Source organism: Sus scrofa, chromosome 10 (genome assembly GCF_054392235.1).
Source record: "Sus scrofa isolate SSC_HxYL_T2T_F1_AM1 chromosome 10, Sscrofa_HxYL_maternal_Yorkshire_Landrace_v2.0, whole genome shotgun sequence".
NCBI classification, from domain to species: domain Eukaryota; kingdom Metazoa; phylum Chordata; class Mammalia; order Artiodactyla; family Suidae; genus Sus; species Sus scrofa.
Genome location: NC_139392.1, coordinates 29,470,586 through 29,584,451, shown reverse-complemented (window position 1 = coordinate 29,584,451; position 113,866 = coordinate 29,470,586). Strand labels below are relative to the sequence as shown.

Below are 113,866 nucleotides of genomic sequence, written 5' to 3'. Positions count from 1 at the left end.
AGAGAAAAATGCAGAGCATCCTAAGTACAGTTTATCCATGGTGAGTTCCAGAGGTGGAGCTTGGACTCCTAACCCTAACCCTTTGGGGGTGGGGGGTGGGTATATTTTCAGTTACACAAACAGTCTAAAGTCACCATGGAAGTTCTAAGAGGAATGCTGTTGAAGAATCAGGAGAGGGTTAGAGAAAAGATAATAGTGAACTAGCCTTGAAATATGTGTCGGGTTTGAATAAAGGTGAGGAAGACAAGGGGGCATTTTCCATGTGCAGAGAGCAGCCAAGGCCATGCTGTTTGGTGGGGTTGGCCCATGGGCAGCCTGCCTAGGTGAGGTCACATCCCTCTCCAGAGCCAGAGCGGTTGTGCAGAGCGCCTGCGTGGGGGTTGCGTGCGTGCCGTGGCGTGCGAGGGGGTTGCGTGCGTGCCGTGGCGTGCGTGGGGGTTGCGTGCGTGCCGGGGAAGGGAGCCCCCGGAGCGACTGCTGAGGGACACCGCGGCGAGCGAGCATGGGTGAAGGAGCTGAGGGCGTGAGCAGGGCTGCAGCGGGCAGGTCCAAGGTAGGTTTGTGTTTATCTTTTTGAGAAGGGAAGAGGGTGCCTAGGATGCTTGGGAAAAGGGGAGGGAAGGTCCCAGGAAGTGTTTGGGGGAAAGGTGCGTGGTTGGGGAGGGACCGGCTTCAGTGCAGGGCAGGTATGGGGGTTGAGTGCAGGAGGGTTAGCTGAGTGGAGGGGAAGGGAGCTCAGAGGGAATGGGGAGGGCCACCGCGAGCGTGGGGGAGGGAGGTGAGGATGGCAGCGGAGCCCCAGCTGAGAGGTTGAAGTTAGGGTTAGTTTTGAGAGGCAGGAAGAGGGTGGATGGGATCCCTTGGAAAAGTGGAGGCGAGGTCCTAGGAAGGGTTGGGCCTGTGCGAGTGCGGGGAGCGTGGAGGCGGGCAGGCACCCCTTGCCCCCCGAGCGTGCGTGGGGGTTGCGTGGGTGCAGGGGAAGGGAGGCCGGAGGGAATGGAGAGGGACACGGAGAGCCTGGGGCCCTGCGGGGAGGTTGTGAGGGGCATTCTAGGGGATAGGTTCAAGGTAGGTTTTGGTGGCTGCTGCGGTGGTGGTGGTTTTTGTTGTTGGTTTTTGGTTTTTGGTTGGTTGTTGTGAAGGGGGAAGAGGGTGGAGGATGAGGACCCCTTAGCACATGGGAGCGGAAGGATGTCAGGAAAGGAGCCCAGAGGGGTTCGTGTGGGAATGGGCCAGGGCAGCTGGGAGGGGCTTGTGGGTAGTGCCTGAACAGAGGGGAAGGGAGAGCTGAAGGGAGTGCTGAGGGCCAGGGGAGCAGGGGGGGACTGAGGTAAGGCTGTCAGTGGAGTTCCAGCAGACAGGTTCAAGTGAGGTGTTTTTTGTTTTGGTTTTTGGCTTGCTGTGTGTGTTTGTTCGTTTGATTGTTTGTTTGAGAAGGGGGTAGAGGGGTGGGTAGGTTGGATGCCTTTGAGCTGATGGGGAAAGTTTCCAGGAGGGGGGGGGTGTGGGTGGGGGCAGAGAGGGGCGAGGGGGGCGGGGACGCGGTTGTGCAGAGAGCCTGCGTGGGGGTTGCGTGCGTGCTGGGGAAGGGAGCCCCCGGAGCGACTGCTGAGGGACACCGCAGCGAGCGAGCATGGGTGAAGGAGCTGAGGGCGTGAGCAGGGCTGCAGCGGGCAGGTCCAAGGTAGGTTTGTGTTTATCTTTTTGAGAAGGGAAGAGGGTGCCTAGGATGCTTGGGAAAAGGGGAGGGAAGGTCCCAGGAAGTGTTTGGGGGAAAGGTGCGTGGTTGGGGAGGGACCGGCTTCAGTGCAGGGCAGGTATGGGGGTTGAGTGCAGGAGGGTTAGCTGAGTGGAGGGGAAGGGAGCTCAGAGGGAATGGGGAGGGCCACCGCGAGCGTGGGGGAGGGAGGTGAGGATGGCAGCGGAGCCCCAGCTGAGAGGTTGAAGTTAGGGTTAGTTTTGAGAGGCAGGAAGAGGGTGGATGGGATCCCTTGGAAAAGTGGAGGCGAGGTCCTAGGAAGGGTTGGGCCTGTGCGAGTGCGGGGAGCGTGGAGGCGGGCAGGCACCCCTTGCCCCCCGAGCGTGCGTGGGGGTTGCGTGGGTGCAGGGGAAGGGAGGCCGGAGGGAATGGAGAGGGACACGGAGAGCCTGGGGCCCTGCGGGGAGGTTGTGAGGGGCATTCTAGGGGATAGGTTCAAGGTAGGTTTTGGTGGCTGCTGCGGTGGTGGTGGTTTTTGTTGTTGGTTTTTGGTTTTTGGTTGGTTGTTGTGAAGGGGGAAGAGGGTGGAGGATGAGGACCCCTAAGCACATGGGAGCGGAAGGATGTCAGGAAAGGAGCCCAGAGGGGTTCGTGTGGGAATGGGCCAGGGCAGCTGGGAGGGGCTTGTGGGTAGTGCCTGAACAGAGGGGAAGGGAGAGCTGAAGGGAGTGCTGAGGGCCAGGGGAGCAGGGGGGGACTGAGGTAAGGCTGTCAGTGGAGTTCCAGCAGACAGGTTCAAGTGAGGTGTTTTTTGTTTTGGTTTTTGGCTTGCTGTGTGTGTTTGTTCGTTTGATTGTTTGTTTGAGAAGGGGGTAGAGGGGTGGGTAGGTTGGATGCCTTTGAGCCGATGGGGAAAGTTTCCAGGAAGGGGGGGGTGTGGGTGGGGGCAGAGAGGGGCGAGGGGGGCGGGGACGCGGTTGTGCAGAGCGCCTGCTTGGGGGTTGCGTGCGTGCCGTGGCGTGCGAGGGGGTTGCGTGCGTGCCGTGGCGTGCGTGGGGGTTGCGTGCGTGCCTGGGAAGGGAGCCCCCGGAGCGACTGCTGAGGGACACCGCGGCGAGCGAGCATGGGTGAAGGAGCTGAGGGCGTGAGCAGGGCTGCAGCGGGCAGGTCCAAGGTAGGTTTGTGTTTATCTTTTTGAGAAGGGAAGAGGGTGCCTAGGATGCTTGGGAAAAGGGGAGGGAAGGTCCCAGGAAGTGTTTGGGGGAAAGGTGCGTGGTTGGGGAGGGACCGGCTTCAGTGCAGGGCAGGTATGGGGGTTGAGTGCAGGAGGGTTACCTGCGTGGAGGGGAAGGGAGCTCAGAGGGAATGGGGAGGGCCACCGCGAGCATGGGGGAGGGAGGTGAGGATGGCAGCGGAGCCCCAGCTGAGAGGTTGAAGTTAGGGTTAGTTTTGAGAGGCAGGAAGAGGGTGGATGGGATCCCTTGGAAAAGTGGAGGCGAGGTCCTAGGAAGGGTTGGGCCTGTGCGAGTGCGGGGAGCGTGGAGGCGGGCAGGCACCCCTTGCCCCCCGAGCGTGCGTGGGGGTTGCGTGGGTGCAGGGGAAGGGAGGCCGGAGGGAATGGAGAGGGACACGGAGAGCCTGGGGCCCTGCGGGGAGGTTGTGAGGGGCATTCTAGGGGATAGGTTCAAGGTAGGTTTTGGTGGCTGCTGCGGTGGTGGTGGTTTTTGTTGTTGGTTTTTGGTTTTTGGTTGGTTGTTGTGAAGGGGGAAGAGGGTGGAGGATGAGGATCCCTTAGCACATGGGAGCGGAAGGATGTCAGGAAAGGAGCCCAGAGGGGTTCGTGTGGGAATGGGCCAGGGCAGCTGGGAGGGGCTTGTGGGTAGTGCCTGAACAGAGGGGAAGGGAGAGCTGAAGGGAGTGCTGAGGGCCAGGGCGAGCAGGGGGGGACTGAGGTAAGGCTGTCAGTGGAGTTCCAGCAGCAGACAGGTTCAAGTGAGGTGTTTTTTGTTTTGGTTTTTGGCTTGCTGTGTGTGTTTGTTCGTTTGATTGTTTGTTTGAGAAGGGGGTAGAGGGGTGGGTAGGTTGGATGCCTTTGAGCTGATGGGGAAAGTTTCCAGGAAGGGGGGGGGTGTGGGTGGGGGCAGAGAGGGGCGAGGGGGGCGGGGACGCGGTTGTGCAGAGCGCCTGCGTGGGGGTTGCGTGCGTGCCGTGGCGTGCGTGGGGGTTGCGTGCGTGCCTGGGAAGGGAGCCCCCGGAGCGACTGCTGAGGGACACCGCGGCGAGCGAGCATGGGTGAAGGAGCTGAGGGCGTGAGCAGGGCTGCAGCGGGCAGGTCCAAGGTAGGTTTGTGTTTATCTTTTTGAGAAGGGAAGAGGGTGCCTAGGATGCTTGGGAAAAGGGGAGGGAAGGTCCCAGGAAGTGTTTGGGGGAAAGGTGCGTGGTTGGGGAGGGACCGGCTTCAGTGCAGGGCAGGTATGGGGGTTGAGTGCAGGAGGGTTAGCTGCGTGGAGGGGAAGGGAGCTCAGAGGGAATGGGGAGGGCCACCGCGAGCGTGGGGGAGGGAGGTGAGGATGGCAGCGGAGCCCCAGCTGAGAGGTTGAAGTTAGGGTTAGTTTTGAGAGGCAGGAAGAGGGTGGATGGGATCCCTTGGAAAAGTGGAGGCGAGGTCCTAGGAAGGGTTGGGCCTGTGCGAGTGCGGGGAGCGTGGAGGCGGGCAGGCACCCCTTGCCCCCCGAGCGTGCGTGGGGGTTGCGTGGGTGCAGGGGAAGGGAGGCCGGAGGGAATGGAGAGGGACACGGAGAGCCTGGGGCCCTGCGGGGAGGTTGTGAGGGGCATTCTAGGGGATAGGTTCAAGGTAGGTTTTGGTGGCTGCTGCGGTGGTGGTGGTTTTTGTTGTTGGTTTTTGGTTTTTGGTTGGTTGTTGTGAAGGGGGAAGAGGGTGGAGGATGAGGATCCCTTAGCACATGGGAGCGGAAGGATGTCAGGAAAGGAGCCCAGAGGGGTTCGTGTGGGAATGGGCCAGGGCAGCTGGGAGGGGCTTGTGGGTAGTGCCTGAACAGAGGGGAAGGGAGAGCTGAAGGGAGTGCTGAGGGCCAGGGCGAGCAGGGGGGGACTGAGGTAAGGCTGTCAGTGGAGTTCCAGCAGCAGACAGGTTCAAGTGAGGTGTTTTTTGTTTTGGTTTTTGGCTTGCTGTGTGTGTTTGTTCGTTTGATTGTTTGTTTGAGAAGGGGGTAGAGGGGTGGGTAGGTTGGATGCCTTTGAGCTGATGGGGAAAGTTTCCAGGAAGGGGGGGGGTGTGGGTGGGGGCAGAGAGGGGCGAGGGGGGCGGGGACGCGGTTGTGCAGAGCGCCTGCGTGGGGGTTGCGTGCGTGCCGTGGCGTGCGAGGGGGTTGCGTGCGTGCCGTGGCGTGCGTGGGGGTTGCGTGCGTGCCTGGGAAGGGAGCCCCCGGAGCGACTGCTGAGGGACACCGCGGCGAGCGAGCATGGGTGAAGGAGCTGAGGGCATGAGCAGGGCTGCAGCGGGCAGGTCCAAGGTAGGTTTGTGTTTATCTTTTTGAGAAGGGAAGAGGGTGCCTAGGATGCTTGGGAAAAGGGGAGGGAAGGTCCCAGGAAGTGTTTGGGGGAAAGGTGCGTGGTTGGGGAGGGACCGGCTTCAGTGCAGGGCAGGTATGGGGGTTGAGTGCAGGAGGGTTAGCTGCGTGGAGGGGAAGGGAGCTCAGAGGGAATGGGGAGGGCCACCGCGAGCGTGGGGGAGGGAGGTGAGGATGGCAGCGGAGCCCCAGCTGAGAGGTTGAAGTTAGGGTTAGTTTTGAGAGGCAGGAAGAGGGTGGATGGGATCCCTTGGAAAAGTGGAGGCGAGGTCCTAGGAAGGGTTGGGCCTGTGCGAGTGCGGGGAGCGTGGAGGCGGGCAGGCACCCCTTGCCCCCCGAGCGTGCGTGGGGGTTGCGTGGGTGCAGGGGAAGGGAGGCCGGAGGGAATGGAGAGGGACACGGAGAGCCTGGGGCCCTGCGGGGAGGTTGTGAGGGGCATTCTAGGGGATAGGTTCAAGGTAGGTTTTGGTGGCTGCTGCGGTGGTGGTGGTTTTTGTTGTTGGTTTTTGGTTTTTGGTTGGTTGTTGTGAAGGGGGAAGAGGGTGGAGGATGAGGACCCCTTAGCACATGGGAGCGGAAGGATGTCAGGAAAGGAGCCCAGAGGGGTTCGTGTGGGAATGGGCCAGGGCAGCTGGGAGGGGCTTGTGGGTAGTGCCTGAACAGAGGGGAAGGGAGAGCTGAAGGGAGTGCTGAGGGCCAGGGGAGCAGGGGGGGACTGAGGTAAGGCTGTCAGTGGAGTTCCAGCAGCAGACAGGTTCAAGTGAGGTGTTTTTTGTTTTGGTTTTTGGCTTGCTGTGTGTGTTTGTTCGTTTGATTGTTTGTTTGAGAAGGGGGTAGAGGGGTGGGTAGGTTGGATGCCTTTGAGCTGATGGGGAAAGTTTCCAGGAAGGGGGGGGGGTGTGGGTGGGGCCAGAGAGGGGCGAGGGGGGCGGGGACGCGGTTGTGCAGAGCGCCTGCGTGGGGGTTGCGTGCGTGCCGTGGCGTGCGAGGGGGTTGCGTGCGTGCCGTGGCGTGCGTGGGGGTTGCGTGCGTGCCTGGGAAGGGAGCCCCCGGAGCGACTGCTGAGGGACACCGCGGCGAGCGAGCATGGGTGAAGGAGCTGAGGGCATGAGCAGGGCTGCAGCGGGCAGGTCCAAGGTAGGTTTGTGTTTATCTTTTTGAGAAGGGAAGAGGGTGCCTAGGATGCTTGGGAAAAGGGGAGGGAAGGTCCCAGGAAGTGTTTGGGGGAAAGGTGCGTGGTTGGGGAGGGACCGGCTTCAGTGCAGGGCAGGTATGGGGGTTGAGTGCAGGAGGGTTAGCTGCGTGGAGGGGAAGGGAGCTCAGAGGGAATGGGGAGGGCCACCGCGAGCGTGGGGGAGGGAGGTGAGGATGGCAGCGGAGCCCCAGCTGAGAGGTTGAAGTTAGGGTTAGTTTTGAGAGGCAGGAAGAGGGTGGATGGGATCCCTTGGAAAAGTGGAGGCGAGGTCCTAGGAAGGGTTGGGCCTGTGCGAGTGCGGGGAGCGTGGAGGCGGGCAGGCACCCCTTGCCCCCCGAGCGTGCGTGGGGGTTGCGTGGGTGCAGGGGAAGGGAGGCCGGAGGGAATGGAGAGGGACACGGAGAGCCTGGGGCCCTGCGGGGAGGTTGTGAGGGGCATTCTAGGGGATAGGTTCAAGGTAGGTTTTGGTGGCTGCTGCGGTGGTGGTGGTTTTTGTTGTTGGTTTTTGGTTTTTGGTTGGTTGTTGTGAAGGGGGAAGAGGGTGGAGGATGAGGACCCCTTAGCACATGGGAGCGGAAGGATGTCAGGAAAGGAGCCCAGAGGGGTTCGTGTGGGAATGGGCCAGGGCAGCTGGGAGGGGCTTGTGGGTAGTGCCTGAACAGAGGGGAAGGGAGAGCTGAAGGGAGTGCTGAGGGCCAGGGGAGCAGGGGGGGACTGAGGTAAGGCTGTCAGTGGAGTTCCAGCAGCAGACAGGTTCAAGTGAGGTGTTTTTTGTTTTGGTTTTTGGCTTGCTGTGTGTGTTTGTTCGTTTGATTGTTTGTTTGAGAAGGGGGTAGAGGGGTGGGTAGGTTGGATGCCTTTGAGCTGATGGGGAAAGTTTCCAGGAAGGGGGGGGGTGTGGGTGGGGGCAGAGAGGGGCGAGGGGGGCGGGGACGCGGTTGTGCAGAGCGCCTGCGTGGGGGTTGCGTGCGTGCCGTGGCGTGCGAGGGGGTTGCGTGCGTGCCGTGGCGTGCGTGGGGGTTGCGTGCGTGCCTGGGAAGGGAGCCCCCGGAGCGACTGCTGAGGGACACCGCGGCGAGCGAGCATGGGTGAAGGAGCTGAGGGCATGAGCAGGGCTGCAGCGGGCAGGTCCAAGGTAGGTTTGTGTTTATCTTTTTGAGAAGGGAAGAGGGTGCCTAGGATGCTTGGGAAAAGGGGAGGGAAGGTCCCAGGAAGTGTTTGGGGGAAAGGTGCGTGGTTGGGGAGGGACCGGCTTCAGTGCAGGGCAGGTATGGGGGTTGAGTGCAGGAGGGTTAGCTGCGTGGAGGGGAAGGGAGCTCAGAGGGAATGGGGAGGGCCACCGCGAGCGTGGGGGAGGGAGGTGAGGATGGCAGCGGAGCCCCAGCTGAGAGGTTGAAGTTAGGGTTAGTTTTGAGAGGCAGGAAGAGGGTGGATGGGATCCCTTGGAAAAGTGGAGGCGAGGTCCTAGGAAGGGTTGGGCCTGTGCGAGTGCGGGGAGCGTGGAGGCGGGCAGGCACCCCTTGCCCCCCGAGCGTGCGTGGGGGTTGCGTGGGTGCAGGGGAAGGGAGGCCGGAGGGAATGGAGAGGGACACGGAGAGCCTGGGGCCCTGCGGGGAGGTTGTGAGGGGCATTCTAGGGGATAGGTTCAAGGTAGGTTTTGGTGGCTGCTGCGGTGGTGGTGGTTTTTGTTGTTGGTTTTTGGTTTTTGGTTGGTTGTTGTGAAGGGGGAAGAGGGTGGAGGATGAGGATCCCTTAGCACATGGGAGCGGAAGGATGTCAGGAAAGGAGCCCAGAGGGGTTCGTGTGGGAATGGGCCAGGGCAGCTGGGAGGGGCTTGTGGGTAGTGCCTGAACAGAGGGGAAGGGAGAGCTGAAGGGAGTGCTGAGGGCCAGGGCGAGCAGGGGGGGACTGAGGTAAGGCTGTCAGTGGAGTTCCAGCAGCAGACAGGTTCAAGTGAGGTGTTTTTTGTTTTGGTTTTTGGCTTGCTGTGTGTGTTTGTTCGTTTGATTGTTTGTTTGAGAAGGGGGTAGAGGGGTGGGTAGGTTGGATGCCTTTGAGCTGATGGGGAAAGTTTCCAGGAAGGGGGGGGGTGTGGGTGGGGGCAGAGAGGGGCGAGGGGGGCGGGGACGCGGTTGTGCAGAGCGCCTGCGTGGGGGTTGCGTGCGTGCCGTGGCGTGCGAGGGGGTTGCGTGCGTGCCGTGGCGTGCGTGGGGGTTGCGTGCGTGCCTGGGAAGGGAGCCCCCGGAGCGACTGCTGAGGGACACCGCGGCGAGCGAGCATGGGTGAAGGAGCTGAGGGCATGAGCAGGGCTGCAGCGGGCAGGTCCAAGGTAGGTTTGTGTTTATCTTTTTGAGAAGGGAAGAGGGTGCCTAGGATGCTTGGGAAAAGGGGAGGGAAGGTCCCAGGAAGTGTTTGGGGGAAAGGTGCGTGGTTGGGGAGGGACCGGCTTCAGTGCAGGGCAGGTATGGGGGTTGAGTGCAGGAGGGTTAGCTGCGTGGAGGGGAAGGGAGCTCAGAGGGAATGGGGAGGGCCACCGCGAGCGTGGGGGAGGGAGGTGAGGATGGCAGCGGAGCCCCAGCTGAGAGGTTGAAGTTAGGGTTAGTTTTGAGAGGCAGGAAGAGGGTGGATGGGATCCCTTGGAAAAGTGGAGGCGAGGTCCTAGGAAGGGTTGGGCCTGTGCGAGTGCGGGGAGCGTGGAGGCGGGCAGGCACCCCTTGCCCCCCGAGCGTGCGTGGGGGTTGCGTGGGTGCAGGGGAAGGGAGGCCGGAGGGAATGGAGAGGGACACGGAGAGCCTGGGGCCCTGCGGGGAGGTTGTGAGGGGCATTCTAGGGGATAGGTTCAAGGTAGGTTTTGGTGGCTGCTGCGGTGGTGGTGGTTTTTGTTGTTGGTTTTTGGTTTTTGGTTGGTTGTTGTGAAGGGGGAAGAGGGTGGAGGATGAGGACCCCTTAGCACATGGGAGCGGAAGGATGTCAGGAAAGGAGCCCAGAGGGGTTCGTGTGGGAATGGGCCAGGGCAGCTGGGAGGGGCTTGTGGGTAGTGCCTGAACAGAGGGGAAGGGAGAGCTGAAGGGAGTGCTGAGGGCCAGGGGAGCAGGGGGGGACTGAGGTAAGGCTGTCAGTGGAGTTCCAGCAGCAGACAGGTTCAAGTGAGGTGTTTTTTGTTTTGGTTTTTGGCTTGCTGTGTGTGTTTGTTCGTTTGATTGTTTGTTTGAGAAGGGGGTAGAGGGGTGGGTAGGTTGGATGCCTTTGAGCTGATGGGGAAAGTTTCCAGGAAGGGGGGGGGGTGTGGGTGGGGCCAGAGAGGGGCGAGGGGGGCGGGGACGCGGTTGTGCAGAGCGCCTGCGTGGGGGTTGCGTGCGTGCCGTGGCGTGCGAGGGGGTTGCGTGCGTGCCGTGGCGTGCGTGGGGGTTGCGTGCGTGCCTGGGAAGGGAGCCCCCGGAGCGACTGCTGAGGGACACCGCGGCGAGCGAGCATGGGTGAAGGAGCTGAGGGCATGAGCAGGGCTGCAGCGGGCAGGTCCAAGGTAGGTTTGTGTTTATCTTTTTGAGAAGGGAAGAGGGTGCCTAGGATGCTTGGGAAAAGGGGAGGGAAGGTCCCAGGAAGTGTTTGGGGGAAAGGTGCGTGGTTGGGGAGGGACCGGCTTCAGTGCAGGGCAGGTATGGGGGTTGAGTGCAGGAGGGTTAGCTGCGTGGAGGGGAAGGTAGCTCAGAGGGAATGGGGAGGGCCACCGCGAGCGTGGGGGAGGGAGGTGAGGATGGCAGCGGAGCCCCAGCTGAGAGGTTGAAGTTAGGGTTAGTTTTGAGAGGCAGGAAGAGGGTGGATGGGATCCCTTGGAAAAGTGGAGGCGAGGTCCTAGGAAGGGTTGGGCCTGTGCGAGTGCGGGGAGCGTGGAGGCGGGCAGGCACCCCTTGCCCCCCGAGCGTGCGTGGGGGTTGCGTGGGTGCAGGGGAAGGGAGGCCGGAGGGAATGGAGAGGGACACGGAGAGCCTGGGGCCCTGCGGGGAGGTTGTGAGGGGCATTCTAGGGGATAGGTTCAAGGTAGGTTTTGGTGGCTGCTGCGGTGGTGGTGGTTTTTGTTGTTGGTTTTTGGTTTTTGGTTGGTTGTTGTGAAGGGGGAAGAGGGTGGAGGATGAGGATCCCTTAGCACATGGGAGCGGAAGGATGTCAGGAAAGGAGCCCAGAGGGGTTCGTGTGGGAATGGGCCAGGGCAGCTGGGAGGGGCTTGTGGGTAGTGCCTGAACAGAGGGGAAGGGAGAGCTGAAGGGAGTGCTGAGGGCCAGGGCGAGCAGGGGGGGACTGAGGTAAGGCTGTCAGTGGAGTTCCAGCAGCAGACAGGTTCAAGTGAGGTGTTTTTTGTTTTGGTTTTTGGCTTGCTGTGTGTGTTTGTTCGTTTGATTGTTTGTTTGAGAAGGGGGTAGAGGGGTGGGTAGGTTGGATGCCTTTGAGCTGATGGGGAAAGTTTCCAGGAAGGGGGGGGGTGTGGGTGGGGGCAGAGAGGGGCGAGGGGGGCGGGGACGCGGTTGTGCAGAGCGCCTGCGTGGGGGTTGCGTGCGTGCCGTGGCGTGCGAGGGGGTTGCGTGCGTGCCGTGGCGTGCGTGGGGGTTGCGTGCGTGCCTGGGAAGGGAGCCCCCGGAGCGACTGCTGAGGGACACCGCGGCGAGCGAGCATGGGTGAAGGAGCTGAGGGCATGAGCAGGGCTGCAGCGGGCAGGTCCAAGGTAGGTTTGTGTTTATCTTTTTGAGAAGGGAAGAGGGTGCCTAGGATGCTTGGGAAAAGGGGAGGGAAGGTCCCAGGAAGTGTTTGGGGGAAAGGTGCGTGGTTGGGGAGGGACCGGCTTCAGTGCAGGGCAGGTATGGGGGTTGAGTGCAGGAGGGTTAGCTGCGTGGAGGGGAAGGGAGCTCAGAGGGAATGGGGAGGGCCACCGCGAGCGTGGGGGAGGGAGGTGAGGATGGCAGCGGAGCCCCAGCTGAGAGGTTGAAGTTAGGGTTAGTTTTGAGAGGCAGGAAGAGGGTGGATGGGATCCCTTGGAAAAGTGGAGGCGAGGTCCTAGGAAGGGTTGGGCCTGTGCGAGTGCGGGGAGCGTGGAGGCGGGCAGGCACCCCTTGCCCCCCGAGCGTGCGTGGGGGTTGCGTGGGTGCAGGGGAAGGGAGGCCGGAGGGAATGGAGAGGGACACGGAGAGCCTGGGGCCCTGCGGGGAGGTTGTGAGGGGCATTCTAGGGGATAGGTTCAAGGTAGGTTTTGGTGGCTGCTGCGGTGGTGGTGGTTTTTGTTGTTGGTTTTTGGTTTTTGGTTGGTTGTTGTGAAGGGGGAAGAGGGTGGAGGATGAGGACCCCTTAGCACATGGGAGCGGAAGGATGTCAGGAAAGGAGCCCAGAGGGGTTCGTGTGGGAATGGGCCAGGGCAGCTGGGAGGGGCTTGTGGGTAGTGCCTGAACAGAGGGGAAGGGAGAGCTGAAGGGAGTGCTGAGGGCCAGGGGAGCAGGGGGGGACTGAGGTAAGGCTGTCAGTGGAGTTCCAGCAGCAGACAGGTTCAAGTGAGGTGTTTTTTGTTTTGGTTTTTGGCTTGCTGTGTGTGTTTGTTCGTTTGATTGTTTGTTTGAGAAGGGGGTAGAGGGGTGGGTAGGTTGGATGCCTTTGAGCTGATGGGGAAAGTTTCCAGGAAGGGGGGGGGGTGTGGGTGGGGCCAGAGAGGGGCGAGGGGGGCGGGGACGCGGTTGTGCAGAGCGCCTGCGTGGGGGTTGCGTGCGTGCCGTGGCGTGCGAGGGGGTTGCGTGCGTGCCGTGGCGTGCGTGGGGGTTGCGTGCGTGCCTGGGAAGGGAGCCCCCGGAGCGACTGCTGAGGGACACCGCGGCGAGCGAGCATGGGTGAAGGAGCTGAGGGCATGAGCAGGGCTGCAGCGGGCAGGTCCAAGGTAGGTTTGTGTTTATCTTTTTGAGAAGGGAAGAGGGTGCCTAGGATGCTTGGGAAAAGGGGAGGGAAGGTCCCAGGAAGTGTTTGGGGGAAAGGTGCGTGGTTGGGGAGGGACCGGCTTCAGTGCAGGGCAGGTATGGGGGTTGAGTGCAGGAGGGTTAGCTGCGTGGAGGGGAAGGGAGCTCAGAGGGAATGGGGAGGGCCACCGCGAGCGTGGGGGAGGGAGGTGAGGATGGCAGCGGAGCCCCAGCTGAGAGGTTGAAGTTAGGGTTAGTTTTGAGAGGCAGGAAGAGGGTGGATGGGATCCCTTGGAAAAGTGGAGGCGAGGTCCTAGGAAGGGTTGGGCCTGTGCGAGTGCGGGGAGCGTGGAGGCGGGCAGGCACCCCTTGCCCCCCGAGCGTGCGTGGGGGTTGCGTGGGTGCAGGGGAAGGGAGGCCGGAGGGAATGGAGAGGGACACGGAGAGCCTGGGGCCCTGCGGGGAGGTTGTGAGGGGCATTCTAGGGGATAGGTTCAAGGTAGGTTTTGGTGGCTGCTGCGGTGGTGGTGGTTTTTGTTGTTGGTTTTTGGTTTTTGGTTGGTTGTTGTGAAGGGGGAAGAGGGTGGAGGATGAGGATCCCTTAGCACATGGGAGCGGAAGGATGTCAGGAAAGGAGCCCAGAGGGGTTCGTGTGGGAATGGGCCAGGGCAGCTGGGAGGGGCTTGTGGGTAGTGCCTGAACAGAGGGGAAGGGAGAGCTGAAGGGAGTGCTGAGGGCCAGGGCGAGCAGGGGGGGACTGAGGTAAGGCTGTCAGTGGAGTTCCAGCAGCAGACAGGTTCAAGTGAGGTGTTTTTTGTTTTGGTTTTTGGCTTGCTGTGTGTGTTTGTTCGTTTGATTGTTTGTTTGAGAAGGGGGTAGAGGGGTGGGTAGGTTGGATGCCTTTGAGCTGATGGGGAAAGTTTCCAGGAAGGGGGGGGGTGTGGGTGGGGGCAGAGAGGGGCGAGGGGGGCGGGGACGCGGTTGTGCAGAGCGCCTGCGTGGGGGTTGCGTGCGTGCCGTGGCGTGCGAGGGGGTTGCGTGCGTGCCGTGGCGTGCGTGGGGGTTGCGTGCGTGCCTGGGAAGGGAGCCCCCGGAGCGACTGCTGAGGGACACCGCGGCGAGCGAGCATGGGTGAAGGAGCTGAGGGCATGAGCAGGGCTGCAGCGGGCAGGTCCAAGGTAGGTTTGTGTTTATCTTTTTGAGAAGGGAAGAGGGTGCCTAGGATGCTTGGGAAAAGGGGAGGGAAGGTCCCAGGAAGTGTTTGGGGGAAAGGTGCGTGGTTGGGGAGGGACCGGCTTCAGTGCAGGGCAGGTATGGGGGTTGAGTGCAGGAGGGTTAGCTGCGTGGAGGGGAAGGGAGCTCAGAGGGAATGGGGAGGGCCACCGCGAGCGTGGGGGAGGGAGGTGAGGATGGCAGCGGAGCCCCAGCTGAGAGGTTGAAGTTAGGGTTAGTTTTGAGAGGCAGGAAGAGGGTGGATGGGATCCCTTGGAAAAGTGGAGGCGAGGTCCTAGGAAGGGTTGGGCCTGTGCGAGTGCGGGGAGCGTGGAGGCGGGCAGGCACCCCTTGCCCCCCGAGCGTGCGTGGGGGTTGCGTGGGTGCAGGGGAAGGGAGGCCGGAGGGAATGGAGAGGGACACGGAGAGCCTGGGGCCCTGCGGGGAGGTTGTGAGGGGCATTCTAGGGGATAGGTTCAAGGTAGGTTTTGGTGGCTGCTGCGGTGGTGGTGGTTTTTGTTGTTGGTTTTTGGTTTTTGGTTGGTTGTTGTGAAGGGGGAAGAGGGTGGAGGATGAGGATCCCTTAGCACATGGGAGCGGAAGGATGTCAGGAAAGGAGCCCAGAGGGGTTCGTGTGGGAATGGGCCAGGGCAGCTGGGAGGGGCTTGTGGGTAGTGCCTGAACAGAGGGGAAGGGAGAGCTGAAGGGAGTGCTGAGGGCCAGGGGAGCAGGGGGGGACTGAGGTGAGGCTGTCAGTGGAGTTCCAGCAGCAGACAGGTTCAAGTGAGGTGTTTTTTGTTTTGGTTTTTGGCTTGCTGTGTGTGTTTGTTCGTTTGATTGTTTGTTTGAGAAGGGGGTAGAGGGGTGGGTAGGTTGGATGCCTTTGAGCTGATGGGGAAAGTTTCCAGGAAGGGGGGGGGTGTGGGTGGGGGCAGAGAGGGGCGAGGGGGGCGGGGACGCGGTTGTGCAGAGCGCCTGCGTGGGGGTTGCGTGCGTGCCGTGGCGTGCGAGGGGGTTGCGTGCGTGCCGTGGCGTGCGTGGGGGTTGCGTGCGTGCCTGGGAAGGGAGCCCCCGGAGCGACTGCTGAGGGACACCGCGGCGAGCGAGCATGGGTGAAGGAGCTGAGGGCATGAGCAGGGCTGCAGCGGGCAGGTCCAAGGTAGGTTTGTGTTTATCTTTTTGAGAAGGGAAGAGGGTGCCTAGGATGCTTGGGAAAAGGGGAGGGAAGGTCCCAGGAAGTGTTTGGGGGAAAGGTGCGTGGTTGGGGAGGGACCGGCTTCAGTGCAGGGCAGGTATGGGGGTTGAGTGCAGGAGGGTTAGCTGCGTGGAGGGGAAGGGAGCTCAGAGGGAATGGGGAGGGCCACCGCGAGCGTGGGGGAGGGAGGTGAGGATGGCAGCGGAGCCCCAGCTGAGAGGTTGAAGTTAGGGTTAGTTTTGAGAGGCAGGAAGAGGGTGGATGGGATCCCTTGGAAAAGTGGAGGCGAGGTCCTAGGAAGGGTTGGGCCTGTGCGAGTGCGGGGAGCGTGGAGGCGGGCAGGCACCCCTTGCCCCCCGAGCGTGCGTGGGGGTTGCGTGGGTGCAGGGGAAGGGAGGCCGGAGGGAATGGAGAGGGACACGGAGAGCCTGGGGCCCTGCGGGGAGGTTGTGAGGGGCATTCTAGGGGATAGGTTCAAGGTAGGTTTTGGTGGCTGCTGCGGTGGTGGTGGTTTTTGTTGATGGTTTTTGGTTTTTGGTTGGTTGTTGTGAAGGGGGAAGAGGGTGGAGGATGAGGATCCCTTAGCACATGGGAGCGGAAGGATGTCAGGAAAGGAGCCCAGAGGGGTTCGTGTGGGAATGGGCCAGGGCAGCTGGGAGGGGCTTGTGGGTAGTGCCTGAACAGAGGGGAAGGGAGAGCTGAAGGGAGTGCTGAGGGCCAGGGCGAGCAGGGGGGGACAGAGGTAAGGCTGTCAGTGGAGTTCCAGCAGCAGACAGGTTCAAGTGAGGTGTTTTTTGTTTTGGTTTTTGGCTTGCTGTGTGTGTTTGTTCGTTTGATTGTTTGTTTGAGAAGGGGGTAGAGGGGTGGGTAGGTTGGATGCCTTTGAGCTGATGGGGAAAGTTTCCAGGAAGGGGGGGGGTGTGGGTGGGGGCAGAGAGGGGCGAGGGGGGCGGGGACGCGGTTGTGCAGAGCGCCTGCGTGGGGGTTGCGTGCGTGCCGTGGCGTGCGAGGGGGTTGCGTGCGTGCCGTGGCGTGCGTGGGGGTTGCGTGCGTGCCTGGGAAGGGAGCCCCCGGAGCGACTGCTGAGGGACACCGCGGCGAGCGAGCATGGGTGAAGGAGCTGAGGGCATGAGCAGGGCTGCAGCGGGCAGGTCCAAGGTAGGTTTGTGTTTATCTTTTTGAGAAGGGAAGAGGGTGCCTAGGATGCTTGGGAAAAGGGGAGGGAAGGTCCCAGGAAGTGTTTGGGGGAAAGGTGCGTGGTTGGGGAGGGACCGGCTTCAGTGCAGGGCAGGTATGGGGGTTGAGTGCAGGAGGGTTAGCTGCGTGGAGGGGAAGGGAGCTCAGAGGGAATGGGGAGGGCCACCGCGAGCGTGGGGGAGGGAGGTGAGGATGGCAGCGGAGCCCCAGCTGAGAGGTTGAAGTTAGGGTTAGTTTTGAGAGGCAGGAAGAGGGTGGATGGGATCCCTTGGAAAAGTGGAGGCGAGGTCCTAGGAAGGGTTGGGCCTGTGCGAGTGCGGGGAGCGTGGAGGCGGGCAGGCACCCCTTGCCCCCCGAGCGTGCGTGGGGGTTGCGTGGGTGCAGGGGAAGGGAGGCCGGAGGGAATGGAGAGGGACACGGAGAGCCTGGGGCCCTGCGGGGAGGTTGTGAGGGGCATTCTAGGGGATAGGTTCAAGGTAGGTTTTGGTGGCTGCTGCGGTGGTGGTGGTTTTTGTTGCTGGTTTTTGGTTTTTGGTTGGTTGTTGTGAAGGGGGAAGAGGGTGGAGGATGAGGACCCCTTAGCACATGGGAGCGGAAGGATGTCAGGAAAGGAGCCCAGAGGGGTTCGTGTGGGAATGGGCCAGGGCAGCTGGGAGGGGCTTGTGCGTAGTGCCTGAACAGAGGGGAAGGGAGAGCTGAAGGGAGTGCTGAGGGCCAGGGCGAGCAGGGGGGGACTGAGGTAAGGCTGTCAGTGGAGTTCCAGCAGCAGACAGGTTCAAGTGAGGTGTTTTTTGTTTTGGTTTTTGGCTTGCTGTGTGTGTTTGTTCGTTTGATTGTTTGTTTGAGAAGGGGGTAGAGGGGTGGGTAGGTTGGATGCCTTTGAGCTGATGGGGAAAGTTTCCAGGAAGGGGGGGGGTGTGGGTGGGGGCAGAGAGGGGCGAGGGGGGCGGGGACGCGGTTGTGCAGAGCGCCTGCGTGGGGGTTGCGTGCGTGCCGTGGCGTGCGAGGGGGTTGCGTGCGTGCCGTGGCGTGCGTGGGGGTTGCGTGCGTGCCTGGGAAGGGAGCCCCCGGAGCGACTGCTGAGGGACACCGCGGCGAGCGAGCATGGGTGAAGGAGCTGAGGGCATGAGCAGGGCTGCAGCGGGCAGGTCCAAGGTAGGTTTGTGTTTATCTTTTTGAGAAGGGAAGAGGGTGCCTAGGATGCTTGGGAAAAGGGGAGGGAAGGTCCCAGGAAGTGTTTGGGGGAAAGGTGCGTGGTTGGGGAGGGACCGGCTTCAGTGCAGGGCAGGTATGGGGGTTGAGTGCAGGAGGGTTAGCTGCGTGGAGGGGAAGGGAGCTCAGAGGGAATGGGGAGGGCCACCGCGAGCGTGGGGGAGGGAGGTGAGGATGGCAGCGGAGCCCCAGCTGAGAGGTTGAAGTTAGGGTTAGTTTTGAGAGGCAGGAAGAGGGTGGATGGGATCCCTTGGAAAAGTGGAGGCGAGGTCCTAGGAAGGGTTGGGCCTGTGCGAGTGCGGGGAGCGTGGAGGCGGGCAGGCACCCCTTGCCCCCCGAGCGTGCGTGGGGGTTGCGTGGGTGCAGGGGAAGGGAGGCCGGAGGGAATGGAGAGGGACACGGAGAGCCTGGGGCCCTGCGGGGAGGTTGTGAGGGGCATTCTAGGGGATAGGTTCAAGGTAGGTTTTGGTGGCTGCTGCGGTGGTGGTGGTTTTTGTTGTTGGTTTTTGGTTTTTGGTTGGTTGTTGTGAAGGGGGAAGAGGGTGGAGGATGAGGACCCCTTAGCACATGGGAGCGGAAGGATGTCAGGAAAGGAGCCCAGAGGGGTTCCTGTGGGAATGGGCCAGGGCAGCTGGGAGGGGCTTGTGGGTAGTGCCTGAACAGAGGGGAAGGGAGAGCTGAAGGGAGTGCTGAGGGCCAGGGGAGCAGGGGGGGACTGAGGTAAGGCTGTCAGTGGAGTTCCAGCAGCAGACAGGTTCAAGTGAGGTGTTTTTTGTTTTGGTTTTTGGCTTGCTGTGTGTGTTTGTTCGTTTGATTGTTTGTTTGAGAAGGGGGTAGAGGGGTGGGTAGGTTGGATGCCTTTGAGCTGATGGGGAAAGTTTCCAGGAAGGGGGGGGGTGTGGGTGGGGGCAGAGAGGGGCGAGGGGGGCGGGGACGCGGTTGTGCAGAGCGCCTGCGTGGGGGTTGCGTGCGTGCCGTGGCGTGCGAGGGGGTTGCGTGCGTGCCGTGGCGTGCGTGGGGGTTGCGTGCGTGCCTGGGAAGGGAGCCCCCGGAGCGACTGCTGAGGGACACCGCGGCGAGCGAGCATGGGTGAAGGAGCTGAGGGCATGAGCAGGGCTGCAGCGGGCAGGTCCAAGGTAGGTTTGTGTTTATCTTTTTGAGAAGGGAAGAGGGTGCCTAGGATGCTTGGGAAAAGGGGAGGGAAGGTCCCAGGAAGTGTTTGGGGGAAAGGTGCGTGGTTGGGGAGGGACCGGCTTCAGTGCAGGGCAGGTATGGGGGTTGAGTGCAGGAGGGTTAGCTGCGTGGAGGGGAAGGGAGCTCAGAGGGAATGGGGAGGGCCACCGCGAGCGTGGGGGAGGGAGGTGAGGATGGCAGCGGAGCCCCAGCTGAGAGGTTGAAGTTAGGGTTAGTTTTGAGAGGCAGGAAGAGGGTGGATGGGATCCCTTGGAAAAGTGGAGGCGAGGTCCTAGGAAGGGTTGGGCCTGTGCGAGTGCGGGGAGCGTGGAGGCGGGCAGGCACCCCTTGCCCCCCGAGCGTGCGTGGGGGTTGCGTGGGTGCAGGGGAAGGGAGGCCGGAGGGAATGGAGAGGGACACGGAGAGCCTGGGGCCCTGCGGGGAGGTTGTGAGGGGCATTCTAGGGGATAGGTTCAAGGTAGGTTTTGGTGGCTGCTGCGGTGGTGGTGGTTTTTGTTGTTGGTTTTTGGTTTTTGGTTGGTTGTTGTGAAGGGGGAAGAGGGTGGAGGATGAGGACCCCTTAGCACATGGGAGCGGAAGGATGTCAGGAAAGGAGCCCAGAGGGGTTCGTGTGGGAATGGGCCAGGGCAGCTGGGAGGGGCTTGTGGGTAGTGCCTGAACAGAGGGGAAGGGAGAGCTGAAGGGAGTGCTGAGGGCCAGGGGAGCAGGGGGGGACTGAGGTAAGGCTGTCAGTGGAGTTCCAGCAGCAGACAGGTTCAAGTGAGGTGTTTTTTGTTTTGGTTTTTGGCTTGCTGTGTGTGTTTGTTCGTTTGATTGTTTGTTTGAGAAGGGGGTAGAGGGGTGGGTAGGTTGGATGCCTTTGAGCTGATGGGGAAAGTTTCCAGGAAGGGGGGGGGTGTGGGTGGGGGCAGAGAGGGGCGAGGGGGGCGGGGACGCGGTTGTGCAGAGCGCCTGCGTGGGGGTTGCGTGCGTGCCGTGGCGTGCGAGGGGGTTGCGTGCGTGCCGTGGCGTGCGTGGGGGTTGCGTGCGTGCCGGGGAAGGGAGCCCCCGGAGCGACTGCTGAGGGACACCGCGGCGAGCAAGCATGGGTGAAGGAGCTGAGGGCGTGAGCAGGGCTGCAGCGGGCAGGTCCAAGGTAGGTTTGTGTTTATCTTTTTGAGAAGGGAAGAGGGTGCCTAGGATGCTTGGGAAAAGGGGAGGGAAGGTCCCAGGAAGTGTTTGGGGGAAAGGTGCGTGGTTGGGGAGGGACCGGCTTCAGTGCAGGGCAGGTATGGGGGTTGAGTGCAGGAGGGTTAGCTGCGTGGAGGGGAAGGGAGCTCAGAGGGAATGGGGAGGGCCACCGCGAGCGTGGGGGAGGGAGGTGAGGATGGCAGCGGAGCCCCAGCTGAGAGGTTGAAGTTAGGGTTAGTTTTGAGAGGTAGGAAGAGGGTGGATGGGATCCCTTGGAAAAGTGGAGGCGAGGTCCTAGGAAGGGTTGGGCCTGTGCGAGTGCGGGGAGCGTGGAGGCGGGCAGGCACCCCTTGCCCCCCGAGCGTGCGTGGGGGTTGCGTGGGTGCAGGGGAAGGGAGGCCGGAGGGAATGGAGAGGGACACGGAGAGCCTGGGGCCCTGCGGGGAGGTTGTGAGGGGCATTCTAGGGGATAGGTTCAAGGTAGGTTTTGGTGGCTGCTGCGGTGGTGGTGGTTTTTGTTGTTGGTTTTTGGTTTTTGGTTGGTTGTTGTGAATGGGGAAGAGGGTGGAGGATGAGGACCCCTTAGCACATGGGAGCGGAAGGATGTCAGGAAAGGAGCCCAGAGGGGTTCGTGTGGGAATGGGCCAGGGCAGCTGGGAGGGGCTTGTGGGTAGTGCCTGAACAGAGGGGAAGGGAGAGCTGAAGGGAGTGCTGAGGGCCAGGGCGAGCAGGGGGGGACTGAGGTAAGGCTGTCAGTGGAGTTCCAGCAGACAGGTTCAAGTGAGGTGTTTTTTGTTTTGGTTTTTGGCTTGCTGTGTGTGTTTGTTCGTTTGATTGTTTGTTTGAGAAGGGGGTAGAGGGGTGGGTAGGTTGGATGCCTTTGAGCTGATGGGGAAAGTTTCCAGGAAGGGGGGGGGTGTGGGTGGGGGCAGAGAGGGGCGAGGGGGGCGGGGACGCGGTTGTGCAGAGCGCCTGCGTGGGGGTTGCGTGCGTGCCATGGCGTGCGAGGGGCTTGCGTGCGTGCCGGGGAAGGGAGTCCCCGGAGCGACTGCTGAGGGCCACCGCGGCGAGCGAGCGTGGGTGAAGGAGCTGAGGATGTGAGCAGGGCTGCAGCGGGCAGGTCCAAGATAGGTTTGTGTTTTATCTTTGTGAGAAGGGAAGAGGGTGCCTAGGATGCTTAGGAAAAGGGGGATGGAAGGTTCCAGGAAGTGTTTGGGGGAAAGGTGCGTGTTTTGGGCGGGACGAGGGTGGCGGGGAGCGGCTTGGGGGCGGCGCAGGCGTGGGGGTTGGGTGCGTGCAGGGGAAGGGAGCGCGCAGGGACTGTGGAGGGCCACCGCGAGCGTGGGGGCGGGAGGTGAGGATGGCAGCGGAGCCCCAGCTATGTATAGATTTCTAAGGTATCTCCAGACTCTTCTCCATAGTGGCTGTACCAGTTTACATTCCCACCAGCAGTGCAGGAGGGTTCCCTTTTCTCCACAGCCCTTCCAGCACTTGTTCTTTGTGGTTTTATTAATGGTCATTCTGACTGGTGTGAGGTGATATCTCATGGTTGTTTTGATTTGTATTTCTCTTATAATCAACGATGTTGAGCATTTTTTCATGTGTTTGTTGGCCGTCTGTGTATCTTCTTCGGAGAATTGTGTATTCAGGTCTTTTTCCCATTTTTCCATTGATTGATTGGTTTTTTTGCTGTTGGGTTGTATAAGTTGCTTATATATTCTAGAGATTAAGCCCTTGTCAGTTGCATCATTTGAAACTATCTTCTCCCATTCTGTAAGTTGTCTTTTTGTTTTGGGTTTCCTTTGCTGTTCAAAATCTTTTCAGTTTGATTAGGTCCCATGGGTTTATTTTTGCTCTAATTTCTATTGCTTTGGGAGACTGACCTGAGAAAACATTCATGATGTTGATGTCAGAGAGTGTTTTGCCTATGTTTTCTTCTAGGAGTTTGATGGTGTCCTGTCGTATATTTAAGTCTTTCAGCCATTTTGATTTTATTTTTGTGCATGGTATGAGGGTGTGTTCTAGTTTCATTGCTTTGAATGCAGCTGTCTAGGTTTCCCATCAATGCATGCTGAATAGACTTTCCTTTTCCCATTTTATGTTCTTGCCTCCCTTGTCAAAGATTAATTGACCATAGGTGTCAGGGTTTATTTCCGGATTCTCTATTCTGTTCCATTGGTCTGTCTGTCTGTCTGTTTTGATACCAGTACCACACTGTTTTGATGACTGTGGCTTTGTAGTATTTCTTGAAGTCTGGGAGAGTTATGCCTCCTGCTTGGTTTTTGTTTCTCAGGATTGCTTTGGCGATTCTGGGTCTTTTGTGGTTCCATATAAAATTTTGGATTGTTTGTTCTAGTTCTGTGAAAAATGTCATGGGTAATTTGATCGAGATTGCAATGAATCTGTAGATTGCTTCTGGTAGAATGGCCATTTTCACAATATTGATTTTCCCAATCCAGGAGCATGGAATATCTTTCCATTTCTTTACATCTTCTTTGATTTCTTTGATTAAGGTTTTATAGTTCTCGGCATATAGGTCCTTTACCTCCTTGGTCAGGTGTATTCCGAGGTATTTGATTTTGTGAGGTGCAATTTTAAAAGGTATCGTACTTTTGTATTCCTTTTCTAATATTTCATTGCTGGTATACAGAAATGCAACTGACTTCTGAATGTTAATCTTATATCCTGCCACTTTGCTGAATTTATTAATCAGTTCAAGGAGTTTTGGGGTTGAGTCCTTAGGGTTTTCTAGGTATAGAATCATGTCATCTGCATACAGTGACAGCTTTAACACTTCTCTTCCTATATGGATGCCTTTTATTTCTTTTGTTTGTCTAATTGCTGTGGCTAAGACTTCCAAAACGATGTTGAAGAGTAGTGGTGAGAGTGGGCATCCCTGTCTTGTTCCAGATTTGAGTGAGAAGGCTTTCAGTTTTTCCCCATTGAGTATTATGTTTGCTGTGGGTTTATCATAAATGGCTTTGATTATATTCAGGAATGTTCCCTCTATACCCACTTTGGCGAGGGTCTTGATCATGAATGGATGTTGAACTTTGTCAAATGCTTTTTCTGCATCTATTGAGATGATCATATGATTTTTGACTTTTTTTTTGTGAATGTGGTGTATGATGCTGATTGATTTGCGTATGTTGAACCATCCTTGTGAACCTGGGATGAACCCTACCTGGTCATGGTGTATAATTTTTTTGATATGTTGTTGGATTCGGTTGGCTAAGATTTGGTTGAGAATTTTTGCATCTATACTCATCAATGATATTGGCTGATAGTTTTCTTTTTTGGTGGTATCTCTGTCTGGTTTTGGAATGAGGGTGATGGTGGCATCATAGAATGTCTTTGGCAGTATTCGTTCTTCTTCAACCTTTTGAAAGCGTTTAAGGAGGATGGGCACCAATTCCTCTTTATATGTTTGATAAAATTCGCCTGTGAATCCATCTGGTCCTGGACTTTTATTTGTAGGGAGTGATTTTATGACCTCTTCCATTTCATTTCTAGTGATGGGTCTGTTCAGTTGGTCTGTTTCTTCTTGATTCAGTTTTGGCAGGCTGTAAGATTCTAGAAAATTGTCCATTTCTTCCAGATTGTCAAACTTGTTGCCATATAGTTGTTCATAGTATTCTCTTATGGTTTTTTGTATTTCTGCAGTATCCGTTGTGATTTCTCCTTTTTCATTTATAATTTTGGTGATTTGGGTTCTTTCTCTCCTCTTTTTAGTGAGTCTGGCCAGGGGTTTGTCAATTTTGTTCACCGTTTCAAAGAACCAGCTCTTGGTTTTATTAATTTTCTCTATTGTTTTTTGAATCTCTATTTTATTGATTTCTTCATTGATCTTTATAATTTCCTTCCTTCTGCTGACTTTAGGACTTTTTTGTTCTTCTTTTTCTAATTCGTTTAGGTGGAGGGTTAAGTTGTCCATTTGGGATCTTTCTTCTTTTTTGAGAAAGGCCTGTATTGCTATAAATTTCCCTCTGAGCACTGCTTTCGCAGCATCCCATAGATTTTGAGAGGTTGTGTCTTCATTATCATTTGTTTCAAGGTAGTTTTTAATTTCCTTCTTGATTTCTTCATTGACCCATTGGTTTTTAAGTAGCATGTTGTTTAGTGTCCATGGAGTAGGTTTTTTCTCTTTGCTTTTCCCATGGTTGATTTCTAAGTTCATGGCATTGTGGTCAGAGAAGATACTTGAGATAATTTCTATGCTCCTAAATTTATTGAGATTCGCTTTATGTCCCAATATGTGATCGATTCTTGAGACTGTTCCATGAGCATTTGAAAAGAATGTGTATTCTGATTTTTTTGGATGTAGTGTCCTGAAGATATCAATGAAGTCTAACTTTTCTATTGTTTCCTTTAGGATCTCTGTTGCTTTATTGGTTTTCTGTCTAGAGGATCTGTCCATTGATGTGAGGGGGGTGTTTAGGTCTCCTACTATGATTGTATTCTCATCAATATCTCCCTTTATGTCTGTTAATATTTGTTGTATGTATCTGGGTGCTCCTATGTTTGGGGCATATATGTTGATGATAGTAACATCCTCTCCTTGGATGGATCCCTTAATCATTAAGTAGTGTCCTTCTTTGTCTTTCTTTATGTCTTTTGTTTTAAAGTCTATTTTGTCTGATATGAGCGTTGCGACTCCTACTTTTCTGTCATGTCTATTGACGTGAAATACTTTTCCCCACCCTTTCACTTTCAATCTATATGTATCTTTTGTCCTAAGGTGAGTTTCTTGTAGGCAGCATATTGAAGGTTTTTGCCTTTTTATCCACTCAGCCACTCTGTGTCTTTTGATTGGGGCATTCAGTCCATTGACATTTAAGGTGATAAATTGATAGATGATTATTTATTGCCATTTGAACCTCGTGTTCCAGTTGATTCTATGGTTCTCCATTCTTCCTTTCTTTTTTTTTTTTTTTTTTTTTTTTTTTTTGTTGGATGGTCTCCTGTTGTTATCTGCTTGAGTGTATTTTTTTTTCATTTTTTGTAAATGCAATATTTGGTTTTGGCTTGTGGTTGCCCTGTTTTTTAAGTATGCTAACCCCTTCCCATAATTGTGTGTTTTAGCCTGATGGTCCTGTAAGTTCAAACACTTCATTACTATATTAAAAATTAAGAAGAGAGACATACATACAAACAAAAAGGGTTATTTACCTCCTAACATCCCTTGCCCACATTTTGTGGTTTTGATGACTCTTTTATTTTTTTCTTTTTAATTTTATTTTGTTTGAAGTATGTTCATGATTAAATCTGTATGCTGGCTTATTTGAGTGACTGCTCTCTGATTGCAATTTCCTCAGTCCTAGTTCTTCCTCTTCTTCTTCTTCTTTTTTTTTTCTTTTCTTTTTTCTTCCCTTTCCTTCCTTTTTGGTTTAGAGAAGCTCTTTCAAAATTTCCTTTAACCTGGGTTTTGTGTTGCTGTATTCTTTAAGTTTTTGTTTGTTGGGAAAAATTTTTATTTCCCCTTCTATTTTAAATGATATTCTTGCTGGATAAAGTATTCTAGGTTGCATATGTTTTCCTTGTAGCACTTTAAATATCTCTTGCCATTCCCTCCTGGCCTGTAGTGTTTCTGTAGAGAAATCAGCTGATATTCTTCTGGGGGTTCCCTTGTAGGTAACATTCTGTTTTTCTCTTGCTGCCTTTAGGATCCTCTCTTTATCACTAACTTTTGCCATTTTTATTATGATGTGTGTTGGTGTGGGTCTGTTTGGGTTCAGTTTGTTTGGGGCCCTCTGTGCTTCTTGTATCTTGAACCCAGTATCCTTTAGATTTGGGAAGTTTCCATCGATAATTTCTTCAAATGTATTTTCCATTCCCTTATCATTTTCTACTCCTTCTGGAATTCCTATTATGCGTAGATTGGCCAGCTTTCTATTATCCCATAGGTCTCTTATATTGCTTTCCAGTTTTTTGATTCGGTTTTCTGTCTGTTGACCGGATTGAGTGATTTCCATTATTCTATCTTCCATATCACTGATTTGTTCTTCTGCATTATTCATTCTGGTTTTTACTGCCGTTAGTTCAGTTTGCGTCTCTGCAAATGAATGTTCTAGTTTCTCTTGGCTCCTCCTTATATTTTCTAGTTCCTTTCTGAGGGTATCTGCATTACTGTTCATATCTTCTCTTAATTCCTTCAGTATTTTCCCTATTTCTCTTTTGAACTCCAGGTCTGTCAGACTGCAGAGATCTGTTTCATTGTTGACTGTTTGAGGTGAGTTCTCCTGTTGGTTTGACTGGGGGTGGTTTCTCAGCTTCTTCATCTTGCTTGTTGTTTTCTTTCTCCTTTTGGAGTTGTACTCTCCGTGATCGGGTAGTGTTTGCCTTGTCACTACCGTGGAATATTTCCTGAGGGCTGGCGTTGTTGGTCAATCTTTTTTAAGGCAGTGTGGCTTTTCTGGAGTGTTGATGGGGCTAACAGTGTTTCTTTGAAGCAATGGAGGACTTCCTGAGGGCAGACAGGACTGGGAGGTCCACCCCACGATGGTAGCAGATTTCACTTGGTCATGCAGAGCTTGCTCTGGTGTTTTTAGGCTGTGGGGTTCTTGCAGGGAGTTGGCGGTGTTGGGCAGCTGCTCTTCAGGGGTGCATCACCCCCTGGGGGCTGGAGAAGCTATCTGGGTCACTGAGAACCTGAGAGGCTCTTCCCTAGGGCAGCCCAACTCAGAAGGACAGCCTGAGGATGTAGGTGAATCTTTTCACAGTCTGGCTGAGCTTGTTGCAGCTTTTCTGGGCCGCAGGGGCCCTTCCAGGGGGCTGGTGGTGCTGAGCAGTTATTTCACGGGAGTGGGGCATCCCCTGGGAGCTTGGGCGGGTAGCAGGGCCCTTGGAGACCCAAGAGGCTCCTCCCCAGGGCAGCCCGACTCAGAAAAACCATCTGAGATCTTTTCCCAACTCGGCCAGGCTTGTTGCAGCTTTTCTGTGCTGCAGGGGGTGCTGCCTGGAGCTGGCAGTCCTATGCAGCTGGTCCACTAGGTCTCAGCACCCCCTGGGGGCTTGGGCGGGTAGCAGGGCCCTTGGAGACCCAAGAGGCTCCTCCCCAGGGCAGCCCGACTCAGAAAAACCGTCTGAGATCTTTTCCCAACTCGGCCAGGCTTGTTGCAGCTTTTCTGGGCTGCAGGGGGTCCTGCCTGGAGCTGGCAGTCCTATGCAGCGGGTCCACTAGCTCTCAGCACCCCCTGGGGGCCTGGGCGGGTAGCAAGGCCCTTGGAGACCCAAGAGGCTCCTCCCCGGGGCAGCCCGTCTCAGAAAAACCGTCAGAGAATTAGGCCGATCTATTCACAGTCTGGCTAGGCTTGTTCTAGCTTTTCTGGGCTGCAGGCCTTTTCTAGGGTGCTGGTGGTGTTTGGTGCTGCTCTGCAGAAGTGTAGCCCCTCCAAAGGGCAAGCAGGCCTGTGCAGGGACAGCCCCTGTGGTGGTAGGCTTCAGGCAATTGTTGAGACCAGCCCTCCTGGATGGCAGGTTGCCCCAGGTCCAGCGAGAGCATAGGGGGTGGTGGGGGTGGGGGGGATGCACTGGGAAGCGCAGCTTTCTGCTAGCTAGCGGACCTGTAAGCTTGCTGTAGTGTGGGGGGTATTCTATGGGGACCCACCCCTTCTTCTCTCCCCTCCCCAGCAGGGGTGCAGACCAGGCTCTTCTCCCAGGTTCCCTCTGAGGCGGCTTTCCACTTCCCCGCCCTTAGAGTATTGCTCCCTTCCCCTGTGACAGCTTTGTTTTCTAGTCTCCCAGGCAGTCTCTGCCCCTTCAAATGGTTTAGAGACCTCCCAAGCAGTTTCCGCTCTGCCCCGCCCCCTAGCCCGGGGACTAATCTCTGGAGCCAAGGTCTTGGTACCCAGCCCCCACCCAGGCGTCCCCCGGCCTCCTCTCGGGGACTAACCTTCAGAGGCAAGGTCTCGGTGCCCAGCCCCCAACCAGGCGTCTCAATTTTTGGTGACTTTGCCCGTAGTTCAGATGGTCCGTTGGGTTCTTGATGGGTTTTTCCGTACTCCAACTTACTGACTGCTACACTCTTCTCTGCATCTGGAGATTCCTCCGGTTCGTTTGATCTTTCCCCCGTGTAGGTGACTTTCCAGGGTGCGGGATCCCTTTCTCCTCCGCAGTTCCCTTTCGGGAGCGCCCATCCCACTCGGATTCACCTTCTCTCACTCTCCTCTTTTCTCCCGTTCTGCCCAATAATTTCACGAACTTCTTGCCGTTATTGGAGTTTAGGTTCCTCTGCCAGCGATTGGTTGCTGTTCTGTGTGAGTCATTTCTTCTGTAGATGTGCTTTTTTTGTTGTGTTTGTGTGAGAGGGCGAGCGTGTCCCCCTACTCCTCCGCCATCTTGTCCTCCCGTATCGGATTTTTCTTATTCTTTAGCTCACCTTTAGTCCTTTACCCTAAGGAATAATCATACTTTGCATCTCTGCAGAAAGTTTTGTAGCAACCTAAGACTGTAAAATAAGACTTTGGCTAAAAAATGGTCTGTATCAATAAAACGGAAATTTATGTAGTGATGTATAATGATATTTTAGAAAATAATGTCAGGTTCATGATGCATTGTTATGGAAAAACAAAGGTTACAATAAAACACTATGTAAAGCAAGACCTGTTATTTTAAACATACAAATCAGAAAATAGAGGCTAGCATACAGAGAAGACTAGAAAGAAATTTATCAAAATATTAATAGTGATTATCTATGGGTAGTGGATTTCCTAGTATTTTTTTTGTTTTGTTTTCCCTGTGCAACTAGATATTCCAAATGAACATTATGTTATCATTATAATTAATAAATTATTAAAAAATGCTGCCTTGAACATTGATAATATTTATTTGTGACAGTGTTATTTTACTGTTAGCTTATTTAATATTCTACTGTATCTTTTGGCTCCTAAAGTAACTCTTCCTTGAGAAAGTTAATTGAGCTGTTAGGTATGTAAACTTAGTATCTCAGGCTGTGTATAACTTCAGTTCAGGTCCTTTATATTGGTGGGTAAATTTAACCTTTGATAGACTTATCTATTGTCTTACTCAAAGTAGTTTCTTCAATAAAATTAGAATTTTCTATTTTACTTTAACCGATCATTTGGGAACTAGAGTAAAGTAATCCTTACTGAAGTTATCTTTAATTTTACTTTTCTAAAAGGAGTTGAATAAAGTCACTACTCAACTGGCTCAGGTCACTTCACATTTGCAGGATAAGCAAGAATATGGCAGTCAGGTGAAAAGTCATCTTAAAGAATATAAAGAGAAACATCTCTCTTTAGAACAGAAAACTGAAGAATTAGAAGGTCAAATTAGGGTTTGTATAAAAGAAACTGAATTTCGCCATATTTTCTGTTCCTGTAGCAATGTAATTGATGACTCAGATGGAATCTAAGATTTCAAACTTTCAAACAAAGGTTAAGCTGTGATGTAAAAGTTTTAAAAATTAAAAAAAAAGAAAGATTTCTCATCATGGTGCAGGGGTTAACAAATCCGACGAGGAACCAAGAGGTTGCGGGTTCGGTCCCTGCCCTTGCTCAGTGGGTTAAGGATCCGGCGTTGCCATGAGTTGTGGTGTAGGTCGCAGATGCAGCTCGGATTCCATGCTGCTGTGGCTCTGGCGTACGTAGGCCAGCAGCTACAGCTCCGATCAGACCCCTAGCGTGGGAACCTCCATATGCCACGGGAGCTGCCCAAGAAATAGCAAAGAGACAAAAATAAATTAAATAAATAAATAAATAAATAAATAAATATATAAATGGAGTTCCCATCGTGGCGCAGCAGAAATGAGTCCAACTAGGAACTATGAAGTTTCAGGTTCAATCCCTGGCCTTGCTCAGTGGGTTAAGGATCTGGCGTTGCCATGAGCTGTGGCGTAGGTTGCAGATTTGGCTTGGATTTGATGTTGCTGTAGGCTGTGACATTGCTAGGTGTAGGCTATAGCTCTGATTTGACCCCTAGCCTGGGAACCAAAAAAAATTACCTGTGCTTTTTCTTGTTTAATTTTTGAATTCCATCTTTACTTTTAACTTCTTTGTTAAAGGAGGGCTTTTGCAAATAGCAGTTAACATATATACTGGTTCCATGGTATGTGTAAATATTTCAAAGAGACAGCCAACCAGGGATCTACTCTGTAATTATGAGGAACTTATTTTTTGTTTTGCTATATCATTCCTGTCTCTTTCCCTCTTTATTCCAGTATAATATTCAGGGATGGCATATTTCTTCCTATTTTAAACTTTACATTTATACTCTTTGGGTTTTGTTTCTAATTTAATATCATTTAAATTTATTATAATTTACACTATGGTAAACTTCTTTCTTTAATACAACTCCAGATGAAAGTTTGGAGCTAAAGAGATTAAGTGGCTACACATATGAGAGAAGGATTTGACCTGAGTCCCTTGTCCTTTAAATTAAAACTGCTGTAAGTTAAAAATTTCTCAAGTTACTATATATATAAGTTATACCTCCACTGTCAGATAAAGCACTTCTGTACAACTGTAGAATCCTGGGCTTTGAATTTGTATACATCCACATCCACATCAGTATAACGTGGAAGAAGAAAATTACATTTTCAGATCTTCTCTGCATTCCTTTTTTTATTTTCTTTATGGTCAATAACATGGCATGACAAATTACTCGACATAATGGTTGAAAAAAACAAAAAACTAATTTTTTAGATGAAGGCGTCTCATGAGAAGTCTATTTAAGTATCTTTTAAAAATAGTTATTTAGAACCAATAATATTTATTGTAACCTATCACAACATTGGATATTAGATATTTTTTCTAATCATTGTTTTAGGACGTATTCCATCTGTTACGTAGAATTAACATAGTTACATTGAGTGTCAAATATAAGCATTGAGTAAGAACTACAGGTACCTAGATTGGCTTATAAAATATTTAGGGCACAAAATTTTTTACTGCTATACAAGAAAATGTCTTGCTCATAGATTTTTGAACTATGTACTTAACAGTTTGACTTTTTTTTGGCTTCACCTATGGAATGTGGAAGGGCCTCAGCCAGGGATCAAACTTGCACCACCGCAGCAACCTGAGCTGCAGCAGTGACAATGCCGGATCCTTAATCTGCTGAGCCATTAGGGAACTCCTGACTTTTGTGAATTTGTAAAAGTGCCCACAGTTATATCTACATGAATGACACAAAAATCACACTGTGAAGAACAATGATCTCTAGATGAAGAGATTGAAGAAGCAAAATCAGAAGTTTAATTGGTTTTATGTTTAGGGTCAATAGGTGTTAATGAGAAGGATGACATGACAACTGCATTTTAGTTGTGAATAGTTCTAATTATCTCAGTATTATTAACTGTGATTATAAAGGAGTACATATTTTAAGTGGGCCCATGTGTGAACCTGTTACTTAGTTTTTTCGGACTTTAGTTAATAAATTTTACGCAGGTAACAAATATAATTATTTTAAGTTTTTCTCTTAGAGTTAATTTTGAAAATTAAAAACTCAGTGACTGCTTCTCCTATAGGAAGCCTGCTGCTAGGTTTTCTTAAATATTCCATGATAAATGGCAGCTTTATTCAGTGAAAGCTTCAGAGTGTATTTTTTATTATAACAGATATTTTTGGCTATTTTTGTGTGTTATGTCAACACCAGTTTGAATGTAAACAAAAGTGGTATAATGTTATAGTAGATAATTGACATTAAAGTTGTTATTATATTTCTTCAATAGAAATTGGAAGCTGATTCACTTGAAGTTAAAGCAAGCAAGGAGCAAGCTTTGCAGGATCTACAACAGCAAAGACAACTGAACACAGATTTAGAGCTTAGAGCTACAGAATTGAGTAAACAAGTTGAAGTGGAGAAAGAAACATAAGCTTAATGACTTAAGGGGGAGCATTGTAAACTAAGAATTAACATATTTTTAAGATTTCAATTTTATCATCACATCTTTAAGGATTTACTTGATTCTATAAACTGCTTATATTAACATGAATAAAAATAAATCCATATAATATGGTTAAATAGGAGGGCTTGTTACCAGTCACATTTCAGCAGACTTTGTCTTTAAATGCCAAATATTCCATTCCGACTGTGTTGACGGACTTGATCTGTGGCAAGAGCATGAAGATTTTTGACTCTCAGTAGTAAAGATGGAAGTTGGGTGCGTGGGAAAGTTACCTTTCAGAGAAATGAAATAAAACCCATCAATAATTAAGTTGTTTTACACCTTCATGGTTGCATCCTTGTTTTGGGAGGGATGACAAAATTTTTTTGTTCTCATATCTAGTACATTGGGTCCTGATACTGTGAATTTGAGGATATACAGGTGCAAATGGCATTTCTTCTCACTGATAACATCATAGTTTCCAGTGCTGACGTTTGGAGAGTACACCTGATCCTTTGTATCACCCACTAACTTGGTTGTCACCTCTGGAAGCCAGTCATGTGTCTTTGAAGGTGACCTCTGAGTTGCTTCTTGTTCTCTTTCCCAAGGACACTTATGGGATCAGTGGTTCTTTCCACTTCTACTAAGGTTTTTTTTGTTTGTTTTTTTTTTTTTTTTCCCTTTATACGAACATTTCCTATGTTGGGTCCTGCCTTTCTAGAGTACTACCTAAGAAAGGCAAGCTAGGTAAACATATCTAGAGTTTGACTAAACCCTCAACCTTGGTTGAAAGGCTCAGCCCACATAACAGGGCACAGGGCCCCCCTTTCTCAAGGGCCACTGATGCTATTCAAGCCCACCAACTTCCATCTTATATTTTCATTCCTCTGCAGTTTAATATATTTTCAAATATCTTTTGTGATTTCTTCTTTGATCATGGTTAGTTAGAAGTATTTTGTTTACTTGTCAAATATTTGGGATTCTTGTAGATATCTTACTGTTACTGGTTTCTCATTTAATTCCACTGAGGTCAGAGAACATACTCAGACTTTTCAAACTGTTTTATTTAGGGCCCAGTATATGGCTTATCTTGGTTAATTTTCCTTGGGTACACATATGTGTTGTTGGGTAAAGTATTCCATAAATATCAATTAGGTTGAGGTAGTTGATAATATTGTTCTAATCTTCCATATCCTTGCCATTTTTTCCCTTCTGGTCATTTCTATCAGTTTCTGAGAACGGAGTGTTAAGGTTTCCCAGATCATGTGTGTTTTTTTTTTTTTTTTCATTTTGATTTGTTTTGTTTTTTTATTACTAAGTGACTTTAAAAAAACAGCTAAGTTTTGCAGTCACTATGAAGGCCTTTATTTCTATTGCTGTCTTTGATTCACATAGTCATATGATTTTATAATAATTATTTGTGGGAAAGTTAAATAGCATAGTGAATAAATATATCAAGTCCTAATTTCAAGGTTGCTTGACATGGATTTTAATTATATTAAAATGGTAAAGTAATAATTAGTACAATGACTTTTCTGTTTAGACCTTTAAAAATCAGTGCGGTACAGGATCCTATGAATGTAGTTCACTTTTCTAGCTACTTTTTAGAAAGTAAAAGTAAGTTTCTGGGACTAAAAGTTCGAAATTTTCAAGGTATATGTGCAGCTCTGGTATTGTATTAATACCTAACTTCAATTATGTGGCTGATATAGCTTTTAATAATCTCTCTTTAACATATTGTTCAATTTATAGTAAGTACATTGATGGTAAAATACACTAGAAAGAGGATACATTCTAGAAATACTACTTTGCATCTGGTTTTATTTTCTCTTTAGAAACTTGTTGATCTTTAATATGTGCTTTTCCTTTGATATGCATATAAACATAATTGTATTCATTTTATGAAAAGAGAAGTCTTTAACTCTTACAGCAATATGTGCATTTCCTTATTCTTATAAATTTTTACTGATTTAGCTACAGAAAGCATTTTTTAAGGGGCAAATAATAACAAATCTCTTACATAATCTGCTAGGTTCTAAGATTACAATAAATCTTTTGTCCTTCCTCTATCTGAAATGAGATATTCTTCTGTTTTTTTCCTACTTACCTTATGTGTTTTGAAGTTTAAGTCGTTTCAAAGATATAATGTGTTTTATGTTTTCAAGGAAGGAGGCAAATTTCTGTATGTTCAGGGGTTAATAGGTTCTTTAGAGTACAGGGAAAACTTTTCTGGCTGTCGTAGGCTAGGTTTGCTCTATGCACAGTTTTCTTTGGGGATTAAGTCAGGGGCGTTAGATGGTCTTGACTTTACCACTAATTTATTTACTTGAGGTAAATCTTCTTTATCTGTTAAATAGTCAGAACAGATGTTCTACGGCATTTTTTTGGTTGTGTGGTTTTATTATTTTTTGACTAAATTTTTTTTGCTTTTTTTAAAAAAAAAAAATTACAGTTAATTTATAATGTTGTACCAACTTCTGCTGTACAGAAAAGTGACCCAGTCATATACATGTATATATACATACACACACACACATATATACATATTACTTTTCTTATATTATCTTCCAAGATATAGTTCCCTGAGACTTGATATAGTTCCTGTGTTATACAATAGGACCTCATTGCTTATCCATTCTAAATGTAATAGTTTGCTTCTACTAACCTCAAACTCCCAGTCTGTCCCATTTCCCCTTGGCAACCACAAATCTGTAAGTCTGGGAGTCTGTTACTCTTTTGTAGATAGGTTCATTTTGTGCCATTTTTTTGAGGGGGGAGGGGCTGCCCATGGAGCTCCTGGGCCAGAGATCAGATTTAAGCTGCAGCTGAGACCTATGCCTCAGCTGCACCAATGCTGGATCCTTTAACCCACTGTGCTGGGCCAAGGATTGAACCTGCATCCTACCAATTCCATTGCGCCACAGTGGGAACTCCTGTGCCGTATTTCAGATTCTGCGTTTAAATGAAATAGGGTATTTGTCTTCCTCTTTTTTCTTAATTTCACTTGGTATGAGAATCTCTTGTTCCATATGTGTTGCTACAAATGGCATTACTTCATTCATTTTTATGGCTGAGTAGTATTCCATTGTATATATGTACCATATCTTCTTAATCCATTAATCTGTAGATGGACATTTAAGTTGTTTCCATGTCATGGCTATCGTGAATAGTGCTGCAGTGAACATGGGAGTGCATTTATCTTTTTGAATGAAAGTTTTGTCTCGATATATGGCCAGGAATAGGACTGCTGGGTCATATGGTAGTTCTGTATTTAGTTTTCTGAGGAATCTCCATATTATTGAACCTCCATGGTGGTTGTACCAATTTACATTCTCACCAACAGTGTAGGAAGGTGCCCTTTTCTCCACACCCTCTCCAGCCTTTGCTATTTGTAGACTTACTAATGATGGCCATTCTGACTGGTGTGAGGTGGTACTGGCTTGATACATTAAATTATTATTTTTACTTCTTAAGGATACAAAAAAGTTTAAAAAAGTAATAATTTATTTTGAATGGTAAATTAGAGGTGATAAATTATGCATTATTAAATTTTTTCTTAAATAGCATATCCAGTACAAAGTTGGATCTACAGAAGAAATCTGAAGCACTTGAAAATATTAAGCAAGTGCTTACCAAGCAAGAAGAAGGAAAAAAAAATCCTTAAACAAGAAAATAGAAAATTTAAGTCAAAATGCAAAAATGCAGCAGGAAGAATTGAATAACAAAATTCAAGCAGCAGTGACAGAACTACACAAAGTGAAGATGGAGAAAGAAACTCTAGTAACAGAGCTTTCTGGAGCAAAAGAGGAATTATCAAAAGTTTCTGATTCTTTGAAGAACTCCAGAAGTGAATTTGAAAAGGAAAGTCAGAAGGGAAAAGCTGCTATATTAGATATGGTTAGTTGTTTATATTTACTTTTTTTTTAAGCAGAAGTGATAATATTTAAAATGTACTGATTCTTCTGCCTAATTCATATTTGACATTTTCTTTTTTGCTTTATAGGGCCACACCCATGGCATGTGAAAATTCCCACAGGAGGGGTTGGATTGGAGCCACAGCTGCAGGCCTACAACACAGCCACAGCAATGTGGGATCTGAGCTGCATCTGTGACCTACACAACAGCTCATGGCAATGCCAGATCCTTAACCCACTGGGTGAGGCAAAGGCCAGGGATCAAACCCGTACCGTCATGGTTACTAGTTGGATTCATTTCTGCCAAGCCACAATGGAAACTCCTAAAAAAAAGATTTTCATGTTACTTTTATGTTCCTTTCTGTTTGGAGAAAACATCTATCTGTACACATTCCCTCTTAAAGTATATGTGATTATTTTTATTTATCATTTCAACACTTTCTTTTTAAGAATTTCCTTGCTTCCTTTTTTTTGAAGCATATTATTCTACGTTTAAAATAGCATAATTTGGAATTACCTGGTGGCTCAGGGAGTTAAGGATCCAGCATTGTCATTGCTGTGGCTTGGGTCATTGCCGTGGTGTGCATGGGTTTGATCCCTGGCCAGAGAACTTTTGCACACCACAGATGTGATCAAAAAAACCAAACCATATCCACAACCACATAAGTTATTTAATTTAATTAATTCTGTGACAAAAAATGTGGCTTCCAAACCAAAGTTTTCTAAAATCTTGCCCAAATACTATCTAAATTATTTATTGTGACTCTTGGTTGATGATTGAAACACTTAGCCTTTTCCTGTTCCTCCTTCCTTACTGCTATAATACTTGCCTGTTTTTATTAATGAAATGGGATTATTTTGTCCCATCTTCAATGATCAGCAATTCTGGTTTATTTCCTTCTAAGGACCTTATAAGCTTGTAAACCAAAAGTCTTATTTTACTACAGATATTTTCGGCATAATATAGTTTCCATTTTTTTAGGAGAAAACCTGCAAAGATTTAAAGCATCACCTTGAAGTACAGATAGAATGCGCACATAAGGAACAGAATGAACTGAAAAACTCACTTGAAAAAGAGGAGCTAAGATTTTCTTTTTCTGTAACAAAATATGTTATAGCATAATAAGGTATTTATATTTTCAAAATATTTTCAGTGATAATTAGGTCAAAAGAAGGTTTATTTCATTTGTGTTCTACCCACTACTAAAAAGATTTAACCTAGTTTTTGATAAGAGGCCTAAAATAAAAGTAGTTAATTAAAGATGGAAAATTGAGTAATCTAACTATAGAGTTATAATTAGATAATTTAGATTAAGGCAGACTACTATGGATAAAAAAAAGTCTTGATAGGCTTTCCGTAGAAATGAAATTTTAAGGGCAATTTCATGGACATTGATATTAATATATTTGATAATGGTTGTTTAACAATGAAGAGATTTGTTGGCGTTCCTGTCATGGCTCAATGGTTAACAAACCCGACTAGTGTCTATGAGGATGCAGGTTTGATCCCTGGCCTCGCTTCGTGGGTTAAGGATCCAGCGTTGCCATGAGCTGTGGTGTAGGTTGCAGATACAGCTTGGATCTGCTGTTGCTGTAGCTGTGGTGGAGACAGGCATTTACAGCTCCGATTTGACCCCTAGCCTGGGAATCTCCATGTGCCACAAGTGCGGCCCTAAAAAGACAAAAAAAAAAAAAAAAAAGATTTTCTGTGGTTAATACTTCTGTTGTTCTCCATCAAAAGAAGCAAGAGTATAATATACATTAAGCGAGTATAGTAATATGTTGCTATTTTTTCTGAAGGCATACCTCCAGCAGCCAGAGTCCAGGCATGTAGCTTTCTAGAGATCTGATTTGATAAAGTAGTGAAACCTGGTCCTGACACATCTGTAGTGTTGTGTTCTGGTTGTTGCTTGAAAGAAGACACCTGTGTTTTAGATGCCAACATGTAACTGGCAAAATTATGGTGGTTTAGTGTATAAGTTCTGAATCCAGATTGTCCAGATTTATATCCTGGTTGTGCCACTTAATAGCTGTGCTGTCTTGCCTTGTCTTAGGCTGACAACTTGATCTCTCTGTGTTCCAGTTTTCTCAGTAGAAGATAAGGCTAATAAGAGAATGTTCACTATAGAATTATTTTGAGAAATAAATTGGTTAATATATTTCAAAGTGCTTAGAAAACCAGCTTAACAAAATAAATGGTCAAATGTTAGCTATTACTTTGTCATTGGTTATCATAACCAGTGGTACTTGTTAATCATTATTGTTATACTACCTGATTCCTGCTTTGCACAAAATATTTCCCTTTGTGTTGGAGATAAGCTGAAGCACTGAATTTTTTTCAAAAGTTACTCAGAATACGGTCAAATTGCTCAAATTATGTTCATAGTGAAATATGCATAAAACATGAAACATGACCTTAGCTAGAAATGTCGGAGAATGTGTAGTTCTCCTTGGCCACAGAGGAACCTCTCTTAGCTTCTATATGATGTCTAATTTTGAACAGAACTATATCCTAGTAGATTGTAAAAAGAAGGTATTAACAAAATATTCCTCAGATCTCTAAATGACAAATTGTGTGCGGTATAGTTTAGTTTCATCAAATACTAAACATATTTGCCAAAATTATTTTGGTTTTATTGCAGTTAATATGAAGCTATCCTTTCTGATGGTGGCTAACAGGCTCAGGTAGCATTTGCATATCCTTGAAAGGCAGTAGACATTTCAGCAATCTAGAGATGAATGCTGTTTTTCCCTATGTTATGATGTAAAGGAATAGTCCATTTCCAAGCTCTATCCAAATATATAAGTTAAAAAGGAAAGGAGGATTAAACAAATATTGAAGATTAATTCAGCATGCCATCTAATAGTGTATAGTGTCAGTCATGAAAGCTCTGTGAGGACAGGGATTTTTCTTTTGTGGTTTACTAGTGGATTGTTTATGGCCATCAGACCCAGTAGTTTCTACTTAGAGTAGTGCTTAGCTTGAAGTAGGGTGAATGGATAAAAGAATGCTAAACAGATTTTTATTTTCTTTTAGACTTCTCATCAGTTTAAATTGGAGTGCAATTCAATGCAGGGACAACTAATGCAGGCCCAGAAGAGTTTAAAACAAAAGGAAAAAGAAGAACAACGACTTCAGGGTAACAGAAATGAGTTAAAGCAACTGACTGAACAGAAGAAAAAGCAAATTGAAGCACTCCAAGGAGAGATTAAAAGGTAGTGATATTTGTTTTCTTTTTATGGGAAGATAGTGATATTTGTTTTCTTTTTATGGGAAGATAGTGATATTTGTTTTCTTTTTATGGGAAGCAAAATTGTGCATTGAAAATAGTAACATGATAATTAACACAGATGAGGTGCAACAAAGAAAAATTTATACATGCTCAAATTTTTTGAAGTTAAAATACACAACTGTACTTCTATGATTGACTAAGTCTGGATTTCCATTCACTGTAATCATGTTGTTCGATAATTCTTATAACACTAATCATTTGTTTGACAGACAAAACTTTTTGTAAAATAAGATACAACAACATTGAGAAAAATGTATAAACATCTCTAGTGTATTAGAAAATTTTAAAGGAATTTAGCAATAAATTATCCTTATTAAGGGAAATAATCAAGATAAAAAATCACAATGTGAGATATATTTATATCTACTATAACGTATATAATGTAGGTTTCATATGGTTATAATTGTTTGATACTTTTAAGTTAAATCATAATGGTTTTTATTTCCAAACCTATGATAAGTTATTATTAAGCATCTGTTCTTCATTCTTAAATATGTTTTAATATTTGTCCAGACCAAGAGTTGATAAAAGTGGAATGAACTTAGTGTTTGAACAAAATGAGGTTTTCCTCATGGTTGTTCTATGTTAATTCATGCAGGGAGAAGGGAGATATAAAATCCTTAATATGTAGAACCAAATACTTCATAGCATTAAGAGCTGGCTTGTCATATTACTAGAGGAAAAAAAATAACCCCACAAATACATTCTTTTATGTGGACCTCTGTTTTACAACCATTATTATGGCTGCTTTACAAAAGAGTAATTTTCTAATGACCCTTTATTCTTTTTTTGTGTGTTATCATATGTAATCAGAAGTCAGGATATAATTATCACAATATGTATTTTGGTTTATGATTTGATATCTTGAGTTCATTTGTTTTTTCAAAATCCATTAGCCTCAAGAGTTCCCATTGTGGCTCAGGGGTTAAAGAATCTGACTAGGAACCATGAGGTTTCAAGTTCGATCCCTGGCCTTTCTCAGTGGGTTAAGGATCTGGCAGTTGTGGTGAGCTATGGTGTAGGTTGTAGACGAGGCTCAGATCTGGCATGGCTGTGGCTGTGGCATAGGCTGGCAGTTGCAGCTCCAATTAGACCCCTAGTCTGGGAACCTCAATATGCCTTGGGTGCAGTGCTAGAAAAAGACAAAAACAAACAAACCAAAGAAATCCATTAGTCTCATATTAAAGTATTCCTTAGATCATTTTTATAGCACCTGATTTAATAAGTAAAAAGTCTTAACAACTATTAGCACATTTTCTTTCTTTTAAATTACTAGCTACAACAAGATTTCTTCCAGATTTATGGTTAATGTATATTTCTTCTACTTTGCATGGCTTTACTAGATACCACCTTAAGAATTATGAGATTTAGAGGAAGTGTTGTTATCAGTAGTTGTCTTACATGGGTCTGTTAAAACAAATATACCATAGACTAGGTGGCTTAAAACAATAAGCATTGATTTCTCAGAGTTCTGGAGACTGGGAAACTTAGAATAAAGGTACTTGGCATAGCTAGTGTCTGATGAGGGTCCACTCTGGCTTGTAGACAGCTGTATCCTGATATGACTGAGAACAGTTATCTCATTCCTTCTTAGAAGGGCACTAATCCCATTCACAAGGATTCCACCCCCATCATCTAATGATCTCCCAAAGATCCACTTCTACATACCATTACATTGGGGATCTAGGCTTAAACGTGCATTTTGGAGACATTCATTCACAGTAAGTAGTTCACTTATGCTAGTGCATGGATGCCAGAAAAAGGGACACAATTTTTAACCCTGAGGGAGTGCTGGGTGGATATCCAGTCTCTAAATTAGTTTTGGAATTTGGAGTAACTAGAGAATCATTGAGAGGCAAGAGTAGTTTGGCTTTATTGAGGAGCAGCATAATATCCTGGAAAGAAGGTAAATTTTAGAGTCAGGCAGATCTGAATTTAAATTTCATGTTATACGTATTATTAGGTTTATGGTCACAGGGAAGTGATTCATCTTTCTGAATTAATATAATGGGGTCATAGAGTTGTTGTCTACTCTGCCAGTGTCATGTTGCAAACAAAATAGTTGTGGGATAGTATATGGAAGTAGGCAAGCTGTGATCCAAGACTGTCAGTGCGCACGGCAAACCACACAGTGATGGTCTGTGGAAACTTATTAGTGGGCCACAGGGAAATAGGAAAAACAGGGATAAAGTTTAGGGTATAGATGTGTATGTGTACATACACTATATATAAGACACACATGCATATACTTCCTTTTTTTTAATGTGATTGTTTGGGAACCACTGAACAAGGATCCAGCACGGCTGTAAGTTATCGGTTCCTACAGCAACTTTATTTGAAACCTAATGTGGGAATACAGATTGAATAGGATATGGCCCCTATTCTTAAGTAGCTTATAATTTAATGAGGAAGCTGGTATGTAAGGACAAAGAAAATTGTAATAAAAAAGAGAAAAAAATAGAGCTCAGTAGAAGTTTTGGCTGGCTTTTTAGAGGAGCTGGCATTTCAACTGGATCTTTAAAGATGATTATAATTTTGAAAAGTTAAAAAAAGGAAGAAGGAGTTCCCATTGTGGCTAAGTGGTAACGCACCTGACCAGTACCCATGAGAATTCGGGTTTGATCCCTGGCCCTGCTCAGTGGGTTAAGGATCCAGCATTGCCAGAAGCTGTGGCACAGATGCGGCTTGAATCTGGTGTTGCCATGCCTGTGGTGTAGGCTGGCAGCCTCAGCTCCGAATTGTCCCCTAGCCTGGGAACTTCTATATGCCATGGGTTCTGCCCTAAATAAATGAAGAAAGCAGATATTTCAAGGAGGAAGCAATACTAGCAAAGTTTTTGAAACTTAAAAAGATGTCATTATAGGAGGTTCGCTATTGGAATACATGGTAAGTGGAGAAGTGAGGGGAGATAAGGCTACAGAATTGGGTGAAGTAAGATCAGAGTAGATGGATAACTGTTTCTACATTAAATACTTGATATTGGAAGGTTAAAGGTTTTTAAGAAGGGGGAAATGTGATCATACCTGTTTTAGTACAAAAACTGATCACTGTGTGAAGGGTAAATTGCAAATGACGGACCCTCCTGTATTCTCCTTTGGAATGTTGGATTTAATTCCATTAAAATAATTATCAAACTGTTACATTGACCTGTTGTTTTTTTTAACCTACCCACTAATAAATTTGAATTTCCAAAATCAGAGAACTGTGTTTTCTAACAAATAAGCTATCAGTGATTTAAAAAGAATGAATGGATGAATCAATGAATGAGCCTGTCATTTGGAGTTGATAAAATGAAGGTCCAAATATAAGCCCCAGAGGGCAATGATGATCATTGTTAAGACTTTGTAGAGTACTTTGGTGAATAAAGAGAAAGAAATCTGGATTTGTGGGGGGGTGATGTTAAAGTAGTAGTCTACCAAAAAAAAAAATGCAGTATAGTCTTCAACATGAAAAATAATGTCATAATGAAGAATCATTGGAGGGGATATGGGGTATTATCTGATAATGTATGGGTGATCAATGCCCTTCCCCCCTTAGGCATCCCCTTCCCCACCATCTCCCAGCAATCTGCTTCCTAACTCAGTTGCACCTGTCTCTTTTTATTTATTTTTTTTGGCTGCACCCATGGCACTCAGAAGTTCCTGGGCCAGGCACTGAATCTGAGCTGCAGCTGCAGCCTATGCCACAGCTGTAGCCATGCGAGATTGCTTCACCCACAGCACCACAGTGGGACTCCTCTATCTCCTTTTCTTATTTCCCAACTTCCATAATCTTTGTCCAGGTTTTGTCTTATATGGACTATTATAAGATCCTCTTAGTGGAGTTTTGGGCTCTATTTGTCCACTTCCCATCTATTTGTCATTCATTCATTCAAGAAATATTACTAGGTATGTATTTTATGCCATGGGCACATTTATGGGTGTTGGAGATGTGGCTGTGAGCATACAAGTAACCTGTTCTCATGGATTTACACCTTCTTGAGGGGGGAAGAGGCTTCACAAAAGACAGTGATGGATTTAGCCCTGCTAAAAGGCTGGGTGATCAAAGAAGCTTCTCTGAAGAGGTTTGAGCTGGTACATGAAATACACGAGCCATACATACAGTGCTCAGGAGAACAAGTACAGAGATCTTTGGCTACAGCAAGCATGGTAGTTTCTAAAAACAAGTATAGTAGGAGAGAGGAAGAGTCATATGAGCTGAGCTCAGCGAAGCAGACAAAGCATAAACATGCAAACTTGTAGATTATAACAGAATGATATATTTTATTTGAAGGACAATTAGAATCAATTAGGAAATTTTGAGCAGAAAATGATGGGATATGACTGAAGGGAGATAAAGGAGCAAGCAAGGAGGGCACTGAAAAACTATTGCAGTAGTCCAGAAAGTCCATGATGATGGCATGAACTAACATGTTACAAGTGAATGATTTGGAAGTGTCTTTTGGAAGTTAAATCATCAGGGCTTGCTGATAGATTGGATGGTGAGAGATGCTGGAAAGAAGAGTCAGGAATAACTCTAGGTTTCTGGCTTGTGAAGGTGGATGGATGGCCATATTTATTGGGGGAAATAGTAGCTTTTTGAGGAGGAGGATTGTTGTCAGGAGTCAAGAATTCTGCTTGAGGTAGATATCTATCAGTCAGTCAAGGGAAGATGTCTGGGAAGTCCTTTGATATAATGAGCTCAAAGTTCAGGCAGAGGTTGGAGCTAGAGACTTAAATTCAGAAGTCAACTGTAAATAAAGTACTTAAAGCTATGAGTCTAGTTAGGATATTCTAAAGAGAGACTGTTTATAGAATAAAAGCAGCCTAGGGATGGAACCCTGGGGTCTTGTACTACAGAGCGATCAAAGGCAGTAGTAAGAGATTTTAGGAAGGAAGAATAACCAGTGAGGTAATAGGTTAACCTAAAACACAAGATGTTTTGGAAACCAGGTTCAAGAAATGTTTCTAGCAGGGACCATCATCAGCTATTTTAAGGACTGCTGGAATGTTCAGTAAGATGTGGACAAGAACATGAATATTGGATTGTGGAACAAAAAGGTTGCTGATAAATTCAACAGCAGGTTCATGGAAGTAGTAAGTTTATTTTAAAAGCCAAGTGCTTCTTCTCATACTATACATACATATCTTCTAATTACATCATAATTTGTGCACATCTCTTGAATCTTCTTAAAGACTGAAAACAAGTTTAGAGGAGTTGGACCTTTGCAGGATTTTCATTTCTTTTTCTGCCTTGATGTTAATGAGCATGCCCTTAGAAATTTCTTGGGTCATTCTTGAATTTTAGGGAGCAGAAACAATACACTTGAGCTCAGTAATGGCTTTGAAATTCTTTCATGCAGAAAATTCCTCTAGTTCAACCTTAACTTTCAGCATCTTCTAAAGCATGCATAGCACTCTATCTTCCATCAGAAAGTAGTTGTTACTCTCAGTCTCCTGAGACCTTGGTACTTGACACTTACCAGTGAAAATATTTTTTTCTTTACTTAATTCTTTTTTTAATTGGGACTTGTCAGATTTTGTAATTCTTTAATTTTGTATTTGTAAGTAAGATACTCTTTATTACAGTAGAATTTTAAGACATAACTTTAGTTTGTTCTCAGGAATCTTAGTTATTGGATTTCATTCTGTATTTGTAACTGGATTTTTGTATGCATACTGTTTTAAATAACTTGTATGTTTCAGATAGAACTTGAGAATAAACTACAGCAGCAGTCAACACAAGCAGCACAGGAACTTGCAGCAGAGAAAGAGAAAATATCAGTGTTACAAAATGCCTATGAAAAAAATCAGGAAACTCTAAAGCAGCTTCAGTCTGATTTCTATGGGAAGGAATCTGAACTTCTTGCCACAAGCAAGATCTCAAGGTATCATAAAAACTCACTATGTTATTGATAAATATTAAATGATTGATCTGAACCCAGATGGGCAGGGAATGTTAGTATTTGTGGAATATCATACTTGTTTTCTTTTGAATTATTTTTGGAGAAATATGCTTTTTAAAAAATAAGTTGTGGGAATTCGTGTCGTGGCTCAGTGGTAACAAACCCAACTAGTATCCATGAAGGTGAGGTTTTGATCCCTGGCCTTTCTTAGTGGGTTAAGGTTCCAGTGTTGCCATGAGCTGTGGTGTAGGTCGCAGATGCAGCTTGGGTCCCGTGTTGCTGTGGTGTAGGCTGGCAACTGTAGCCCTGATTTGTCCCTTAGCCTGTGAACTTCCATATCCATGGGTGCAGCCCTAAAAAGGCAAGGAAGAAAAGGAAGGAAGAAAGGAAAAGAGAAAAGAAAAAGAATTCTACTGCAGTGCCTTGGGGAGGCATGGGTTTGATCCCTGGCCTGGAGCAGGGGGTTCAAGGACAGCTGCCACTCAGATTCAATCCCTGGCTTGGGACCTTCCATATGCCATGGGTGTGGCCATTTAAAAACAACCACAAAACCCCATACAAATGTATCTTTTAATAGTGAAACAATTTGGAAATATGTTAACTGTCGTATTAGCTTATCAAAGGACTTTGCTGCCTATGTAAAAACAATAACTTATAAAGGACTGCTGTTAGAAAATCCAAGGAGTTTTCAATGTAAACCACTTGTGAAAATGGAAGCAATTTTATTGTTGCTTCTCAAGAAAGACTGACTTTAATTTTATGGATTTGTTAACTTCCCAAGACTATTGGAATGCATAATGGTTAAAATCGGGAGATTATAACTCAAAGTAAATTTAACCTTAATTATCTAAACATATCTGGATACCTTGTCCTTGGCAATACTATTTGATTAGATAAAGTATCATTAAAATGAATGATATACAAAAAAGGTAAATAATTTTTATGTAGCATTAAGTTATCAGTTCTCTACAGGAGATGGAACATTTCTATTCTCTCAAAGAAGACTTAGCCAGTCCTCTTTTTTGTCGTGGTGAAATATTATGCTTTTTGATCCTTTAATGTGTATGGTTTTTTGTTTGTTTGTTTCTTTGTATAAAGTGCCTTATTGACAAATTTTGTCAAATCACAGAATATTTATAATATACATAAATATACTATGTTTTATTCATAAGCTGTTTTAGGGAAGGCTTTATGAAGGAGGTAGGACTTGACCAGGTCCTGAAGGATCTAAGAATTTGAATACCCAGAGTCCTGAGAGAGATCCGTTCACTCAGGGGCACATTTGAGAAAAGGTGCTGCAGCAGGAACCAGCAAAGCTGGGAGTCAACATAATTGTCTTGCCAGAGTGATGGTTGGTGTCTGGAAGTTTAAAAGGTTGGGTTCAAATTGTGAAGTATCTTAGATGCCTAGCAGGGATGACTGGAGTTTATATTTGGGGGAGAGGAGAAGAGTCATCTAAGCAGAGGAATAAAATGAAAAAAAAAAATTGTAGGCAACTTAACCTGGAAGTTGTTTAAAGACAGCTTAGTTTGGACCTGAGGTAAATTAGTGCCATGGAGATTAAAGAGGCTGTCTCCCTTCCTCCTCCATAAACTCCAGCAGTCTAGGTGTGAATTGATTATGACTGGGGTTAAAAAGGTTGGAACAGAAGAGATTAATGGGAGAGAGACAATGAAACAAAAAGGATGAATAACATATAGGTAGAGAGGAGGTGAAGGAATTGTTGGTGACTAATGATCTGACAAAGAAACAGGAGATTGGGTAAAAGAATTTTCATAGGGCCAACAATAGATATTTTATATATATCAAGTTCAAAATCAACAAGTTGTTTTAAGGAAAAAAATACCACCTCGACATTTAGAAAGCATCTTACTTGCTGTATTCTCTAAGTAGCTTTAAATTACTATTTTTTTTTCCCTTTAGAACACTATTGAAAGTTGGGGAGGGTTGGTGGAAGAGTTTGGACTTTATCCTAAAAGAAGGAGGATTTGCAAGGATTTGTATTTTATTTAGGCCAATAACTGGCAGCAGGATAAGGATGGATTGTAGGGGAACCTGGGTGAATGTGGGGATGAGACAGAGGAGACTGTGCCATAGTCCAAGTGAAGATGATGGTGGCTTGAGCTGGTAGGAGGAAGGATGGGAAATGCAGATGAACTGGAAGGACTATTTGGTGACAGAGAAGATGATATCTAAAGACTGACTGTAAAAGATCTACAGAAATCACACTTTTTCTTCATATGTATGTTATTTACGCATGAGAATAACAACAAGTCTTAGATCTTTTAAATCAGTATTTTTTCATTAAGCCAACTATTTTTGTCTAAAATGTTATGTCTTGTTCTAATTTTATACCTGAAAGAATGCAAATGTAAATATGGGAAGAAGAGAAAGACAGAGGGCTAAGGCTGCCATGGAGTTTTACAACTGCTGAGAGGCCATGAATAGATCTTTCTTCCAAAGCTTCCTTCTGCCTGTGAGACTGAAGCCCTGCTTGGCTGGTGACAGGCCTAATGTTTGCACAATAACAGAACTGTGACTGGATCTCAGCTCTTCTGATTCATGATTCTTTTACCATCATTTCACTAAATTTTTTTTTAATAGAAGTATTGACATTTAATTCCTTCCAAAGTGAGAAGTTATCTGAACTACTTAATAAAAGGAATTCCTAGGAACATTCAAATCAAATTTATAGGTCAGAATAAAGGATGGTTATTGGCCATTCTTTTGCTTCCGTGATTTTTTCAATTTTATGATTCTTATTTTTTCCATTATAGTTGGTTTAGTGTTCTGTCAATTTCTCCCACACAGCATCGTATTTGTTAAATAATCTTGTGTACAAGAGAGAAAAGGAAGAAGTTCAGAACCATGTAACATGACACCCAAGTCAGGGGTGCCATCTGTGGGCATGTGGTGTATCTAGACACCAGTGAAATGCAAGTCCGGCTGGCTTGATCTATGCCTTTAGCCCCATCTGCTGGATTATTAATGAAATACTAAAGTTTGTGACTGGGTATTCCAAATTGGCCATGCTGTAGGTTATTCTTTCTTGTCAAGAAAGTTCATAGAAATGGAATTTAACTATAGATTTTGTACCGTGAATGAAGTGAGAATTCTAGGATAGTAAGTTTAAAATTAAATATAAACCTTGTTAGCCTAATACTATTCCTTATATCATTTCATCAGATATCAAGAATAAGTAACAACTAAAATTTCTAAAATTTTATTTTGAAAAAAGAAAAATTTTTGGACCAAAAAAAGCTACCACAGAATAATGCAGAAATTCCTTTGTGGCTACACTACTATGTGTTTAGGGTATTCCAGGATCAGGTTTGGTATTTGTTCTACTCAGGAATTTGCTTATTCTGGTGGGAGTCAGTGGGTTAAAGTAGCCCCAGTAAAACCACTAAATGAGAGAAGGAGTTCTCCAACGTAAAAAGATCCTGAGCAGATGAAAATATCCTGGCCTGCAGCCAGGAAAAGGAATATATAGCAGTGTATTGCTGAATGACACAAATGAATATTTAGAGGCAAAGTCGAAGAGTATGTCTTGGCATCTTCAGAAAATAGTAGCACAGATTTTGAGCTTGATTTTAAAAGATTTAGTCATTAGGTTTTTGTGAGAGTTTACAATGTTATAGGCAGCTATTTAAACCACAGGCATTTTGGAGTTTGTATATTATCTTGCTCAAGGGCATAACATACTATCTTTTTAGAGTGTACTGCTTTCTACTGTGCATATGTTAACTGTTATGTTTCTATAGAAATTTACTAAACAATGACATATAATAATCTGGGGAAATTTTTTTATAAGTCTGTGAAAGAGACGCTTTCTCTAGCATAGGAGGGCTTGATTTCAAACAGGAATCAAATTGGAAACCAAAATAAACTGATTCGAGAACTGAAGACTGCCAGGACTTCTTTGGAGCAAGATTCAGCCAAGAAAGAAGAGCAGTTGAAGGAGCAGTAGAAACCACTACAAGATGTTCAGAAAGAAAAGGTATTTTATTTTCTAACTAAATCTAGAATCTTCAGAGTTACAATGGCCATAGAGATCATCTAGTCAAACCTCTTAACCAGTAAAGGCATCACCTTATATTCAACAGCTAAGATGGGCATCAAGGTTATAAATAAGAGACTCTTGGTGACTGTAATTCTAATCCTAGGAGGTTATTCTTTACAGCTTCCTTGCCATTTCTTATTGCTCTTTTTAGTTATACAAAGGAGTCTGTTTTTTTATATCATAGACCCTTGGTTATTCAAAAAAAGATACTATAGCTCCTCAATTATTTCTCATATAACATGTTATCCTCTGGATATAGAAATCAGGTATGAAAGGTCTAGGAATAATTGAGTGTGTTAAGAATTCTTAATATTAATAACCAGCTTTTTTCTAAGAGGAAGTGTGGGTTTATTTTATATAAATGATGCTAAGTTATAAAGTTGAAAGTACTGGTTATATGACCAGTACACATAATGATCAGTTATATTTCTATATAAAAGATAAATGCAGATTCTAAGAAACATTTGATTTTTGGTTTCATAACTGAGATCATGTATTTCCATCAGTGGATAGAATATTCTTAAGTGTACAATTTATGAAGGTATTTGTGTGTGTGTGTGTGTGTGTGTGTGTGTGTGTGCGCACTTGTATGTATATCTGTTAATTGTGCAGTTCCTGGAAATTATCTTCAACTAAAAACTAGGGGGATGTTTTTGTGGGGATGGGACCGGTGAAGCTGGAATGAAATTTATGACTTATGCCACAAGTTTAGAAAATTCTGACAGAACTATAGTTTACAGGCCTTTAATTACAAGGGCATGAGATCATGCAGCTCTTGTTTTAGTTTTGGTTCTACTTCTAATAGATTATTGAACTTTTCTAAGCCTTTGTCCCTTTACCTATAAAATGAGGATTAAAAGGAGCTATGTGGTATAGAGATTAGATTAGACATATAGTTCTCCTCTTTAGGTGCCTTATGTAAAGATAGTGAGAGTAATAATATTAATAAGCATAAGAAGGTGTTTTAGCTCAAGTTTGGCCAGACACTATTTACTTTATAGTATTAACTATTTAGTCCTTATAACATTATTATTGTTCATATTGTATAAACAAGGACACAGGAACAAGAGAAGGTAGGTAATTTGCTCAAGTTAACTTAGGTTAAAGGGGCAGAGACAGTCATAAACAGTAGCAGTCATTTTTGTTAATTTTCAGTTAAGTAGTTAAAATTATTTTTTTAATAAGTTATTTTTCTATAGTCACTGAAAAAGAACTAGTAAATGAAAAATCTAAATTGGCAGAGATTGAGGAAATTAAATGTGGACAAGAAAAATAAATTGCTAAATTGAGTGAAGAACCTAAGTCTCACAAGCAAGAAAGCATAAAGATATGTGAAGATAATCATTGTTTTTCCTCTGTATTTTTTAGTGCTTGTTAAAAAAAGTATATATATATACACACACGCACATTTATTTATTAAGAACATACTTTGTGGGAGTCCCCACCATAGCCCAGTGGGTTAGGAATCAAACTGCAATGGCTCGGGTTGCTGCAGAGGTGTCAGGTTTGATTCCAAGAGCAGTGGGAATTGCCTTGGCTTAGGTCACAACTGCAGCTCAGATTCAATCCCTGGCCTGGGAACTTCCATATGATGTGGGTGCAGCCATAAAAAGAAAAAAAAAAAACATACTTTATGCCAGGAACCATTGTTTTGTTATTTTTGACAAATATTCTTGCTCTCAGTGCTTTTGTGTTGCAGAATATCTATACATATATTGAAACTGTTACTTCTGTTTTCAGATGACTAAATAATGAGAAGTAACCCTAAAAATTTAGATTTTATTGAGATGCTAATCAAGAAAGCTATCAATTAAAAGAATTATGTGCGTTCCCATCATTGCTCAGTGGTTAACAAATCCAACTAGGAACCACGAGTTTGTGGGTTCAATCCCTGGCCTCGATCCGTCATTGCCGTGAGCTGTGGTGTAGGTCACAGATGTGGCTCAGATCCTGTGTTGCTGTGGCTGTGGTGCAGGTGGGTGGCTACAGCTCTGATTAGACCCCTGGCCTGGGAACCTCCATATGCTGCAGGAGTGGCCTTAGAAAAGGCAAAAAGACAAAAAATAAAAGAGTTATAGATAGCAAACTTCAAAATATCTAAGTTTAGAATTAAGATTTTAAGAGATTCTGTTTTTATAATTGTTTTTCTTCCTAAAATACTTAAATCTCTTTTTTTTTTTTGTTTGGGGCAAGGAGTAGCAAATTTGTTAGGACTGAGAAGATTGTGTAGTAGTGCCCCAAAGAACCATTTCACTGAAGGTGGAATTTAGGTGGTATATATACACAATGGAATACTACTCAGCCATAAAAACGAACGACATAATGCCATTGGCAGCAACATGGATGGAACTAGAGAATCTCATCCTGAGTGAAGTGAGCCAGAAAGACAAAGACAAATACCATATGACATCACTTATAACTGGAATCTAATATCCAGCACAAATGAACATCTCCTCAGAAAAGAAAATCATGGACTTGGAGAAGGGACTTGTGGCTGCCTGATGGGAGGGGGACGGAGTGGAAGGGATCGGGAGCTTGGGCTTATCAGACACAACTTAGAACAGATTTACAAGGAGATCCTGCTGAATAGCATTGAGAACTTTGTCTAGATACTCATGTTGCCACAGAAGAAAGGGTGGGGAAAAATGTAATTGTAATGTATACATGTAAGGATAACTTGATCCCCTTGCTGTACAGTGGGAAAAAAAGCAGATGAAAAAGGAAGAAGTTGAACTGAGGAAAGAATTTATGGAGAAGGGAGCTAAACTGGTCAGTAAGTTAATGGTGGGAGGTGTGTTTTTTTATTTTTTTTTTAAGGTACAGTTCATTCATAATCATGTGCCAATTGCTGCTGTACAGCAAAGTGACCCAGTCATCCATATATACACATTCCTCTTCCTGTAGTATCATCCATCATGTTCTATCCCAAGATTAGATATAGTTCCCTTTGCTGTACAGTACAATGGGAGGTTTTGTAATTGATTTTGTAAATTAATTCAGTGAGAGAGGATTTTTCTACTTAAAAGTTATAATTCAAGTGCTCAACTGACACTTTACTGTTCAATTTAAGACTGATCTGATTGACTTAAATAGCTGACATGTGATAGGAAATATAATTTTTGGCTTATGTAAGTGAAAGTTCAGTAGAACATAATTAAAAAAAAAACAAAACCTTTTAGTGCCAGTAAAACAAACTAACCTCTAACTATGTAGTCTGCGGTAGATGGCATGAACGTTAGTTATATTGAACTCATTTTTTTGGTCACAGTGAATGCTGATAAGGGGAAGTGGAGATTTCAGTTGGGAATTGTGATGACCAATTGTGTGACCAAAAGTCTACTTTCCCCTCCCTAACTTGCGTGTGCCAAATGGGAAGCATCTGGCTTTCCTCTAGTGAATGAGGTCCAAATAGCCCCAGATAACTTGACTGTGGAATGTTTTCATTGAATTGCAATTTCAGGTTCACACAGTGATTTGAAGTATTGTGTTTTTGGCATGTTGATGGAGACCAAGGGATGCATGTGTAATTTAAGACATAAGAAAAGTCGAGCTTTATCTCCAGGGCACCTTGCTATCCCTGATTATGGTTATTCTTCTGCTGTAGTGGAAAAAAGGAAAATCTTAAATTGATTTACTTCAGCTTGATTTTATAAGAAACCTGCTGAACATCATTTCAGCATTGTGGCCTTTAAGCCAGTTCAAAATACACAGATATTTGTGGAATCCATTCTACTAGTGTCTTCTTTCCCAAAGAAGTAGTAGTAGTTATGCAGCTGGTATTTTAAATTCGACAAATTTATTTTTTTTACTTTATTTTTGTAATAGATTTTTTTTACTCACCGTTTTTCCTATTCTCAGCATTCTGAAAGAAAAGAAAAAGAAGTAGCAGTGCAGAAGCATGAGGAAAACTAGGCTAAACATACCATGCAGATAGCTGCATTAAATGAAAACCTGGGCACTGTAAAGAAGGAGTGGCAGTCCAGTCAGCAGTGAGTCAGTGAGCTCAAGAAGCAGATGGGGGAGTTCCCGTCGTGGCTCAGTGGTTAACGAATCTGACTAGGAACCATGAGGTTGTGGGTTCGATCCCTGGCCTTGCTCAGTGGGTTAAGCATCCGGCGTTGCCATGAGCTGTGGTGTAGGCCGCAAATGCAGCTGGGATCCCCCGTTGCTGTGGCTTTGGCCCTCCATATGCTGCGAGGTGTGGCTCTAGAAAAGCAAAAAAAAAAAAAAAAAAGCAGATGGATGACTTAGAGGGAAAAATCATGGTATTGGAAGCAACAGTTCAGAATAATCATGATGAAAGAAGGGCACTACCAGAAAGGTGACTGATGTCTAATAAAAATAATTTATTTCCATTCTAAGTGATAAAGACTTACATATTGCACATTGAAAAAAACTGAAGTCTTGAGAATAGTGCTCCAACAGGTATTTAAGTAGCCATTTAGAAACTACTCATTACAACAGATGGTTGAAATTCATGTATTATGCTTCAGACTGCTAAAGTAGTTCATTATCTGTGTTGGGGGGTCTTTAATTATTTTTTTAATGTTTTTGTGATTTGTTCTAGGTGTCTTAAAGGAGAAGGTAAAATAGAAAAGCTTCAAACCAAAGTACTAGAGTTGCAAAGAAAGCTGGATAATAAAACTGCAGCAGTGCAGGAGCTGGGCAAAGAGAATCAGTCCCTTCAGGTAAGTCGCCTGGTGATGTGCAGCAGTTTTTTAGTCTAGAATTTACCTCTTAGTAAAAAGCATATTTTGAACATTAAAAAATCTCATATATACATACTTTTAAATGGCTGCTGTCTGTGTAATAATATTGTAGGTGTTATGGGTAATTAAATACAAGATTTAAAGACTTCAGGGATTCCAAGGATTATAGAGACATGTCATTCATGAATTGTCAGTATTAGGAGAAGTCAAGAACACAAAGGCATGAATGAGTTGCTGTGTGTTAAAGAAGTGATCTGAATATATATGCTTGGAGTCTCAAGGAAGGATTGCTCCCTAGGGTTAGAATAAATGGGAAATTACCAAAGGTTAGAAATTTCCAGTGCTTTTGAGAGATAAAATTTGCTTTGCTTTATTGTCATTCAGACTTAAGATTGTAGCACTTTTTGATAATGGAAGATGACCAAATTATTTCTGATTTTCAAAATGTTATCCATTTGAAAACTTGGGCACCAATCATTCTTAAAAGTGTGGAATATTATAATGTGCTGAAACTTTTTAAAATAGATCAGACCTACACAAACACTGAATAGAAAGTGGGCTAACGACAATGAAGTACAGAGCTGAAGCACCTGTGGGAAAGGCTTTTCAGTCACAGTGAGATGGGATTTTATTCCACAGTTGACTGTTTTAACCATCAGAATTGTCCTGCATTTGATAGACTTTAAAAGTTTTGCCATTTATTAACTTTAACTTATAACTACGTAGAACAATTAAATTTATGCAGTCTAGTTTCTGATTAGCATATATTTTAACTTTAAATTCATTTGTTGCCTTCCTACTGATTCACTTTCTAGAATAATCATTTTCTGAACCACAGCATCATTATTAAACTCATACATTTTATCATCATTGAGTTATTTTAAAGGAAGAAAAAGCAGAGATTAAAAAAATCATTTTAAATAATACCATCATGTGATGTTTCAAATTTATATTCTGATTGTAGAAATGATGCCTGAAATATTTGGCAAGTAGAAATAGTTTTTCACCTGATAGGACTGTTTTATTAACACTTTAAAAATGCCTCGCATGGTTTTTTGAAAATTCTAAGATCAATCTCATATTGAAATTTTTAGTAAGCATTCAAATTAATCAAAGGATTAAATCAGCATTGAGATTTGTTATTAAATAAACCTTGAAATAGTATACTTTCAAAGTGCAGTTGGCCTATTCTTGTAGTCTCATAATTTTGATATAGTTGTTATGCTTGAAAATGTTTATTTTTTTGTTGTTGTTTACAGCATCACTGCAGACAATGTGGAAATATCTTCTGTGCTGAGTGTTCAGCCAAAAATGCCTTAACTCCTTCTTCTAAGAAGCCTGTTTGTATCTTTGATGCATGTTTCAGTGACTTCCAAGGATAATGGGTTGTCACAACTTCAGAGTAATAATACACTAACATTCAATTTTTAATAAATGCACTTCATAGAGGTCTTGGACTACTACTATTTGATTTGGACAGTGGTTGCAATACTAAACCAAATTAGAATTTATATCTTTTGGAATGTTATCAAGTAAAACTCTTCTATTTTTGTGAGACTTGGGCTCATCTTTCATTACGTTTTTCTGTTTCACCCTGGAACAGCTTACACGCCAAGTTTAGAATTAGCCAATGAAATATAAATAAACTTTGGATGGAAAATAGGAATGTATTTTTTAATTATAATTTCATTGTTCACAAATGACACAACTACATTTCCATAGCTTACTTCTCCCAAATTTACAGAAAGGTACGTGAGTACTGTTACCATATAATATGTGCCGCACAATGACACATATTTTCTTTGTGAAGTTTGGCATAGAACTATAAAGCTTTCTTTTTTCTTATATAATCTGTATGCTGCCTTATTTGAGTGACGGCTCTCTGATTGCGTTTTCCTCAGTCCTAGTTCTTTCTCTTCTTCTTTTTTTTTTCTCTTCTTTTTTCTTCCCTTTCCTTCCTTTCTTTTTGGTTTAGAGAAGCTCTTTCAAAATTTCCTTTAACCTGGGTTTTGTGTTGCTGTATTCTTTAAGTTTTCGTTTGTTGGGAAAAATTTTTATTTCCCCTTCTATTTTAAATGATATTCTTGCTGGATAGAGTATTCTAGATTGCATATTTTTTCCTTTTAGCACTTTAAATATCTCTTGCCATTCCCTCCTGGCCTGTAGTGTTTCTGTAGAGATATCAGCTGATATTCTTATGGGGGTTCCCTTGTGGGTAACATTCTGTTTTTCTCTTGCTGCCTTTAGGATCCTCTCTTTATCACTAACTTTTGCCATCTTTATTATGATGTGTGTTGGTGTGGGTCTGTTTGGGTTCAGTTTGTTTGGGGCCCTCTGTGCTTCTTGTATCTTGGACCCAGTATCCTTTAGATTTGGGAAGTTTCCATCGATAATTTCTTCAAATATATTTTCCATCCCCTTATCTTTTTCTACTCCTTCTGGAATTCCTATTATGCGTAGATTGGCCAGCTTTCTATTATCCCATAGGTCTCTTATATTGCTTTCCAGTTTTTTGATTCGGTTTTCTGTCTGTTGACCGGATTGAGTGATTTCCATTATTCTATCTTCCATATCACTGATTTGTTCTTCTGCATTATTCATTCTGGTTTTTACTGCCGTTAGTTCAGTTTGCGTCTCTGCAAATGAATGTTCTAGTTTCTCTTGGCTCCTCCTTATATTTTCTAGTTCCTTTCTGAGGGTATCTGCGTTACTGTTCATATCTTCTCTTAATTCCTTCAGTATTTTCCCTATTTCTCTTTTGAACTCCAGGTCTGTCAGTCTGCAGAGATCTGTTTCATTGTTGACTGTTTGAGGTGAGTTCTCCTGTTGGTTTGACTGGGGGTGGTTTCTCAGCTTCTTCATCTTGCTTGTTGTTTTCTTTTTCCTGGTGGAGTTGTACCCTCAGTGGCCGGGCAGTGTTTGCCTTGTCACTGCCGTGGAATATTTTCTGAGGGCTGGTGATGGTATGCAGCTGATCCTCTAGAGCTTGGCACCCCCTGGGGCCTTGGGCGGGTAGCAGGGCCGCTGGAAATCCAAGAGGCTCCTCCCCAGGGCAGCCCGACTCCGAAAAACCATCTGAGAATTAGGCAGACTTATTCACAGCCTGGCTAGGCTTGTTCTAGCTTTTCTGGGCTGCAGGCCTTTTCTCGGGGGCTGGTGGTGATTGGTGCTGCTCTGCGGAAGTGTAGCCCCTCCAAAGGGCAAGCAGGCCTGTGCAGGGACAGCCCCTGTGGTGGTAGGCTTCAGGCAATTGTTGAGGCCAGCCCTCCTGGATGGCAGGTAGCCCCAGGTCCAGCGAGAGCATAGGGGGTGGTGGGGGTGGGGGGGAAGCACTGGGAAGCGCAGCTTTCTGCTAGCTAGTGGGCCTGTAAGCTTGCTGTGGTGTGGGGGGTATTCTATGGGGACCCACCCCTTCTTTTCTCCCCTCCCCAGCACAGGCGCAGACCAGGCTCTTCTCCCAGGTTCCCTCTGATGCAGCTTTCCACTTCCCCGCCCCTAGAGTATTGCTCCCTCCCTCTGCCACAGTTTTGTTTTCTAGTCTCCCAGGCAGTCTCTGCCCGGTCAAAAAGTTTCTAGACTTCCAAGCAGTTTCCGCTCCGCCCTGCCCCCCCAGCCCTGGGACTAACCTCTGGAGCCGAGGTCTTGGTGCCCAGCCCCCACCCAGGCATCTCAATTTTTGGTGACTGTGCCCATAGTTCAGATGGTCCGTTGGGTTCTTGATCGGCTTTTCCGTACTCTGACTTACTGCTATTCTCTTCTCTGCATCTGGAGATTTCTCTGGTTCGTTTGATCTTCCCCCCGTGGAGGTGACTTTCCAGCGTGCGGGATCCCTTTCTCCTCCTCAGTTCCCTTTCGGGAGCGCCCATCCCGCTCGGATTCACCTTCTCTCACTCTCCTCTTTTCTCCCGATCTGCCCAGTAATGTCACGAACTTCTTGCCGTTACTGGAGTTTAGGTTCCTCTGCCAGCGATTGGTTGCTGTTCTGTGCAAGTCATTTATTCTGTAGATGTGCTTTTTTTGTTGTGTTTGTGGGAAAGGGTGAGCGTGTCCCCCTACTCCTCTGCCATCTTGTCCTCTCTCCCCCATAATTTCTACTAATCTGTCCTCCACCTCGTTTATTCATTCTTCTGCCTCCTGTATCCTGCTGTTAGCTGCTCCTCGTGAATTTTTTATTTCAGTTGTTGTATTTTGCATCTCTTCTTGTTTGAGTTTTATATCTTGTATCTCTTTGCTCAGTGTTTCCTGTTAACTACCCATCTTTGCCTCCAGTTTATTTCCAATGTCTTGCATCATCTTCAGCATCAACCGTCTAAAGTTTTTTCCTAGAGGCTGAGACTCTCCTCATCACTTAGCTGATATTCTGGGGGTTTTCCTTTCTCCCTCATCAGAGTTATAGTTCTCTGTCTTTTCATTTTTATAGGTTTTTGGTGCAGTGACCTTTTGACAGGGAATAGAATTGTAGCCTCTGTTCCTTCTGGTGTCTGCCCCCCTTGTGGCTGAGGTTGGTATGGAGCCTTGCTGTAGGCTTCCTGATGGGAAGGGCTGATGCCTGCCCACCGGTTCGTGGGGCTGATTCTGATTCTCCTCCCTCTAGTGGGTGGGGCTTTGTCTCTGGATGGGATTAGAGGTGTCTGTGTGCCTGAGGGTTCTTTAGGCAGCTTGTTTACTGAGGGATGGGGCTGTGATCCTACCTGGATTGCTGTTTGCCCTGGGGCTTCTCAGCACTGACTGGTGGGGCCAGATTTTGCCAAAATGGCCACCCTCCAGAGAAAGGCATGCTGCTGAATATTCCTGAGAGCTTTGTTCCCAATGTCCCTCCCTCGCAACAAGCCACATTCACCCCTGTTTTCCCAGGATGTTCTCCAAGAACTGCATTCAGTTTTGACCAGATTCCTATGGAGACTTTGCTTTGCCCTGGGACTCGGTGCACGTGAAAGTCTGTGTGCGCCTTTTAAGAGTGGGGTCTCCTTTTCCCCCAGTCCCGTGGAGTTCCTGCACACATGCCCCACTGGCCTTCAATGCCAGATGCTCTGGGGCTCTTTCTCCCAGTGCCAGATCCCTGCATGTGAGGATTTGATGTGGGGCTCAGAACTCTCACTCCTGTAGGTCTCTGTGAACCAGTTAGTTTCCAGTCTGGGGGGCTTCCCACCTGGGAGGTATGGGGTTGTTTGTATCACAAAATCATCCCTCCTACCTCTTGATGTGGCCTCCTCTTTCTCTTCCGGAGTAGGATGTCTTTTTGAAGGTTTCTGGTCCATTTGGGTGAAGATTGCTCAGCCTTTAGTCGTGACTTTTGTTGTTTTTAGGAGAGAAGTTGAGCTCCAGTCCTCTTCCGCCATCTTAATCCCATCTCCTACATCCAACTTTCAAAAACCTGAAATGTGCCCATGACATCACTACCATGGACACTTACTGCACCACAGACAATGCATGTCTGTATTACTAATTTGCCTGCAAAAACTCCAGACTGGATTCTTGGCTGCATTGTTGAAAGAAAGAAAATAGCCGTTAACAGTGATTTCCCAAACAGAATGGTTTTACTCTTTGGGAAGATAAAACCCTTTGACTCAGTTCCTGCGGTGATTTACTAACATGCCTTTGGTGTGCCTGTTGGTCCTAGGTGGAGTGGGGAACACACACCTCGTTCCTGTCTTCAAGCAACCTAGGATCTATTCTGCAGACAAAACATGGATCCATCCAAAAGGTAAGTCACAAGTAATGATGGTGTGTTGTGAATTTCTGCAAGGAGTGGAAGAGCCCACAGAGTTCTCGGCTTAAGACTCAGTTGTCTTCCCAGCTCTCTGAAGTCTTTCCTCACAGCAGCCCAGACACCCTGTGATGATCTCTGCCCTGACCATTCTCATTCACGTTCATTGGACTGTCCCCAGGTTTAACAGATAAGAACAAGATAGGCCCAGTTACATTGGCATTTCAGATAAACAACAGATATATTTTAAGTATACGGATGCCTCATGCAATATTTGAGACCTACTCAAAAGTATTCCATGTTTCCCTGAAATGCAGATGGATATATACCACATCTTTCTTGGCTCATCCTTCTGTAGATGCTTGGGTTGTTTTCTTGTCCTGGTGATTGTAACTCTGTTGTGATGAAATAGAGGTGCGTATGATCGTCAAGCGAGTGTTTTCGATAAATTGCCAGAAGTGGAATTGCTGGGTCACACTGTAGTTCTGATTTTAATTTTTTGAGCAATCTCATGCTGTTTTCCACTGTGGCTGCACCAGTAATGTTCCTTTTTCTCCACATGCTCTCCAACATTTATTGCTTGTGTGTGTGTGTGTTTATAATAACCATTCTCTAAGGGATGAGGTTGAAACATTATTGTGGTTTTGGTTTGTAGTTCCATTAGTGTGGTTTAACCTCTTGTCATAAGCCTGTTGGCCATTTTCTGTTTTCTTTGGAAAATGTCTATTCAGATCCTCTGCCCCAGTTTTTTGTTTGTTTGTTTTTTGTTTGTTTTGTGCCACACCCAAGGCACACAGAAGTTCCCAGGTAAGGGACGGAACCAGCAGCGCCCCATGGCACCGTAGTAACAATAGCAGATTTTTTGTATTTTTGCCACGTTCTTGGGCCGCTCTTGGGGCATATGGAAGTTCCCAGGCTAGGGGTTGAATCGGAGCTCTAGCCGCTGGCCCACACCACAGCCACAGCAATGCCAGATCTGAGCCGTGTCTGCGACCTACACCACAGCTCACAGCAACGCCAGATCCTTAACCCACTGAGCAAGGCCAGGGATCAAACCCACGACCTCATGGTTCCTAGTCAGATCCGTTAACCACTGCGCCACAATGGGAACTCCATTCCGCTGGTTTAATTTTCCCTTTCTATCACTTGCCTTTGAGGTCAGAGCCAAGTGTAAGCAGACAGATGTCCATGTGCTTACCACCTATGTTTTCTCCTAGACATTGTATGGTTTCATTTCTTCCATTTGAGTCTTTAGTCCATTTTAATTTGGGGATGTGTTGTAAGGTAGGGGTCTCGTTCCATTCCTTGCATGTGCCTGTGCAGTTCTTCCAGCACCATTGATTGAAGAAACTGTCCCTTGTCCATTGTATGCTCTGTGGTCCTTTGTTGGAAATGACTTGTCTGTGTCTGTGTTGGTTTTCCTTCTGGGCTGTCAGTGTTGTTTCACTGGTCTGTCTGTTTTGTTTTTGTGCCAGTCCTGATCTGTTTTGCTATCTATAGCTTTGTAGTGTAGTTTGAAATCACGAAATGTAATCCTTCCAGCTTTGCTGCTCTTTCTCAAGATGGTTGTAGCTGATGGGGATCTATTGTGGTTCCATACAAATTTTAGAAGGGTTTCTCCTAGGTCTGTGCAATGTGCAGTTGGGATTTTGGTGGAGAGTGCATTGAGTCTCTGTTGCTTTTGGTAATCTGGACATTTGAATGATGTGAATTCACTCATAAACATGAAATATCTTTCCATTAATTTGTGCCTTTAATTTCTTTCCTCAACAGCATATAGTTTAGAGTGTACAAGTCTTTACCTTGCCTGGTTAAATTTATCTCTAGGTACTTTAGTTTTTTCTTTTACTTTCGTTTTATTTATTTTTATCTATTTATTTATTTATTTTATTTTATTATTATTATTTTTTTTTTGCTATCTCTTTGGGCGGCTCCCACGGCATATGGAGGTTCCCAGGCTAGGGGTCGAATCGGAACTGTAGCCACCGGCCTATGCCAGAGCCACAGCAATGCGGGATTTGAGCCGCGGCTGCAATCTACACCACAGCTCATGGCAACGCCAGATCGTTAACCCACTGAGCAAGGGCAGGGACCAAACCTGCAACCTCATGGTTCCTAGTCAGATTCCTTAACCACTGGGCCTTGACGGGAACTCCTAGGTACTTTATTTTTGATGCAATCATAAATACGATTTTTTGGTTTGTTTCTGTTTTAAATCTTCTATGTCTTTGTTTAGTCTTTCTTGTAATGTGTTGATCTTTGCCTCCAGTTTTTGTCTGAGCTCTTGGATCCTCTTCACAATCATTATTCTAAAGTCATTTTGCATGGAGGTGGGTGTGGGGGTTGTCTTGTTCCTTCATCTGGTTCATATTTCTCTGCCTTCTCATTTTGTATGCTTTTTGCATGATCTCCTTTTTGTAGGTTAGAGGTGTGTAGCCTGTCTTGCTTCTAGTGTCTGCCTTCTTGTAGGTAAAATAGAGGCGTTTATGGCCAGCTTCCTGATGGGAGGGACAGGTGCCTGCCCACTGGTAGGTGGAGCTGAGCCTTGTCCCTCTAGGGGGTGGACCTTTGTCTGTGGGTGTGATGTGGAGCACTTTAGGTACCTGTTTGTTGATCAGTGGGTCTGTGTTCCCAGCCTGTTTGTTGTTTGGCCTGGGGCTTCTCAGCCCTAACTTGTGGGACCAGATTGTTCCAAAAGGGCCACCTCCAGGGGAGCTCATGCCAACAACTATTCCTGGGACCTCTGCCTAGACTGTCCTGCCCTACAGTGTTTCCCAGTCACCCCCTCCTTTCCCAGGAGACCCTCCATGATTGGCCAGGTCATTCTGACCCAGATTCTTCTTGAGTGCCTGCTTAGCCCTGGGACCCAGTGCACATGAAAGCCTGTGTGCACCCTCCAGGAGTGGAGTTTCTGTCTCCCCCAGTCCTGTGGAGCTCTTGCACACAAGCCTCACTGGCCTTCAATGTCATATGTCCCAGGGGCTCCTCCTTCCCGTGCCAGACTCCCTGGCTTAGGCACCTGCTGTGGGGTTCAGAAGTCTCCTGTGGGAAAGCCTCTGAAATAGAGTTCTTTTCCAGTTTGTGGGCTGCCCATGCAGGGGGTATGGGATTACTTCTACCATGAATGAGCACCTCCTGCTGTCTCAGTGTGGCTCCTTATTGCCTTTGGGTGTAGGATATCTTGTTCTTGGTAGTTTCCAGTCTATTTTGTTGATGGTCATTCAGCACATAGTTGTAATTTTGGTGTTTTCATGAGAGGAGGGGAGCTTGAGTCCTCCTACTCTGCCATCTTGTCTATTTCTTTCTTTCTTTTTTTTTTTTTGTCTTTTTATCTGTTCTGTGGAGGTTCCCAGGCTAGGGGTCTAATCAGAGCTGTAGCTGTGGGCCTACACCAGAGCCACAGCAATTCAGGATCCTCAACCCACTGAGCGAGGCTAGGGATCGAACCCACAACAGCATGGTCCCTAGTCAGATGCGTTAACCACTGAGCCACAACAGGAACTCCGTGTCTGTTTCTCTTCTTGGGGTTTTGTTTTGTTTTGTTTGTTTTTAGGGCTGCACTTGCAGCATGTACAAGTTTCCAGGTTAGGGGTTGAATCAGAGCTGTAGCTACCAGCCTACACCACAGCCACATGGGGTCTGAGCTGCATCTGCAACTACACCACAGCTCAAGGCAACACAGGATCCTTCACCCACTGAGCAAGGCCAGGGATTGAACCTGTGTCCTCATGGGTACTGTTGTGTTTTTTAACCATTGAACCATGACAGAAACGCCTGTTTCTCTTTTTGATGTTTTGTTATTATTGTATAGAAATGCCACTGATATGTACGTTGATTATGTAAACTGAAACATAACTGAATGTATTCATTCAAACAGTTTTTTGCTAGAGTATGTAGGATTTTCTATTATAGTATCATGTAATTGGCAAAAAGGACACTTTTACTTTTTTCATTTATGATTCAGATTCCTTTTATTTCTTTTTCTTGTCTAATTGTTAGTAGGACTTCAAATCCTATGTGGAATAAAAGGGGCAAGAGTGGGCATCCTTCTCTTGTTCATCATCTTAGAGGAGAAAAAGCGTTCAGCTTGTCACAGTTGAGTGGAATGTTAGCTGTAGGTTTGCAGTTGATGGCCTTTATTGAGGTCCATTCCCTTTATACTTGCTTTGTTGAGACTTTAACATAAGTGGATGTAGAAGTTTATCTCATGGGTTTCTTTGCATCTATGGAAATAATCATATGGTTTTTACCCTTTTTGTTTTTCGGTTTTAGTTTTAGGAATGCACCCACATCATACAGAGGTTCCCAGGTTAGGGGTCTAATCAGAGCTAGAGCTGCAGGCCTACACCACAGCCAAGCAAGTTCTGTTTCCCTTCCCAGATGATGGAAGATTTTAGGCATTATTTCTTCCATTAATTTTTCTGTTCTGTTCTCTTTCTCTTCTTCTGGAACCACCCCTGTAATGCAAATGTTATTCTGCTTGATGGTATCCCATAGGTCCTTTAAAGTAGCCTAATTTTTTAAAAATTCTTTTTTCATTTTGCCTCTCTATCTGATTGAGTTCCATTGTTTTGTCAGGCAGGTCTCTGATTAATTCTCCTTCATCCAGTCTGCTGTCAAAGCCCTCGAGTGTGTTTTTCAGTTCATTAATAACTTCTCTTTGGTTCTTTCCTCTGCTTCCTGTCTCTTCATTGAAGATCTCTTTGTGTTCATTCCTTCTTCTGAGTTCAGTAAGCATCTTTATGTCCATGACTTCTGACTCTTTCTCAGGTCGATGGCTTATTTCCACTTCATTTTGTTCTTATTCTGTGATTTTGCCTTGTGTTTGTTTTGTTTTTTTTTTAGAAAGATATCCCTGTGTTTCATTTTGCCTAATTTTCTGTGTGTGTTTCCATGCATTAGGTCCATTTGCCATCTCTCCCAGTCTTGAAGGAGAGGATATACTTGGGAGCTGTCCTGTAGGGCCCAGAGGCGCCATCCCACTTGGCCACAAGAGCCAGGCACTCAAGGAGTGTCTCCTCTGTGGTCTGTGTGAACCCTCCTGTTGTGGTGGGGGCCCAGCTGTGATTCTCTTTGCTGGGAAGTGGGGAAGCACCGGTCTGGGACACAAGGTGCCTAGCTGCGGTGGGTGCGAAGCCCTGATTTTTTCATGTTCTCTCTGCTTGAAAGCCCTTGTGTCCTGATGTTTAATTTCGAACATAGTTCCTCCATTGTTCCAGAGCTGGCTTTTCTCCCATGTGGACTAAGGGGGCCGATCTAGGGCCCTGGTCCTCAGGAAGGCTTTGCAGCCTCTCTGGGTTGCTTTCTTCCCTTTCCCTTGCTTCAGACAGTGTTGCTACAGCCACAGCTGAGCAGCATGTCCACAACTGCCATACTTATACACACACCAGCCCTTGCCAAGCAGAAGTGTGGGAATGGGGTTCCTCTCAGTCAGCAGGAAGGGGAGGCTGTTTCTCAGAGCCCATTTCCCTCCTAGCCATGGAGATGCACCCGCGAATGAGCTCCAGTGCTGAGCAGGTCAGCTTCCTTTTCTCAGAGAGTCAGGGGGCTGTGTGTTCATGTTTTCCTCTGTGGGACTGAATATGAAGGTGAAAAATAGGATTTCTTTTTTTGTCTTTATGCTATTTCTTTGGGCCACTCCCACAGCATATGGAGGTTCACAGGCTAGGGGTCTCATCAGAGCTGTAGCCCCTGGCCTACGCCAGAGCCACAGCAGCACGGGATCCGAGGCACATCTGCAACCTACACCACAGCTCATGACAACGCCAGATCATTAACCCACTGAGCAAGGCCAGGGACCATACCCACAACCTCATGGTTCCTAGTCGGATTTGTTAACCACTGAGCCATGACGGGAACTCCTGAAGTTTGCTTTTTAAATAAATTTAAGTTAAATATGTGTCCCTTTGAAGAATTCATTCCTACTTACAGCAAAGTATGCCTAAGGGTCATGTTTAAAAACATGTTCCCTGAGAATTTTTCTACCTGTATAGAATCCAGTAGTAAAGAAAAGAAAAGGAATACCGCCATGAACTACCACATGAGGTAAAATGAGGTAGGATGTATTGTTTGATGAGAACCTCAGTAGTGTATCTTAATTGTGGAATTTCATCCAAAAAAAACGGAACCAAAACTCTCATAAGATTCAGCAAATCCATTGCTAGGGCTTCTGATGAAAACGAACATCCTAATTTGAAAAGATAGGAGCAGCTCTGTCCACTGAAGTGTCCCTTAGACTTTTTCTCTCACATAACTTCTTTTCACAACAGCGAGTGATAATGTGTAGACCAGCCAGGTCATGGCAGCAGCCTGTGTCCACTGAGGGATGAGTCAAGAAGATGTGGTGTCCATATGCAGTGCAGTGGTATTCGGCCAGAAAAGAGAGTGGCCTCTTGCCATTTGCTGCACCTTGGGTGAGCCTAGAAAGTATTATGCTGAAGGCCACAGTCAGACAAATCAGGATACTATGTGATGTCCCTGATTTGTGCAGTCTAATACCCAAAACCAATGATCAAACACACCAAAGAGTAACAGACTCATAGATACAGGGAGGAAAAGAGGACTCCCATCTCCCTTGTTGTCCTATCAGAAGAGCGATGCATTTGGTCTCTCAATTTTAGATACTTGGGGAGAATCAGCCATGGCAGAGTTGTCTCTCACAGCCTCCCATACCTTACACCCTCCCTGCTTGGCTTGAAATATTGCAGTGCTCTCAGTTTTCTCCAGGAATTGTCTCATGTTCCATGTGGGCTGGTGCTCAGTTTGCTCTCGAGCCAGATTTCATGACACTGTCCCAGGCACTGGTGTGATGAGGGGTTGAATTTTGAGAAGAATACATTTCATCCTAGAACTTTGAGTTAGCTAAAGTTTGTTGCTTAGAAAATTATGAGATATGTGTTTTAAGGCAACCCACTGTTGAAAGTAGGGTGAGTCCTTGTTTCCTAACTGTTCAAGGCATAGTAAGTTTTGTACGTATACAATGACAGGGACACTGTTAATGAAGAACCAGTGGAAAGATAATGAAGTGTACAGATTGTTGCATCCAGAGAAAAATTCTACACACGGTCATTGAGTGAAGACTTTTGCAACTTGATGAGCATATGCTTAGTGTGTGGCATTTTACAATTTAATTTCTATAACTACTCCTTTTCTTCTGGACAAATGTTACCTATGGAGTGTAAAAATGTCTGGTGCCTCAACTACCAGAAATGAGTGGAAATGGTATTTCCATCAAAAAATGGGAGCCCTTTTAAATCTCACCATGGTAGGATTTTGCAATTCCCCTAAACGTTGAAGACCCATTATATTTGGGGAGGTCTTTTTCTCTCCAGTAATGTCTTTTCAAAACAGAGAGTAATACTGTTTGATTGTAGGATGCAGTTTTTGAAATAAAATGTTGACCCTGTCCAGGGAAACGGCCACTAGGCTATATAGAGCAGGTGGACCCAGAGGGGGCAGAGTTGCCTTCCCTCTGAAAGTTCCAGGCCTCTGACCAGTTTCCACGGCAATGGAATGCTGCCCACGGAGCCTTGTGGTTCAACTGCCAGTCTGTGAGAAGAGACGTGTGTGTTGGCCACAGCTGGGAGGCTCTCCCCTTCACTGCTCAAGTGTCAGACGATGGGCAACCTTAGCTGTTGTTGCGGAGGTATGTTGCTACTGTTCTAAAGGCTGTTTCCTCAGATGGGTGGTTCATTTTGACTAAACATATTATCTCCATCTTTATCTCCATTGCCACCAGTCTCATCAGTCTCTCAAGCCATAGGTCTGTTATACAGGCTTGCTGTATGACTAAGGTATATCTTAATGCTCCGAGTGAGCCAACTGCCTCAAGTATTTTCCTAAATGTGAGAAAAGACTCGTGTCTCGTGGCAGTTTGAAACACGTTCTCCCAGAGCACAGAGACGGCAAACATGCCCCTCTGCCTTTTTCGAAGCACGAGGCCCTCGCTTTCAGCCCTGCAGTAGACATTCAAAAGAGGGACGTTACAGCGCCACTCTTCTCAGTGTACATGTCGATGTCTTAATGCACATGCTAGCAGTCCAAAGGCAGAGGAATTTCGATGGAGCAAGAAACGGGGATTTTTCAGGTTGGATTTCCCCGGGTTGATGAGGACTAGCCCACTGGCTCTTTGGGTGTTAGCTGGTAGTGTGGTGACAAGGGCCAGTGCCAGCAGGTTAGTGGGGTGAACATTGGGTAAGGAAAGGAAGGAAGGTCTCTCTGGTGATCCTCAGAGAGACCCAGGGTGGGGTCTTCAAGCTGAGGTCTGGAGGGGGTCTCTCTAGGAGGAGCACTGTCCCTGCCACTCTCAGGTCTAGAGAAGGATGAGGAGTGTCCAGAGTATAGAGTGGGTTTGGGTGACAGAAGACTTGCACTCTGGCCCATTGTCAGCCAGACCTTCGTCAAGGTTGCTCAGACTGGTGCTCTGATGCAACGTCAGTGAGACCTGGAGAGTCACAGATTTCCTTTCCTAACCCCGCCCCCCAGCAGGCACTCATCCGGATGGCCACCTCCCCAGTGAGTCCACAGGACTTGATCATCCAGGTGTGGTCTGCCGCAGGAAAGCTGATTCTTGCTAGAGCCGTCATGTGAACTTGAAGGTGTTTTGATCCCTGAGTCAAATTGGGGATCCAAGCAGACCGCTGTTCACATGAGGTGGTCAGCTGGTCACTGTGAAGGGCTGCCAAGGGAAGATTGGGGGAGGATGGGCCGAGTTGGGGTTTGTCTAGTCCTCCAGAGGAGCTCTTTTTGGATGAATGTTTGTATTTTGGGTTGTGGGTCAGAAGATAGAGGCAAAATGTTGGGTAAAGAATTGGACTGCTCTCCTGGCTCTGATATGTTCTCCAGGATCACCCCAGGACATCTTGGGGGCAGCAGGATTCAACAGAGAGAGAGAGAGAGAGAGAGAGAGAGAGAGAGAAAGTGGAGTTCTGGATTCAAGCAAGAGTCCAGGGCATGATCTCAGCGCCAAGCAGGCTTCAGTGGTTCAGGGGGATGTGTGACCTGAGGGAACCAACTGCACTCTTGTCCCAGATCTGCTCACACATGATTGGCGCGACTCTTGAGAAGATGCTCTAAGTTTCAGTGCTGTCCACTGGAAGATAGGGGTTCGAGCCCCTGTTTTGAACCCTCTTCCTCTAAAGTGGCATGATGTGCAGATCAGGGAACGTGACAGGAGACATTCTCCCTGAGCCATAAAGCCCCCTTCCCATGGAAAGGCCTTCTCCTGTTTGGTTCTTCCTCACTCTTTAATTATTGTCTGTATCTGGTCTATTTGGAATGTGGGTCTTTTTCTCTCACCTGTCTTGTGTTCTCAAGCAGAGAGTAACACTGTGTGGTTCTGGGATGCATTTTTTGAGACAACATGTTGACCCTGCACTGCCATCCCTGTCCGTAGAAAGACACATTAGTCTAGACAGAGCAGGTGGGCCCAGAGGGGGCAGAGTTGCCTTCCCTCTGAAAGTTCCAGGCCTTGACTGGTTGCCACAGCAATAGGATGATACCCATGGGGTCCTGCGGTCCAACTGCCACTCTGTGAGTGGAGAGGTGTGTGTTGGGCCACAACTGGGAGGCTCTCCCCTTCACCCCTCAAGAGTTGGACGATGGGCAACCTGAGCTGTTGTTGGGGAGGTATGTTGATACTGATCTAAAGGCTGTTCCATCAGATGGCATAGTTTACCCTGATGGAAAATGTTCTCTGATTTTTTTTTTCATTTCCACCACTTCAATTTGTGTACAGAGATGTAAATCTCTTATACAGCCATTTTGTATTACTCTTAAGATTTTTAATTATTTCTTCCTGGTTGGGCGCCTCAATTTTTTTCTTAATTTATACAATACTCCTTCCTATTTCCCATGTACAAACCTTCTCCCATCACACTAACCCTGGTAATACCCTACTCTGCCTTTATTCAGTGCAGAGGGACCCTGATTCCATTCTTCAATACACATGATGGAAATGGGCATTTATAGCTCCACTCTTCTGAATGCACATATCAACGTCTGAAGCCACATAATTGCAATTTTTTTTTGTCCCTTTTGCTATTTCTTGGGCTGCTGCCACGGCATATGGAGGTTCCCAGGCTAGGGGTCGAATCGGAGCTGTAGCCGCCAGCCTACACCAGAGCCACAGCAACTCGGGATCCAATCCATATCTGCAACCTACACCACAGCTCAGAGCAATGCCGGATCTTTAACCCACTGAGCAAGGGCAGGGACCGAACCTGCAACCTCATGGTTCCTATTTGGATTCGTTAACCACTGCTCAACAACGGGAACTCCCAATAATTGCATTTTAAATGTAGAAATTGATTGTAAGGAGTGAAACTTGGATTTTCAAGTAGGATTTCCATGGGTTGATGATGATAAGCTCCCTGGGTAGTTGGCTGTTCGCTGGTAGTGTGCTGAGAACACACAGTGCTGGTAGGTTCGTGGGGTGACCATTTGGTAACTGAGGGAAGGAGGGTCCGACTGGTGATCCACAGAGGGAGACTTAGGGTCAGGTCTTCAAGCTGAGAGTCTCTAAAGGGTCCCTTTTAGAGGATAGAAGACTATCCCTGCCACTGCAGGGTCTGAAGAAGGATGAGGAGTTTCCAGGGTACAGATTGGGTTTGGGTGAAGAATGACTTGAGCTCCTGCTCATTCTCAGCCAGACCTTGGTCCAGGCTGCAGAGGAGGAGCTCAGACTCCTATTGCTGTACAGCAGCAAGGGGTACAACATTGTCAGTCAACAGTATTTTCATCACAACAATTTTTTAAAGAAAATTGTGTGAGACATTGACAGTCAGAGATTTTAATTTACTAAACAGTCAGAGCACTGGCCCAGATGGTCTCCTCCCGAGTGAATTCCCAGGAACCTCTTATCCAGGCATGATTAGCTGAAGGGAAGCTCATTCTTGGCATTCAGTCGAGACTGTTCTAAGCTCTGAGCCATCTTGGGAGTGAAACAGACCCCTAGTCGCTGGAGGTTGTCAGCTGGTTGTCATGAAAGTGTAATGTGATGCAGTGGATGACATGAAGATTTGGGGGAGAATGCCTGGGTTGGAGTATCCACGGAGCCAGGGCAAAGCCTCGGTCCTTCAGAGGGGCTTTGTTTGGAGGAAAATGTTGGATTCAGATCAGGGATTAAAGCATGGAGACAAAGGGCTGGATAAGGGTTTGGACTGATGTCTTGGTTCAGCATCTCCTGCAGGGAAGGCATCAGAGCTTGCCCACTAAAACCTTGGGATGGGAGGACTTGTGGGAGAGTGAGAAGATCTCTTGATTCAAGGGTCCAGGGCATGGTCTTGGCCCTGAGCAGGTGTCCGGCCTTCAGGGTTCAGGGATTTCTGTCCTCAAGGAACCAACTACATTCTTGGCCCACATCCATCCTTCAACATTGCCGTGATTCTTGGCAAGTTAGTCTAAAGTTCAATGCCCTCTACTGTCAAATCAGGCTTACACTCTCTGGGTTGCACCCCCTTCGCCTGCAACCGGGCCAACTTGGGGATGAGAGGAGATGATGAGAGAGACGCTACATGACCTGGAAAGCTTCCTTCCCATGATGTTCTTCCATACTCTCTTGCTGTGGAGCTATTCAAACCCCCTCTTTTGATCCAACCAGCCCCAAGACTCAAGCTTATGCAGGTAGTCATTCAATGAAACCAATCCCAAATGTTAACAAGAGATCCGTGGATAAACCAAAGGCAGTATGAATCCACATAGGAATAAAATTCTACCGGAGAAAAAATTGTAATTATGTTAAATATGTTGCTACATGGATGATCCAAAATGAAACACACTTTTAACAATAGTGAAGTCAGACAGACACAGGAAAAGAAATATTGAACAATTCAACATATAGGCGGTAAGTAGATTAGGCAGATTGTCAAAGGTGGAAAGTAGAGAGGGCTAAGACTTGGCAGCAGGGCTGAAGGGGGAGTCATTGCTGAATGGGTGCAGAGGTCCTATAAGTTATGATGAGAAAGGTTGTTATGGACAGTGGTGCAAAGTACATGGCTTGGGAAGGCATGCCCGACCCCTGAATTTCCTATTGCCAAAGTATTCCAAAGAGAAGCATTATGTATCTAAGAAAAGAAAAGAGGTGAAACATCCCAGAGGATGGCGTGTGAACACAGGAGCACCCTGTGGGAAGAGTAGGGAAGCTGAAATGATCTCCTGGCATTTCAGAAGATGGAGGAATGTGGCTGGAGAGGAAAATGGGCAGGAGGATTCACGAGACTCTGTCATGGCAGCAGAGCCTGCATGCTCGTGTTGGCCATTTCTCAGATGGAGAATATGCCACGGAGAGGTTCCCTTTAGCAAGAGAGGCAGAGGCTCCCTTTCTCAGGTCTTTCAAGGTGCTCTCTGCCGTCCTTCAAAACGTTTACCCGGGAGGATGGGCCAAGAGAAGCTCCATCCGTGCTTCATCCCACCCCCACCCCTTGACTCCCAGCCCATGTCCAGTCAGGTGTGGCACCCAGAGTACCTCCTGATCAGCATCACTGCCTTGCTGACAGTGACTGTGTGTCCCCCTAGAAACACACGACAATGTTGTGGAGGCCAGTGGGAGTGAGAAGACCGAAGAGGAGGCCCCAGCCGGGGAAAATGAGGAGGAGGAAGGCTCGCCCAATAACAAGGTGGAGGAGGAGGCCACAACAAGTGGAAATAACGAGGAGGAGTCCCCAGCCAGCGACAGGGCCGAGCAAGAAGCCCAGACTGCCCCCAAGGTAAGCTCACTTTTCATGATCTGAGATTTAAAAAGGTGCCTCCTTTCTTCTTGGATGTGCCTACTTCAGAAATGGAAATCGGAGGAAGTCCATTATAGAGGATATATGCAGATTCCTCTTTGAAGGGATGTTGAGTCAAAGTTTGGTACCAACCAATAACTCCTTGCAAGGGGCATTGGCAAAAGTGACCCTATCAGTTCTGCAGTGTATGGTAGGGAGCATTTTTCTTTGAAGAAGACCAAAATTTTCTTAAATGAACATGGCCTTGAGAGATCTTCCTTGAAAAGCTGGTGCCTTTTCCACCGGTGTCTTTGCTGTCTTCTTTTGGGGAAACAGACTCAACTCTGCCTTCTGTCTGTGTGCCTGCGGTCCGCAACAACAGGAAGACCTGTGGCCACAGTGCAGAGGATGCTGTGACACTCACAGGGTTTTCTTTTCTCTCATCACAGGTGGACGGGATGGATGATGAAAGCCGTAAGTATTCTTGAACCCGGCTCTGCTGAGGAGAAGTCCAGGTGTTGAGGAAGGGCGGGGGGTGCTTTCCTGCCCCTTTGGTTGCAGAGACACCCTGATTCTGGGTTCCTCCTGGGAAAGGGGGTGAAGGATGGGGTGAAAGAGACTGACTTCCCACAAAAGGGCCATCCCAAGTCCTCGGGTCCCTGGAGGAAAGGAGGCTCTTTGTATGGTGGGGGTAGGTGTCCGGGAACATTGGGGGGTGTGCGTGTGAGGGCCTGTTGGTGTGATTGTGAACCAGTGTGAGTGGGTGTGTTTTGTGGGGAGTCACTTGTGCCTTAGCACCACATAGCTGTCCAGTTTCTCGTTGAACAGTCTCATGATGACCGCAGGCTAACTGTCCATTCCCTCATTCTCCCTGCACCCGCTGGGAGCAAGGTTTGGGGAAAAGGCTTTCCTTCCTCTGTTGGTCTTTCGTTTCCTCTTTTCTTCCCCCTCTGCTTGGTGCAGACTTTCATGCTGTTGTTTCAAACATGTGCCGTGAACTCGAGCCTCTTGAGGTTGTAAGTGTCCCGAGGAGTGTTGTGAACGCTGTGCTCCCCCCGCACCTCCTGCCCACTCGGGGCAGCCACCCTTCCAGCCTCTGCTCAGGAGTGGTCTTTCAGACACCTCATGTGCATGACATCAGAGAGTCTTTGTCCTTCTGTGTCTGACTGGCTTCACTTGAAGTGATGTCCTCCAGCGAGTTCCTGTTGAGGCTCAGAGCTCATGAACCTGACCAGTACCTATGAGGACACGGGTTCGACCCTTGGCCTTGCTCAGTGGGTTAAGGATCTGACTCTTCCCTCAGCCACGGTGTAGGTTGCAGACATGGCTCAGATCCCAAGTTGCTGTTGCTGTAGCATAGGCAAGCAGCTGTAGCTCTGATTCAGCTCCTAGCCTAGGAACCTCCAAATGCCTCAAGCGAGGCCCTAAAAAGACCAAAAGAAATGATATTGAGATTTTGATATGTGTTGTAGTGTACCTGCTGTTTTTTCATGTAGTATGAAATGTCAATGATATTCCGTCTTCCAATCTATTTTTTTTATTTTTCTGTATTTTTCAGGCCTTGCTCATGACATAATGAAGTTCCCAGGTGAGGGGTCAAATCTGAGCTATTTATGCCAAACTACACCAGAGCCACATCCACACCTACAACACACGTCTGTGACCTACACCACAGCTCAAATCAACACTGGACCCTTAACCCACTGAGTGAAGCCAGGGATTGAACCTGCTTCATCATGGATATTAGTTGGGTTCATTCCTGATGAGCCACAATGGGCACTCCTCCTTCCCCTCTGTGAACATGGAATGTCATTTGAATTCTTTGTGACTTATTCAATTCTTTCAGCAATGTTTTGTAGTTTTCAGTGTAAAAGTTGTTTCCTTTCTTAGAGCCCTGAGCCTGCTTTCCAGCTACTCCAGCAGCACCATGAGAAGGACGGGCTCGTGAAAACATTGGCGTGTCCCTCACTGCCTCTGCACTGAGCTCTGATTATGGCAGCACAGGTGTTGTGGGCCATACACAGCACCTCTGCTTACCCGTGGGTTCTGCTAGGAATCGGTCTAGAATGTCACCGTTGCCATCTCTCTTTGGGTGTCTGCAGGGCCTCCCAGAATTCCTGGCACAGGTTCATGAGCACAGGAGATACCTACAGATGAATGATCAGGTCAGACCAGCCAACTGGTCTGCAGTAAAGCATGTCCGGGGAGGGGAGGTCATATCTTGCTCATCTTTGAATCTCCACCCTGAACACGATGCCTGATGTGGCAGTCACTGGCAGATCACCTCTTTATACTTCATGGAATTCTGTAATAAATAGTGCAATCCATTCATATAAAACACAGCACCGTTCAATTGCTTACTCAGCTATCCCCTTTTCAGTGTGTGTAGAGGTGGAATTTCAGGTGTGTCAGTTTAGAGGTAGGAGCTATAAAGGGCCATAGAAGGAAGAAGTTGAAAGGTCATTCCTTCAGCACGTTGCTGTCCTTCGAATGTTGGCATCTGTGCTCACCTTGTGTGGAAGGGTCTCAGTCCATGGAGCAGAGGGAAGGTCTGGGAGCCTGGAGGAAAACCCAGGGTGATGCTCTGTAACCTGCAGTCACCTCAGGGAAGCAGGAGGAATGGGAGGGTCACTCTTTCTAACTCAATTCCCCGCGTGGTGTATTTCTACAGACTCAGTGGTGGAGAGCCTGAGCAGCCGCCAGGATGAGGAGGCTGCAGGTAGGGAAGAGCACGCAGCTGGGATCCAGTGGGAGAGGGTTCCTGGGAGCACCTGGGTTCCGCCTGCTGCCGGGAGAGGGAGGAAGTGTGGGATAGGACTTGGCGGGTGGGTGGGTGGGTGGCCTAATGAGTGGCACTCTGCTGTGGTGTTTTCCCCTGTGAAATGGATACCACGAAGAAGACTTGGGTCCCTGGTCTTTGTTGTGCTGTGTTTGTATTCCTCTCTCCTTTTCTTTGAGAGGGAGAATCGATTTTCCCTCCCAAAGCTGCTCCTTCCTGCTTTGGTCTCTGCCCGTTGTGCAAGTTTGCTTTGTGATTGGCACCGTGAGGGCCCAGTGCACAAGAGCTGTTGACTTGGTTTCCTTTATTGGCCTTGAGGGACCTGAAGTGGTGGCACCCAAAGCTCTCCTAGGCCCTTGACCCTGGAGACCAAGTTGGTCGAGTGAGTGTCAGGTGGTGGGTGAGAAGGCAGCTCTCTGGCTCTGCATGTTTGGGATTTCTGACCTCCCTGTCCTATTGTGTCCTCACGGTGTGTCCTGAGGGAAGGGGCGTTCCCAGAGTTGGATGCCCAGAACAGGGAACTGAGGCACAGACAGATCTACATCTCCTTTTGTGGCATGTGTTTCTTCTACAGGGGATGTGAGGAGTTCCCTAGTGTCCTAGAGGCTAAAGATCGAGTGTTCGATCCCTTCCGTGGTGCAGAATCAAGTGCCTGGGTTGGGAACCACTGCATCCCCTGGGAGTGGTGACAATCAATCAGTCAACCAATGGGATTGACATCAGACCATTCTGCATGGTCATTATCTAGGTTGTCTCCGCTACCCAGAGGCATTTTCACACGAAACCTGTGTGGGGAGGTAATGTTTTGAAGTGCACCCCAAAGAGCAAGATCTTTCTAAGTAGAACTTGGATTCTGAAGGCTCTTCTGGGCGGCCGGGTGTTATGGGCTTTGAGGGCTTGGCCTGGGAGTCAATTATTAGTCATTTCCCTGTTATCTTCTGCAATCAGGATGTCACTTGTTCTCTCTGTTGTCATGTATTTTCCAGAATCTTGCTTTGGAAACCTAGGATCTTGCTTCAGGAGTCTGAGGGCAATTTTGTTCTTTACCACCTTGGCTGGAATAATCCCATGGTGGCCACACAACAGGGTGCACCCTGCCAATGAGCCAGATGAAGGTACTGTGGAACCTGACTCAATACATCCAGGCCTGAACAATGATTCTAGTTCATTCCGTGTTCCAAATTTCAGAACAAACTCTACAAATGCTACGCCACATCTTTCTTTTATTCCATGATGCAAATTCAAACGAACTAACTCGGAGTTCCCATCGTGGCGCAGTGGTTAATAAATCCGACTAGGAACCATGAGGTTGTGAGTTTGATCTCTGGCCTTGCTCAGTGGGTTAAGGATCCAGGGTTGCCGTGAGCCATGGTGTAGGTTGAAGATGTGGCTCGGATCCTGAGTTGCAGTGGCAGTGGTCACTGTAGGCCACTACAACTCTGATTAGACCCGTATCCTGGGAATCTCCATATGCTGAGGGAAGCAGGCCTAGAAAAGGCAAAATGACAAAAAAAGCAAAAAATAAATTGAATAACTCAGTTGGTAATTTCCCAACTATGGAAATAATGATTCATTTAAAATCGACATTTGGTTCCTGGTTAATAGCAAAGGTGACCTCACTCATTTTATGACATTTGCTGATATTTAACATTTCCAGTTGTAATAGATCCCTGCATGGAACCACATTTCCCAATTTGAAAACAATACTAGAAATGATTTAGAACAAGATTATATTAACAAGAAATGGTGGATATTACAGAAAGCTCCTCTAACCCATTCCTCCAATTTCCACCAATGACAACGTCCAGCACTGAATGGGGAACTCATGGTACACTGAGCAGCAAAAGATTCCTATAATTTTAATTAATGAAAAGTTCCCCATTTACATTCACATTCAGTTTTTGGGCTGTGCCAGTAGTTGAGGTTGGACACATGCAAAATATTAGGAGGCCCCAGTATGTTACCATAGAGAACGTGTACACTCCCATCTGTAGAAGGACGTTATTCCCAACAGCAAAGAGATGAAACCAATCACAAATGACAAGAGATCAGGAGAGAGATCAAATGCGATATGTGAACAGAAGAGAACAGTATTCTACCGGAAACAAAAGTAAAATTTTAAATAGGATACCAAGAGGATGATCCAAAAAAAAAAACTAAGTACTGTTTGACCAAAAGTGAGGAGTTCCCATCATGGCGTGCCAGCAGTGAAAACGATTAGGAAGCATGAGATTGTGAGTTTGACCCCTGGCCACAATCAGGGGGATAAGGATCTGGTGATGCCGTGAGCTGTGGTGTAGGTGGCAGATGCAGCTGGGATCCTGCCTTGCTGTGGCTCTGACATAAAATGGCAGCTACGGCTCCTATTAGACCCCTAGCCTGGGAACCTCCATATGCCATGCGTGTGGTCCTAAGAATCAACAAGTATCAATAGAAAAAAAAAATAGAGAAATCAGGCAGCACAGAGAAGGAAATATCGTGCAACTCAACATATAGGCGGTAACCAGACTCGGCAGAGTGTCAGAGATGGAAAGTAGAAATGGCCAAGACCTGGCAGCAGGGCTGAAGGGGGAGTCATTCCTGAATGGGTGCAGAGGTCCTATGAGTTATGATGAGAAAAGTTGTTATGGACAGTGGTGCAAAGTACATAGCATTGGGAAGGCCTGCTCTCCCCGTGAGTTTCCTATTGCCAAAGTATTCCAAAGAGAAGCATTATGTATCTAAGAAAAGAAAAGAGGCGAAACATCCCAGAGGATGGCGTGTGAACACAGGAGCACCCTGTGGGAAGAGTAGGGAAGCTGAAATGATCTCCTGCCATTTCAGAAGATGGAGGAATGTGGCTGGAGAGGAAAATGGGCAGGAGGATTCACGAGACTCTGTCATGGCAGCAGAGCCTGCATGCTCGTGTTGGCCATTTCTCAGATGGAGAATATGCCACGGAGAGGTTCCCTTTAGCAAGAGAGGCAGAGGCTCCCTTTCTCAGGTCTTTCAAGGTGCTCTCTGCCGTCCTTCAAAACGTTTACCCGGGAGGATGGGCCAAGAGAAGCTCCATCCGTGCTTCATCCCACCCCCACCCCTTGACTCCCAGCCCATGTCCAGTCAGGTGAGGTGCCCAGAGTACCTCCCGAGCAGCACCACCGCCTTGCTGACAGTGACTGTGTGTCCCCCTAGCAACCCTCGATGATGTTGTTGAGGCCGGCGGGAGTGAGAAGACGGAGGAAGAGGCCCTGGCTGGGGCAAATGAGGAGCAGGTGGGGCCGGGAACTGAGAAGGTGCAGGAGGAGGCTGCCTGCATTGACGAGGCAGAGGAGGAGGCAGGCCCATCCCTTGAAAATGACGAGGAGTCCCCAGCCAGCGACCTGGTTGAGCAGGAAGACCAGCTTGCCCCCAAGGTAAGCTCACCTTTCTTGATCGGAGATTTAAAAAGGTGCCTCCTTTCTTCTTGGATGTGCCTACTTCAGAAAAGGAAATCTGAGCAAGTCCATTATAGAGGATATATGCACATTCCTCTGTGGAGGAATGTTGAGTCAAAGTTTGGTACCAACCAATAACTCCTTCCAAGGGGCATTGGCAAAAGGGACCACATCAGTTCCCAAGTGTACATAGGGAGCATTTGTCTTTGAAGAAGCCTGAATGTTTTGTTTTGTTGTCTTTTTGCCTTTTCTAGGGCCACTCCTGTGGCATATGGAGGTTCCCAGGCTCAGGGTCAAACCAGAGCTGTAGCCACCGGCCTGCGCCAGAGCCACAGCAACGCGGGATCCGAGCAACGTCTGCAACCTACACCTCAGCTCACGGCAATGCCGGATCCTTAACCCACTGAGCAAGGCCAGGGATCGAACCCGCAACCTCATGGTTCCTGGTCGGATTCGTTAACCACTGTGCCACGACGGGAACTCCAAAGAAGCCTGAATGTTTTTTAAATGAACGTGGACTTGGGAGGTCTTCCATGAAAAGCTGGTGCCTTTTCCACAGGTGTCTTTGCTGTCTTCTTTTGGGGAAACAGACTCAACTCTGCCTTCTGTCTGTGTGCCTGCGGTCCGCAACCACAGGAAGACCTGTGGCCACAGTGCAGAGGATGCTGTGACACTCACAGTGTTTTCTTTTCTCTCATCACAGGTGGACGGGATGGACGATGAAAGCCGTAAGTATTCTGGAACCCGGCTCTGCTGAGGAGAAGTCCAGGTGTTGAGGAAGGGCGGGGGGTGCTTTCCTGCCCCTTTGGTTGCAGAGACACCCTGATTCTGGGTTCCTCCTGGGAAAGGGGGTGAAGGATGGGGTGAAAGAGACTGACTTCCCACAAAAGGGCCATCCCAAGTCCTCGGGTCCCTGGAGGAAAGGAGGCTCTTTGTATGGTGGGGGTAGGTGTCCGGGAACATTGGGGGGTGTGCGTGTGAGGGCCTGTTGGTGTGATTGTGAACCAGTGTGAGTGGGTGTGTTTTGTGGGGAGTCACTTGTGCCTTAGCACCACATAGCTGTCCAGTTTCTCGTTGAACAGTCTCATGATGACCGCAGGCTAACTGTCCATTCCCTCATTCTCCCTGCACCCGCTGGGAGCAAGGTTTGGGGAAAAGGCTTTCCTTCCTCTGTTGGTCTTTCGTTTCCTCTTTTCTTCCCCCTCTGCTTGGTGCAGACTTTCATGCTGTTGTTTCAAACATGTGCCATGAACTCGAGCCTCTTGAGGTTGTAAGTGTCCCGAGGAGTGTTGTGAACGCTGTGCTCCCCCCGCACCTCCTGCCCACTCGGGGCAGCCACCCTTCCAGCCTCTGCTCAGGAGTGGTCTTTCAGACACCTCATGTGCATGACATCAGAGAGTCTTTGTCCTTCTGTGTCTGACTGGCTTCACTTGAAGTGATGTCCTCCAGCGAGTTCCTGTTGAGGCTCAGAGCTCATGAACCTGACCAGTACCTATGAGGACACGGGTTCGACCCTTGGCCTTGCTCAGTGGGTGAAGAATCCCGCATTGCGGTGAGCTGCGGCAGAGGTCCCAGACGCGGCTGGTATCCAGCTTGGCTGTGGCTGTGGTGTCGGCCGGTGGCCACAGCTCTGATTTGCCGCCTCGCCTGGGAATTTCCATCTGCTGCGGGGGCAGCCCTCAAGCCCAAAAGTGAATCAGTCAATAATGTCCTGGAGTTCTCTGTGCATTGCTGCAATGGGTAGGGTTTCCTTCTTCTGTGACAACGGAATACCTTGCTATGGTCTGTATCCACCCCGTTGTCTTTCTCAGTCTGTGTGCCCGTGGACACTGGGGCTCTGTTTCTGTTGGGCTCTTGTGTATGGCGCTGCCGTGATCCTGGGATGGCAGGTCTCTTTACCTGACACTGATGGATCTTCCTTTACATGTCCATGCAGCAGTGGGATTGCAGGGTCCTGCCGTGGTGTTTCCCGTCCTGGCTGGCCCCGTTGACATTCCCTGCTACAGTGTCCAGAAGTCCCAGGCAGTCACATCTTCCCAAACATCTGTTCAGGTTTGAAAACACTCCGTGTCCTACCAGGTGGGAGGTGATACCTCGTGGTGCCTTTGCTTTGCCTTTCCATTGTGATAGGCGACTTTGGGAAACATGCCCTCTGTGTGCTGCTCTCTGTGGTCTTCTTGGACGGTGGGTCTCTCCCAGGCTTCCACTCATCTACAACTGAGGTATTTGCCTTTTGATTCAATTGATTTGTAGTTGTTTCCCATATATTCCAAATATGAGCCCCTGTTTCAAATACAAGATTTACAAATATCCTCTTCTGTAGGTTGTCTTTCCATTCAGTGGATTGTTAGACACTGTCCTTTCTGTTTGTTTCTATTTTAATGGAGGTACAGTGTTGTTTCACTCTCTGCTGTGGAGCAACGTTCCCCAGTCGTGTGTGTCCATTAACGTATGTTCCTTTTTTGATATTATTGCCGTCTGAGATCAGGTCGATTACAGGAGATTGGATCTCGTTCTCCGTGTGCTGCAACAGGAGGACCTTGTTGTCTCTCCATTCTCAATGCCGTAGTTGGCATCAACTGCCCCCAAACTCCCAGTCCGTGCCCTTCACAACCACAAGTCTGTTCTCTGCATCCGTGGGTTCTGTGGACAGGTTCCTTTGTGCCGTGCTTTAGATTCCACCTCTAAGTGAGATCAGGTGGTATCCGTCTTTCTCTTTGTCACGTACTTCACTTTGCACGAGAATCTCCCGATCCATCCCTATTGTTTTGAGTGGCATTGGTTTCTTCTTCGATTTTCTGGCTGAGTCGTGAATTCCATCATCTATGTGGACCACATCGTCATGAGCCATTCATCTGTCTGTGGACATGAGGTGGCTTCCCTGTCTTGGCTGTTGTGAACAGTGCTGCCATAAACATAGAGGGGCATATGTCTTTTTCCTGGATACATTTGTCCTGATATTTCCCAGGGTGCTCGGCTTGCTAGGTCGCATGCCCTGCTGTGTTCAGTTTTCGCAGGACCCTCCATGGTGTCTTCCATAGTGGTTGTACCAGTGTACGTTCGCATCGGCAATGCTGGGGCGGGGGAGCCCTTTCTCCACCCGTATCTGCGACCGACACCAGAGCTCTCGGCAACGCTGGATCCTTAACCCCCTCAGCGAGGCCAGGGATCAACCCCGCAAGCTCGTGGTTCCTAGTCGGATTCGTTTCCGCTGTGCCCTGACGGGAACTCCTGGGTGGTTTCTTTGCTGTTGTTGTTGTGGAGGTGTATGAGTTTTCTTTATATATGTTTTGGAGGTGAACCTCACGGGCAGTGGTCCCTTTCTCCTCAGTGCTTCTGTAGAGCTGCTGTCCACAGTGTGCCAGCCACTGGCCAGAAGGAGCCATTTCTGCTTAATTGAGTTCAGTCAGTAGTTAGGTCTGCCTCTTGCAGTGAACAGAATAAAGCAGCCTATGGTTCACTCCCAGGGGCCACCACACAAGTGTGTCCATGCAGCTGGAATTTCAGGTGTGTCACCCTGGAGCTGAGGCCTCCAGATGGACTCGTAGAAGGGAGATGTGTAAGGCTCCATCCCTCAGCAGCCCACGACCTCTGAAGGTTTGCCACTGTGGCCAATGTTTTATGGAAGCTTCTGAGGCCGTAGAGCAGAGGGAAGTTCTGAGCACACGGAGGACAAGCCAGGGTGGTGCTGTGTGGCCGCAAACAACCCTAAGTAGGGGATACGTGTGGGGGACAGGCTCTAACACCTTGATTCCTTATGTCTGTGTCTCTGCAGTATGTTTCATGGAGAGTCTGAGTGACAGCAACCATGATGAAAGTGATACAGGTAAGAACAGCTCTCAGGTAGGAGCCAATGGGAGAGGGATCCCGGGACACTTGGGTGACGCCTGCTGCTTGGAGTGTGGGGCAGGTGAGTCTGAAACTTAAAAACAGAAAGAAATTGATGTAAAGATGTTCACCGCCTACTTTAATAAGGAGAGGGAGCAGATATGAGATGCCTGAATGTTGGCATCTGTGCTCACCTTGTGTGGAAGGGTCTCAGTCCATGGAGCAGAGGGAAGGTCTGGGCACCTGGAGGAAAAACCAGGGTGATGCTCTGTACCCGTAGTCACCTCAGGGAAGCCGGAGAAACGGGAGGGCCACTCTTTCTAACTCCTTGATTCCCCTGATGGTGTGTTTCTACAGACTCAGTGGTGGAGAGCCTGAGCAGCCGCCAGGATGAGGAGGCTGCAGGTAGGGAAGAGCACGCAGCTGGGATCCAGTGGGAGAGGGTTCCTGGGAGCACCTGGGTTCCGCCTGCTGCCGGGAGAGGGAGGAAGTGGGGGATAGGACTTGGCGGGTGGGTGGGTGGGTGGCCTAATGAGTGGCACTCTGCTGTGGTGTTTTCCCCTGTGAAATGGATACCACGAAGAAGACTTGGGTCCCTGGTCTTTGTTGTGCTGTGTTTGTATTCCTCTCTCCTTTTCTTTGAGAGGGAGAATCGATTTTCCCTCCCAAAGCTGCTCCTTCCTGCTTTGGTCTCTGCCCGTTGTGCAAGTTTGCTTTGTGATTGGCACCGTGAGGGCCCAGTGCACAAGAGCTGTTGACTTGGTTTCCTTTATTGGCCTTGAGGGACCTGAAGTGGTGGCACCTGAAGTGGTGGCACCTTGACCCTGGAGACCAAGTTGGTCGAGTGAGTGTCAGGTGGTGGGTGAGAAGGCAGCTCTCTGGCTCTGCATGTTTGGGATTTCTGGCCTCCCTGTCCTATTGTGTCCTCACAGTGTGTCCTGAGGGAAGGGATGTTCGCAGAGTTGGATGAGTTAAAGGAGGCATACTTGGAGTTCCAGTGGTTAAGGAATCCAACTAGGAACCATGAGATTGCGGGTTCGATCGCTGGCCTCACTCAGTGAGTTAAGGATCCAGTAATGCCGTGAGCTGTGGTGTAGGTGGCAGATGCAGCTTGGATCCTGCCTTGCTGTGGCTCTGACATAAAATGGCAGCTACGGCTCCTATTAGACCCCTAGCCTGGGAACCTCCATATGGCATGTGTGTGGCCCTAAAAAGCAACAAGTATCAATAGAAAAAAAAAAATAGAGAAATCAGGCAGCACAGAGAAGGAAATATCGTGCAACTCAACATATAGGCGGTAACCAGACTCGGCAGAGTGTCAGAGATGGAAAGTAGAAATGGCCAAGACCTGGCAGCAGGGCTGAAGGGGGAGTCATTCCTGAATGGGTGCAGAGGTCCTATGAGTTATGATGAGAAAAGTTGTTATGGACAGTGGTGCAAAGTACATAGCATTGGGAAGGCCTGCTCTCCCCGTGAGTTTCCTATTGCCAAAGTATTCCAAAGAGAAGCATTATGTATCTAAGAAAAGAAAAGAGGCGAAACATCCCAGAGGATGGCGTGTGAACACAGGAGCACCCTGTGGGAAGAGTAGGGAAGCTGAAATGATCTCCTGCCATTTCAGAAGATGGAGGAATGTGGCTGGAGAGGAAAATGGGCAGGAGGATTCACGAGACTCTGTCATGGCAGCAGAGCCTGCATGCTCGTGTTGGCCATTTCTCAGACGGAGAATATGCCACGGAGAGGTTCCCTTTAGCAAGAGAGGCAGAGGCTCCCTTTCTCAGGTCTTTCAAGGTGCTCTCTGCCGTCCTTCAAAACGTTTACCCGGGAGGATGGGCCAAGAGAAGCTCCATCCGTGCTTCATCCCACCCCCACCCCTTGACTCTCAGCCCATGTCCAGTCAGGTGAGGTGCCCAGAGTACCTCCCGAGCAGCACCACCGCCTTGCTGACAGTGACTGTGTGTCCCCCTAGCAACCCTCGATGATGTTGTGGAGGCCGGCGGGAGTGAGAAGACGGAGGAAGAGGCCCTGGCTGGGGCAAATGAGGAGGAGGTGGGGCCGGGAACTGAGAAGGTGCAGGAGGAGGCTGCCTGCATTGACGAGGCAGAGGAGGAGGCAGGCCCATCCCTTGAAAATGACGAGGAGTCCCCAGCCAGCGACCTGGTTGAGCAGGAAGACCAGCTTGCCCCCAAGGTAAGCTCACCTTTCTTGATCGGAGATTTAAAAAGGTGCCTCCTTTCTTCTTGGATGTGCCTACTTCAGAAAAGGAAATCTGAGCAAGTCCATTATAGAGGATATATGCACATTCCTCTGTGGAGGAATGTTGAGTCAAAGTTTGGTACCAACCAATAACTCCTTCCAAGGGGCATTGGCAAAAGGGACCACATCAGTTCCCAAGTGTACATAGGGAGCATTTGTCTTTGAAGAAGCCTGAATGTTTTGTTTTGTTGTCTTTTTGCCTTTTCTAGGGCCACTCCTGTGGCATATGGAGGTTCCCAGGCTCAGGGTCAAACCAGAGCTGTAGCCACCGGCCTGCGCCAGAGCCACAGCAACGCGGGATCCGAGCAACGTCTGCAACCTACACCTCAGCTCACGGCAATGCCGGATCCTTAACCCACTGAGCAAGGCCAGGGATCGAACCCGCAACCTCATGGTTCCTGGTCGGATTCGTTAACCACTGCGCCACGACGGGAACTCCAAAGAAGCCTGAATGTTTTTTAAATGAACGTGGACTTGGGAGGTCTTCCATGAAAAGCTGGTGCCTTTTCCACAGGTGTCTTTGCTGTCTTCTTTTGGGGAAACAGACTCAACTCTGCCTTCTGTCTGTGTGCCTGCGGTCCGCAACCACAGGAAGACCTGTGGCCACAGTGCAGAGGATGCTGTGACACTCACAGGGTTTTCTTTTCTCTCATCACAGGTGGACGGGATGGACGATGAAAGCCGTAAGTATTCTGGAACCCGGCTCTGCTGAGGAGAAGTCCAGGTGTTGAGGAAGGGCGGGGGGTGCTTTCCTGCCCCTTTGGTTGCAGAGACACCCTGATTCTGGGTTCCTCCTGGGAAAGGGGGTGAAGGATGGGGTGAAAGAGACTGACTTCCCACAAAAGGGCCATCCCAAGTCCTCGGGTCCCTGGAGGAAAGGAGGCTCTTTGTATGGTGGGGGTAGGTGTCCGGGAACATTGGGGGGTGTGCGTGTGAGGGCCTGTTGGTGTGATTGTGAACCAGTGTGAGTGGGTGTGTTTTGTGGGGAGTCACTTGTGCCTTAGCACCACATAGCTGTCCAGTTTCTCGTTGAACAGTCTCATGATGACCGCAGGCTAACTGTCCATTCCCTCATTCTCCCTGCACCCGCTGGGAGCAAGGTTTGGGGAAAAGGCTTTCCTTCCTCTGTTGGTCTTTCGTTTCCTCTTTTCTTCCCCCTCTGCTTGGTGCAGACTTTCATGCTGTTGTTTCAAACATGTGCCGTGAACTCGAGCCTCTTGAGGTTGTAAGTGTCCCGAGGAGTGTTGTGAACGCTGTGCTCCCCCCGCACCTCCTGCCCACTCGGGGCAGCCACCCTTCCAGCCTCTGCTCAGGAGTGGTCTTTCAGACACCTCATGTGCATGACATCAGAGAGTCTTTGTCCTTCTGTGTCTGACTGGCTTCACTTGAAGTGATGTCCTCCAGCGAGTTCCTGTTGAGGCTCAGAGCTCATGAACCTGACCAGTACCTATGAGGACACGGGTTCGACCCTTGGCCTTGCTCAGTGGGTGAAGAATCCCGCATTGCGGTGAGCTGCGGCAGAGGTCCCAGACGCGGCTGGTATCCAGCTTGGCTGTGGCTGTGGTGTCGGCCGGTGGCCACAGCTCTGATTTGCCGCCTCGCCTGGGAATTTCCATCTGCTGCGGGGGCAGCCCTCAAGCCCAAAAGTGAATCAGTCAATAATGTCCTGGAGTTCTCTGTGCATTGCTGCAATGGGTAGGGTTTCCTTCTTCTGTGACAACGGAATACCTTGCTATGGTCTGTATCCACCCCGTTGTCTTTCTCAGTCTGTGTGCCCGTGGACACTGGGGCTCTGTTTCTGTTGGGCTCTTGTGTATGGCGCTGCCGTGATCCTGGGATGGCAGGTCTCTTTACCTGACACTGATGGATCTTCCTTTACATGTCCATGCAGCAGTGGGATTGCAGGGTCCTGCCGTGGTGTTTCCCGTCCTGGCTGGCCCCGTTGACATTCCCTGCTACAGTGTCCAGAAGTCCCAGGCAGTCACATCTTCCCAAACATCTGTTCAGGTTTGAAAACACTCCGTGTCCTACCAGGTGGGAGGTGATACCTCGTGGTGCCTTTGCTTTGCCTTTCCATTGTGATAGGTGACTTTGGGAAACATGCCCTCTGTGTGCTGCTCTCTGTGGTCTTCTTGGACGGTGGGTCTCTCCCAGGCTTCCACTCATCTACAACTGAGGTATTTGCCTTTTGATTCAATTGATTTGTAGTTGTTTCCCATATATTCCAAATATGAGCCCCTGTTTCAAATACAAGATTTACAAATATCCTCTTCTGTAGGTTGTCTTTCCATTCAGTGGATTGTTAGACACTGTCCTTTCTGTTTGTTTCTATTTTAATGGAGGTACAGTGTTGTTTCACTCTCTGCTGTGGAGCAACGTTCCCCAGTCGTGTGTGTCCATTAACGTATGTTCCTTTTTTGATATTATTGCCGTCTGAGATCAGGTCGATTACAGGAGATTGGATCTCGTTCTCCGTGTGCTGCAACAGGAGGACCTTGTTGTCTCTCCATTCTCAATGCCGTAGTTGGCATCAACTGCCCCCAAACTCCCAGTCCGTGCCCTTCACAACCACAAGTCTGTTCTCTGCATCCGTGGGTTCTGTGGACAGGTTCCTTTGTGCCGTGCTTTAGATTCCACCTCTAAGTGAGATCAGGTGGTATCCGTCTTTCTCTTTGTCACGTACTTCACTTTGCACGAGAATCTCCCGATCCATCCCTATTGTTTTGAGTGGCATTGGTTTCTTCTTCGATTTTCTGGCTGAGTCGTGAATTCCATCATCTATGTGGACCACATCGTCATGAGCCATTCATCTGTCTGTGGACATGAGGTGGCTTCCCTGTCTTGGCTGTTGTGAACAGTGCTGCCATAAACATAGAGGGGCATATGTCTTTTTCCTGGATACATTTGTCCTGATATTTCCCAGGGTGCTCGGCTTGCTAGGTCGCATGCCCTGCTGTGTTCAGTTTTCGCAGGACCCTCCATGGTGTCTTCCATAGTGGTTGTACCAGTGTACGTTCGCATCGGCAATGCTGGGGCGGGGGAGCCCTTTCTCCACCCGTATCTGCGACCGACACCAGAGCTCTCGGCAACGCTGGATCCTTAACCCCCTCAGCGAGGCCAGGGATCAACCCCGCAAGCTCGTGGTTCCTAGTCGGATTCGTTTCCGCTGTGCCCTGACGGGAACTCCTGGGTGGTTTCTTTGCTGTTGTTGTTGTGGAGGTGTATGAGTTTTCTTTATATATGTTTTGGAGGTGAACCTCACGGGCAGTGGTCCCTTTCTCCTCAGTGCTTCTGTAGAGCTGCTGTCCACAGTGTGCCAGCCACTGGCCAGAAGGAGCCATTTCTGCTTAATTGAGTTCAGTCAGTAGTTAGGTCTGCCTCTTGCAGTGAACAGAATAAAGCAGCCTATGGTTCACTCCCAGGGGCCACCACACAAGTGTGTCCATGCAGCTGGAATTTCAGGTGTGTCACCCTGGAGCTGAGGCCTCCAGATGGACTCGTAGAAGGGAGATGTGTAAGGCTCCATCCCTCAGCAGCCCACGATCTCTGAAGGTTTGCCACTGTGGCCAATGTTTTATGGAAGCTTCTGAGGCCGTAGAACAGAGGGAAGTTCTGAGCACACGGAGGACAAGCCAGGGTGGTGCTGTGTGGCCGCAAACAACCCTAAGTAGGGGATACGTGTGGGGGACAGGCTCTAACACCTTGATTCCTTATGTCTGTGTCTCTGCAGTATGTTTCATGGAGAGTCTGAGTGACAGCAACCATGATGAAAGTGATACAGGTAAGAACAGCTCTCAGGTAGGAGCCAATGGGAGAGGGATCCCGGGACACTTGGGTGACGCCTGCTGCTTGGAGTGTGGGGCAGGTGAGTCTGAAACTTAAAAACAGAAAGAAATTGATGTAAAGATGTTCACCGCCTACTTTAATAAGGAGAGGGAGCAGATATGAGATGCCTGAATGTTGGCATCTGTGCTCACCTTGTGTGGAAGGGTCTCAGTCCATGGAGCAGAGGGAAGGTCTGGGCACCTGGAGGAAAAACCAGGGTGATGCTCTGTACCCGTAGTCACCTCAGGGAAGCCGGAGAAACGGGAGGGCCACTCTTTCTAACTCCTTGATTCCCCTGATGGTGTGTTTCTACAGACTCAGTGGTGGAGAGCCTGAGCAGCCGCCAGGATGAGGAGGCTGCAGGTAGGGAAGAGCACGCAGCTGGGATCCAGTGGGAGAGGGTTCCTGGGAGCACCTGGGTTCCGCCTGCTGCCGGGAGAGGGAGGAAGTGGGGGATAGGACTTGGCGGGTGGGTGGGTGGGTGGCCTAATGAGTGGCACTCTGCTGTGGTGTTTTCCCCTGTGAAATGGATACCACGAAGAAGACTTGGGTCCCTGGTCTTTGTTGTGCTGTGTTTGTATTCCTCTCTCCTTTTCTTTGAGAGGGAGAATCGATTTTCCCTCCCAAAGCTGCTCCTTCCTGCTTTGGTCTCTGCCCGTTGTGCAAGTTTGCTTTGTGATTGGCACCGTGAGGGCCCAGTGCACAAGAGCTGTTGACTTGGTTTCCTTTATTGGCCTTGAGGGACCTGAAGTGGTGGCACCTGAAGTGGTGGCACCTTGACCCTGGAGACCAAGTTGGTCGAGTGAGTGTCAGGTGGTGGGTGAGAAGGCAGCTCTCTGGCTCTGCATGTTTGGGATTTCTGGCCTCCCTGTCCTATTGTGTCCTCACGGTGTGTCCTGAGGGAAGGGATGTTCGCAGAGTTGGATGAGTTAAAGGAGGCATACTTGGAGTTCCAGTGGTTAAGGAATCCAACTAGGAACCATGAGATTGCGGGTTCGATCGCTGGCCTCACTCAGTGAGTTAAGGATCCAGTAATGCCGTGAGCTGTGGTGTAGGTGGCAGATGCAGCTGGGATCCTGCCTTGCTGTGGCTCTGACATAAAATGGCAGCTACGGCTCCTATTAGACCCCTAGCCTGGGAACCTCCATATGGCATGTGTGTGGCCCTAAAAAGCAACAAGTATCAATAGAAAAAAAAAAATAGAGAAATCAGGCAGCACAGAGAAGGAAATATCGTGCAACTCAACATATAGGCGGTAACCAGACTCGGCAGAGTGTCAGAGATGGAAAGTAGAAATGGCCAAGACCTGGCAGCAGGGCTGAAGGGGGAGTCATTCCTGAATGGGTGCAGAGGTCCTATGAGTTATGATGAGAAAAGTTGTTATGGACAGTGGTGCAAAGTACATAGAATTGGGAAGGCCTGCTCTCCCCGTGAGTTTCCTATTGCCAAAGTATTCCAAAGAGAAGCATTATGTATCTAAGAAAATAAAAGAGGCGAAACATCCCAGAGGATGGCGTGTGAACACAGGAGCACCCTGTGGGAAGAGTAGGGAAGCTGAAATGATCTCCTGCCATTTCAGAAGATGGAGGAATGTGGCTGGAGAGGAAAATGGGCAGGAGGATTCACGAGACTCTGTCATGGCAGCAGAGCCTGCATGCTCGTGTTGGCCATTTCTCAGACGGAGAATATGCCACGGAGAGGTTCCCTTTAGCAAGAGAGGCAGAGGCTCCCTTTCTCAGGTCTTTCAAGGTGCTCTCTGCCGTCCTTCAAAACGTTTACCCGGGAGGATGGGCCAAGAGAAGCTCCATCCGTGCTTCATCCCACCCCCACCCCTTGACTCTCAGCCCATGTCCAGTCAGGTGAGGTGCCCAGAGTACCTCCCGAGCAGCACCACCGCCTTGCTGACAGTGACTGTGTGTCCCCCTAGCAACCCTCGATGATGTTGTGGAGGCCGGCGGGAGTGAGAAGACGGAGGAAGAGGCCCTGGCTGGGGCAAATGAGGAGGAGGTGGGGCCGGGAACTGAGAAGGTGCAGGAGGAGGCTGCCTGCATTGACGAGGCAGAGGAGGAGGCAGGCCCATCCCTTGAAAATGACGAGGAGTCCCCAGCCAGCGACCTGGTTGAGCAGGAAGACCAGCTTGCCCCCAAGGTAAGCTCACCTTTCTTGATCGGAGATTTAAAAAGGTGCCTCCTTTCTTCTTGGATGTGCCTACTTCAGAAAAGGAAATCTGAGCAAGTCCATTATAGAGGATATATGCACATTCCTCTGTGGAGGAATGTTGAGTCAAAGTTTGGTACCAACCAATAACTCCTTCCAAGGGGCATTGGCAAAAGGGACCACATCAGTTCCCAAGTGTACATAGGGAGCATTTGTCTTTGAAGAAGCCTGAATGTTTTGTTTTGTTGTCTTTTTGCCTTTTCTAGGGCCACTCCTGTGGCATATGGAGGTTCCCAGGCTCAGGGTCAAACCAGAGCTGTAGCCACCGGCCTGCGCCAGAGCCACAGCAACGCGGGATCCGAGCAACGTCTGCAACCTACACCTCAGCTCACGGCAATGCCGGATCCTTAACCCACTGAGCAAGGCCAGGGATCGAACCCGCAACCTCATGGTTCCTGGTCGGATTCGTTAACCACTGCGCCATGACGGGAACTCCAAAGAAGCCTGAATGTTTTTTAAATGAACGTGGACTTGGGAGGTCTTCCATGAAAAGCTGGTGCCTTTTCCACAGGTGTCTTTGCTGTCTTCTTTTGGGGAAACAGACTCAACTCTGCCTTCTGTCTGTGTGCCTGCGGTCCGCAACCACAGGAAGACCTGTGGCCACAGTGCAGAGGATGCTGTGACACTCACAGTGTTTTCTTTTCTCTCATCACAGGTGGACGGGATGGACGATGAAAGCCGTAAGTATTCTGGAACCCGGCTCTGCTGAGGAGAAGTCCAGGTGTTGAGGAAGGGCGGGGGGTGCTTTCCTGCCCCTTTGGTTGCAGAGACACCCTGATTCTGGGTTCCTCCTGGGAAAGGGGGTGAAGGATGGGGTGAAAGAGACTGACTTCCCACAAAAGGGCCATCCCAAGTCCTCGGGTCCCTGGAGGAAAGGAGGCTCTTTGTATGGTGGGGGTAGGTGTCCGGGAACATTGGGGGGTGTGCGTGTGAGGGCCTGTTGGTGTGATTGTGAACCAGTGTGAGTGGGTGTGTTTTGTGGGGAGTCACTTGTGCCTTAGCACCACATAGCTGTCCAGTTTCTCGTTGAACAGTCTCATGATGACCGCAGGCTAACTGTCCATTCCCTCATTCTCCCTGCACCCGCTGGGAGCAAGGTTTGGGGAAAAGGCTTTCCTTCCTCTGTTGGTCTTTCGTTTCCTCTTTTCTTCCCCCTCTGCTTGGTGCAGACTTTCATGCTGTTGTTTCAAACATGTGCCATGAACTCGAGCCTCTTGAGGTTGTAAGTGTCCCGAGGAGTGTTGTGAACGCTGTGCTCCCCCCGCACCTCCTGCCCACTCGGGGCAGCCACCCTTCCAGCCTCTGCTCAGGAGTGGTCTTTCAGACACCTCATGTGCATGACATCAGAGAGTCTTTGTCCTTCTGTGTCTGACTGGCTTCACTTGAAGTGATGTCCTCCAGCGAGTTCCTGTTGAGGCTCAGAGCTCATGAACCTGACCAGTACCTATGAGGACACGGGTTCGACCCTTGGCCTTGCTCAGTGGGTGAAGAATCCCGCATTGCGGTGAGCTGCGGCAGAGGTCCCAGACGCGGCTGGTATCCAGCTTGGCTGTGGCTGTGGTGTCGGCCGGTGGCCACAGCTCTGATTTGCCGCCTCGCCTGGGAATTTCCATCTGCTGCGGGGGCAGCCCTCAAGCCCAAAAGTGAATCAGTCAATAATGTCCTGGAGTTCTCTGTGCATTGCTGCAATGGGTAGGGTTTCCTTCTTCTGTGACAACGGAATACCTTGCTATGGTCTGTATCCACCCCGTTGTCTTTCTCAGTCTGTGTGCCCGTGGACACTGGGGCTCTGTTTCTGTTGGGCTCTTGTGTATGGCGCTGCCGTGATCCTGGGATGGCAGGTCTCTTTACCCGACACTGATGGATCTTCCTTTACATGTCCATGCAGCAGTGGGATTGCAGGGTCCTGCCGTGGTGTTTCCCGTCCTGGCTGGCCCCGTTGACATTCCCTGCTACAGTGTCCAGAAGTCCCAGGCAGTCACATCTTCCCAAACATCTGTTCAGGTTTGAAAACACTCCGTGTCCTACCAGGTGGGAGGTGATACCTCGTGGTGCCTTTGCTTTGCCTTTCCATTGTGATAGGCGACTTTGGGAAACATGCCCTCTGTGTGCTGCTCTCTGTGGTCTTCTTGGACGGTGGGTCTCTCCCAGGCTTCCACTCATCTACAACTGAGGTATTTGCCTTTTGATTCAATTGATTTGTAGTTGTTTCCCATATATTCCAAATATGAGCCCCTGTTTCAAATACAAGATTTACAAATATCCTCTTCTGTAGGTTGTCTTTCCATTCAGTGGATTGTTAGACACTGTCCTTTCTGTTTGTTTCTATTTTAATGGAGGTACAGTGTTGTTTCACTCTCTGCTGTGGAGCAACGTTCCCCAGTCGTGTGTGTCCATTAACGTATGTTCCTTTTTTGATATTATTGCCGTCTGAGATCAGGTCGATTACAGGAGATTGGATCTCGTTCTCCGTGTGCTGCAACAGGAGGACCTTGTTGTCTCTCCATTCTCAATGCCGTAGTTGGCATCAACTGCCCCCAAACTCCCAGTCCGTGCCCTTCACAACCACAAGTCTGTTCTCTGCATCCGTGGGTTCTGTGGACAGGTTCCTTTGTGCCGTGCTTTAGATTCCACCTCTAAGTGAGATCAGGTGGTATCCGTCTTTCTCTTTGTCACGTACTTCACTTTGCACGAGAATCTCCCGATCCATCCCTATTGTTTTGAGTGGCATTGGTTTCTTCTTCGATTTTCTGGCTGAGTCGTGAATTCCATCATCTATGTGGACCACATCGTCATGAGCCATTCATCTGTCTGTGGACATGAGGTGGCTTCCCTGTCTTGGCTGTTGTGAACAGTGCTGCCATAAACATAGAGGGGCATATGTCTTTTTCCTGGATACATTTGTCCTGATATTTCCCAGGGTGCTCGGCTTGCTAGGTCGCATGCCCTGCTGTGTTCAGTTTTCGCAGGACCCTCCATGGTGTCTTCCATAGTGGTTGTACCAGTGTACGTTCGCATCGGCAATGCTGGGGCGGGGGAGCCCTTTCTCCACCCGTATCTGCGACCGACACCAGAGCTCTCGGCAACGCTGGATCCTTAACCCCCTCAGCGAGGCCAGGGATCAACCCCGCAAGCTCGTGGTTCCTAGTCGGATTCGTTTCCGCTGTGCCCTGACGGGAACTCCTGGGTGGTTTCTTTGCTGTTGTTGTTGTGGAGGTGTATGAGTTTTCTTTATATATGTTTTGGAGGTGAACCTCACGGGCAGTGGTCCCTTTCTCCTCAGTGCTTCTGTAGAGCTGCTGTCCACAGTGTGCCAGCCACTGGCCAGAAGGAGCCATTTCTGCTTAATTGAGTTCAGTCAGTAGTTAGGTCTGCCTCTTGCAGTGAACAGAATAAAGCAGCCTATGGTTCACTCCCAGGGGCCACCACACAAGTGTGTCCATGCAGCTGGAATTTCAGGTGTGTCACCCTGGAGCTGAGGCCTCCAGATGGACTCGTAGAAGGGAGATGTGTAAGGCTCCATCCCTCAGCAGCCCACGATCTCTGAAGGTTTGCCACTGTGGCCAATGTTTTATGGAAGCTTCTGAGGCCGTAGAACAGAGGGAAGTTCTGAGCACACGGAGGACAAGCCAGGGTGGTGCTGTGTGGCCGCAAACAACCCTAAGTAGGGGATACGTGTGGGGGACAGGCTCTAACACCTTGATTCCTTATGTCTGTGTCTCTGCAGTATGTTTCATGGAGAGTCTGAGTGACAGCAACCATGATGAAAGTGATACAGGTAAGAACAGCTCTCAGGTAGGAGCCAATGGGAGAGGGATCCCGGGACACTTGGGTGACGCCTGCTGCTTGGAGTGTGGGGCAGGTGAGTCTGAAACTTAAAAACAGAAAGAAATTGATGTAAAGATGTTCACCGCCTACTTTAATAAGGAGAGGGAGCAGATATGAGATGCCTGAATGTTGGCATCTGTGCTCACCTTGTGTGGAAGGGTCTCAGTCCATGGAGCAGAGGGAAGGTCTGGGCACCTGGAGGAAAAACCAGGGTGATGCTCTGTACCCGTAGTCACCTCAGGGAAGCCGGAGAAACGGGAGGGCCACTCTTTCTAACTCCTTGATTCCCCTGATGGTGTGTTTCTACAGACTCAGTGGTGGAGAGCCTGAGCAGCCGCCAGGATGAGGAGGCTGCAGGTAGGGAAGAGCACGCAGCTGGGATCCAGTGGGAGAGGGTTCCTGGGAGCACCTGGGTTCCGCCTGCTGCCGGGAGAGGGAGGAAGTGGGGGATAGGACTTGGCGGGTGGGTGGGTGGGTGGCCTAATGAGTGGCACTCTGCTGTGGTGTTTTCCCCTGTGAAATGGATACCACGAAGAAGACTTGGGTCCCTGGTCTTTGTTGTGCTGTGTTTGTATTCCTCTCTCCTTTTCTTTGAGAGGGAGAATCGATTTTCCCTCCCAAAGCTGCTCCTTCCTGCTTTGGTCTCTGCCCGTTGTGCAAGTTTGCTTTGTGATTGGCACCGTGAGGGCCCAGTGCACAAGAGCTGTTGACTTGGTTTCCTTTATTGGCCTTGAGGGACCTGAAGTGGTGGCACCTGAAGTGGTGGCACCTTGACCCTGGAGACCAAGTTGGTCGAGTGAGTGTCAGGTGGTGGGTGAGAAGGCAGCTCTCTGGCTCTGCATGTTTGGGATTTCTGGCCTCCCTGTCCTATTGTGTCCTCACGGTGTGTCCTGAGGGAAGGGATGTTCGCAGAGTTGGATGAGTTAAAGGAGGCATACTTGGAGTTCCAGTGGTTAAGGAATCCAACTAGGAACCATGAGATTGCGGGTTCGATCGCTGGCCTCACTCAGTGAGTTAAGGATCCAGTAATGCCGTGAGCTGTGGTGTAGGTGGCAGATGCAGCTGGGATCCTGCCTTGCTGTGGCTCTGACATAAAATGGCAGCTACGGCTCCTATTAGACCCCTAGCCTGGGAACCTCCATATGGCATGTGTGTGGCCCTAAAAAGCAACAAGTATCAATAGAAAAAAAAAAATAGAGAAATCAGGCAGCACAGAGAAGGAAATATCGTGCAACTCAACATATAGGCGGTAACCAGACTCGGCAGAGTGTCAGAGATGGAAAGTAGAAATGGCCAAGACCTGGCAGCAGGGCTGAAGGGGGAGTCATTCCTGAATGGGTGCAGAGGTCCTATGAGTTATGATGAGAAAAGTTGTTATGGACAGTGGTGCAAAGTACATAGAATTGGGAAGGCCTGCTCTCCCCGTGAGTTTCCTATTGCCAAAGTATTCCAAAGAGAAGCATTATGTATCTAAGAAAATAAAAGAGGCGAAACATCCCAGAGGATGGCGTGTGAACACAGGAGCACCCTGTGGGAAGAGTAGGGAAGCTGAAATGATCTCCTGCCATTTCAGAAGATGGAGGAATGTGGCTGGAGAGGAAAATGGGCAGGAGGATTCACGAGACTCTGTCATGGCAGCAGAGCCTGCATGCTCGTGTTGGCCATTTCTCAGACGGAGAATATGCCACGGAGAGGTTCCCTTTAGCAAGAGAGGCAGAGGCTCCCTTTCTCAGGTCTTTCAAGGTGCTCTCTGCCGTCCTTCAAAACGTTTACCCGGGAGGATGGGCCAAGAGAAGCTCCATCCGTGCTTCATCCCACCCCCACCCCTTGACTCTCAGCCCATGTCCAGTCAGGTGAGGTGCCCAGAGTACCTCCCGAGCAGCACCACCGCCTTGCTGACAGTGACTGTGTGTCCCCCTAGCAACCCTCGATGATGTTGTGGAGGCCGGCGGGAGTGAGAAGACGGAGGAAGAGGCCCTGGCTGGGGCAAATGAGGAGGAGGTGGGGCCGGGAACTGAGAAGGTGCAGGAGGAGGCTGCCTGCATTGACGAGGCAGAGGAGGAGGCAGGCCCATCCCTTGAAAATGACGAGGAGTCCCCAGCCAGCGACCTGGTTGAGCAGGAAGACCAGCTTGCCCCCAAGGTAAGCTCACCTTTCTTGATCGGAGATTTAAAAAGGTGCCTCCTTTCTTCTTGGATGTGCCTACTTCAGAAAAGGAAATCTGAGCAAGTCCATTATAGAGGATATATGCACATTCCTCTGTGGAGGAATGTTGAGTCAAAGTTTGGTACCAACCAATAACTCCTTCCAAGGGGCATTGGCAAAAGGGACCACATCAGTTCCCAAGTGTACATAGGGAGCATTTGTCTTTGAAGAAGCCTGAATGTTTTGTTTTGTTGTCTTTTTGCCTTTTCTAGGGCCACTCCTGTGGCATATGGAGGTTCCCAGGCTCAGGGTCAAACCAGAGCTGTAGCCACCGGCCTGCGCCAGAGCCACAGCAACGCAGGATCCGAGCAACGTCTGCAACCTACACCTCAGCTCACGGCAATGCCGGATCCTTAACCCACTGAGCAAGGCCAGGGATCGAACCCGCAACCTCATGGTTCCTGGTCGGATTCGTTAACCACTGCGCCATGACGGGAACTCCAAAGAAGCCTGAATGTTTTTTAAATGAACGTGGACTTGGGAGGTCTTCCATGAAAAGCTGGTGCCTTTTCCACAGGTGTCTTTGCTGTCTTCTTTTGGGGAAACAGACTCAACTCTGCCTTCTGTCTGTGTGCCTGCGGTCCGCAACCACAGGAAGACCTGTGGCCACAGTGCAGAGGATGCTGTGACACTCACAGGGTTTTCTTTTCTCTCATCACAGGTGGACGGGATGGACGATGAAAGCCGTAAGTATTCTGGAACCCGGCTCTGCTGAGGAGAAGTCCAGGTGTTGAGGAAGGGCGGGGGGTGCTTTCCTGCCCCTTTGGTTGCAGAGACACCCTGATTCTGGGTTCCTCCTGGGAAAGGGGGTGAAGGATGGGGTGAAAGAGACTGACTTCCCACAAAAGGGCCATCCCAAGTCCTCGGGTCCCTGGAGGAAAGGAGGCTCTTTGTATGGTGGGGGTAGGTGTCCGGGAACATTGGGGGGTGTGCGTGTGAGGGCCTGTTGGTGTGATTGTGAACCAGTGTGAGTGGGTGTGTTTTGTGGGGAGTCACTTGTGCCTTAGCACCACATAGCTGTCCAGTTTCTCGTTGAACAGTCTCATGATGACCGCAGGCTAACTGTCCATTCCCTCATTCTCCCTGCACCCGCTGGGAGCAAGGTTTGGGGAAAAGGCTTTCCTTCCTCTGTTGGTCTTTCGTTTCCTCTTTTCTTCCCCCTCTGCTTGGTGCAGACTTTCATGCTGTTGTTTCAAACATGTGCCATGAACTCGAGCCTCTTGAGGTTGTAAGTGTCCCGAGGAGTGTTGTGAACGCTGTGCTCCCCCCGCACCTCCTGCCCACTCGGGGCAGCCACCCTTCCAGCCTCTGCTCAGGAGTGGTCTTTCAGACACCTCATGTGCATGACATCAGAGAGTCTTTGTCCTTCTGTGTCTGACTGGCTTCACTTGAAGTGATGTCCTCCAGCGAGTTCCTGTTGAGGCTCAGAGCTCATGAACCTGACCAGTACCTATGAGGACACGGGTTCGACCCTTGGCCTTGCTCAGTGGGTGAAGAATCCCGCATTGCGGTGAGCTGCGGCAGAGGTCCCAGACGCGGCTGGTATCCAGCTTGGCTGTGGCTGTGGTGTCGGCCGGTGGCCACAGCTCTGATTTGCCGCCTCGCCTGGGAATTTCCATCTGCTGCGGGGGCAGCCCTCAAGCCCAAAAGTGAATCAGTCAATAATGTCCTGGAGTTCTCTGTGCATTGCTGCAATGGGTAGGGTTTCCTTCTTCTGTGACAACGGAATACCTTGCTATGGTCTGTATCCACCCCGTTGTCTTTCTCAGTCTGTGTGCCCGTGGACACTGGGGCTCTGTTTCTGTTGGGCTCTTGTGTATGGCGCTGCCGTGATCCTGGGATGGCAGGTCTCTTTACCCGACACTGATGGATCTTCCTTTACATGTCCATGCAGCAGTGGGATTGCAGGGTCCTGCCGTGGTGTTTCCCGTCCTGGCTGGCCCCGTTGACATTCCCTGCTACAGTGTCCAGAAGTCCCAGGCAGTCACATCTTCCCAAACATCTGTTCAGGTTTGAAAACACTCCGTGTCCTACCAGGTGGGAGGTGATACCTCGTGGTGCCTTTGCTTTGCCTTTCCATTGTGATAGGCGACTTTGGGAAACATGCCCTCTGTGTGCTGCTCTCTGTGGTCTTCTTGGACGGTGGGTCTCTCCCAGGCTTCCACTCATCTACAACTGAGGTATTTGCCTTTTGATTCAATTGATTTGTAGTTGTTTCCCATATATTCCAAATATGAGCCCCTGTTTCAAATACAAGATTTACAAATATCCTCTTCTGTAGGTTGTCTTTCCATTCAGTGGATTGTTAGACACTGTCCTTTCTGTTTGTTTCTATTTTAATGGAGGTACAGTGTTGTTTCACTCTCTGCTGTGGAGCAACGTTCCCCAGTCGTGTGTGTCCATTAACGTATGTTCCTTTTTTGATATTATTGCCGTCTGAGATCAGGTCGATTACAGGAGATTGGATCTCGTTCTCCGTGTGCTGCAACAGGAGGACCTTGTTGTCTCTCCATTCTCAATGCCGTAGTTGGCATCAACTGCCCCCAAACTCCCAGTCCGTGCCCTTCACAACCACAAGTCTGTTCTCTGCATCCGTGGGTTCTGTGGACAGGTTCCTTTGTGCCGTGCTTTAGATTCCACCTCTAAGTGAGATCAGGTGGTATCCGTCTTTCTCTTTGTCACGTACTTCACTTTGCACGAGAATCTCCCGATCCATCCCTATTGTTTTGAGTGGCATTGGTTTCTTCTTCGATTTTCTGGCTGAGTCGTGAATTCCATCATCTATGTGGACCACATCGTCATGAGCCATTCATCTGTCTGTGGACATGAGGTGGCTTCCCTGTCTTGGCTGTTGTGAACAGTGCTGCCATAAACATAGAGGGGCATATGTCTTTTTCCTGGATACATTTGTCCTGATATTTCCCAGGGTGCTCGGCTTGCTAGGTCGCATGCCCTGCTGTGTTCAGTTTTCGCAGGACCCTCCATGGTGTCTTCCATAGTGGTTGTACCAGTGTACGTTCGCATCGGCAATGCTGGGGCGGGGGAGCCTTTTCTCCACCCGTATCTGCGACCGACACCAGAGCTCTCGGCAACGCTGGATCCTTAACCCCCTCAGCGAGGCCAGGGATCAACCCCGCAAGCTCGTGGTTCCTAGTCGGATTCGTTTCCGCTGTGCCCTGACGGGAACTCCTGGGTGGTTTCTTTGCTGTTGTTGTTGTGGAGGTGTATGAGTTTTCTTTATATATGTTTTGGAGGTGAACCTCACGGGCAGTGGTCCCTTTCTCCTCAGTGCTTCTGTAGAGCTGCTGTCCACAGTGTGCCAGCCACTGGCCAGAAGGAGCCATTTCTGCTTAATTGAGTTCAGTCAGTAGTTAGGTCTGCCTCTTGCAGTGAACAGAATAAAGCAGCCTATGGTTCACTCCCAGGGGCCACCACACAAGTGTGTCCATGCAGCTGGAATTTCAGGTGTGTCACCCTGGAGCTGAGGCCTCCAGATGGACTCGTAGAAGGGAGATGTGTAAGGCTCCATCCCTCAGCAGCCCACGATCTCTGAAGGTTTGCCACTGTGGCCAATGTTTTATGGAAGCTTCTGAGGCCGTAGAGCAGAGGGAAGTTCTGAGCACACGGAGGACAAGCCAGGGTGGTGCTGTGTGGCCGCAAACAACCCTAAGTAGGGGATACGTGTGGGGGACAGGCTCTAACACCTTGATTCCTTATGTCTGTGTCTCTGCAGTATGTTTCATGGAGAGTCTGAGTGACAGCAACCATGATGAAAGTGATACAGGTAAGAACAGCTCTCAGGTAGGAGCCAATGGGAGAGGGATCCCGGGACACTTGGGTGACGCCTGCTGCTTGGAGTGTGGGGCAGGTGAGTCTGAAACTTAAAAACAGAAAGAAATTGATGTAAAGATGTTCACCGCATACTTTAATAAGGAGAGGGAGCAGATATGAGATGCCTGAATGTTGGCATCTGTGCTCACCTTGTGTGGAAGGGTCTCAGTCCATGGAGCAGAGGGAAGGTCTGGGCACCTGGAGGAAAAACCAGGGTGATGCTCTGTACCCGTAGTCACCTCAGGGAAGCCGGAGAAACGGGAGGGCCACTCTTTCTAACTCCTTGATTCCCCTGATGGTGTGTTTCTACAGACTCAGTGGTGGAGAGCCTGAGCAGCCGCCAGGATGAGGAGGCTGCAGGTAGGGAAGAGCACGCAGCTGGGATCCAGTGGGAGAGGGTTCCTGGGAGCACCTGGGTTCCGCCTGCTGCCGGGAGAGGGAGGAAGTGGGGGATAGGACTTGGCGGGTGGGTGGGTGGGTGGCCTAATGAGTGGCACTCTGCTGTGGTGTTTTCCCCTGTGAAATGGATACCACGAAGAAGACTTGGGTCCCTGGTCTTTGTTGTGCTGTGTTTGTATTCCTCTCTCCTTTTCTTTGAGAGGGAGAATCGATTTTCCCTCCCAAAGCTGCTCCTTCCTGCTTTGGTCTCTGCCCGTTGTGCAAGTTTGCTTTGTGATTGGCACCGTGAGGGCCCAGTGCACAAGAGCTGTTGACTTGGTTTCCTTTATTGGCCTTGAGGGACCTGAAGTGGTGGCACCTGAAGTGGTGGCACCTTGACCCTGGAGACCAAGTTGGTCGAGTGAGTGTCAGGTGGTGGGTGAGAAGGCAGCTCTCTGGCTCTGCATGTTTGGGATTTCTGGCCTCCCTGTCCTATTGTGTCCTCACGGTGTGTCCTGAGGGAAGGGATGTTCGCAGAGTTGGATGAGTTAAAGGAGGCATACTTGGAGTTCCAGTGGTTAAGGAATCCAACTAGGAACCATGAGATTGCGGGTTCGATCGCTGGCCTCACTCAGTGAGTTAAGGATCCAGTAATGCCGTGAGCTGTGGTGTAGGTGGCAGATGCAGCTGGGATCCTGCCTTGCTGTGGCTCTGACATAAAATGGCAGCTACGGCTCCTATTAGACCCCTAGCCTGGGAACCTCCATATGGCATGTGTGTGGCCCTAAAAAGCAACAAGTATCAATAGAAAAAAAAAAAATAGAGAAATCAGGCAGCACAGAGAAGGAAATATCGTGCAACTCAACATATAGGCGGTAACCAGACTCGGCAGAGTGTCAGAGATGGAAAGTAGAAATGGCCAAGACCTGGCAGCAGGGCTGAAGGGGGAGTCATTCCTGAATGGGTGCAGAGGTCCTATGAGTTATGATGAGAAAAGTTGTTATGGACAGTGGTGCAAAGTACATAGCATTGGGAAGGCCTGCTCTCCCCGTGAGTTTCCTATTGCCAAAGTATTCCAAAGAGAAGCATTATGTATCTAAGAAAAGAAAAGAGGCGAAACATCCCAGAGGATGGCGTGTGAACACAGGAGCACCCTGTGGGAAGAGTAGGGAAGCTGAAATGATCTCCTGCCATTTCAGAAGATGGAGGAATGTGGCTGGAGAGGAAAATGGGCAGGAGGATTCACGAGACTCTGTCATGGCAGCAGAGCCTGCATGCTCGTGTTGGCCATTTCTCAGATGGAGAATATGCCACGGAGAGGTTCCCTTTAGCAAGAGAGGCAGAGGCTCCCTTTCTCAGGTCTTTCAAGGTGCTCTCTGCCGTCCTTCAAAACGTTTACCCGGGAGGATGGGCCAAGAGAAGCTCCATCCGTGCTTCATCCCACCCCCACCCCTTGACTCCCAGCCCATGTCCAGTCAGGTGAGGTGCCCAGAGTACCTCCCGAGCAGCACCACCGCCTTGCTGACAGTGACTGTGTGTCCCCCTAGCAACCCTCGATGATGTTGTTGAGGCCGGCGGGAGTGAGAAGACGGAGGAAGAGGCCCTGGCTGGGGCAAATGAGGAGGAGGTGGGGCCGGGAACTGAGAAGGTGCAGGAGGAGGCTGCCTGCATTGACGAGGCAGAGGAGGAGGCAGGCCCATCCCTTGAAAATGACGAGGAGTCCCCAGCCAGCGACCTGGTTGAGCAGGAAGACCAGCTTGCCCCCAAGGTAAGCTCACCTTTCTTGATCGGAGATTTAAAAAGGTGCCTCCTTTCTTCTTGGATGTGCCTACTTCAGAAAAGGAAATCTGAGCAAGTCCATTATAGAGGATATATGCACATTCCTCTGTGGAGGAATGTTGAGTCAAAGTTTGGTACCAACCAATAACTCCTTCCAAGGGGCATTGGCAAAAGGGACCACATCAGTTCCCAAGTGTACATAGGGAGCATTTGTCTTTGAAGAAGCCTGAATGTTTTGTTTTGTTGTCTTTTTGCCTTTTCTAGGGCCATTCCTGTGGCATATGGAGGTTCCCAGGCTCAGGGTCAAACCAGAGCTGTAGCCACCGGCCTGTGCCAGAGCCACAGCAACGCGGGATCCGAGCAACGTCTGCAACCTACACCTCAGCTCACGGCAATGCCGGATCCTTAACCCACTGAGCAAGGCCAGGGATCGAACCCGCAACCTCATGGTTCCTGGTCGGATTCGTTAACCACTGTGCCACGACGGGAACTCCAAAGAAGCCTGAATGTTTTTTAAATGAACGTGGACTTGGGAGGTCTTCCATGAAAAGCTGGTGCCTTTTCCACAGGTGTCTTTGCTGTCTTCTTTTGGGGAAACGGACTCAACTCTGCCTTCTGTCTGTGTGCCTGCGGTCCGCAACCACAGGAAGACCTGTGGCCACAGTGCAGAGGATGCTGTGACACTCACAGTGTTTTCTTTTCTCTCATCACAGGTGGACGGGATGGACGATGAAAGCCGTAAGTATTCTGGAACCCGGCTCTGCTGAGGAGAAGTCCAGGTGTTGAGGAAGGGCGGGGGGTGCTTTCCTGCCCCTTTGGTTGCAGAGACACCCTGATTCTGGGTTCCTCCTGGGAAAGGGGGTGAAGGATGGGGTGAAAGAGACTGACTTCCCACAAAAGGGCCATCCCAAGTCCTCGGGTCCCTGGAGGAAAGGAGGCTCTTTGTATGGTGGGGGTAGGTGTCCGGGAACATTGGGGGGTGTGCGTGTGAGGGCCTGTTGGTGTGATTGTGAACCAGTGTGAGTGGGTGTGTTTTGTGGGGAGTCACTTGTGCCTTAGCACCACATAGCTGTCCAGTTTCTCGTTGAACAGTCTCATGATGACCGCAGGCTAACTGCCCATTCCCTCATTCTCCCTGCACCCGCTGGGAGCAAGGTTTGGGGAAAAGGCTTTCCTTCCTCTGTTGGTCTTTCGTTTCCTCTTTTCTTCCCCCTCTGCTTGGTGCAGACTTTCATGCTGTTGTTTCAAACATGTGCCGTGAACTCGAGCCTCTTGAGGTTGTAAGTGTCCCGAGGAGTGTTGTGAACGCTGTGCTCCCCCCGCACCTCCTGCCCACTCGGGGCAGCCACCCTTCCAGCCTCTGCTCAGGAGTGGTCTTTCAGACACCTCATGTGCATGACATCAGAGAGTCTTTGTCCTTCTGTGTCTGACTGGCTTCACTTGAAGTGATGTCCTCCAGCGAGTTCCTGTTGAGGCTCAGAGCTCATGAACCTGACCAGTACCTATGAGGACACGGGTTCGACCCTTGGCCTTGCCCAGTGGGTGAAGAATCCCGCATTGCGGTGAGCTGCGGCAGAGGTCCCAGACGCGGCTGGTATCCAGCTTGGCTGTGGCTGTGGTGTCGGCCGGTGGCCACAGCTCTGATTTGCCGCCTCGCCTGGGAATTTCCATCTGCTGCGGGGGCAGCCCTCAAGCCCAAAAGTGAATCAGTCAATAATGTCCTGGAGTTCTCTGTGCATTGCTGCAATGGGTAGGGTTTCCTTCTTCTGTGACAACGGAATACCTTGCTATGGTCTGTATCCACCCCGTTGTCTTTCTCAGTCTGTGTGCCCGTGGACACTGGGGCTCTGTTTCTGTTGGGCTCTTGTGTATGGCGCTGCCGTGATCCTGGGATGGCAGGTCTCTTTACCCGACACTGATGGATCTTCCTTTACATGTCCATGCAGCAGTGGGATTGCAGGGTCCTGCCGTGGTGTTTCCCGTCCTGGCTGGCCCCGTTGACATTCCCTGCTACAGTGTCCAGAAGTCCCAGGCAGTCACATCTTCCCAAACATCTGTTCAGGTTTGAAAACACTCCGTGTCCTACCAGGTGGGAGGTGATACCTCGTGGTGCCTTTGCTTTGCCTTTCCATTGTGATAGGCGACTTTGGGAAACATGCCCTCTGTGTGCTGCTCTCTGTGGTCTTCTTGGACGGTGGGTCTCTCCCAGGCTTCCACTCATCTACAACTGAGGTATTTGCCTTTTGATTCAATTGATTTGTAGTTGTTTCCCATATATTCCAAATATGAGCCCCTGTTTCAAATACAAGATTTACAAATATCCTCTTCTGTAGGTTGTCTTTCCATTCAGTGGATTGTTAGACACTGTCCTTTCTGTTTGTTTCTATTTTAATGGAGGTACAGTGTTGTTTCACTCTCTGCTGTGGAGCAACGTTCCCCAGTCGTGTGTGTCCATTAACGTATGTTCCTTTTTTGATATTATTGCCGTCTGAGATCAGGTCGATTACAGGAGATTGGATCTCGTTCTCCGTGTGCTGCAACAGGAGGACCTTGTTGTCTCTCCATTCTCAATGCCGTAGTTGGCGTCAACTGCCCCCAAACTCCCAGTCCGTGCCCTTCACAACCACAAGTCTGTTCTCTGCATCCGTGGGTTCTGTGGACAGGTTCCTTTGTGCCGTGCTTTAGATTCCACCTCTAAGTGAGATCAGGTGGTATCCGTCTTTCTCTTTGTCACGTACTTCACTTTGCACGAGAATCTCCCGATCCATCCCTATTGTTTTGAGTGGCATTGGTTTCTTCTTCGATTTTCTGGCTGAGTCGTGAATTCCATCATCTATGTGGACCACATCGTCATGAGCCATTCATCTGTCTGTGGACATGAGGTGGCTTCCCTGTCTTGGCTGTTGTGAACAGTGCTGCCATAAACATAGAGGGGCATATGTCTTTTTCCTGGATACATTTGTCCTGATATTTCCCAGGGTGCTCGGCTTGCTAGGTCGCATGCCCTGCTGTGTTCAGTTTTCGCAGGACCCTCCATGGTGTCTTCCATAGTGGTTGTACCAGTGTACGTTCGCATCGGCAATGCTGGGGCGGGGGAGCCTTTTCTCCACCCGTATCTGCGACCGACACCAGAGCTCTCGGCAACGCTGGATCCTTAACCCCCTCAGCGAGGCCAGGGATCAACCCCGCAAGCTCGTGGTTCCTAGTCGGATTCGTTTCCGCTGTGCCCTGACGGGAACTCCTGGGTGGTTTCTTTGCTGTTGTTGTTGTGGAGGTGTATGAGTTTTCTTTATATATGTTTTGGAGGTGAACCTCACGGGCAGTGGTCCCTTTCTCCTCAGTGCTTCTGTAGAGCTGCTGTCCACAGTGTGCCAGCCACTGGCCAGAAGGAGCCATTTCTGCTTAATTGAGTTCAGTCAGTAGTTAGGTCTGCCTCTTGCAGTGAACAGAATAAAGCAGCCTATGGTTCACTCCCAGGGGCCACCACACAAGTGTGTCCATGCAGCTGGAATTTCAGGTGTGTCACCCTGGAGCTGAGGCCTCCAGATGGACTCGTAGAAGGGAGATGTGTAAGGCTCCATCCCTCAGCAGCCCACGATCTCTGAAGGTTTGCCACTGTGGCCAATGTTTTATGGAAGCTTCTGAGGCCGTAGAGCAGAGGGAAGTTCTGAGCACACGGAGGACAAGCCAGGGTGGTGCTGTGTGGCCGCAAACAACCCTAAGTAGGGGATACGTGTGGGGGACAGGCTCTAACACCTTGATTCCTTATGTCTGTGTCTCTGCAGTATGTTTCATGGAGAGTCTGAGTGACAGCAACCATGATGAAAGTGATACAGGTAAGAACAGCTCTCAGGTAGGAGCCAATGGGAGAGGGATCCCGGGACACTTGGGTGACGCCTGCTGCTTGGAGTGTGGGGCAGGTGAGTCTGAAACTTAAAAACAGAAAGAAATTGATGTAAAGATGTTCACCGCCTACTTTAATAAGGAGAGGGAGCAGATATGAGATGCCTGAATGTTGGCATCTGTGCTCACCTTGTGTGGAAGGGTCTCAGTCCATGGAGCAGAGGGAAGGTCTGGGCACCTGGAGGAAAAACCAGGGTGATGCTCTGTACCCGTAGTCACCTCAGGGAAGCCGGAGAAACGGGAGGGCCACTCTTTCTAACTCCTTGATTCCCCTGATGGTGTGTTTCTACAGACTCAGTGGTGGAGAGCCTGAGCAGCCGCCAGGATGAGGAGGCTGCAGGTAGGGAAGAGCACGCAGCTGGGATCCAGTGGGAGAGGGTTCCTGGGAGCACCTGGGTTCCGCCTGCTGCCGGGAGAGGGAGGAAGTGGGGGATAGGACTTGGCGGGTGGGTGGGTGGGTGGCCTAATGAGTGGCACTCTGCTGTGGTGTTTTCCCCTGTGAAATGGATACCACGAAGAAGACTTGGGTCCCTGGTCTTTGTTGTGCTGTGTTTGTATTCCTCTCTCCTTTTCTTTGAGAGGGAGAATCGATTTTCCCTCCCAAAGCTGCTCCTTCCTGCTTTGGTCTCTGCCCGTTGTGCAAGTTTGCTTTGTGATTGGCACCGTGAGGGCCCAGTGCACAAGAGCTGTTGACTTGGTTTCCTTTATTGGCCTTGAGGGACCTGAAGTGGTGGCACCTGAAGTGGTGGCACCTTGACCCTGGAGACCAAGTTGGTCGAGTGAGTGTCAGGTGGTGGGTGAGAAGGCAGCTCTCTGGCTCTGCATGTTTGGGATTTCTGGCCTCCCTGTCCTATTGTGTCCTCACGGTGTGTCCTGAGGGAAGGGATGTTCGCAGAGTTGGATGAGTTAAAGGAGGCATACTTGGAGTTCCAGTGGTTAAGGAATCCAACTAGGAACCATGAGATTGCGGGTTCGATCCCTTGCCTCACTCGGTGTCTTAAATATCCAGCATTTTTGTGAGCTATGGTGTTTGTCGCAGATACAGCTTGCATCCTGTATTTCGTGGCTGTGGTTTCGACTGGCAGCTGCAGCTCCCATTTTGTCCCTAGCCTGGGAACCTCCATATCCTGTCAGAGTTGCCCTAGAATAAAGAAAAAGGCAAAAATAGTATAAAATAAAATAAAGGAGAAGTCATCTGGGGTTGCTGCATAGGATCCAGTACCCTTGAGTCCTGTCCACCTGCACAGCTGACCCCAGGCTGCTGTCATGACTCTCCTCCCCTCTGGGAGAGGTCCATGTCCAGCTGCCCAAAGAGACCACCCCTGGCCAGCAGGAATTTGGGGGACTGTGTGAAGGAGCTGCTGGCCTTGCTTCAGACCCTTTCTCTCCTGGCCCTGTGACCTCATCTCCTGGGATTGACCATGTCCCAGACAGAGCCTCTGGCAGCAGGACCAGGTGGTCACAGCTCCTGTTGGATCCCCCTCTTCCCATCAGACTGCTATCCCCTGATCCCCAAATCCCAGTCATGTTGACCCTGTGTCCCTTCCTAGCCTGGCCCTGGTCTCCTCCCTCCCAGGTCCCCGAGGCTCAGGCCAAATGGAGGCAGGTGGTGAGCATTCACATCGGGTCTGTACTGAACCAATCTCAGCCTGAGAGAAGTGACACAGGGTCCTTTCCCTCTGAGTTTGTGTCAGCCTCTCTAAGGCCTCCCTCATGTCGGGGCTCCAGAAAACAATCAAGATGAAGGCATCTATCCCTCAGTGCTCATGTACGAAGAGTGGCTCACCTGGCCCAGCCCTGCATCCTTGTGGATGCTTAGTGCTCCTGGCATCACACAGAAGACATGGCAGGATCCCAACCTGAGTGGAAATTTCCAGGGTCTGGGTCTTCCCTCAGTCTCTGTAAGGCCCAGGGATGGCCTGGGCCATCCCATGCCACCCATTCTCAAACTGAGGTTGGAACTTCTGTAAATTCTTTGACATAGATGACAAGTTCAAATGCAGCAACCCCTGAGGCAATTCAGTTCTGTGTTCTCTTGGGAAAAGTGAAAGGCTAGGATTCAAATTTGTTGTATTCCTTTCAGTGACTTTTCACTGTGTCATCTAATAACATGAATGTAACTTGTTTTAGTACACTTTCAAAAGCATTGTCTTCTCAGAGTTCCTGCTGTGGCTCAGTGGGTTAAAAACACGACATGGTGTCCATGAAGATGCAGGTTCAATCCCTGGCCTCGCTCAGTCAGTTGAAGAATCTGGCATTGCTGCAAGCTGTGGCATACATTGCAAAGGCGATTCAAATCCCACCTTGTGGCATCTGTTTTAGGCCTGCAGAGGCAGCTTGTCCCTGACCCCTAGCCCATGAACGTCCATATGCTGCAGGTGTGGCTGAAAAAAGAAAAAGAGAATACCTTTCTTCTATATACTTTTCATGCAGCAATAGAATAAAAAGATAAATTTATATTTCTACTACCACATCTTCATGATTTTTTGAAACTCTTAATACTGAAAAATATTTATTGAATTTCTTTTGCTATAGATTATTTACTGTATTGTGTTAGTTTCAGGTGTACAGCTTCAAATTCTTTTTCTTTACAGGTTATGAGAAGATATTGCATAGAGTTCCATGTGCTACACAGTGAATCCTTGTTGCTTCTCTATTAATCTCACACTCCCAATTGATCCCTTCCCTTCCTTTCCCTTTCCCCTTTGCTAATGGAAGTTTGCTTCCCATGTCTGTGCGTTGTTTCAGTTTTGTAAAAAAGCTGGATTGTAGTCATGTTTCAGATTCAGCATAGAAGTGTTAGAACTTTCATCTTTGTCTAACTTACTTCACGTAGTATGATAATCTCTAGGTCTGTCCATGTTGCTGCAAATTGCATGGCTTCATTCTTTCTTATGGCTGAGTGTGACTCCTATATATACATGAAGTATTTTTTGAAGAAGTGAGGTATTTTTGTACCTATTTCTGCTGTACAGCGAAGGGACCCAGTCACACCTATTTATACATTATTTTTCTCTTCTTATGTTCCATTGTGTTCTCTCCAAAGAGACTGAATACAGTTCCCTGTGCTACAGCGTAGGGCCTCATTGCTTATCCATCCTAAATGTAAGCGTTTGCATCGACCAACCCCAAATTCCCAGTCCATCCCACTTCCTCTCCCCTCCCCCTTGGCTCCCCACACGTCTGTCCTCTAGATCTGTGAGTCTGTTTCTGTTCTGGAGATATGTTCCTTTGTGCCCTATCTTGGCTTCTGCATGGAAGTGATGTCATGTGGTATTTGTCATTGTCTTTCTGACTTGTGCCACATACCATGATAACTTTAGTGGCATCGCTGTTGCTGCCAGTGGCATTGTTTCTTTCTTGTACACAGCTGAGTGGTACGACATTGTATATGTGTACCCCATCGTCTTCATCCATCCATCTGTTGGTGGACATTTAGATTGCTCCCATGCCTTGGCTCTTGTGAATTGTGCCATGAACATACAGGGGCATGTGTTTTTTGAGGGGGGTTTGGGGTTTTTTTTGTTTTTCATTTTTTTGGGTTTTTACCATTTCTTGGGCCGCTCCCGTGGAATATGGAGGTTCCCAGGCTAGGGGTCAAATCGGAGCTGGAGCTGCTGGCCTACACCACAGCCACAGCAATGCAGGATCCGAGCTGTGTCTGCAAACTACACCACAGCTCATGGCAACGCCGGATCCTTAACCCACTGAGCAAGGCCAGGGATTGAACCCGCAACCTCATGTTTCCTAGTTGGATTCGTTAACCACTGAGCCACGATGGGAACTCCACAGGAGCATGTGTCTTTTTGAGTGAAAGTTTTGTCTGGGTAGATGCCCAGGTGTGGGATCGCTGGATCATATAGGGTAGTACTGTAGTGAGTTTTCTGAGGAACCCCCATACTCTTTTCCAGAGTGGTCACACTGATTTCCACTGCCACCAACAGTGTAGGAGGGTTCCCCTTTCTCCACACCCCCTCCAGCATTTGTTATCTATCAACTTAATGACGGCCATTCTAACAGGTGTGGGGTGGTCCCTCGCTGCAGTTTTGATGTGTAGTCCCCTCGTACCAAGCAAGGTTGAGCATCTCTTCATGTGCCTATTGGCCATCCCTAAGCCTCATCTGGAGAAATGTCTCTTTAGGTCTTCCGGCTCTTTTTGCATTGAGTTGTTTGGTTTTTGTGGTGGTGGATGAGTTGTATGTGTTGTTTCTCTATTTTGAAGGTAAAGCCATTGGTGGGTGAATCATGTACAAATATTCTCTCCTAGAATAGATTTACAAGGAGATCCTGCTGAATAGCATTGAGAACTATGTCTAGATACTCATGTTGCAACAGAAGAAAGGGTGGGGGAAAAACTGTAATTGCAATGTATATATGTAAGGATAACCTGACCCCCTTGCTGTACAGTGGGAAAATAAAAAAAAAAAACAAATATTCTCTCCCATTCTGTGGAGTTTTTCTTTTTTAAAAAAAGGTCTCCTTTGCTGTGCAAACGCTTTTGAGCTTAATTAGTTCCTACTGATTTAGTTGTGTTTTTATTGTCATTATTCTAGGAGGCATATCAAACAAGATCTTGATGCGATTTATGTCCAAGAGCATTCTGCCTGTTGTTCTCTAGGGGTTTTCTAGTATCTGGCCTTACATGGAGGTCGCCCAGCCATTTGGAGTTTATTTCTGTGTATGGTGTTAGTGAATGTTCTCACTGCACTTTTGACAGGTACCTGTCCGGTTTTCCCAGCACTACTGATGGAAGACAATGTCTTTCCTCCAGTGTATGTTCTTGCCTCCTTTGCCATAGAGCAGTTGACCCTTGGTGCTTGGGTTTATTTCTGGGCTTTCTGACTGATCAGTGTTGCTGCTTTTTCGCCAGGATCATAGAGTTGAATGACTGTAGCTTTGTAGTATAGTCTGAATACAGGAAGACTGATTTCTCCACTTCTTCCCCCCCCCCTTGAAAAGCACAAGCGAGAATGGCCAGGAGGTAGAAAGCATTCTCAGGGTAAAAGGAGGTCTTCAGGCCTCTGTCCATTTCTGCCACGCAGGTCTCATGGTTAGTGGTATAAAGCATGGGCTGCAGGGGCTGGTTACCCCTTCCCTTGGGTTATCAGATGTCCTGCTCCTCCCAGGGCCCCACTGGGAGGGACTACATCCTTGTCTCCTGGAGCCTCCCCTTTCCGCTGCATCTGTTTCACTGTGCAGGGATCAGTCCCTTGAAGGCTGCCCAGCCCAATGCACAGGGAACTCGCTCCTGGAGGACGATTGTATTCCCTCTTTGCTAACAGAAAACCTCCTCAGCTAAGCACAGCATAGACGGCAGTGCCACGGGGATCTGAGCCCTGGGGAGTTCCAGGCCCTGAGGAGCCTGACGGACCCACACATCCACCCAGGGGAGCCCTCCTTCCATCTGACTCTGCACCTCCTCGGTGATGGCATCCCTGTGTTTGTGTTGCAGACTCCTCTGGGACACCTTGAAGCCTCAGCCTGGGACTGGAAGAGTCCAAAAGTTGCCATCTTGACCAGGATACAAGATTGACCTCACTCTTCATCTATTACGAGCCAACTTTAGTATAAGCTTAGTTCTTTATTGTCTAGATTTAGTATTAAGTTCTGATACATGTTTACTACTTGGTATATAAGATTTTGGTAGAATGTAAGATTGTGTATTAAATAATTGTTACCTATCCATTTGCTTTTTTTAAAACTAGTTTTCGATAAAATAAACACAGGTATAGGAAAGCCCCCTTAAGCAGAGGTAGAACTTAATGCACTGGAGTCAGGCAGTCACCCTAGTGTCCACCCCCTGTCCTGTCACCCGCATCAGTCCTGACTGAAGAAGGGGACTGTGGATTTAGTCCTGACCAACTGCCCTCAAGCCAGTTTCTTTCCAAGGATTCTGTGGCCTCATGTCGGTTTGTACCTTTGACCATGGGAACTCTGTCACGCTCCCTCTTTCAGGATGACATGGTTGGCCGAGCCTTGCATGCCCAGACCCTGGCTGCTGGAACATCCATATCTCACCTTTTCCCTCCTCATGTCTCTGACATGTTTCTTTATATCCCATGCCTGGAGTTGGTATTTTTAAAACATGTAGAGTGACACCGAATGAGACACAGATAAAAACTGTAAAAGTAATTTTAATAAAGTACACTTTGATTGCAAAGCAAGTGTGTTTTTTGTTAATGGATCCCTTGGGAGGATAAAGAATGGCATACCCAAGTATGGAAGGCAGAGATAGGAAACATGAGAGAAGGCATGAACGTGCAGATTTTTCGGCAAAGGCCAAGAGAAACATTTCTTTGTCCACAGAAGGAAGATGTGGTGCTGCAGAATTGGGTGGCAAGAGTATTTTCTCTATTCCAAAATCTGAGAGTGAATCCCAAGGTTAACACTTTTCCCCTCCCCAGAATGCGTTGTCACACCTTTCCATTGTCCACGCATCGTCGTGCTCTGCTCTCCCTGCCTTGTAGGACTCTGGGTTCTGCATGATCAGGGTTGCACCTGAAACAACAAAGAAAGAGAGGGAAAGACCAGCTGTCTTTGCCTTGGCTTCTCAAACCCCTCGGGCTCTCCTGGGCTTCCTGGCTTTCCGTGTCTAAAGATGCTCCTAGTGGGAAGCTGAGTCCTGGTCATTCAGATAGGACGTGGGATGGCCAAACTGGGTTCACCCCTGGGAACAGACTTTGCACACTTCCCCAGGTTGTAATGCACATCCCGGCCCCAACCCCACCTACCCCCATGCTCCAGTGCTTCTACTGGGCGACCACAAAAAGAGGAGGCTTTTTCCACCGTCCACCAGCAACAAAAACAGAGGAGACAGAGACCAAAAGGAAGACAGACAGGGAGAGAGAGAGAGGGCTGAGCATAAAATGGGGAGAAAGTGGAAACAAGAGTGAGAGAAAGACACCAAAAATTCAGAGAGAAAGAGAGGGAAGAGAGGCAGTTGACATAGTGGCCTTAGCATCGGGCTCAAGTCACCCCTAGTGACCAAAGCTGTCACAAGTCTGAGCTATCTCAAGGTGTTTTTCGTCCTGGTGAAGCATCTCCCCTGGGGAAGCCATTCTGAAGTTGGCAGAGGGGTTGAGGGGCCTGCAGCTCCTGGGGTCCCTGCTGGGCCGATCAGGTCAGGTTCTCCCCCAGATTTCCACAGACACTCACCCAGCATCTGAAGGGGATGCAGTCCATCCAAAAAGATGTGCTCCCAACCATGCTGCTTGAAGAGCCCCAAGAAGGGAACCAAGACACCTGCCTTTCATGTTCTGGGAACCAGACAGCTATCAGCAGGATACTCCTAGCATGGACTGCTCTAATGCAGTCAGGTCAAGCCAGGAAGCATGGCTGAGAGCTAAAAGAAGAGCTGTTGGCCAAAGGGAAAGGAAACTCCAATAAGGTGCGAAGTACAGTGGTAGACCCCCAGGCTCCAAGATCAACAGAGACTGGACGTGCAGAGTTCCCTCCGCCTCCCACAGCAGAACCTTGGTCTGCACTGGCCTTGGGCACCTGCCAGCGTGAGTTACCTGCTCCTCTCAGTGCCCCAAAATGAATACCAGTTGCAAAGTTGGCTGGGCCTCTCACCCAACCCGACACCACCCTATGCCCTGAAATCAGCAACCCCTCTTTTTAAATCAAGTGAGCAGGCTTTGAGTCATCAGCACCCTTCAGACCTGAGATCCAGACAAATCAAGGACCACCCAGCTTGTATCCACATGACCTGGATTCAGGTAGCTTCCTTCTAACGAGGGTGCCACAGAGGAGGAAGAGGCTCAGACGGAGAAGGAAGAAGGCGAGTGTGGAGCTCTCTGGAGAGAAAGGGCACAGGGATGAGCACAGCCTGCCCCCAAAATACCACCACGTGGACACACTGTGCTCATGACCAGAAGCCAAATTCCATGCCAGCCTGATTCTAGGAAGCTGCAC

The 113,866-nt window shown here is 48.2% G+C and overlaps 1 protein-coding gene across 17 annotated transcripts; it reads left to right on the top strand.

Moving 5' to 3' along the window:
* The first annotated feature begins 424 nt into the window (after positions 1 to 424).
* LOC146398905 (uncharacterized) lies at positions 425 to 112,112 on the top strand. Of its 17 annotated transcripts, none has more exons than XM_084980751.1 (34): positions 12,272 to 12,395; positions 35,001 to 35,333; positions 36,333 to 36,477; positions 38,388 to 38,566; positions 44,328 to 44,509; positions 48,392 to 48,527; positions 53,158 to 53,278; positions 58,920 to 59,003; positions 71,520 to 71,710; positions 72,160 to 72,184; positions 73,269 to 73,298; positions 74,382 to 74,429; positions 75,476 to 75,604; positions 77,661 to 77,881; positions 78,606 to 78,630; positions 81,678 to 81,728; positions 82,088 to 82,135; positions 83,700 to 83,920; positions 84,645 to 84,669; positions 87,717 to 87,767; positions 88,127 to 88,174; positions 89,739 to 89,959; positions 90,684 to 90,708; positions 93,756 to 93,806; positions 94,166 to 94,213; positions 95,778 to 95,998; positions 96,723 to 96,747; positions 99,795 to 99,845; positions 100,205 to 100,252; positions 101,818 to 102,038; positions 102,763 to 102,787; positions 105,835 to 105,885; positions 106,245 to 106,292; positions 111,405 to 112,112. In XM_084980751.1, exons 10-34 carry the CDS (start codon positions 72,169 to 72,171, stop codon positions 111,422 to 111,424), a joined length of 1,968 nt encoding a protein of 655 aa, XP_084836877.1. In that variant the 5' UTR covers positions 12,272 to 12,395; positions 35,001 to 35,333; positions 36,333 to 36,477; positions 38,388 to 38,566; positions 44,328 to 44,509; positions 48,392 to 48,527; positions 53,158 to 53,278; positions 58,920 to 59,003; positions 71,520 to 71,710; positions 72,160 to 72,168; the 3' UTR covers positions 111,425 to 112,112. The 17 variants fall into 17 exon arrangements, with proteins under 17 accessions (XP_084836894.1, XP_084836881.1, XP_084836888.1 ...); XM_084980753.1 differs by lacking the exon at positions 12,272 to 12,395 and adding an exon at positions 14,659 to 14,782; XM_084980754.1 differs by lacking the exon at positions 12,272 to 12,395 and adding an exon at positions 17,047 to 17,170.
* Positions 112,113 to 113,866: the final 1,754 nt, after the last annotated feature.

Bases quoted from the DNA above. Each gene is read 5' to 3' on its own strand.
- LOC146398905 (XM_084980751.1), top strand. The intron at 82,136-83,699 runs GTAGGGAAGAGC...GTGTCCCCCTAG, and splicing joins CCAGGATGAGGAGGCTGCAG to CAACCCTCGATGATGTTGTG. The intron at 90,709-93,755 runs GTAAGTATTCTG...GTGTCTCTGCAG, and splicing joins CGGGATGGACGATGAAAGCC to TATGTTTCATGGAGAGTCTG.